The following is a 111,686-nucleotide window of genomic DNA, read 5'->3' on the forward strand; positions in this document are numbered from 1 at the left end:
GCGCGGCCAACGCCTCTGACCGGCGGGGCACAGCAACATGGCGGCGGCGTCCCCTCAGGTAACGCCCCTCCTCCTTCCCGCAGGGCTGCGTAACTCCCGCACCCTGCGCACCGCTCTTCACAGAAATAACTTCTTATTCCACAAAAATAACTCTTTTTTTTTTTTTTTTTGCATACTCTTTTAAGTTTCATATTTATTTTCCTCCCAGCTGTGCGACTCCCGCCCACGCCGCGGAAGTCTCGTCTCAGCCACGCCCCCAGGCGACGCCCGCCAGTGGGGCCGCGCGCTGCCGGTGACGCGCGGCGCGGGGCCCGCCCCTTCGCCGGGTGCGCGCGGCGCGGCGGAGGCCCGGCGGTTTCTGTTTCGCTCGGCGGGGGCGGCGTGGCCGGCGCCATCATGGAGCCGCAGCCCGACAGCCTGGAGGGGTGGGTGGCCGTGCGCGACACCGCCTTCGCCGAGCCGCAGCCTCCGCGGCTCCGCTTCCTCGTGGGCTGGAACGGCGTGGAGGGCGCGTTCGCCGTGACCTGCCACGGGCGGGCGGAGGCGGCGGCGCAGGCCCCGCAGAGCTGGGCCGGCCTCTTCTCGGCACCGGCCCTGCGCGGCGTCCACCGGCAGCTGGCGGCCGTCTGCCCGCGCCTGGAGCCCGCCTTCCCCGCGCTGCCCGCCGCCGCCGCCGGCGGGCTCTGGGCCGTGCTGTTCCCCGCGGCCGCCGCGCCGGGCGAGGCCGAGGCGCAGGAACTGTGCCGGGAGCTGGAGCGCTACCTGGGCTGGGCGCTGGAGCTCTGCGGCGGCCGCGTCGTGCTGGACGCCCTCTTCGCCGCCGACCGCCGCCGCGACGACGAGTACTTCGAGAGCCTCCACGAGCTCCGCGGGAAGGCCCTGCGCGGCCACCTGGCCCGGGCCAAGGAGGCCCTGCGGCGGGTACGGGCCCCGGGGCCGGGCGGGGGGCCGGCGGGCGGCCCGAGGCTGTGCTGAGGGGTGCGGGCGGGGTGCTGCGGCCCCCCCGCGCTCCCTGCAGCAGCAGAAGGCTCCCCTTGGTGCAGGGCCGCCTTCGCCGCGTCCTGCTGCAGCCCCGCTCGCAGGCGCGCCGGTCCGGGCCTCTGCTTTAGCACCTCTTGCTCGCCTGGGAGTTGCGTGCTGAGGCTGGCAGCCTCTGCAGCAAGAGCTGCGGGCACTCGGGTCAGGCTCGCATCTGGGTAATGTGAGCAAGGGTGACCAAGGCATTAATACCATCTTGCTCGTAGCATTGTCCAGTGTTCAGATTAGTGCTTACGCAAACACTTTTTTGATTGTCTGGAAACCGCCAAGTCAACTTTCTCGAGTAGTGGGTGTCATCCGTCTTTGTAAGTGTGGCTTTATTAAGTGGGGAATAAGCCAGCTCCGAGTGGGCAGTTGGTGTAAGACAATGGGGTGCTTACTTAAGCTGCAAGTGCTCCTGCAAAAACACATAGCTAAAAATATCCAGCAGTGTTGTGCAATGGGTGGAATGGTAGCCAAAAGGGAGAGTACAATCGTGCTCTAATTTTCTGACCTCCTTATGAGTGTCTCAGACTGCCTTTTTGCAGAGATGCCTATAACTGGGGGATTCTCTGTCTCATCTTTTTTATTAAAACCACACTTAGCTGTGGACCTATGCCAAAGAGGTGTTTTCTAGTCAGAGAAATTGTGGTGGGTGTTTTTTAAGTGTCACACTCTGGCCTGATGGAACTAGTGATGATGTTAGCCCTTTCTACCTTTACAACCAAAAGTTTCTTCTTGCTATAGATGTGTTCCTGATTTTTTTCCCCCCTTGTAGTCAGCATGACTTTAAAAGATGGTACCTAAAAACACGGTTGCAATTAGGATGCTGGTATGTTGAAACAAGGGTTACAGATACTTGAAGGTCACCGATGCTGCTATTCTTTTCTTGTAGTATCTGTGTGCAGTCTATTTCCTAGCAAAGTAAGCTGAAAGGTGTTTTATGAAAATGATCACGCTTTGGGGGGCAGTTAAGACAGTTGGCTTTAGCCTTCTGTTTCCTGTTTCGGTATTTAACAGCTGTAACAACCTTACTGTTACAGAGAGACACTGTTTTTAAAAAGACAACTTTAGTTTACATGAAGTTTGTGTATGGTGTTATATACAAAAGCTATGGTTTCCATAACTGATGATAATATAGTTCATGGCCTAGTTAGAAAAATATGTTCTAGCCACCATGCTCTTTTGCAAGTAGCACAAGTATGTACCACCACATGGCAGTTTGGGGTTTGACGGTTAAACATAACTCAGTGCCCGTTATTCTGCTGTTCCCAGCTATATTTTAGATGTGGCTATATGTGCTATAGAGTGTTGTTGTATTTGCAGGCCTAACAGGGATATAAATTCATTATATTGCAGTCTAGACCCAAGTTATGCAAGGTTCAAGAAATAAAACCTGCCTCTTCTGGCACTAAACTAGCCTTAAGTATCAGGGCATCCCTTTTCACTTTTTACATCCATGTCCTCAAATACTTCATCCTCTGGGACAGGAAATTCGTTTTGAAGAATGCAGAAGATACCAGCACAAGATGGAGGAGAGTTGTATTGTGTAAATACTTCTTTTTGTGTGTGTGTGTGCAAGGACAAAGGAAAAAAACGAAAGGGCAGTACTCTTACAACAACCAGAGGAGTCAGTTGGGCTAATGGTGAACCTGAATTCTATGAAAAGAATATCAGATAGTGTAAAAGCAAGGATTTTACTTTAAAACAGACAAAATGTTGCTCACCCACCCCCAAAAAAACAACCCCAAACCCGTGTAATGAATAATTTTCTCATTATTTGACTTTAAAATTTTGCTAGTACTTCCGCTCTACTCACTATAATCATCCTCCAGGAGCAGCATGACCCTCCCTACTTGCTTTGAGCATAGGATCAAGAACGTGAACCATTGTGTGTCTGTTTGGCTTTGGTAGCAGGGACAAAGCAGGCTGTTAGGTAGCTGCAGGTGGGCCCTTGGGCTGTGTCTGAGCTGCTGCGAGCTGCTGGGGAAGCCGAAGGGGCCACAGGCTGCCTGGGACTGTCAGAAATATTGCAGTTCAGATGCTGTTGTTCTCCTGTCCAGTTCTGGGCTCCCCAGTTCAAGAAAGATGAAGAGCTACTGGAGAGAGTCCAGCGGAGGGCTACAAGGATGATGAGGGGACTGGAACATCTCCCCTACGAGGAAAGCCTGAGGGAGCTGGGCTTGTTCAGCCTGAAGAAGAGAAGGCTGAGAGGGGACCTAATAAATGCTTATAAATATCTGAAGGGTGGGTGTCAGGAGGACGGGGCCAAGCTCTTTTCAGTGGTGCCCAGCGACAGGACAAGGGGCAATGGGCACAAACTTGAAGCACAGGAAGTTCCGCCTGAACATGAGGAAGAACTTCTTCCCTCTGAGGGTGACGGAGCCCTGGAACAGGCTGCCCAGGGAGGTTGTGGAGTCTCCTTCTCTGGAGATATTCAAGACCCGCCTGGACAAGGTCCTGTGCAGCCTGCTGTAGGTGACCCTGCTTTGGCAGGAGGGTTGGACTAAATGACCCACAGAGGTCCCTTCCAATCCCTACCATTCTGTGATTCTGTCCTGCCTGTGCCAGGCGTGGAGAGAGGATTGGTGGGAAATGTGCTTGAGCTGACCTCCACAGATTTTCCCTGGGGAAATGCCACCATGGGTGGGAACTTTGCTCCTGCTGTCTTACCCAGGCTCGGCTGGCGAGAGCAAAGGTGATGGTTCAATTTCAGTGCTCTTCAGTTGCAAGACAATCAAGCTTATGTTTCTAATGCTGTTTCCCATTGTTGTGGTGCTGAACACCCGCAATTGCTTTCCCTCCTTACAGAGCAGTGGAGCAAACACTCCTTCCAGGAAGGTCTGTGTTTCTCAGTGGAACTTAGCTTCGTTCTCTCATCTGGCTCACTCTATCCTGGCAGATAGAGCCACCCTGCTCTCTGCTAGCTGCTGTCGAAGGAAAATCTTTGAAGCTTTCATTGGTGCCAGTAAATAAGTGCAACTGAGGGGAAGTTTCCAACTTTGTATATTGTCATAGAAGCAAATAAACACCATAAATAAGGTGTATTAGAAAGGTGGTTGTTCCACAGAAGAATTACGAAGTGTAATATCACTAGAACAGAGATGGGAATAAATTATTATAAATTGTACGAATGTTAAAGGAATTCAGCTACAGGGTATATCAGGAGTATAAATCTGTTTTTGAATTCTTGTTTTTAAATGGCAATCTGATTTTTCTAAGCCTGAAGTCAGAAATTCTGTATCCAGAAACACATTTCATCTTAGCAGGCATTTAGTAATTGTGGAAGCAATGCAAGAGCTAGTAAGAGTACCTTACTGGTCCTTCCAGTACACAGGCTTCCACAGTTTCCCATTTGTGTTTATAAAAAGCAGCAACCAAGTCATCTGTACACAGCTGTTAGAATTTCTGTGGCGGAAGCTCTAGGTGTGATTCCCCTTGCAGTCTCCCAATGCAATACACAGCAATTAGTGCCTTTAACAGTGTGGTGTTAACGATATTTCCAGCTAGGGGTGGCTGCTGAATGCTTGGCGTACACCTGTGTAGCGGGAAGTCTTGCCTGTTCATCAAATGACAAAAGGCAGGTCCTTTCCGCCAAAGCTTGTCAGCAGTCAGCACATGTGAATGCAAAACAGCCAAGTCTGATTTACCTTTTATCCCACTAGGTTCTTCAGCAGCATAAAAATGCTAACACAATGATGGCTTTGATGAAGGTTTATGAGGAAGAAGACGAAGCTTATCAGGATTTGATCACCATGGCAACACAATTCTACCAGTATTTACTGCAGCCCTTTAGAGATATGCGAGAGCTGGCAACACTGTACAAACTGGAAATCCTGGTAGGTCTGCCTTTACAAGGTGAAAGGCCAAGTTGTATAGTAGGGCATCAACTGCTCTTGGAGCAGTTTAGACTCAAATCACTCAACATTCTCTACTTCTGTCTGTACCTACATTTTTTTCCCCTGTCGAGCCACTGAACATGACTGATGTTTTTTTTTTTTAATTTTTCCTTAAACAGTCTATTAAAACTGAAGTGAGCCGTAAATTTTCTGGAGAAGAGCTGAATGGTTTTAAGTTTAGACTAAGGTTCTTGGATACCAAAGGTCTAAATCTGTGAAGACAAAATATCCAGTATGCTGTACTGAAAATTAAAGTGAAAATTGGAATGGATGGAACAGAAAGTTTGTTTCTGTATAAAAAAAAATCTAAGGGATATTTAGGCTTGTTTGAAATCTAATTCTTTTAAAAACATGTTTGAATAATAGTCTTGTTCACATATACACTTTGTGGACTTGAAGATACACTCTTATGTTTCTTTTCTGTATCCCTGTTCCTGTGTGAAAGACTGCCAAACTGGAGAACCTGATAGTGCAATGTGCTGTCAACACGTGGGGGAAAATAGAAGAGAACATTGCATGTAGAAGAGTGGCTTTGAGTTACTTTTAGTAACAACTCAAAATACTTGTGTTGGACATGATTTTTAAGATGATAGTTTAAAAGTATTTTAAGAAATAAATTAATCCAAAGCTAAGTGTGAAGTCATGATGGGGCAATAAAGGTTCTGAGTTAGCCTAGAGAATGAGGAGCAAGGCAATACATAGGCAGGTGAGGGGAAGGTCATGTTTGCTGCGCTGCTCTGCCTTGCTTGAAATGTCTCTGAGTATAGCATGATGCAGGCTGCACCACTGTGGTAACCAGTTGGTAACTGAGAATTTTGTCTCCTTGCAGAAATCTTTGCAGTATGATAATTTGGGGCCTAAAAGAGTAGCAACTTTGCAGAAAGATGCTGAAGAATGGACTAAGCGAGCCGAGAGTGCTGTGTGCTCCATTCAGGATATCACTGTGAACTACTTCAAGGAAACTGTAAAGGCTCTGGCAGGTAATCAGAAGGATTTACACAAAAGGCTGCGTAAATACGTGACTTAGGGGACTGAGAGCTCTTAGTACCTTTGCTGGTCTCTCTCTGCAGACCCTGAGGTTAGGGTGAGTGTCCATCTTAAGAAAGAAACATTTTATTCATGTAAGATTTATATCTTTTAACCAATTTGGTTTACAACTTGCATTCGGCTTGCGCAGAAACATAATCAAGGCCTGAGACTTACAGCTGCAAAGTTCTGAATGAAAACCGTGCACGCTTTTAACATTTGCTATGCAAGCCTCAAGGATTTCAGCATGTTAACAGAGTAGATCGCTGTGTAACTGGTAGAGGCATGTTTCCATGGTACAATGAAGTATTTTATTTGCATATATAAACTCATAAAATCAGCATTTTAGTCTTGCAATTTCTAAAGAAGCTTCAGAAGTTGTTTAATGGCATCAGCTTTTTTAGTACTGCAGCTAGAGTAGAAACACACAAGGGCTATTAGTACACTGCATTTCTTATATCTTACTGCAATGTTTTAATCTGCAGCAATGCACAAACAGATGGAAGAAGATCAGGAAAGATTTGGTAGAACTACCTGGGCATCAGCTTTGCCACGACTAGAAAACCTGAGATGTATGTTAGCAAAAGAAACCCTTCAGCATCTGAGGGCAAGAGAGTTGTGCCTGAAACAGAAGAGAGCTGGTATTCAGAAAAACGTAAGACCTTGCAAAGCCTCCTTTTCTGTCAGTGACCCGCCTGGACAAGGTCCTGTGCAGCCTGCCGTAGGTGACCCTGCTTCAGCAGGAGGGTTGGACTAGATGACCCACAGAGGTCCCTTCCAGCCCCTACTATTCTGTGATTCTGTGATTCTGTGAAGGGCTGATCAAAACCTGCTGAAGTGGTCATGGGAGTAGACTTTCAGTGTCTATGAAACAACTTAGGTTTTCAGTGTAGTTGTAAGTTGTGGAAAAATGCGTGTCTCCAGTTTTTTAAAATTGGTCCTGCACATATGAGGACACTTAGCAAAGGTGAAGATACATGCTTTTGCAGTTAAAGTGTTGTGTTAGCATTTGTGATAGTAACCTTTGAAATTGTTAGTTTTAGGGATATTATTTTCAGAGGACACTGCAAAGTAAAGATCCTTATTTAATTTTAGTCTTCTGATCTTCTTGATTTGATGCCATCTAACTGCTGCTGGGAGTACTGATATTTATTTTCGAAGAGCAGTGTACTGCATCATATATAATTGTTTACAGGAGCAGCATTATTTGTGCAGATTATAATGAAGTCTTTCCTGGTGGATTTAAAGTAAAATTACACTTTAAGTTAATGAGGCTTTCTGCTCCTCTGAGTTTCTGCTCCATGCCATTTCTAATGTTCTGTTGTTTCCATACCAAAGCACCTAAGCAGCTGCCAGTAAGGCCAGCCTCTGTTACAGGTATTTGCACATCCATGCGTGTTTCATGTATGCATATTTTGTTATTGATGCTTTTTATTTTCTATTTGGGGCTATACAGATGGAGAACCTCAGTGAACAAGAAGAGAACCTAACTGTAGTGGAGGAGCTGGAAATACAGTATTATGAAACGCAGCTGGAATTATATAATATACAGCTTGAAGTATTGAAACATGAAGAGATGCTGCTTATTGTACAGTTGGACACTTTAAGGAGACAGATTAAAGGTAAGAACAAACAAATATCGTGATATAGGCTGCTCTGTTTTCACTTAAAAAAAAAGGGATGATTATCACTGCTCAGGTCTTGATAGGAAGTATCATTGGAAAACATTCATGCCATGACACCATCGGATATTTTGTTTTCTGACTAATTAGACACTAATCTGATAACGCGAGTTCAAAAATAAAGTCACACTTGTAGTTCATCTTGACAGCAGCTGTGATATGTGCATGCACTGGTTTAGCATGTGGAATAACATACATTGGTATTACAGGATCTCGTAGTTACAGAAGCTATGTACAGGAACTCTGGATATTGTGACCTGCTGAAATGGGTCCTGAAATTCATCACAAATCTGTTGTAATTTAACATGTGGAGATTGCAAAATACATCCTGTAGTGACTAAAAGAGGTGTTAGTAGCTAGATGGTACGTAAGTACTGCTATATTCTAGTTTAAATGTCTCTTCGTGACAAATTTATGACCAAATTAGGCACCAGTCTTGTTTATGCTTATTTGTGCTTATGAATTCTCTATTACTTCATACACTGTGAAGTAAACATTGCTCCTGCATGTTGCATAGTTAAAACTTGGTAAATAGTAAAAGAAGTCACCCCGTGTTGATCAGAACAGTCTTCAGTTTTCCAGGAAAATCCAGTCAGTGAAGGTAGGAGTTACAGCACAGAGAGACATTTGAAAGAGGAAGCTAAAGAACAACAAATGCTAACAGCGTAAATTTGATCCTGCAAAGCATCCCTGTGAGTAGCATGACATAGTTGCATACAGACTTTGAAGAAGCAAGCTCAACTCTGGAGCGTTACACTTTCTAATAACTAACTCAGTGCTTTCAATGGCTTTTAAAATGTCATTAGTTTTTTAAATGTTTAAACTATTGTGGCAATTTTGGGGTTTTAAAAAAATGCCAAATGCCTTTTTAGAGAAACAGGATGAAGTTGTTTACTATGATACATGTGAAAATCCTGAGGAGCTCAAGGTCATTGAACAGACAATGGGACAACATTACGCTAACTTGTCAGAAATGACGATGCTGAGGCAGAAGACTAAGCAGTTGGAGACAAAGCGTGGGACTGTCTGTGCAAGGAGAGCCTACCTCAGGAACAAAAAAGTAAATGCAGTCCTAGAGATGTGCATTTTCTTTTAGCTGATGTCTTGACTCATGAGGGATGGACAGGAAACAACTAGGGAAGTTTTGGGTGGAGCATACGAGATGAAAATGTGACTCAGTGCCAAGGCCTCCAAGCAGAAAGAGGGGCAATGTGATTTTTAAGACAGCTTTACACTCCACTGTGTGGTGCAAGTGCCTCTGTAGTTTATTAAGAGAGCACACACTTACGTGGGTGACCCAGGAGGTGTTCCCCTATCAGCTGAACCTTACCAGAGCCCTGCTGTGGCCAGCTGGAGCTTTGCCCTGGCAGCCTTTTACAGAGCAGCTGCAGTACAGGAGGAAACCTGGCCTCCAATGAAGGAAGCTGCAGTGACAGAACAACCCACACAGTGATACTTTACCTTTGAATGGGAGGGAGGGGAAAATTTAAATGCTGCAGTTCTCTCTCCAGCCTCTCAGTTGTGTGCAAAGGGCAGTTTTTTCCTTTGTTTCCCATTCAGAGTAGAACACTAGGAAGACACAAGTGAGATCACAGTTGACTCTTACGAACCTTCCCAGTGAGCTGAGCTTACCTTACACCTGCACAGTCCTGCTGGCTCAGAGAGCAGAGTTTAAGCTCCAGTCTGTCTGGCCTTTTACCCCTCACTAGCCTGGACAAAATGGGAATGACATTGGAAATGTTTTGTGAGCTGTGCTTGTCCCTTGCTTGCAACTGCAGACACTTCCTTTGCTTCTGTTTCCATTCGTTGAATTGCTGTCTGTCGGTTGTATAATGCTAAAGCCAAATGCCAGATGATTTGCAAATGCTTACCCAGCAGTGTGGATAATCCTCCTCCATACAGTGACAAATAGCGACTCCCAGAGAAAAGATTGAAGCCTGCAGTTTCTTTGCAGCGCTTTGTTACTGACAGAAGGTGCCCCCTGTTAGGCGTTCATTGTGCTCCCCATACTTTTGCTTCCCTGGCTTTTGTACTTGGGAGCTGTGGCAAATAAGGGATGGGGGGAAAGTAGCCTTGTATTTTTGTAAAGCCCTGCTAACTTCCTTCTTGCCTTCTTCCTCATGTCTTTGCACCCCTTGCCTCCATCTGGTACCTAGGTGAAATTTCTTCAGAGCTCGTTTCTGCTTTGCTTTTTCCTTGCTTCTCTTTATTTTTACCTAAGAGTAAGACAGAGGGGTCGGGTCAGATCTGGGTAGGTTTCCTCTGCAGCATGAATAGCCCTGTCGCTAATTTGGAGAACAAAAGATCCCATTGGCTTTGGCCATGAAGGAGTCCCACAGACTTCACCTTCAGGGTCTCACATCTGCTGCTTGTTGAGCTTAGCCATCCTTCTTGGCACAGCCAAGCACTCAGCCTTGATCGCTGTTTAGTGGCTTGTGCACAGGAGTTAATGGCAGTAATGGTAGAGATGATGCACGGGAAATGTGAACTAATCAAGGATTGCATGAATTTTGCTATTCTGCCAGGATCAATGTGAAACAAGCCATCGGCAGAGACTGCAACAGGCAGAAGAGAGCAAAAAACGCTTCCAGCAGCATCACAGCATACAGATAGTGAGTACTCAATCGCAGCCTTGGAGAATCTGGCAGCTGCTTGTTTTCACACACTAAAGCTCACTTACTTCTGTCTTAATGCAGAAGAGAGACAAGCAAAAAGAGGAGGAGAAAAAGAAAAAAGCTTGGATAAGCCAGGAACGTCATAAAACACTGGAGAGGCTGAAAACATTCAGGGAGGCAAGTACTGTGAACTACAGTAGTCCTAAATGGTGTCAAAACACGATGTCAGAAAGTAACGGTAGCTCACGTGTGAAGCACGGTCCAAATCAGACACAACCATTTGGATACCTGAAATAGGTTTGTGTGTGATGAGTCAAGAGGATTAATTCCACTAGGCATGTAGTTTCCAGATGCAGAACCTATTGCAAAGAATAGAAGTGAGGAAATGGCTTTGAAAGAAATACCTTGATATTCACTTAGATCTGCTCAGGGTTGAATTTTCTGCTTGAATGGGTGAGTGGGACAGGTCTGTACTCTGTGGCTTTTTATCTCTTTGGGGCTGATGTTTTGGCCAGTTCAATGGAGATGTGACCTCCTGCCTTGCGATTTGTTTTTCAGAAGTGTCCAGCTCATGTTGTTCTGAAAACATCTCATCCCCAGCCTCTCAGTCCCAAGTTGCCACGAAGCATCACTCGGCAGGCTGCTGTACTGTCCCTTCCGCCTTCGTCCAGAGCAAGGGCAGCTCCAGAGCAACCGAAGAGCATACTGCTAGTAGAAGCCAAAGAATCAAAAGCTTCACATCAGAATACCCCAGCAGATACCCCTGTCCAGATTTTTGTTACTGGTGGTAACACAGAGCAACTAAAGCACAAGGAAGGCTTGATGGTCTCTCCATCTTCCCCACCACCACCTCCTCCACCCCCTCCTCCTTTACCCCCTCCTCCCCCATCTACCCCCTTACCTCTCCAGTTAAAGACACCATCAGCAACAGAGGATAAGCCACTTCCCCTTAGCTCCGATAGCGCCACAGAAAGCTCTGCACTGCACAGACCTGATGACTCATCCCGGAGGTCTATAAATAATTACATAGGTAAGAAGGCTCACATCGACTGGTGGTTTCTTCTTCATTTCCTGTGTTTTTCTGTTCTCCCTCCCTCTGGTTCTGGACAGGAATAGTGTGCAGTGTTGCTCAAGAGAATGAAGCTCTTTGAAGGCTTAGTCTAAGAAACCATATACAGTAACACTGACCAGAAGTCAGGATGTTAAATGAGTAACAGTGATTTGTGTATCCTGTTTGATACACTTCACAGGGTCCTGATGCTCAGGTGACTCAGCGCGTTTGGAGAAGTGCTGTCAAATTGGACAGGTCAATCTTTAGGACATCTGAACTTGAATCTCTGCTGGAATCCTACATTTATTAAGTACAGCCTTACAAGTTAGTTTAAACCATGCTTAATCACAGCACTGCTACTTCTGTGGAGGTCTTAATTCAAGACCTGCGTATTTCATGATGCTGAAAGTCCCACTGCTGTAGTAGGTAGGAAGGCATCAGAAGAAATTCCAAGGAGAGACGTTTTATTCGTGGTGTTTGTTGAGAAGCGACTTTTATTACCAAGTTTGTTCTTGCCACCATTTTGCAACTTTTGAACCAGATACGGTGTTTTGATTGAGGATCAATCAGCTGTCCAACCAGAAGACCACTGTGAGTAAATTTGTGGTTGTGCTATAAGGCTACACTTGAGTGTTTATGATTTATGTACTACAGAGCTACCAGCTGGGCTGCCTGCATTTCTAAGGTATGCACAGCCTGTGTCCACTTACAATTTGCTTGGTTTCTAAATAAAGGTTTCTTAAGAGAATTCATGCAGAATTCAAGCAGGATTTGAAGGGCAGATGGATAGCTTTGGCATACTAACATTCCTAGGGCAGAAATTCTGCTCTGTTACACCTCTGCTTTGTTCGCAAGATCATGCAGGTGTAGTTGAAGGCTGAACTCGGCAGTTGAAACAGTAGTTTGAATGAGAATAGAGCTCAGCAGCTTCCCGAAGCAGCACTGGTTACATCCTGCGGACAGGCTTATTTTTACCTCTAAGGCAAGCAGATATTTTGACTATGTCAGGGAGATTAAGTTGGAAGGCAGCAGTTTTTTATTGTCTTTTTTGACAGTGGAGCTTATGCTAGGATGAAGCATGTCTTTAAATGTGGTGCATTGCTTTTCATTTTCAGACTATTCACAATACATCTAAGCAGCCTTTGTATCCTCTCAGTTAAGAGGCAAGCCACAGGCAGAAATACCAAAGAGTTCAGCATTTTGTGCTCTTCAAAGGCGTGGGGAAGTACAAGCAGCTAAGGTCTGAGACGCAGTCAAGTTACCATGACAAACTACTGTAAATCCGGTGGATCGGTGTGCGGACTTCAGTCTGGGAGGTCCATGGGATAACTCCACCACAGATACTCTTCAGAAGCTTTGATTAGCAACGGGAGTTGTACACCAGCGTAGTCTGATTGCTACTGGAACAGCCTTGCTGGTAGCTAACATTTACTACCATGCACAGCCTAGCATTGATGTCCCTTCATTATTTTTGGATAAGAAAAATCCTTTGGAGAGATCTAATTGATTGTTTACACCCATTTCATGAAGAAAACCAGCATGTTAATTGCTGTAATACTGTCACAGTAACATGTTGAAACAGCTTCGTAAACAGGTTGGTTTTAGTTACACATGGACTACTCGTGTCTCTGAGCACGAAAAGGCAGGAGAGGTTCATATTCTGGTGTTGAAAATACTGTCTGTAATGTGTTAACACAGTTTCTAAGGGGAACTTCTTTCATGGTTTGTTATTCTGACTAGTCTTTTGCCAGGCAGTCCATTTGATTAATAGACTTAAGACTTACTTGAAGGCTTTGTAAGACAACTTAGTGGATCTTTGCTTGATCCTTTTCTGGCAGCTCAGTCTCTGAAGGTACCACAGGATTTAGAAGAATGTTATATCTCAAGTGCTTGATGTCAATCACGTAACCACCTGTGCACTGCACATGGCAAAAAGACTTCTAGCTGTGAGGCACAGATGGTCTGAGCCCATGGCTGCAGGAGTCGACTGCTATCCGGGGAAGCTGTCTCCCTGTCTGAAGCTAGCAACAAAGAATCCAACAGAAGGAGTAAAACCCGAATTACAGTCTGTATCAAGAGAACTAGTGGAAGCTCTGTCACTATGGTGTCCTTTGTGGTCTGAAGTTCAGAAAGATACGCCTGAGATTTAAATCGTGTTGTAAAATGGGAATGATTTTTTGAGTCCTTACAGAAAAGAGCTGCCTGCCTGCCTGCTTAGGGCCTGATCTGGCTCTCACTGACTTCAGTGGTGCAATTTCAAGCCCTTCTATTCAAATCCTTTCATTTTTCTCTTGGCTGAGCAAAAATGCAATTGACAGTCTCAGCAGGCATCTGAGCAAGCTAGGAGGAATGGCAGAGTGTTGCTAATACAGAATACAAGAGATTTTTTGGTTCAGTGAAATTTTTTTGAAAGATCATAAAGTTGTAATGAAAAGAAGCATCATCCTCTGTGTATAATTTCTTCCTTAGAGCGCAACCTTGTATAATGTTGAAGAGGCGTTGGATTCTCAGTGCAAGATATAAAAGCTTTAACTGCTTTCTGAAAGCAGTTCCAGAGCCTGGTGTCACAGAAGCTTGAAAGAGCCTGTGCCAGGACAGACCATTCTTTTTCCTGTCTCTAGCAAAGATGAAGAACCCCGAACACTTGGGTAGGGGTTTATACCTCTAGGTATGGTTATCTTGTTCTTGCTTCTGGTAACAATGGATTTATCTGTTGCAGGTTCCATGGATGAGGTTTTGGCTTCTCTAAAACGCGGTGAAGTTAGTCTTCGCAAAGTGGAACAGCCAAATCCATATGCCTCTGTAAAAGACAGCATCCTCTCTGCCATAAGGCAAGGAGTTAAACTAAGAAAAGTGAATCGAGATACTGAGAAAGACGTCAGTAAAGGATCCACTAATGAGCTAGAGAGAAGCATTAAGGCAGCCATCCAGAGAATTAAGAAAGTGTCTGCTGATTCTGAAGAAGAGGAAAACAATGATCAGAATAATGGAGAATGGGACAGCTAACCAATTCAGAGTAACAGATGTACTGACTGGAACAGAGCATGTGTCTCATTTTGCATGTTGTAGAAGACTGTTCTTTGTGAAATGAAAGAACAGCGTGATTGTGTGTGTTCTCACTGTCAAAAATGTCTTGTAAAGTAAGAGAGTCCTATTGATTCTCTGCAGGACCTGCAAATCATTATTTTTGCATGAGAAATCATACTCGAAAATATGCTTACATTAATAGGTATTTCTGGCTCAACCACGTAGAATTTTCACCACATCTGAAGACAGCTAAAACGCTGGGTTGAAACATACATTTTTTAGGTTGTTACTACACAGTAGGTAATGCTATCACAACACAGATGAAGGAGTGGAAAAACTAACTGAAAATCTGTTTTGTCAGATAAAGTAGAACGAAATCTGTGGTGACAGAGGCAGACCAGAAAACTTGGCATAATGTGGAACCTCTCATTCCTACCTCCATTGTCCAGAAATTTCTGTAACGTTTTGCTTGTGTAATACAGCTCACTCTCAACTAACTACATCAGTACTCCATTTATCATTATATTATGAAGTATGCACTGATCAATGGGCTTGGTAATGCTGATTGGAAACATTACTATCAAGACTGAAAGAAACACTACTGTAGTAATTACTGGAAAGTTTACTTTTTAGCTGGAAGCTTAAATTAGAGGATTGTTACATGCTAAATGTTTTTCATATATCTGCATTTACAATGAACTGTTGGCATGAAAGGAAGGGCCAAAATATTGTATATAATATTTTCTGTCACCTAGCCCTGTAATACAGAGCTGCATTTCTCCACTGAGAACATCAATACATGTTTATAGCTACTGTCATGAATTTAAATTACCAGATAGCCTTATAAATGGCAGATATTTGCATGGTGCCTGCAACCTGACTGATTAAAAATTCAGCTACATTCAGTTTAGAGACTGTTTCTGTTTGGGTTAGATAGTGACAAAAACGATTCAAAGTTTCTTTTGGAGTTTGTACTGACTCTGAATAAAAATACATCCTGACAGAAGTAGTGGATTCAGAGTGCTCTCATTTTGGGATACTGCTGTGAAGTAAGCGTTACTTACAACGTGGTACTGGTTTTTGATAGCAGGTGACAGCCCTACAGGAACTGTGCTCTCTCACTAACCGTATATGTAAATGCCCTGATTTTCTCAAATATTTATGAATTGCAGATACAGTGGGTCCCTGTTTTACTGTAAAGTAGCAGATCTGTTTAATCACTGCAGTAAATATGTATGTGACAGTTTTCATTGGAGAAGCAGCAGTTGGGGGTTCATTTGTTACTGTTTCAGCACCTACTGCTATTTGGAAGTCAGAAAAAAACACCTTTGTTTTTTTTTGTCCACTGCCATCAGACCAAACGGAGGCCAAAGCGGTGGCAGCAGCAGCAGCAGCAGCACGGGTGAGTCCTTACTGGAGGCTTGTGATGGGGGTGCCTGCAGAGGGGAGCTGGTGCCCACAGCACCGTGCTGGCCCCGGGCGCAGGACCCGTGCTCAGCGGGGTTGGGGCTGGTTCATCGCACGTTCAGGCTCCCGCTGTGTCCCTCCCGGAGACCGGACCTGAGGACGAAGCGTGGCCCTTCGGGAGTGGGGGTCTCTTCCCCAAGGACACCCTGGGCACAGGGGGGCTCAGCCAGCTGTGGGGAGGTCAGAGGGGGCTGGGGCCGAGGGCTGCCCTCCTGCACGCTGTGCCCTTTAGCAGCGCGGTTATTTAAAGCTGAGGGAAAGGGCACAGAGGCTGGGCTGCCTTCCCATGGTTGGTACCTCCTCCTGAATGGCAGCTCCGTGTCCAGGGCAGAGCCGAATTCTGAACTACAGTGCTAGGAAGTTAAATGCAGCAGTTTAGAGTATGTGGAGAATGAGTTGCAATTTCTCCAGCTTTTGTGTGTTTAACAGCAGCAATTTTAACCAGGAGAGGCTGGCTGAGTAACAGCAACACCAGCAACACTGGACAGTGATTTCTCCTACCTAGGGTTTTCTTTTGCAGCTGTGCCTGGAGCTTGGCTAGGGACTGATCTCAGGTTTCAACAGGGCTCTCCACATCCCAGGCTGGAAAACATCCATAAAAGCCCACTCAGAAGCTGTCTGAACCCATGTGTTTTCTGAAGCCCACTTCATTTGCAGTGTGGCCAACAGGCCTGTCCTGTGAAAAATGTGCTGCGGCAATTTTCTGGTTGGTGTGAAAGGTTTTGCGACTACCAAATATCCTTGCTGTTTGGTTCACTACCAGAATTTGAAGGATGGAGATGAGCCCTGATGGGAACAGGGCTCCCAGGATGCAGAGCAGCCCTTGCATGGCCACAGCACCAGGAGACGATGGTGGGGTCCCGGCCATGCTGCGGGTGCAGCTCCTGGCAAGAGGCAACCGCCGGAGCACCAGCACTCCTGGGCATCAGAAGCATGACCAGGGAAAACACCAACAGCACCAGCGTTAGCCTAAAGAAGGGAAGGCGAGAGAGTGTTTTTCAAATATGTAAGAGGCTGCTGCGAAGAGGAGGGGAGTAATTTGCTCTGCGTGTTCACAGGGAGATAAGGGGCTTAAATTATAGCCAGAAGGATTCAGCGTAAGGGTAGGAAAGCCTTTCTAACGAACAGTGAGAGCGGAGAGGTGCAGGGACAGACTGCCTGGGAAGGTGGTGGAGTTTCTGTCGCTGGCGGGTTAGACAAACAGCCCCCGAGGTGCTGCGGGTGCTGCTGAGATGCTGTGGCAGGGAGAGCTTTGCAGCCTGTGCCCAGCCGACGCAGGCGAGCTCGCTGCTGTGATGCCTTGTGCTGGGTTTGCTCCACGGGGGAAGCCACGACTGGTCTTCTGAGAGACGTCCAAATGTAAGAAGACTGGGAAAAAACCTTACTGACTCACCCTCGGATTTCTCTTCTGGCTCTCCATGACTCTGGCCTGTCCTGTGCCCCTGGCACTGGGCTGCGGAGGGAACGACGGGTAGGAAATGGCCCTGGAGTCCTGGGGCTGATTTAGCCCAGGTTGATGGGGCTCTGCAGAGAAGCCACCTGCAAGCGTTGAGAGGGGCCTTAATCTGGATTTGATCTTAAGTTTCAGCAGGCACCTTCCCACCTTGGCATGCTCCAGCACATTCGGGGCAGCCGCTGGTGCCACATGCTTTCAGCAACATGCAAGGGCTGATGGGCAAAATGGGAGAAACTGGAGTGGCAGGCTGGCTCCGTGATGACCAGGTCTACTGCACTAGATTAATATTAAACCTTCAGAACTGCCGTGACAGCTCTCGACATTTAATACCCTTCTTAAAGTAGCTCATCCTGGGCTAGTAAATGAATCCCTCAGTGGGAATAGTCTGCCCTGACTGTCCAGCTGCAGAAATTGATTTGTTTAAACTCAAAAAATACAGTTGTCTGGCTTTAAAGAGTTAATCATGCACAGATTTGCTGGAAAGCAAAGTAAAGAGATCAATTTCTATAAATCCGCATCACTGTTGCTTGTGATCTCTCTAACTAGATGTGGGCAGACCAGACAGCAGCTGCCAGTATTTTTAGGGAGGTTTGAAGTTAATATATTCAAAGACTACTTGGTCTGACTAAAAGAATTTCACTTTGAAATCCCAGCGCTTTGATCACAGCATGAGAAGAACTGTAGCAGCATTGCCCGGCGCACAGAGCACCGGGGCCGTAGCTGGTAAAGCCATTGCGGCTACGGATTTGTCAGCATTTCTGTCGATGTGCCGCTTTTCGGGATTTATGAAGCTCCTGCATATCCAACCTCTGTTCAGCACACAAGGATGACTCACAAGCTGGATACTGACTTTTTTTTTTCAGCAAAATTGTATTGAATCAAGGAAATCAAGTCTGAGTGTGAACACTCTGAAGTGATCCAGACTCTGATCTTACAGGGGCTCGAGTAAGCATGTTGCTTCCCTCATGCACCTTCAAAGAGTCTCTCTGAATCAATTTACTACTGTTTGGAAGCTGGTGCTGATTTCTATAATATGATCACACAAACCCAGTCTGTCTTCCCCTACAGGCTCCTCAGCAGCAGGGAACACCTCAGCCCTGCCCGCAGGTCATGGAGCTGCTGCTTTCTGCTCAAGGGATGGGGCAGGTGCCTGGCGCTGGGAGGTGCCTGAGCCTCGCCACCAGCGCTTGGGAGCTGCGGGTATTTCTGTGTACAGGGAGCCATAAACGTGCTATAACAGTACTTCACCTAGTATCAAACTGTGTTAAAAACTCCAAAGCCTATCTCCATCTGAACCACCTGCATTCCCTTCTCCTTGGCTGTTGTCTAAGGGTGGACGTGGCTGGTGTGCTGCATGAGCAGCCTGCGCGCCCGTGCGAGCCACGCTGGGCCTGGTGGCTGCAGGCATTTGCCTTCCTTTGCCTTCCTGTTAAAATTCAGAAGAAAACCCCAGCAAATTTCTGTTTCTACCAAAAATCAAGGTTTAACTTGATCTTTACAGGGCCTTCCTCCTCTCCCCCTCGCAGAGGAGCCAGCCCAGGGGTGTCACTTGCCCCAGGTGAGGCAAGAGCATTGCCCACCGCCCTGCCAGCCCACCCGGGCCAGGGCTGAAATCCCAGGGGTGCCGATGCTGTTGCGCAGCTGCCACCGGCCTCCTGCTGTCGTCCCTTGTGTCCACAGAAACCCCATGGGGCTACGGGGACTATGGACATGCCTGGGTTTGAAGCGGTGCCCAGGAAGGGCTGCAGGTCTGCACCCACGGTCCGTCCTTGGATCACTTCCACTCACTTCACTTACAATAAAGAGATGCACATGTACACCAGGACACCAGAAGCAGGAGGGACAAAGAGCATCCTATGAAGACATTCATTAGGCCTGACAAAAAGATGGGAAATGCTTGTTTTTTTTCAGTCCTCCCTTACAAAGAAGAGGTTGGTAGATAAGACTGTGCAGCCTTTTGAGAAAATGAGCTTTATGGCTACCCATGCTGTCAGGTGAAAAGTGTGGGTTTCATTCCAAAACTCCCTGTTTGCTTCCGAGAGCACATCTGTGCACTGCACACCAGAATAACATGATATTGGTAGGAAAGAGGGACATATCGTTTCAATTAAACCCGTGGCGATGATAAAAGGTGAATGGTATTGAAGGCATCTTTTAATAAATGCCACAGCAAACCTTGGCAGCAAAAGCAGCTCAGAACAATATGTGAACGAATCCCTGGGGAAACTCATACTTGAAACTGCTCCAGAACATGGCATTTTTTTTTCCTGGTGAAAAGGTATGTGATTTTCATTCTCAGCATGTCATGCTCAGCTGAAAGCCAGCAGCACCACAATTAAATCTGCTCAGGTAGCAGTGACATTAACAGCTCAGCTACTTGTGAAAATGCTTTGTAAAACAAGGCGTCTTTACCAAGCCATTGCTCTTGCAGTGAGAGGCACAAACTGCTCAGAAAACATATTTAGCAAAACTACAGTTGCTTTTTTTCCTACTAGATTTCCCCCCTCCTGCCCCAGATTCCCAGCAACGCCCTGAGGACGGGCGAAAAGCAGCATCCCCCGGGCAGCCGGCTGCAGGTGAGCGGGGTGGGTGACTGCGGCTCAGGGCCAGCCCTGAGTAAGGGCGTCCCGATGGAAAGCGAGCACGCAGACCCCCCAACCCACAGCAACACACAGCGGTGCCCTGCTGGCAGCCAAAGGGCGAGAAGTCCCGGGAAATGCTGGCCAGGCTGCAGCTTGGGAAAGAAACCCAGTAGCCTCCTGGGAGGCTGGGTTTGCCCCCACGTGAAAGAGTCGGTTAGTCACTGTTAGTGTCATAAAGACATCTGCAGTGCCCGTCTATCCGAAAGCAACAGCCTAATCACCTTCCCATGGGTGTCTTTGCAGAAGCTAAAGGTATTTCTTGGAGAAGCAGCAGCAGCCTCTGATCCGTCTCCGGTTTCCATCCACTTCTCAGCGAGAAGGGGTTGAAAGGGAGCCAGCTCCACCACCGGCAGCGTGGTATCTGTGTGTCTCGGCGCCGTGGCAGTGGGCAGTGCAGACGCTGGGGGTGACGAAGCGAACCTGTCCCACTCCCGGAGATGTGCTCAAATCACTGTTCATCAGCAAGTGAGTCACTGCCCTTCCCACGGTCTCTTCCTGCGAAGCAGAGGTGACAGCGAAACAGGATCAAGCACCTACACTTCCCCCAGCCTACACAGAGAGTTCTTGCTCTGTCCCCTCCCTCCCAAGCCAACAGGCCTGCTGTTTCGCAATAAAAATACTGAAAAATGTGCGTGAGTATGCAGGCACACAGAGTGGCGAAGCAGAAGTGCCTCTTTGCTGTGCCGAAAGGAGCGCTTTGCACGTGTAACCGCCCCGGGAAGCATCTGCTGCAGGGAAAGGGCTGCAGGCCGGGGAGACACAGCCTGTGCCTGTTACACTCCTGTTCCCGGCTGGCATTGCTCACCAGCGAGCGTCGGTGCCTCTGCCTGCACCCAAGGCAGCTGCCTGTGCCCCCAAGGACACGGTCTCCCCATGCCATACCCCGTGGCAGAAATGGGGCTGGCAGTGTGGACCAGCCTCCCTCCCTGCAGGGTGACTGCTGTCGGCAGCGATGGCAGTCGAGCAGGGCTGCAATCATCTGCATAAATGCAATTAGCTTTCTATTGGGCAAGGAGCCATCTGGACCAGAGGTGCAGCAGGCATCACGAGACAGAGAAATATTTTCCCTCGACACAGGTCTGCTGAGCCCACCGGGCTCCTCCGCGGTCGCCTGGTGTGACCCAAAGGCGGCTGCGGGCTGGGGCAGGCCAGTACTGCTCCCCGTTTTGCACAAAACGAGCCAGTCTGCAACACAAGGGGAGTCAAAATTCAGTTGCTGAATGTTGTGCTTCTCCGTCCCTGTTTGCACAGTCCCATCAAGGCTAGTTTTAGCTTTTTTATTTATCACACCCATAGACAAGGAGTTGTACATTGGTAACAGCCTTTACAGTTCTTTTCTAGAGAGGAGCTAACTGTGAACAGCAATGTCAGTTTATCCAGAAAGTACAAAAAAAATCAAAACCACTACAGCAACCACCTCTGAAGAAAATTGTCCATAGTCTGTTCAAAACCCTCTGCAGGCCACCTCCTATCTCCAGCACGCAGTTATGAGACAGAAAAGTTGAGAAGCTGAAGCTGTGTGCTGACAAGGGGTGCTGCATCTCACCTTACGGAGGGCCTAGGACACGGACCCTGGCTGGCTTTCATCTGAACCAGTAAGGCACACAGAATGGTAAGCCCCGTGATTTAGAAGAGCGAGGCTGCAGTGCAAACATCCGTGCCTCTTGTCCTTCTTGTTTTTTAAACAGCATTCACGAATCTCTCTCATCCCTGTCCTAAAGCCATTCCCCTCCCACTGAAATGACTGTGCAGGTGACCACGGGACCTCTGCAGCGTAAGAAGAGAGTGAACCACTGCAATTTCTCAGGTTTCAGAGCCAGGGATTATCTTCATAAATGCACCCAACACTGCTATAGATAAATGGGATTTGAAAGACATAAATACTTTGTTTCTTTCTTGGGTTCTTTGCTCTTGAGTGAACTCTGGGATCTCGTTTTGCATCATTCATCTCCAGTCTAATGAACAGGGCAAACCTGCATCCACAGAAAAATGAAAGCCATGGATAATGGTAGCAACGAAATAAATGGCAAAACCCTAAAAGAAAATAGCTTTGAAAACTGATACACTTCAGTGTGACACGATAATGCAAAAACGTTGCTTGTGCCGGTATTATTTAAAATTCCCTGAATGTCTGAATTCCCTCCAGCCAGCATACATTAAGCAAAATCCAGGGCATATGCAACAAATCATATTCAATGATGGAAAGTTGAGAGAAATGCAAGAGCTCAATCTCTCTTGATTACAGCAGCCACAGATTTCTTTTTCATAGACTGCCAGTACTAATGAATGAAGAGGACATGAAAGGAAAACAAAAATACTCAAATTAACGTGCTTCATGTACCAATAGATATACCGGCTCATAAATATGACTAATTAAATGCAAAACATTGTCAAGAAATGTTGTTCATGGTATTTAAGTCCTCGCTCAGATTGCAGCCTCCAGCCAGGGGTGGAAGCACGGCCCTGGAAAGATGTGCGGGGTTTAGCTCTGGGATCCTGGATGCCAACCACCGCTGCAGACCAACACAGAGATGCAGAAGTTTATGAAGAGATGCATTTTATGGTGAAGAACAGTAGGTTGCCCAAAGCAGGACTGATTCAGTAAAGTGTTCCTGACTGCCGCGCCTGCACACTTGGGGTACCAGCCTTGAAGCCAGAAGCTGGACCTTATATTAGCACACCAAAATTTTCTAATTTTCAACCCAAATAAAAGTCCACAGTTTTCCATTTAGACGTCACTTCAGACAGTGCTTCTGAGGACATCTAACATTTCTGAAAAATAATTGAAATATATTCAATTTTAAAGGGAGGAGTTAAGACCCACAGGGAATTTCATAGCACGGAGATCCGTCTTTGAAAAATCCGCAGGCAGAGGTCAGAGTTAAGTACCACTCAGCTGTGATGATCTGTCAAATGTTCCCAGCAATGCATTATTGCAGTAAGATTGGAGATATTTGCCTTGCAAAGGTTAGCCAAGCTTTTAAAATTCACCAGGTCTCAGAGCTTCACAGCCTGGGACAGCTACATGGCAGCGCTGCCCTGATGCGCGTTAAACGATAAAACGGAAAGTCCTGTTGCAGGTCACTGGCACGGCCTTCCCAGAGCTGCGTTACAAGGCTTTGGCCAGCTGCTTTCAGCATTGCTCGCTGAAATCAAACCTGGCCGTGCACCTGGCAGGGTATTTTTTTTCCGCTTTTGAAGGGTGGTTGGACTTTGCTCCAGTCGGTTCAGTGGCCCAAGCACGGCCGCAGCATCGCTGAAGGTCAGCGTCCAAGCCACATTTGCTGCCCGGCTCTGCTTTCTCAGCTGCTACTGCCATGTTTTTCTAGCTGACACACACATTTCAGCTGCTCACAGGAGAAGGTTAGCCCGCTATGTACTAGGCTTACTGATGCTGCTGTTCTGCTCTGGCTGGCGATGCTGATTATATAAAGGATATTTAATGTTTTAAATCGTAAAAATTATTTACAAGCTTTTGGATACTTCTTAGCAGATAAGAAGAAATAAAAGAAAATGTATGCACATTTCTCTATGTATCAGTGGATTTGTGAATAAATGCTCAAGTCTCCTAGGAAGTGGGGAGACAGTTAAGAGAATAACATATAATTAACACACTCCCTTTTCTTCCCTTGTTGGTGCAGACGTGCCTTTAGATGAAAAGTGTTGAACATTAAAAGCGTTGGGAGTGCGTGGGACAGAATAATGCTGAATTTTATGGATGTTCAGCCCTGTCACCAGATATACCTGTCACAGAGAGAGCAAGCCTGTTCCTGCTCCAGGGTCTCATCCATTCCACTGCTTTTACATGGGGTGGGGTGGGGTAAGGGGGTTTGTCCTTCAAATGGGAGGATACCAGGGCCTAGCTTTTCCCATGCTGTTGAAGGAATACAAGCTAACCATTACAGGGTCGTTCATCCATTTAGGTGCCAAACATTAAACTTAAACTTCGTCTCACTGTAGCTCATATTTTCATCAGACATCATGCAGCTAGGTAAAATGTTGTTTAACGGGCAACTGCAGCAGAACAAACCCCATCGAGGAGGCTCCCTGAGCTTTCTGATGTGAATCCAGTCGAATGTGAGAATTCAGAGCTCGCAGAGAAGCGGCAGCAGATTGCCCTGGTGGCAGCGTCCCTCAGTGCGGCTCCCGGACCACACTGGTCCTTCTGCAAGCACTGGTCACCTGCACCGTGACCAGCCGGCGAGGAACAGCCTTCGCACGGACCAGCGACTCTTCTCGATGCTAAAAATACATCCTGGACTCGGTGAGGCGCTCAGCCTACAGACGTGTCGGATGTGCCTGTACCGAGCAGGCACCGCCACGCGACCAGGGGCATGAGGCACCTCCCCACGCGCGACTGGCGAGCGGGGCAGCCGCTGATAAATGCAAACACGTACTGCAGGAGCATCAGCTCGCCCTGTAACGGGAGAATGCAGCTTGTGTCTGATCACTGTTGGAGACGGGATGCACGCACAGGTGCTTCTATTGTACTAAGCGTTATAATTACACAAATCCAAAAAGAAATGCCTTCTTTGCTAAGAATTAGAGATTGTTACTTGCATTTTACTAGAGTACATATGAGCTGCTTTTATGGCTACCGCTTATTCAGGGAATGCCAGAATTTGCTGCACTGCTTGTCAGAGCTATTGATGGCTGCTGGTAGAAAAGCTCTGGCGAAAGGTCAGAGGCAGACATGCTTCTCGCTCACCCCAAAGCTGACATTTGCAGCCGTGTAGCCCAGAGTAACAAAGGCGCGGTGAGCCTCAGACATTTAACAGTCTTCAAACCTTCTTATTTCCTTTGGGGAAGCCTGATTTGGTGCAAAGACAGCAAGCACCGTTTCTGTGTGATGAACATGCCGATGCCGAAAGCATCGTTACGTACTGTCCGTACTGTCTGTAGGTGGACTTCGTCGTTATCCCCTCCCAGGGATGTGCTGTTGAGTGTGGACTGCGTCGCCAGACACCGGCGGGGACCTTGGCTAACAGTCTCTTCTAAGAGGGCTCTTATTAACCGCGACGTGCTGATGCAGCAGACTGGTGTCAAAACAGCTCGAATTTCAACGCAGAGGGTAACTTCTGAGTCCCAGTGAGCTCCCCCAGAGACAGCACCCGCTCTAACTGCCACCGGGGGCTGCCACATCAGTTACAGGAACCACAGGAGGGTTTTCCATCCCGAGCATCTCCCAAACAGGGTGACAGAACACCTTCTCCTAGCGCCAGGCTTTTCTCAGCATGCAGGAAGTCCAAAATTTCACGCCAAAATACTTCCAGATACTATTTTTTCAGTTTAGTTACGTATGTACCCGCCCCAATCCTGCACCCGGCTCTGGATGTGCTACCAGTATACAGTGAAGCAAGACAAGCATTTTAAAGCTCCACCTCCTGAAAGAGAGTTTTTAAGATTATCTAAGGCACTACACCACATGTACAGATCAAAGCCGAATTCTTCTTCTCAAAGGGAAGCATTGTCTTGAGCTCAGAGCTGCAGCCACAAGGATGTTCATTTTCTGAAGTCAATGAAGACAGTGAGACAAGAGATTTTACTTAAACTATATATTTTTACATAAAACAACTTTGTTACAATAAAATCAGATAAAAATCACAAAGTTATATAATAAGTTCATAAAGAAAAAAATCAAGTTTTCCTTTTATATATATAAAACCCAGCATTTACTGCTACTAGGAGTCTAAATGTTAACATTGACTGTCTATGGTCAATTTGAGAAAAAAAAAAGAAAAAAGAAAAGTACTTTTTCACAGCAGACTAAATGACGAGGTAAGAGATGTGTTTACAATGATCCAACTGTAGTAAACACTTCAGTTTTCATTAAACCATATGCTCAATATAATAAATCCAAACAAAAATATACATTTAGAGCACTGCAGTGTTTTTCCACAGTTGTGTATCAACAAATTGCCAGTCATTCACTAAACTTTACTTGAAACAGTAAAAACAGGGTGTATGTTTATCTTTAGTGCTAAAACCTCATAATAATCTAAATATTTTGGTATAGCAGACCACACTAAAACACTCTCAGAACTTTCAACTACAAGGGGTATACTCATGTTAAAAACAGTATGTGCTTTTGTTTGTCATTCATGATGAGTTTTATAGAATATTAGGTTCATGATCACTATTAGGCAATTAAATGAAAACATCTAAATGCTGCAAAATACTTTCACTGAGCATAGCTCCCTCTTCGTGTATCCAAGTTAATCAACAAACTGCAAACTTTGAAGCTGAGTTCACAAATCTTACATTATCAGTCTTTTTAGCTAGTATATGGCTAAAATAATTATTGCTGACCAGTGTTAAGGAAAAACCCAAATGCAACCCAAACAAAAACACAACAGCAGACAGATTTTTCTCAAGTGCCTTTCATGTATGTACCATTAGGTAACTAAATGACCAGAACGGAAACAGAAATCTACTTGAAAACGTGCACGTAAAATTTTTGGAAGTATAGGCACCTTCACCCTTAGACTGTATATTTAGGCTATCTGTTGAAAAAAAAAAAAAGGAAAAAAAAGAAGAGCTAAGACAAAACACAGTAGGAAGTCAAACAGGTTAGACATCCAACACCCCCGGGGACGCAAGCAAAGCTCTGCTGGCCAGGCCAGCTTTGCCCGCAGCCTGCAGGAGAGCCCTCCTCTGGGAAGCACCTTCGCCACAGTTATCATTCACCTCCTGACTCTGTATTTCACTTCAGATACCTTATCACTGACCGCAGAGAACGCTATTTAAGACACGCAAACTTCATGTAACTGTCAAGTCTGTATTCTAGTAACGAGCCCAAAACACTGCCGAGCTCCCGGGGCACAGGGCTCTGGGGGCAGCATCCCCGGCCGGGCTGTGTCGGCTGGCCGGGCCTCTCTGTCTGGAGGTGCATCTGGGTTAAACCTCTTGTGGCTACGTATTGCTTTGCTTGACACACAGGTGCTTGTTGAACATGACCCACGGCAAGAAAAATTAGCTTAGGGTAGCTCTGTGTTGAGTTGAGCAACAGTCTACTGTTGCTAAATCGTGCCGACAACCAGAGCCCGCCAGCCCAGCCTGACACTCCTCGCTGCCTCGCAGCCCCCCGAAAGCTGAACCTGCCCTTCCGCAAGGTCTCGGTACTGCTGGGCCCGCGTAGGATGGCAGCAGCTTTTCCTGGTTTTGAGTGAAAGCGTCTGACCATAAACTAGTGCCATTGCTGCAAGGCTCTCGCGCTGTTCAGCTGCATGTGGACATCTGCCTTCCGCCCCTCTCACACTGCCACCTTTGTGATATGCTGAGGACTTATCGATATCCACAGGCTTGACAAGCCCAGAACTGCCCGGACAAAGGCGGGTGAGCTGACAGATCAGCACAGCCATCCCAGGCCTCTGGCACATCCACAACTTGTGGGCAGAGCACATCTTTTGCTGAAGCTCCTGCTGAAACGATCGTCAAAATTAGCTGCTGCTGCTGTCAAGCTCCCCTTCCACCCCTTCCCTTGGGATTCAGTGTCAGACATGCACTAAGGCGAGCAGGGCGTCTCACCCTGATAGCGTTTTTACCTTTGCTAATCCATAGGCTCAGACAGACAGCACTACATTCCCTACAAGCCCCTGATGTTTTGGAGGGTTTTGCCGAGATAACTATCCAGAAGAGACTAACAAAGAGCACGGTTTTGTAGCTGAGGAACTCCCAGAGGTACGAGGTGGTGGCAGTAAGGGGAGATTTCCTTCAGTCATTCATGAAACAGCCAAAGGTGGCAAGAAATTAATAAGGGAGTAAAATGAATGCTTGGAAAAAAAACAGTGCAACAGACGAGTGCAGAAGCCTATTGACAATTTGTGCCCCACTGAGAGGGGGACGGGGCTCCCTGTGCCCAGCAAGCCACCGAGCAGACCCAGGACGAGCGCAGGGTGAGCACCCGCCTTAACACACCCAATGATTTTGCTGATGCTCTTCGAAAGCGATGGCAGTGGCAGGGACAGCAGGAGGAACAGCTGAAACCCTTCGCGCTCGCCTTAATTCATTGAGTAGCTTTAAAAAATGTTCACCCTCAATTGCCCTCACAAAAATCAAATCAGGTGTTTACCTAAGAAAGAAGGCATCATCTAAATAACTGCTTTCTGGGCACAGATGCATCCAGCGTAAAACTGTTTTTAAAAAGGGCATCTTTTGAACACTAGGATAGAGAAAGTGAGACGTGGCGTGGAATTTCTTAGAGAAAAGACATTTTTCCTCCAGTAAGCTCACTTAGTAAAGGAACCACCAAATAGACACAGACAGAAAAAATACTGGAGAGTACTAATTCAGCTGAAAATGCACGTTGAGGCCAAACAAAACTGCTTGTGAATTTGAGTGAAAATCAGCAAATAAAGAATCAGCCAAAGAGGAAAAATGCAAAAGGCTAACCTGTCTTATTTTAGGGTGTGAAACAATGTTTCAGTTTTTCATTTTGAAATAATTTATTCCAAAGATGAGGCTAAGGTCATTTCCCAAAATGTGAAACAACATATCTAATGAAACACTCTTTCCCCTTGAAAATAATTATCGCCCCATATTTTTACGTCACTGAATATTTTTAGGTTTTGTGCTAATACAAAGTGGACCTATGTATTTCTTGTTTTGCCCACGGAACCAAGAAAAAAACAAAACCCATTATTCAGCATCTCTAACACCAGCTCAAAGGAGCACCTGACTGGAAAGCCCAGAAGGCAGGAAGACACTCTCTAACCTGGTGTCACAAGAGGCCAACACAGATTTCTTCTCCCAGAGCCACCGGCCTGTCAATGCCACCGGGGCCGGATGGGCAGTGTGGTGGGACCATGGCGGTGCAGCTGGCAGGTATCGGCATGGCAAGTGCCAAGCACAAGACCTTTATTAACAAAAGACGATGTAACTGAGGTAGGATAGATCCTGCCATCAACCGCTTCAAGGGAGAAACCTGAGCCTAGCAAGTGAGCCCACCACTGCCCAAGGTGAGACACAGCTTCATATAAAGGCGTCTCCGCTCAGGCTCCATGGATGTGGAGTGACCACCTCCTCCACTGCTGATGCCACGGGGAAATAAGGGTTTGCCCAGCACTGTATTTTAACAGCAAATAAAACCAGGCTCTGCAGACCCTCTCTTGGACAGGGATGAGGATTTCTTGTCCCTGGCTGCACTTGGGGCTGTCCCTAAGCAGGCGGCTGCCAGCTGAGTGCAGCCCCTGGCTTGGGGTGCCATGGGGACAGGCTGCGTCCCTAGCGCGCACAAAGGGAGGAACAAACGCGTCGGTAGGACAGTGCGGGCACTGCGGTGGGGGAAGGCTGGCCACCCCGGCGCTCCCGCCGGGAGAGGAGTTTCTACGCCGGGCCAAGTCCCTGAGGAGCAGCGTGGGGCTCACAGTTTGGCACGCAGGGGTTATTGCTGGGCCACCACAGAGCGCTGAGGAATGAGCAGGGTGTGACACTGACTGTCCCCACTCAGCAGGCACGCGGGGCTCCAGCCAAGGATGGGGCCAGGCCGGAGAGCGGAGCTGCGGCCGGCGTCCAGACGCTCCAGAGAGCGTGCGATGCCTCTTCCTAGTGCGCGTTTGGCTTTTGAAGAGGAAAAACACAATGAAAGAGAGGGAAAGGTTAAAAGAGATGGAGTCTAGGGGAGGTTTTTAAGTAGTTATACATAGATGCTCTCAACTTACTGCTGCTGGGAAGGAAAAAGAGACAATGAAGGTAATTATAGGAAGACCTTGGATGCTTGAACGATGGAGTTTCCCACAGCATATAGCTGCGTACAGACATCTCTAACAACTCAACATCAGAGCAATGGCAGGTAAGGAAAACATACATTTGGGGCAAGACTAGAAGAGATAGGGTAGGGATTTCTCTGAGGAACCCCTATTGCTCCTCTGGTGGGCACGAAGCACCCAGAAATAACTGCCTGTGTCAGTGCTATGCACTGGTTTAATGCGCCAGCATCAAATTCCATCTGTTAAATTGATACAATCCCATAGAAACACTTTCCTTGCACTTTAAGAGTGGCTTAATACATTCCTAATGAACTGGATCTGAGATAAACCTGACTAAAGTGGAAAAAAATCTGGATTAACCCCAACAAAATAATTCGTTTGCAGAGTCTTTTGCATCTCTCTACACAGAATCACATTAAAAATCCTATTTTGTATTAAAACCAAGAAGGAAGCCCTAAGACTGCTGAACAGGAAAAAGAACAGAAGACGGAGCAGGGTCCTTGGTGTGAAAGCAATAAACCAGTGTGATGAGGAGGGCCCTGACTACCTGCATTGCTTGCAGCTCTTAGTGGTGTCATCCCCTGGTTCCCAGGTGATGCAGGGACTGGCTGCAGTTCAGGAACTCTAAAGAAGCATGGGAGGAGAGGAGAAGCAGGACGAGCTGCCTGTTAAATGATGGCGTCTGTCTGACTTGCTATCAAATACAAAGACTAAAAATGGAGATTACTTGTGCACAACCACACACAGTTTCTGACGTCATTTTCAATTTTGAGAAGTCTGATCTAACCCCACATTATGCAACTGTTGAATATTCCATGCTGGCAAAGTCTAATTTTCACACGCCTACATGCTATGTACCTGATTTTTATTTTTATTTTTAAATATCAACAGCCTACAGCATTTTTTTTTAAAGAGACTTAAATGGTCATAATGGTTATGAGAGGTCCCAGCTTTGCCTCCGTTATTTAAAAAGAGTAAAGGCAAAAAAGTCCAGTCTAAAAAACAGGCAATGAAGATAATGCAACAGTAACAGATGAAATGAAAATGCAAGGGACAATTGCAGACAGAACCTATCTCCAGCATGGGGATCATATAGCCATGTGCAAAAAGTACTCCATGCATGTTTCACCTAGAACCCACCTTTCCTTTAAAGGTCATTTTCATAATTGAGACGTGCTGAGAAAAGAAAAAAGCCCCCAAATAATAAAAAAAAGCACAGCCATTTTCTATCAGTCACTGCTGGAATGCCCTAACATGGTGCTTAACCAAGCTTTTGCCTGAATTGAGCAAATATTAATGTCACATAAGCAAAAGTTCTTTCCTGAATTAATTAAGATCCCATGTAAACAGACTCTCAAACCAGGTTATGGAGAAAGAAGCTGAAGGCAGTCCTAGGGGCAAAAGCAAAACATGGGCTGAATTGTCCTCTCTGGCCCTTTTTACATCCCTGTCTGTGACAAAGGGAACTTCCTTCTCACTGGAGCCCAGCATACGACCTTGCATTTCTGAAAACATATTTAGAGCTGCTGAATAATCAGTTCGAGAACACAACAGCATTTCTGCTTTTTGGGTTGGGGTTTTTTTGGGCAGTCTAACTTGGTGGCTAGTTCCCACCCTACTGTCAAAGATACATGAGGTGAGAACGCAGAAATCATAGTAAAGGATTTTGATTTAATGTGGTCATGACGCTGCCACTCTCCCGGGGAAGAAACTCACTTCTTAGCAACACCTTCAAGTAACCGTATATTGTTCTTCAGATCAACATCTCCTTCGCTACTGTAGAAGTTAATCAGCAGCGACCAAGTTGCACAGAGGTGCGTCTGACCTGTGTACAAACCAGCAACATATCATTCTTTAAAATAAGTATCTGGTCCCAAGACTTGGGTGGACATTTTTCAGAGCTGCACATGATGATGGAACTATAGGGGTTCAATATTGAAGGCCAAAGAGAAGTGATCTTGCTAAGCAAGAGAAGCTCTCCTCACCTGCTGGGTAAGATGCATGACTTGAAGAGCTGAAATTTATTTCTACATCGTTGACTTTGTGCTGTATGGGTCCAGGCAAGCACATGCAGCCTGTACCGGAGGTTATCTGAAAGCCACTGGATTTCTTTCAGCAGATCAGGCCTGATTGACATGGTCCCTAAAGATCCTGGTATCTGCGCGAAGTGATTCACTTGACTGCAGCTCATCACAGGCACATTTCACAAACTGCAGGAGCTCCAGCTAATCTTCTCTCTGCTCCACCAAGGAATAAAAGTGGATGTTGCTAGGAATGCTGATAGTCCGGACAAGAAAAAGACTTGTTTTCTGTTTCTATGGTTGCAACAGCCCTTAAGAAAGATATAAATTTCCCTGCAACAACTAACTGCATATTCATTTCAAGGTAGATCTAGTTCCAGATTCCTGAGACAGAACCCTCTACCTGTTCCCAACCCCACGAAGCCAGAGCAGCAATATAGAAAGTTTCTAATCTCAACAGAATTCAGTGAGCAGCACGATTGGTTTGGAAAATAAACAAACGAACAAACAAAACAAACAACAAAACCCCCCCATGGCAAATTTTCAGCCTCTATGTACAAAAACAATGCAAACAAGTGGAACATTCTAGTTATATTTTGTAAAACACACGTTTGGGATCAACAGAACATCAAACATCCAGACCCTAGGTTACAAAAAAATCTATTGCCATCTAGTTGTCAACCCCAAGTTTAGACAGTCCTTGTCGGAAGTCATGTAATTCATCTATCTTCCCATCTAGTACATCTAAAAAATTCTTTAATTCAGTTTTAAGGTTGGTCTGCCTATGTTTGCTCTCTTCAACTTCTGTCCTTAGCGTTCTGACTTTCTCTTCAAGATCTTTGTTCTTTTCCTCAGCAGCCTTAAAGACAAAAGAGACAATCAGATGAATCACAGAGAAGAAGGATGAGCAGCATTTAACGGGGTAAAGCAACAAACGGCAGCCAGGCTGTAAAAGTTTGCTTCGACTTCTGCAAATTGATTAAGACAAGCACCTCTGAGAGCAGGAGGCGTGCGCTAGTCAGATTAAAAGGAAAGGAAGCCCACGCAGGAAGGGACACAGATTAACTGGCAAAGATGCTTTGCATCAGGTTTTGTCACTCAGTTGGGATCTTAAAATTCAGCTGGATTTAAATCATGTAATATGCATATATTTCTGTCACTGCTACAGTTGCAGAATTAGACACTGTGCCACCAATTACACAGAGAATTATCTATGGTGGTTTAACCTGGAAAAACAAGGTTAGAAAATACTGCTTGAGGGCTCATGCTGCTTTATTCAATGCTTTTGGATTTATTGGTGTTTTTTTAAAGTTTCACTTTCTGTGAGCACTCAGGCGAGGAACGGGGCAGCCGCGTAACACTTCCCTTGCTGCAGTTCGTTCTGTTATTTCCACCTCTCGCTAGCTCTTCTGCCCATTGCTCTCCATTGCATGTGTGTACATACATGCCTATTCTCACCAAAAGCCCCAGATGACATATTTTGACATATGGATCAAACAAAATTTATATTTTAACCATTTTCAACATCTGCACTCCTTGTAAATGATTTTAGATCATTTAGATAATCAGAGTGATGGTTTATTTGGTTGTTTAGATTTTATGTTATTTATGAGCCTACCTATATTTGCTCTCCTTTCATGTATAAATTTATTGCATTCAAACAAGCCCCAGCTTCAACAAGCAATGCCCAAAGGCCAGGCTTGGGCTGGGGCAGGGCTCCACAGCCCAGCGAGCTCCGCTCCGAGCGAGCAGAGGAGCCTCACGTGCGGAACCCAGCCCCAGCGAGCCGTGCTCTGCTGGAAAGGAACGATGCAGCATGTCATGGCAGCCTCGGGGGAGCTTTTTTCCCTGCTGGTGCGTAGCTACACTCATCTACTTCTTTCCCAAAAGCCTTCCCTGGTGCCACTGTGGCAATCAGCCGCAGGTTATGGAGTGCTGCTTGACACGAGCCCAGAGCAGCAGAAACACAGGGCAGAGCATAGCCTGGAATCCGCAGGGGATAGATGCAACATGATCCCAGGCAAACTAATTTCTGCAAACAGCAAGGCAAAGAAATGGAGCTATTTAATTACTCCTGTGCTGGGAAGGGCATGGTGTATTTTGCCCGTAATTAGCATTTTTTGTTTTTACAAACTAGAGCTCTTTGCCTTCAAACACTGAAGTCTGAACAGAGAAAAGCATATAGTTATGAGAAAGAAAATAAATGTATCAACTATTTTTAAATTAATTTCATTGCTAAACTGTACCTGTAATTGTTGAGATACAGATTCACATTCTGACATGAGCTGTGGTATAATTTCACCCTGCTTTCGCAGCTCTTCCAGTTCCTTTGAAAATAAAAAAGAAAAAAATAATTAATGCAAGCTTCAATATAAAACATAATGAAAACTTGAGAGTATGAAATGACTTTGCATATTTTATTGTATTCTGCAGAGTATTTGGATGTAAAATAATCAAAACAGCATGTCTGCATTCCAAGACACATGCTAATTTTCTACTAGAATACATTTTTACACTGTGTTTTTGACTTTGTATTTCTAAAACAGTGTAATCCATTCTCTAGCATGAATGCCGTTAAATATATTAATGAAATCTTAACCTAAAACACATAGCTATGCAAAAGATATTCAATAAGAGAGAAATCTGAAGGGCTGTAATGCTACAAGCAATTTATAGGTGGTAGCAAAGAGCAAATTAGACACGAATTTTCAATGATATATGGCAGCAAAAAAAGGCCGGTGACATTACGAGCCGAATATATAGAGGCATCATTACAGAGCACAGCTGTAATGGGTTCTCCTCCACTGTACAGCTCTAGGAACCCTCCCTCAAAAATCTGTATTCGGTTCTGGCATCACTGCCAAAATCGAGAGGACTAGCTGAAAGGGGTTCACGCAAAGTGCAATGTGACTTGACAGGAGATTGTGTCTCTGATGGAAATTAAGAGAGCTGAATGCATTAACACCACAAACGAACACCACCGATGTGGGTAGTAGGGAAAGATTTGAAGAAAGACTGTACATTTTACAGAAAGATTGTCAAAGCATCTGCAAAGCACACTGCAGGTGCAAGAGAAACCATGTGCCTTGGAGGGAGTGCAAGAGCCTCCTCCAGAAACTGCCCATGTAGGCGATGGTCTCAGGAGTTAGCAGGGGTACGTCCTCTCCGAGCTGTGCTGACACAGAACGGCAAAACCAGTCTTATCTGAAAGGCCGGTTTCTTGGCTATTAAATGTGGTTTCTCCCCTAACAGATGAACTCAGAGTACAGTATAAGTGTAACAGAAACCGTAAGTCAAGCTCTGCCACAGAACCAGAAAATAACGTGTTTTCTCAAGATGCCCTGATTCCCATGCATATATATCTGTATAAACAATACCTGGGGGCTCACATTTCAAAATAAAAATATATTATACTATATATACTCTATATATTATACTATATATACTTACTATATACACACACACTACTATACTGTATACTTACTATATATAGTATAATAGAGTGTGTGCATATTTATATACATACTATACATACGGTATATGGCACATGGCATATGGTGTACATATAAATATAAATATATCACTAGATAGCTCTGTCCTGACTGCCATGTCTCTAAATTTCTCTCTCCGTCATGAAGAGGATATCAGTTGCTCCTCTTACATGGCAACATACAAGAGCAGGCTTCATGCTGGTTTGAATTGCAGACCATGAAAAGGTTACTTATGGGTGGTTTAAACCTAATCAAGAACCTGCTAATGTAAGCATGCAGTTTGAAAACAAGTTAGTATATTGTCAGTGTAAATGGAAGATAGGCATGTAATATTCACAAGTCAATCAATTTTCTGGTTCATTTGGTACCATAAAAATGTGAATCTTGAGGAAAATGCCGGCAGACAATAAGGGTTATTATACATGCCATTACCACAGAAAGGCTGGGAAGAAAGCATGACATTTTCCTTTGAAATATGGGGCTGAAAAACATATTATAACAGTACATCAAAATCCATCTCCCTAAACTACTTCCTTGTGCCATCTTAAAAACCCTCAATGGCACTGCTTTTAAGAGCACCAGCAGAGATGCTGTAATGGCACATGGCAAACTTTACTGCACCTGCTGACAGCTTTTTCTCTTCAGCCAGCACAGAGCATTTGGTCACTGTAACGAGGGAAAAAAATGAGGATCCCATTATTTTCCCCACCGTTCAGGGTCTCCAAGCCATCGACATCATTCTCCTTCGAAAAATGAATGCTCTGTATGTCAAAAATGACAGACTGGGGTACTCTAAATGAATCTGAATTTCTCACTCCTGGCATTAGCCTTGAGATCAGAGGGAGACCGTAAAATGGCAAAGCCGAAGACTACCAGCCATCCGGACAAAGAAACAGGACTTGTTACACAAACACCAAGTTATTTTGTAAATGGTGTCTTTTAATGCTGGTCCTGATGTCTGCAGGAATTCAGGACATGGGGACTAGCAACTGAGACTCTGTTCTCAGCATAGGTCTCTGGCTTTGGTCAACTTGTTTCGCCACTCCAGCTCTTCTGTTAGGAGTAAAGTGTTGTATACATAAAAGTGTTGTGTCTGTTAACCACTGCCAAATCAAAGTGTGCTGTCACAGCGCATAAAACATTACGAAATTGAGACTGAGGAACTCTATCAAACTATTGCTAAAGAGTTGAACATAGAAAATCTAGATACGGGTGACATTCTGAGACACTGGGCTTCTGGTTGTGAGGCAGTCCACAATCCTACACCCCAAGTGAGCAGCAGACAGAGCCGCTCAGACTCCAAAGCATGCCACTTCTGTGTTCAGGGCACTTACCAGCTCTTTGTCCTGAAGCTCTGTTTCCAGTTCCTGGAGGCGTCTACTCAGCTGCGCATTTCTTTCCTTCTCTCTATTTATTTCATTGCATTGTTCCTCCAGTTCTTCAATCTTTAAGAAACGTCAGGCATTAGGTGAAATTTTTCAAATTTCTGGAAATTTGGGGCAGACTACAGCTGGTGGAAAGGAGCATTGCTCTACTGAGCACAGGGAAGCACGGACAATTTAGATTTGTCATGGATCCATTTCCTAGATCATAGCACTTGATTCACTGCAACAAAATTATCAATTCTTTCCTTAAAAGAGCCAATTTACAAATCCACTAGGAAGCCCCAGGACCGTGTTTATTCTCTCTTGCACAGTAGCTCATATTCACTGAGCTGCTAAAATAAGTGGGGCTGAGGAGAAAATTTGCACTTCGCTTCTACAAACCCAACACAAGACTTTAAGGGATGGGTTTTCTTAACGCAGCAAGGAGATGAAATCTCCCCAGCACTCCCAGCTTTGCCTCCTCAAGGGTTGCTTCTTATTCTAGCTGGAGTATGATGGACCCAACATCAAAACTCTGGGGGGAGAACCAGTTCAGAGCAACATACGCCACTTTGTTCTCTCGCCCAGGGACGTACTTCGCTCCCTCCATACCTCCTTCTGCCAGCTCTGGACTTGGCTCCCAGGAGACACACTTACCGCAGGCCGACGGGCCACCTCATTAAAGTATGTATTTTAATTCTCAGCTTTGTGTTGCTTTGGGATTAAAACTTCCCTCATTTGAAGGTAGAGCAATACGCAAAAAATTCTGACCCAATTAATAAAGGAGAAGGAACTTCCCAAGGCGCTGCAGTGGTGCAGCGTGAGCGCCGAGCGAACCTACTTTGGGGAAAAGCCCAGAAAATCTCTCTGCATAGAAAAAGGCCGCGCATTGTACAGACAGCATTGCTGCACAGCCTGGCTAGTCACTGGTGCAATGACTCTGCAGCTGTAGTAAGGCAGTGTTTTGATAATCTCTTCATATCTAGGCTACCGCTTACTCACTTCTGCCCTATCCAAAAGAGATCAGATACAGGAACCCAAATCATGAAACAACTAACATTGATTTGTTAATGTAGCATCAGTTCATACAGCTCTGGCTTGACCTCTGAATTATCACTGCGTGCACCTAAAATATATGGGAACAGATAGAGAGTATCCGCCTGGGGAAGAGGTTGCTCCACATGGATTGTTAGTGCAGACAGACAACCCAGGCCACCTCCAACGCTGAAATACTATTTGCAGCCTACTGATGTACAAAAAGATATGAAATTCCTTCCCCTCTTTGAAAGCAAACACTAAAACAAAAACTAAATCCTCACCAGACTGATACAATCTGATCTCTACACCAAATGCCCCAGTGATCCATCTAAGCGAGCAGGGAAACGGTCCAGCTTTTTCAAAGACGTTTAAGATGAACAGAGTGAAATTATCCCTGCAAGCCGTGCTCATGAAAACCAGGCTCCCCATGCCCAGGCTGGTGCCAGCACTGCCTGGGGCTGCCACCAGCTCTTGACAGATAGCATGGTATTATTTGAGGGACAGTACCAATGACTACTCTAAACTGAGGCTTTCAAAATTTAAACTTCTCAAGTGCTTTCTGCTGCAGCCGCTGCTCACCCTCGGTCTTTCACTACTGAGAAATGTTGTGCACAGTAATGGAAGGCAAAAGGCTTTTCGCAATGCTTCTTGCGAGGCTTCTGGATGAGATGTGCCCAGCGTTGGCACTGGAGGACCCTGCTCACAGCCTACAGTGCTGAGGACATAACTCACGTGCTCATTCCCTGCCCTGCCGTTGGCATTTGCTTCTAGTACTGAGTGGTTCCTAGCTTGGCTTCCTCTGGGTAACCAGGCCACAACCTTGCCTTCTGCTCATTCATCATCTGGCAGTATTTAAGTGAGCTTTGAAAGGGGTACGAAATAGTACGCCCACTTTTAAAACCCTTCTGTGTTATCACCCCAGCCAGCAATCCCTGCCAACACCAGGTCTCCCAAATCAAGAGGCAGGGAGCTTCACGCACGGCGGCAGCACCAGTCCTCCCGCAGATCCCCAGCCCTTTGAACTTCACTGCCCGCTGTTTGCAGAAGGAAGCAGCTGCCTTAAACTCCCTTCCCTTTCAAAGACAAAATCCATCTCCTAACACACACAAAGACAAAGCAGCAAAAATCCAAGAGAAAGAGCAATGGCAGGAGCAGCTAACTGGAAGTGAGATGAGTACGAGCTGCTACCTTGCTCCTGAGCTGCTCGTTTTCCTCCTTGCAGGCTGAGAACTGCTTCTTCCAGTGCTCGATGCTGGCCGCGGACTCCTGCAGCGCCGTGCTCAGCCGGGCGTTGCTCTCCCGCAGCGTCTGCAGCTCCGTCTCCCACTTCTTCACATTGGATGAACTGCGAAAGCCAGGGTGCCATTAGGTGGCTTCACCTTATAATCCTGTGTATCATTACTCTTTACCTGACAGCAAACTCATCCGCCCGTGGTGCATGTTTACCGATGATCCACTGTTATAAGATCAAGCATACTCAGACGTGTGTACGTCCCCCAGCCATTGCCCGCCTAAGGAGGAGACAAGCCTTGACTGCCTCTGCCAAAACAAAGGGATCTGCCAACTCCAGCAGCAATGACCTGTGCTTCTGGAAGAGCAGCCCTGCTGTCAAAGCAGGCTGCGGGGTTGAGCTGACAGCTGGGACCTCCACCGTCTGCAAACAGGGGTTTTGCTCTGGCGCCGTGCTGGTCAGTGCTCGCCTGCAGAGCGGAGCGGCTGTGCCTCGCTGAGCCCCTGCTGCCGTGCCGGCCTGCGGACCTGCTACCTGGGCAGCAAAGTGACGCTACACATGGGCAAACAGGACAGTAATTCAGAACTGAAGATGTCAGGGGGTTGACGCTACCTATATTTGATTTTTTTTTAATGCTTAGCCTTACATATAAAAGCGTTACATAATGCTGGAGAATTAAAATACTCATTCCCGAAAGCTTCAACCTGCAGCGTAAAGCACAAGACAAGAGAGTGCATGGAAGGAAGGCTCTGAAGGTCCCCACATGCTAGTTGCTACTTGCCTGTGGAGGTGTCTTCAGCAGGAGGAAGGATCAAATATTATGATTTGAAATAGGATGTGCTATAGAAATCTCAATAAAGAGAGATGATGTACTGCAAATATAATATATGCAACCTTAGAATTGCTCACTGGGTAATGCTGCTTATGGTGCCCTATTTTTTAAATAGCTTTTTAAGAGTAGCTTGATCCCGTTAGATTTTCTTTCCATTCACAGATATATTCACATGCAAGAGGCAGACAAGGCAAGATCCCAGTAGAGAATTACTTGATTTTCATGTCATAACTTTGCATATTCCGATGCCTGTATTTTCACTACAGCTGCAAATTACTCTTCTCAGCATTTTCAAATAATTTATCAAAGCAAACAGCAAAAAATGTGACTTCAAGGGACATTGTCCACAGCTTTAGAAACATCCCCTCAAGACTTCTAAGCAGCCTGGTGAAATTATATTTCTCACTTCAGCTTTTATGGTTGAGTTCATTCCCTTTTCTAATTTTAAATATCCATATCTATTTTCATCAAAGTAAATGTAGCAAACTCAAAGAGGAAGAAGAGATTGGCTTCACATGTTATCAGTAGTAACTGCTCCCCCATGGATTTAATGTTCTTTCTGTAGTTCTAAAACCTCACAAATGAAGGTGGTTATGAAAGTTGGCATCAGCAGAATAAAAGACATCTTATTTCATCATGAAATAGATCAGGAAAAAAATAAATAGTAAATATCTCTCAATTGGATACCGGGAGGTACTTGCTAAAATCTGCTCATTCATGCATTCTGCTGCATCGTTTTAAATTAATGCAATTACATTTGAATAATTTCTGTTAATATCATTAGCCATCAGATAATTACAGTACGCTATTCCAATGCAACTTAGGTATTAAATGAACCTCACCTTTGGGCTAGAGCAATTTTTAATTTATCATTCTCAGACTTGAGATGTGCCTCAGCAGGACCACCGTGTGATGCCTTCTCATCGTCTGTCCCGTTCACACTAGATGCTCGAGTGGAAGATGGTGTTTCACGTCCTGATTCCTGCAGCACAACATGCAAATGAACACTGGGTGGGCATCTCCTGCATCACCACAAGACCAATTTCTCTGTCATCTTGATCCCACGCCACCCTGCTGAGACCTAGGCTGTGTACGCTCTCCAGGCAGAAGAGTGATCACAAACACAGAATCACAGAATGGTAGGGGTTGGAAGGGACCTCTGTGGGTCATTTAGTCCAACCCCCCTGCCGAAGCAGGGTCACCTACAGCAGGCTGCAGAGGACCTTGTCCAGGCGGGTCTTGAATATCTCCAGAGAAGGAGACTCCACAACCTCCCTGGGCAGCCTGTTCCAGGGCTCCGTCACCCTCAGAGGGAAGAAGTTCTTCCTCATGTTCAGACGGAATTTCCTATGCTTCAGTTTGTGCCCATTGCCCCTTGTCCTGTCGCTGGGCACCACTGAAGAGAGTCTGGCTCCATCCTCCTGACACTCACCCTTCAGATATTTGTAAGCATATATTAGGTCCCCTGGCAGCCTTCTCTTCTTCAGGCTGAACAAGCCCAGCTCCCTCAGCCTCTCCTTGTAGGAGAGATACTCCAGTCCCCTCACCATCCTTGTAGCCCTCCACTGGACACCCTCCAGCAGCTCCTCATCTTTCTTGAAGTGGGGAGCCCAGAACTGGACACAGTACTCCAGTTGGGGCCTCACTAGGGCAGTGTAGAGAGGAAGGAGAACCTCCCTCGACCTGCTGGCCACACTCCTAATGCACCCCAGGATCCCACTGGCCTTCTTGGCAGCCAGGGCACACTGCTGGCTCATGGTTAACCTGTCGTCCACCAGGACACCCAGGTCCCTCTCCACACAGCTGCTCTCCAGCAGGTCCACCCCAAGCCTGTACTGATGCATGGGGTTGTTCCTCCCCAGGTGCAGGACCCTGCATTTGCCCTTGTTGAACCTCATCAGGTTCCTCTCTGCCCAACTTTCCAGCCTATCCAGGTCACGCTGAATGGCAGCACAGCCTTCCGGTGTATCTATCACTCCTCCCAGTTTGGTGTCATCAGCAAACTTGCTGAGGGTACATTCTAACTCTTCATCCAGGTTGTTGATGAAGAAGTTAAACAAGACTGGGCCCAGTACTGACCCTTGGGGGACACCGCTAGTTACCGGCCTCCAACTAGACTCAGCGCCGCTGATGACAGCCCTCTGAGTTCTGCCATTCAGCTAGTTCCCAATCCACCTCACTGAAAACACATACCCTTTACATCTTGGCTGCAAAGCTGGTCTGCTTAAAAAGAATGAAAAAGTGATAATGATACACAAAATGGAAGTTTAAAGTGTTCAAAAAAATGTTAAGTGTTTTACAGACAAGGCTTCTTTTTTCTACAGGTTGGTTGTTTTTTTAAGATAATGAAACAATACAGGGCACCTGGAAGCACACAAAGGCCAAACCAAAAATAAAAAAAACAAGATACTGTTCCTCCAAAGAGCTGCCATTCATAGACTGCTTGGTGCTGACCACCAACAGAGAACAAACAAAGCGAACCATAACGGCCATGACCAAAGTCTTTAAAAAACTGAGTATCCAAAATGAGCCTCTCAGATTGGTATCTGTGGACCCCACAAAGCGGGTGAGTTGCAAGACTAAGAGCATTCAGCAACTTTTTTTCTGATCATGCATCTGAATTTCCCTCTGGTCAAAATTTGTCTAACTTTCCTCCAAACATTAGCCCAGGCCAAGAACACCCGCTGAACAGGGTTCATTCTTGCATAATGCAATGCCTGTGAAATTACCGTCAAACATACAGAGAGACTGGGACAACACTCAGTTTCCTCAGCCTGCAAAAACCCCGAACTCCCTGGACACAAAGGCACTCGGCTACATCAGGGTGTGCTGCCTAGAAAAGTGTATTGCACAAACAGGCAACACAAGCTTCTTCCAGTCGCTCCCTAAAGCGCTGCCTCCGCTCCCATACCACAGCTTTCCACGAGTCACACCCAGGCAGTGAAGTCACTCTCTCCACTGGCAAACCAAACTCCGGCAAAAGTAGGTTAGACAGGTGACAACAAGAAGTATCATGATGAGTCTCATTTACCGTCTGCTGTGGCACTACACCAACTTACTTTACAGTGACGCCGAGTATGTGTAACAGTACAAATCAAAGGATGTACAGCTTTCCCTGTTATTAAAAAACTTACAACAGCTCAAGAACTGATGAAAAAATGAGATATAAATGAAGGTAAAGAGCATGGATGGATGAAAAATATTCCTCTGATAATGTTAATGTCCAGCAGCTGACAATTACCTTCGGCAATCTTTATTTCATATACTTCAAGTTGGCTGCCAGAAGCTGGTACAGTCCATTAGAAAACTTATTTATCCTGTATGCACACAGGTAATAAAGCTAAATTACAAACCTGGGAATGATTGCTTGAGGTCTCAATTTTCTCTTGAGATCTGTCTCTTGCTAGCTTGGCAGCTTCTTTTACTTCTTGGAATTTCTCTGCAAACTGGAAAAAGCATCAAAGATATTTATTAGAATTATTTATCATCTATTAAATTGTTCAGATTACTGTATTTATATGGTTCATAGATCTCCAAAAGTGAACAACTAATTTTGATAATTTAAAAATTTTGGCAAGAAAAAACATTTTGACTTTTTGGCAGGGAGGTTCTTTCAAAAGGAATGGGGATGTTTCTAGAAGAGGAACATCTCTGTAGCTCTGCTTGATCACAAGAAAAACCCACGGAGAAAAAAAGGAGCTAGTAGTGTCTTCTGGTTTGATTTGGTTTTGTTTATTTGTTGAAAGTATAAAAGTATAAAAGATTCATGTTTGGATAAAAAAATTATCAGTGATGTATTCTATTCCTAAGAGTAAGTCAATTAAATTAAAGAATGCAAATGAGCTCGTAAGATATCTGCAGGATGCAAGCAAGGGATTATCAAGACAGAAAAAAGGAGAAAAAGGTGGATATGAATGTATGATTTGGCCATATGAAAACACAGCTTTTCTGGTCTAATTTTCTTACTACTGGCAAAAATAAAGGTAGAGGACTCCAGGGAAAGGCTTGAATGCTTCCTGTAAGCGGGTACAGCAAGCTGGGGGAGGCAGGGGAAGGAAAGACAAAGACGCAGAGTAACCATCCCGCTCTCCGTAAGCTGCTGCAGGACAGCTGCTCCGAAGCCATCGGGCACCTCTGAAATACCAGTATTATCACAGCCAGCCGGGGCTGTGGGGATTCAAACACTTTAAACAGTGTTTAAGTTTTAAAAGGAGGATTGCAAAGATGAAAGAAAAGGCATACAAAATTTTTTTCGTTAAGATGTGTCCTGTATAAGAATGGGTAACTTTGCCTTCCTGCTAAAGCTGCTTGGTCTTGCTTGCCTGTGCTTTGAGCAACTTGAAATGATAGAATGGAAAGACACATTAAAAGTGTAAATAAATAAATCTATTCTATTGCAGAGTTTGTGAATAAAAAAGACTGCCATTATATCCTCAGATAATTCAGAACACTTATGACAAAATTGTAAATAAAAACATGAACACACATCACATTTTATAGTCAAGGAACGGGAAGAATCATTATCCACTTATTAATCTTCTCTTCTAACTTTTAGATTTACTGCAGGTATTTAGCATGCTCATTCTCAGTAAAATACTGGGACTATAAAGACTGATACAACAAATCTTCTCCAACTGGTCTAAGAGAAATCTGCATTTCTATGTGGAGACACCTGCGTTTTGTGTAACACACACAAATGGAAATTTCCAACAAACAGACATATTTCATTCTTAAAACCCATGGGCGAGCACATTCTCAAGCCTGAGTGAAATTTCGGGTGTAGACCACGATCTGTGATGATGCTTACGAACAAAGATTGAGCTCTCAAATCCAGCTGTTTTCTATACAACAGCTGAAATTGCGTATGCAAAGTATGTCCTCTCTGCTGGCAGCAGTTGCTATCTGATGGCATGTGCAGTGACTATCCACACAAATGACTTGATTACCTCTGTAGCACTATAAAAATCATTAGGAACAACTACATTACATTTTCGCCTTAAGTGATTTAACTCCAACTTTACAAAAAATGTATCTCCTGCTGTGACAAAACAGCTATAACAAACTGATTATTTCTAAAATATTATATCAACAGTAAGTTCCACACTTGTGTTTCCTGCAGACAGTAAAGGGCTGTTTTGAGTTTCTCTTTTACAATAACTCTTTATGGGCAAGTCTGAAAAATTTATGAGGGTTCTTCATGGACTATATGAAATATGAAAAGACAAAAAGAATTGGAAGTGATATATAAATTTTTTTTTTGCAGCTATCTTCATAAAACACACAGGAGACTGCTGTGAAAAACAATGTGAGCTGAGACAAAAAGGACATTTTTCCACATTTCCATAATAAAAATTGTATATGACTGAGCAAAGCTAACCTTCAATATAAATCTGATAATGATCTCATTGCACAATAGATTTCAGCCATGTCTCGAGTTTACCAACACGTGTATTTAACACATTTGCTTTTAGAAACAAGTACCAGTAACCAAATTTTTCACCATCTTAGTAACAGATCTTTGGCTTTACAAGTCAAAATATTACCCTCCATTCTCATTATTGTTACCAACTTGAAGCTGTCTGCAACAGAAACTGTGGTGAAAGACTGTCTCTGTTTTTTGCTTACCCCATACGCTTGGAAACAGTCAGTTCATCAAGAGTTCTGCTGCTGCTTCTTTTTTATTCTTAGCTAATTAATACCTGCTAGATTTTACTAACAGTCTGTTTTTGAAAGCTACAGAGGATCACTTGGCTTGTTATAAAATTAAAGCCTTTCACTTGATTACTCTTCGGAGTGCAGCAGCACGGTGGTGACACCCAGACTCGCGCAGCGTTACCAACGCTAATCACTACGGCAGCAGACCAGGCGTTCCTGCAGCTACCAAGATCCCGAGGCCATCTCTGAGAGTGATGGCATGGCCACAACAGCTTATCACTGGCAAAAATCAGAGAGATGTTTTCTCTCCAGTAATGGATTTCTTCTGTCCCAAACACAAATAATTGACAAATGATTGCTGCTAAAAACTCATGTGCCACCTCCAAGATCGAAGCTGACTTTGAGCTATCAAACCATTGCAACAATAGGGATTGCTTTTTAAATGTGAAATTCCTAGTTAAAAATTGAAATAATCTTCCATTTAGTAAATGAAAACTTGTGGTCTCAAGAGGCAATGGCATGTATAAATACCCCAAACCAACTAAAAAAATCCTCATGCTCCTTCTCCTTCAATCTTTAGTCGCTTCATCTTCCCTTTCCTCCATCCTTGTCCTTGGGCAGGCAAAGCTCCTGAAAATCAGCAAAGCAAAAGACTGGAGTAGGAGGAACACCAACTAACCACCACTCTAATAGTCCATCATGGATTATACGACATGTCTTCCCATGCCCCAAGAAGCTGTGAGACCAAGCTGCAATATGGAAAAGATGTGCTGCTACCAACACTGGTGAAGCCTTTCAGTCTAAGACTGCCGCAGCCCAAAAGCGCTGTTTGATTGTCGGTCTTGGCCAGGGAAACATAATGGGGACTCAAGGATGCTACTGTGCATCGCACAAATTATTTAAAGGCTGTTCAAATCTGCAGCCAGCTTGTCACCTGGAGAAATATATATATATTTAAATAGACCTTCTTAACATTTTATACATTAAAAAGCATCATTTTGTATGTGTAAATTTTAAGCTGCTGATCTGGCATAATATTTTACGTCTCCTACTGACAAATTGTGCCAGTGTCAGATAGATGAAACAGCTGCTCCCACCCAAAGCAGTCTCATAAATATTTCATCCCCCTCTCGGTTTGCAGACGGCTGGGTGATGCGATGGTCCTGTCTGGGAGCACTGCTGTGCCGTGCCCCAGCATGCACGTGTGGCTTTGCCTGTGGTTTTCTCCACATGAGCCCTCAGTTCCAGGCAGATCAGCAGCAAACAAGACTATTTACTCCAGACAGTGGCTGGTAATTTGCTCCAGCACAGCCAGCGCGCTGCCAGCACCGATGCCGGCGGGACCGGGGGGGGCTGTGCTGCGTGCTGGGGGCAGGGGCAGGCTCAGCTCTGAGCTTTCCCCCCTGCAACACGGTGCCTGGCAAACACCGCACACTTAACGTGCACGCACGCACAGAAATCAAGTCCAGTGGTCCCCAGATGCTGGATGCAGTTGCTTGATGATGTGCAAAGCCTGGGTTTACTGCGTTTCTCACCTATATAAATCTCTGTCCCTATGCCCTTGACTGCCTACAGCTCCTCGGATAGCATGTCTGCATCGAAGCATCCTGAACGCTAGCAGGAATTTTACTTCACTGCTTCATGTGCAAAACATACCACTACCTTTACAGCACCAGCCTTGCCTCCTCATCCCACGCAGGCACACCATCAATTCTCTGCTGATTCCTGTTTCAGTTTGGCTGTGGCAATGTCTGAATAACGTCTTGAGACCTTTTGCAGGCACAGGGTGGGAAGGGGGAAAGGAGGGTCAGCAAGTACTCCAAGAGGGGAAAAGGACCCCGAGTAGGACATCAGCTTTAAGCCCTGGGATTCTCCCAATCAATGTGAATGGTAATTAGGTTACTAGGTCACTGAATGCAGTTTTCATTAATGGCTCATGTTTAATTTTAACTGCTTTTCCCTATAGGTATGGATTAATGCTTAAGTATCTCAAGAGAAGCAAGGCATTAGAAAGAGGCAATATCTTTTATTAGGCCAACCAATATACTTAAAAATGCGGACATTTTTAGGCACGCTAACCTCTTCTCATGGCTCATTATTATTCATTGTTTTCAGCAGACATGTTTCAGATTTATTTATTTAGTTATTTATTTAAAGCCAGGGCTATTGATCTCTGGTTTAGAGGAGTATAGTGTGTCCCAGTACCTGACTAAAAGCTTCAATTATTTCCAGTAAAACCAGCAAGCTTTAATTTATATATCTCATAAGAGTATAATGATATCTACATAAAATGAAACTTGATTTTACCACTCCCAATACACTTCTACATCTGTAATCTCTCCCACCATCTCTGATTTTTTGGACTAATGGTTCAATAATTAAACTGAGGAGCATGGATGATAACGGGTATCTTTGTCCCATTGTTTTGCAACCAGGTTTTCTGACATTTTCCAGATAGATAACTGTCAGGCTTTTGTTTAAATAGATCACCTCCAGCCATTTTCAGAAGTGCTCCCCTGAAGCTCCTCTTAGATTTTCTGACCAGAAAAAGTTTTCCGGATGATTTGGAAAGCATTTCCTGCAAGTAGAAGGCTGTATAATCTGGAATGGGCTCTTCAGCAGCACAGAGAGATGTGCAAACCGATCTGGAGAGAAACACAGCTGGTGCCAAGGCCCCTGCGCTCACACTGCGCATTTTTCAGATTGGTTCCAGTCTGGCCACCTGAACATTAAGAGCTGCTTTCTGATACCAGCATTAAATTTACCCTAAGTACATGTTTGCACTGTTTTGCAGAATATGATAAAATCTTTCTGATTAGGGTGCAAGTACCTCCAAATGTACCTCACGCCTTGTTACACCTCTCGTCTCCCAAGCCAGCCCCAGCATCACGCTGCTCCATGTGGCGCGTGGTGCACGTTTAACCCCAGCTGGCACCGAGGCACCACGTGGTCACCTGCCATGTTGCAGAGGTGTGAGTTCAGTAATGCAGAATTAAAAATTACTGTCCAAAGGTGCTAATTCTTTCATTTGGTGTCCAAAGGTTGCACTGTATCATGCTTATCTGTTACTCAAACCAAACTATTCCCCAAAGTCCACTTTAATCCTCCCATATTCCCATACTAATTATTTAGCTATTACGAATGACTCTTTGCCACAGGAGTGGAGAATATGTATAGGTGAAATGAACAGTCCTCTACACTTGATTAAGCATCATAAAATGTAACCAGCACCTCATTATTAAAAAACAGTTTTGCATGTGATTGGTTGGGTGGGCTTCACATCCCAGAAGAGCCAATTATTGCCATGGCTTTATGGACTTGCCAGGTCCAAAAATGATTTAACGTGAAAGTAAAATATGTTTTACCTTTAAGGAATACTTGCAAAACATGCAATTCTCTGGAAGTTGCAAAAACTCAGTAAGACAGACTTAGTGAAATAAATTCCTACCACAATTCAGTTGATGGAAAGGTCCTCCTTCTCTTGCAATGCTCTGCCTTTGCTATTTCAGACACTACAAGAAACACCTTGTTCTCCTGATGCTTTTCTCACCGAAGCACACAAGGGAACAGCGACACGAGAGACCACGTGCCATGTCCAAGGACACAATGTTGAGTTAACTGACAAAACCCAGTGCCAAGCAGCTAAGCTTCAGGTGTCAATTATGTGTTAGATAAGTAGGGTGTTTTTTTTTACTACATGAACAAACAAACATCTCAGCTGTTTGAAGAGCACTTGGCAAGACCACTAATCTAATGACAGAGGATGTATTTTAAACTGCTGGTGATTCATGACAAGAGGCAGCTCTAGGCTTTACAAGCCTGCTGTTGTAGCCAGTCCCTGGTCCAGGGAAACACTGCATTAACACCAAATCCACATCTGGGGTCCAGCTCCAAGCAAACCTGGCGCCAGACCTCCCCGGCCACTCATCCCCCTGTCCCTGCCATGACTCACTGCTTGCTCCTCAGGTCTGTGATAAAGCCGCTTTGGGTCAGGGCTGCAAATCACATTACTGAGCTGAAATGCCAAAAATGCAGTATTATTTTAACCCAGATCAGTTTACTGAGCCTCCTGACAGCACGGCTCCACCAGCAGCCGTATCTGCAAACCAGCAAGCCCCAGGGGCTGGCACCTGCTCTACCTTCCCTGGCTACCAACAGCAGCAAGTCATCAAAACGTACATTTCTAAGGCTGGAACAGCAACTCTCTTCTTTCAGACACATTAGGCAGCCTCAGTGCCAACAGTTCTGGCTTATCAGCGGTTGCCTTTGCTTTTGGTGATGCTTTAAGCCTAAATGAGCCCACAGGGCAGGGAGATGCCAAAAAATACTTCAGAGTTCAGATTGTTTCTGCAAACATCTGAAAACACAAATGCTTTCAGCCACGCTGGGCAAGATACTGTTGATTTCCCCCGGCTACTACGATACTCAGTGGTCAGATTTAATTTATCATTTTGGCCATGAAGTTTGCAATAATGCCTGCTTCTGTATATACAGAACTGGGTAGTTGTAGGAGATGGGCAGCTGGCATGGACGAAAAGGACTTGCAGAAGCATGCAGCTCAGAAGAAGTCGGATGGATACATACAACCCTTCTTAATAAGAAAGAAGACAGCCTTTGCAGAAATTCAGTGAGCCCCGGTACCTTCGTCAGCTGCTGCTCGGAGGGAAAGCCCAGACCAAAGACAGTATTGGCTCTGCTGTCCGCCCACTGGCCAAACTTCTGCGATGTCTTAGTGAAGGTCATGTTAGGTGTGATTGTGCTGTTTATGATCACCTGTTTAAAAACAGATCAAAAAAGAATTACAAAGTAGAAGTCACATTGGAAAGGCATATCCTAGCAACGGTATCATCCAAAGCAATTAGCAGTCTAAATTGGAAAACTGCAGTATTCAGAAGAATTTTTTCCAAAACAAAACAATTTCTATCTTGCCTTACTTCATGCAGGAATTTCATTGTTTTGTCTTCTTTTTCCAAACCACTATCACGGTCCTGCAGTTAAACACCACTGCAGGAATGTGTCTGAACTCCAAGCAACAGCAGGGACAGGAGCTATCAAATTACCCTGGCAGAAATGCAGATGGAAAATCCTCTTTTTTCAGCATTACAAAGGCACAGGGCTACTCCCACCACCCTGCCAGGCACCCAGGATGGCCAAGGCAGGGCATCCGCCAGCCCCACCTGCCCTCAGGCTGGAAGAGCAAAGACATATGACTGCATTTCTCCATTTCTCCCTGGGTCTCCACAAGTAGGATGCCTGAGACATGTCAGAAATTAAAAAAAACAAAAACAACACAACAAAAAACAAGGCAAGGAGAAACTGATAGCTTAATAATGAATTTAACTTGGGAGGGTGGTGAAGTGCATCACCAGCAATGCACTGGTGTCAAACGTGGGCCTCAAGGTAAATATTCTGCCACTTTACATGAGTTAGCTAATATCTGCTTCACCACCAGCAACCTTGAAAGCAATGGTGGTTCTTGTAATTACAGAAATAGCCAACATGAGGAGGGCTGTTGGGATGAAGTCTCTAAGGAACTTAGTAGAACAAGCATAAAACGTGATCTTGCAAAAAGGAATGAGATATATGTCAGTTCATTATCAAAAATCTTAACTTTCTTTTCAAGACACATCATTATATAAGTCTAGAGACTCCTTCCCCTGGAAATTAATTCACGTACAATGTTCCTTCTGCTAACAGAATAGAAGCTTTCTTTAGTAATGCGTACCATCATTTCCAATATGCAAATTATGCAGTAATTAAGCCAAATCTGTGGGACAGTTTAATTAACGTGATCAGGAAGTATCCTGGCAACATCATTTACTATGTATTCCAAGCAGTTTTTTTCCTAAGGTATCATTTACATTTAGCAAAAGTGAGAGTTAAATTTACCAGAGAAAGATCTTTACTTGTCTCTGTCTCCTCCCTAACTTCTGACCTCTGTGTCGATGCTTTTATTTGCTTTCTTAGATATTGCTCAACTTCAGCAGTTCCCTCTTTTTGCATCATCACTTTCAAATAAACATACGCTTTTCTGCCATTTCCTACCATTGAAAGTTTCACCGAAAGGACTGAACAGAGGAGGGCCAGGTTGCTGGTACCCCTGAAATCGTTTTTAGCATGGGAATGAACAGGGCAACAAGGGGGCGAGGTGACCCTGCAGCCAGCGCGGGCCGTCACATGCCACACAGACATCACCTTTCAGGGACGAAACATCTTTTTGGAGGAGCGGCTGACAGGCAGAGATACAAGCAAAGCTGCCCAGACACGCTCTCCTCTGGCTAAGTCATACGACAGAAACGCAGCCAATATAAAACCTAAGTGCGATTTCAGAGATTTAAATGAAAAGAAAATCAAAGATTTTATGTAGGATTTTGACAATGCAAAGGGAGTATGATGATATGAGGACTGCATGATACAGAGAGTCACAAGAACAGGAGGAAAAGCTACCACCAACCCAGAAAAATCAGGACGCTTTCCAAAAACTTCAAGGAAAGTGCTATATGTATATTTCTTCTTTAAAAATCTTACATCAGACAGATGAACTACTTACAAATGTTTAGCTCCTCAAGCTGCAGAATTTATTTGAGCAGTTCTGAAATACCCAGAAATTTCAACTGATAAAAAGTATTACTGCAGTCCTACTGTGCCTATCAAATTAGACATCTATGGGGAAAAACTAATAAAATGACCCATTTTATTGAAAGGCAAAAGCCTCACTCACTGGAAGCAGGCTCTGAGAAGAATAAAATTCTTCTGTACCTCCTACAATAATCACTGAGTAAATACAAACATATAAAAAAACCACACCAAAGATATCTTTTAGACCACAGCCCAGTATTATCAAAGATGTGATGAAAGGAATAGTGAAGCCTGGAAATTGTAAAACCAAGAAACATCTTATTGAGCAATGAAATGCCCTGCAATAGCTCAGCACTTTAGAGGTTAATTTTTTCTACAGCCAGTGCAGAATCGAAGAAATAGTTGTGGTGGTCACACACCTTCAAGAAACTGACAGTTCATCTGTTAAATTTATAATAAGCGGCAATTAGTGAAACTGCCTGGAAGCCGGCTCTATTTTTTTTTTTCCTTAAATCCTCCTCTGTCAGTCAGGCATTTCAGAAATGCTGTGTTGCTACAGAGAAGTGAAAACCTAAGTAGAAGCTTAGGAGATTAAATCAGAGCTCATGGAAACAGCTCAGAGGAGCTGGATGCTGCCAGTACATCGCACTTACACACCCAGTCTTCCTCCCCATCCTCACCCCATCGTCCCGTCACGCTTGCAGGAAGATGCTGTAACATTAAACTTCGGGAGCATCAGCCTGCACATTCGCTCCCCATGTAAACCTGGCCATCATTTCAGAGCAGAGACACTACACTGGCCAGGGAACAACCATGTTGGTTGTGTCTGGGAGAAAGCAAGGGTGTTATGACTTCAAAGAAGAATGAAAAGCGAAGCCCACAAGCGCTCCTGCCAGGTAATCCAGGCTATCCCCCCTCCCAAAGCTGGCTCACCCTTGGCTATGGGAGATCAGAAGGAAAGCACTCCCCACCACTCTCCGCCTCCTGGGCAGAAGGTCTCCAGCTGGGGCAGAAGGCAAGGGAAGCATCTGTGGCCACCAAAACAGGAAAGTTCAACCAAACTGGGAAAATTTTCTTTTTTCATGAAAGGATGAGCCAGAATTTTCAATTTCCAAAGGAAGAAGGAGCCAAGAAAAAAGATGCAGAAGAGAGAGCGTGTATTCGAAAGCTGCTGCAGGCAGGTTGAACCCGCGGGCTCTTTTCCACCTCTACCTGCAATCCAGTATTATCATTCTATAAGAAAAGGCCACTTCTCAATTCAAATGGGCTCTTACGAAATAACTTTGCATTTGGTCCTCATTCGTATAACACACACAATTCAATTCCAGCTGCATCAGAAGACGGAATAAACTTGCGGACTTTCATCCAGGATAATAGATTCAAAAGACAAACTACTCTCTAATCAAATGCAATAAATCCCTGAAGTGGGTAAAGAGTTCTCCCTAAAGACAAAGGCAAAGAGAAGCATAATATAATAAGCACCTTACAGAATAATAAACTCATTCATCATATTGACTGAGTTGTCTACAAGCAGTTAAATAAAAAATAATCTGCCTTTGCTCACATCTACATGCAAGCGTATCAGATGGTGAACATTCCTGAGACATCCACATAAGCCAAACAAAAGCTCACACTAATTTCACTTCTTCTGGGAGAAAAACAATGCTGACAGATCTAAATTTTTATTTAAAGATGACACAGAAGAATGTTCACAGTACAAGATGGCACTACATCGACCAGAAATGACTCCAGACATTTAGAAACATGCTGGCTATATTCATCAGATAAAACTGAATGCAAATAAGCTGGCGTAGAGCAGAACATTCATAGGCTATAACACACCCACCCCGCTGCCTTCCCACGGAGAGAAACTGCCAAATAAATCAAGCAAGGAGAGGTCACAAGATGACCTGAGTGCATAGAAGGAAAAAAAAAAATGTATTGTGTATGAGCAGTGCCCATACATACAGCTGCCATTTCTTCTAGGGGATGCTTTGAGTATTTGAACGGTTCTCCTCCCCTCCCAATCTCCCCGTATCACAACAGCGCACTGAAGGGGAAAAGCTGAGGTGGCTCCCGAAAATACATTTTCCCAGGTCACCATTTCATTAACGTGAGGTGAACGCGAGTGCCGGCTGGCTGGAGGACAGAGGGAGCGGAACCAGAGCGGCACACAGGGGTTTGCCAGCTTGGCTCACAGCGTACGCCCTGCTTGCATTGGCCCCAGCTTGCCAGGTTCGCAAGAGGGAAAAGCAGAGACAAGAGCAAGCTCAGCTCCAAGGGGAGGAGAGCAGCCAGCGCGGTGGGCATTTAGCAGCATGGCCCCGAGGAGGAGCAGAGCCAGCGTGCCAGCAGGCATCGGCCAGGACGCGTCCTCTGATGAGACACCCACCAAAGTGGACGACGAGCCAATTCAGTCAGCCCTGTCACAAGCTTCTCTACCTGGGAAACAACCGAAATAACAGCTATGAAATAGCTAATGAATAAATTAGCTAGTATATTTTGCAACTGCATTAAATTAAATCAGAAAAGGGCCCCTTATTCTGGGAGAAGAGTGCCAGACTGGGAATTATTCTGGAATTTCCCCTTTAAATTCACATCACCTGTTACTCTGAAGCAACCTCACCTCCAGAAAAGCCCCAAGGCTTGAGGCCATAGGACCCACTCATTAAGAAGTCACTACATTAAAACCTTCCCATTTCATTTTCACACCTCTGAATATGTGCTTTCCAGTTTGCAGCGCTCGTGAAATTTAATTTCCCCAACCCACCAGGCTGCTAATCTTCAGTAAAGATACATCCCGGTCTAAAAACAGAATTAAAGAGGGAAAGAAGCTGCTAATCTTCTGGCCACAGCTATCACAGCCTCAGCAGGTTCTTCCAGCTCATCAAGTCAATGTGAATCAGAAGGGCTTGTGACACTGGATGTGAAGATGAGGAGACACGGATGGATTTGCAGAGAAATTTTCCCTCTATTCCAAATGTTCAGCAACTCCCTCGTGGAATTAGCCCACCTACATTTCCGTGATTTGCACTGCCCTTCATGACCTACCATCCTCCCTATCTCTGCTGACAGCTTCTGGGCTTACCTGTAACGTCTTTTCACCAGTATGTCACTGGTGATAAACTGATCATCTCATTTCTAGTCCTACAAAGTCAGCACACACATACATATTGTTAACCAAGACAGTGCTATTAAAGGGAAAAAAAGAGAGTGCCTTGCTGAGGCCACCTAACAGAGCAGAGCAGGGGCAGCACAAAGACAAGCTCACTGCAGCGTTCAGAACTTGGGGATGAAAGAAAGAACAGCCTTTGGCCAAAACAGTGAACCTGTAATGCAGGAGGATTAATTACAGTTGTTTTACAAATCAAGGCCAGCAGATGTGATCAAATCTTTCTCCCCACCCTTCCTGCTAAGTCTTTGTAGAAGGTCCTGGAAAAAAAAAAAAAAGCCTGGGAAAACTGAAAGAAGCAACAGCAGTGCTTCTGCCTTCGCTTTATCTGCTGCACCTGATGTATACGCAGTGCTGTACCTGGGACAGGCTGAGGGCATGGATTAATTAGATCAGGAGCACTGTAAATGTGTACTAAGAGCACTGGGTTTCTCCATTTTGCTGTTCCTCCTGCTCCGCTCCATCGTTCGGGCACGACAGGGGAGGCAGAGCACAAGACAGGCAACGGTGGGCAGGACAGACAACCAGACTCTTGCTCTGGTTACCCATCATTCTACCCCACAGTGCCAGTAAGCCTGGCCAGCCACTGCTCTTCCAGAGTTCCTGCTCTGCACAGTTAACCAGGACAGTAGGTATTTCACCCATCGATGGACTCCAAAAGCTTCCATAACCACATCGTGTATTCCTGTGGGAGGCGGGAGTGGAAGGGGAACCACAGTGATTCATCCCCACTCCGCAAAGAGGAAGATGCCAGAGGAAGGCGCCTTGCAAGCTGCAGAGGACTTGCTGCAGTCCCAAGTATTTACTTCCCAACCTGAGCTCCCTCTGTCGCGAGGAGACTCACCTTTTATGGATAAAATCTCTCCTATGCAGCTGCTGCTTGCTTTATGGGGAAAAGGGCCATTTCTGCAGTTGCACATAGCTTTTTTTTAAAATCTTGCATCACCTTGCGTCCCCAGGATAATTCAATGAATGATGAGGTTCATTTTTAACCCCAAAAGCCAACAAATCAAACAAAAAACATACAGTTCTTGTCCTTGTTCATGAAAAGAGACGTAAAAATAGCCCCCCTCTCCAATAAAAAGACTAATAACTGTTTTTCCTCTAGTAAAATATTTCTGTTGTAAAGCCCTCACTGAGAGCCTGTCTAAATGCAACAAAAGTGGATTCATGATTATGTGAATTCTATTAAGTAAATCTCCTGCTACACCTACTCCACTGCGCTCTTTTTCTTCCCAAGGCAATTAACATCTCTGCAGAGTTGGCTTCCCACCTCCTCCACCCAGTCTAAATCTCCAAAATCTCCTATTTTTGCTTTGACATCTGACTAGAATTTTTTTTCCTTTTAGGCACAGCACACACATCCACCCACCCACCCGATTCAAAGCACCAGCAGCTGTTTCACGAAGAAAATCTATAGCAGGGATTTTCAAACCCTCTGCACTGGAACAAATTGTTACCCAGGAATTTCATGCAACATTTTACAAAATATATAAACCAAGATGCTTGTGTGTTATTTTCACATCAGAAACAAGATTTCTAACTTATCAGAGACAGGGAGAAGACTACAATGGAGACTCTTAATTTTTTCCTGACGACTAAAATTGGGCTGAGGGAGAAGGTTGCGTTATCTACCATTGGATACGATTTAAAAAACCCCATAGTTATATCACATTCACACTTTGGAGGATTTAATAAAAGCATATAGTCTTTGTGTAGGGTATTACCACATCTCTATACAAATCATTTAGGCACTCATCATTTTCTGCATCCTTCAAGCTGTATGACAACAGCTTCGCTTAAGCCCGAAGGTCCCTTTGCAGAGGTCAGAAATGGCATGGCCACCTGGCATCACCAAAGATGACTCCACTCCTTAGCAACCCACACACCCCAGGGAGCGTCAGCAATGGGACAGCATACCGCTTCTTCTCGAAAATCTGGAAAAACTGTCCCTTGGCATGCGGAATGGCCAAGAAGGGCAGGTACGTTATTTTTAGGAGATGACAGGATCTACTTGGCATCTTCCAAAGCACCAAAGTGGTCACTGTCAGATGACAATTAAGGGCAGCCAGGTCTAGCAACGCTCAGGAACAAAGTATCTATGAGATAATATAAAATACCAGTCCTTCTGTGTCCTCAGAAATGCCTCATCCCTTATTTTACTGTTAGAAGATGAAGTGAGGTGAAGGTTAGCTGGGGCTCACATGATCATCTTGTTCACTCCTCAGGGAGAAAGAGCTTGGGACTTCAGCTGGTATTTAATGGTTGACAGTAATTCACACTATTCCTCATTTTCCATCTAACAACCACTGTGCCACTGGATGCGACCTCACAATCCAGAACCAAGAAACAAGCGATGTTTGGAGGTTTTTTTGTAAAACTAAGAAAATATTGCCTTGAATTATGTTTGATGCTCGAATTTTAAGAATACACAATGCAGTGTAGTTTGTTTATAAACTCCATCTGGCAAGACTTGATTAGCATGTCTGATACATTAACTCTCTGAACAGGGATTTCCAAGTATTAGATACCTCTAACACTACAGGAAGGGTGTAGAAGGGAACAAATAATTTATATAGCTGTTTCAGTGGACAAGCAATCCTTGGAGTTTCATAAAGCACAGCTTATAGGAACTATTATTTATTACTTTCAGTAGCTGAATTTAAAAAACAGGGAGTAAAAATCCCAGATTAGGAAACAAACAGCTAACCAGTGCTGCATGTATTGCAGTTCTTGACGGAAGTCCTTCATACCCTGGGAGGAGGCTGTGGAAAGCTTGAAGGGTTGGAGCACGTGCTCAGTTCACCTTTGGGCACAAGGTTTCTCAGCCCCCTTATAATTTCTTTTGGAAGAAAAAGGCAGCATAATGCAAAACCCGCAAGCAAGCTGAGCCCCACTGAACTCCCTGGAGCCTGGTGAGCAGGGATGGAGGTTTTTGACATCTAGAAATTTGCCTATTTCAGTCTCCTCCCACAGGTTTTGCTTTGATCAGCTAATGAAACCAGAAAGATGAGGGAACGCACCTGCAAACTCCACCATGTCATGCCTGTGTTGATGATATTACTAAAAACTTTTTTTTTCTCAATTTTCACCTAACTACAGGCATGGATTATTTTCACCAACGATTTGTTCAAGATTCTTCAAAAGCTTTGCTAAGTTCAAGGACCATGACCCAAACCAGGCACCCTTTGCTTCATTCCAGGTTTCCTTACAGTAACATCACATGGCTTAATTAACCTCTCTGGCATGTTCCAATGCCACATTCGTACTCCAGTCTGGTGAGCAGAAAGAACTCTGTGTGAGGCAGTTGCGTACTGAAACACTTTCTTTTGCAGAGCTTTTCCAAGAAATTTTATGGAGAGATTTTAAAAAGGAAAAATCTACCCAGATCAAAGTTTCCCTGCTTGCTTGTGAGCGGTGCAAAGAGAAATCCTCTAGCATGGAATTTTATCTTTTCTTTTTTCCTTTTTAAAGAGCAAGAAATTGCGTTTCTGAAAAAGTTTCTGCAGCCTTCTGGATTTGGTTGTGTGTGGTCTTTCCAGAGCCAGTGACACATGCATGCACTGTACGTACCAGCAGAAAAATGAGCCAGATAGGATCAAACAGTGGCAGATGTGCTTCGGGTCTTCTGCCAAGGATACAGCTGTTGCCAGCACTGTGTTATCTTTTCTTCTAAGCTTACTAACTGGCTTCTGCAGGATTTACTTCCAGAAATAATCCAGACAATGAACAGAGGGTTTTTCACATTTCAGAGTTAATAACTTGGAAAGAGATTAATACAGAAACATTTAACTGATATGAGTTCTACAGCTCTAGACTTCTGGTTTTTTTAAAACCATAGAATCATAGCAAAACCAGAACACATCCTCAGCAGACGATCGTGATTTCTGATTGATGCAGTCTCAAGGGACGCACCAAATTTCCTGGCATTTACTTTGCTCCATTTCTCGGCTTTTGACAAGCTCTCTTTCACCTGAAGCCCCAGGTCTTGTCTGTGTAAACATTTTTAATTTTTCCTTCCATTCCCAGCTCATCTCCACCAGTATTAGTAATTCTGAAATTACCATTGCAGTTAAGCCCGAACAGTATATGTTTTTTTATCCTCTGAACACTCATGGACCTGTCCACACAAGCTCACCCAACGTTACTAGCTCTACTTATCTAAACCAGTCTCAGCAACTGTTGAAAATTCTCCTGCAGACACAACTCCAGGCAACGTACTGTCCTCCCAACTATTAAATCCTGCAGCTCCCCTCAGCCTGAATTTCTGAACACTTGATATCACCTTAAGCAAATAAAAGATGATGCAAGTGAGTAGTCTCATCCCTGACTGACAGCTCTGCTTCTCCTTTATGCTGTATTTCTTCACCACCAAATTCCAAAGAAAATGTTGTCGTTATTTTAACGTCTAGAGAGAAATAAAAACTCAAGTAACTTTATTCAAGCCAAGTACACCACAAACATAGACAATGCAAATATTTTAAGATCATCGGGGACTGTTATTTTCCTTAATTTCATTCACTCTTATTTCAAAGATGTCTTTGAGAAGAACACGAAGTCCTAGTCTATGCAGCAGCAGGATCCAGTGTACACCTTGGTGTGCTCACCCACATAGATACTGATCCCCATTTTAAAATGGGCATTTCATTTTCTATTCACATCTGTCCTGCTTCAACTTCCATTAACCCCAGCACTCACGTTTCTCTTTGATACTCCACAGGCTGAACGATTTGTGTCTCCACAGGGCCCCCATGGAGCGTAGCATGTTGGGCACCCCCCAGCAAATTCTGCCCAGGAGGCACCAGCATCACCTGCCAGTGGCAAGCTTTCCTTAAATTGAGAGTTCCCCCTGAATCACTCAAAGCGATGCTAAAACATCTGGAAGTTGCATGACCACAACTCTAACATCTTGAAATGAAATCAGGAAATAGCTATGAAAAATATTAATTATTTACTGCACGTTGTTTCACTGTCTGAGCAAGAGACCTGCTCCAGCTTAGGTTAGGCTGGTGCACTACGACTCAGGGCAGGACAGATGTTCTCCTGCTTTTAATCTGCTGATCATACAAAATGAAGGAGAACTTCTCTACGAAAGGAGCAGCTGCCTCTCTCAGAGCAGCCCGATCCAGCTTCATTATTTACAGCACCAACAAGCCCAAAAGGGACTGCAAAAAGCAGCTAGAGGCTCTTCAGGCGTCTTTTACAAAGTACTTTGTTTAGCACTGTTGGTACTAGAACATGCCTCTAGCAGATGAGCATCGTTCCCCAGCATGGGCTGGGAAATCTGAACCGGGAAAAGTCCACGCTGCAGCTGCCTTACAAAACAAACTCATCTGATGTGAGTGATGAAATGGCATCAAATTATTTTAAAGGCTCTAGCATGGATTCGCAATATATACACGCTGATGTAATTATAGTTGCTCTGTCTCAACAGTAATGTATTTCTCTATTATGTGATGTATACATAAAGATCATAAAACCACAACTGTTTTTACTTAAGAGTCATCTCACTAGCATAAAAGCACTGAGATGTTTATTATAGCATACACACAAGCTATGCACACTGGAAGACAGGATTATGCATTAAAATTATATTTTATACCATGTTTTTGTATTTCAAAAGATGTTCTTCCTTTTATGTGGGTGGTTAATTAGTTCCATTTGTTGGAATTACTCTTTTATGGCTCCAGTATCATCTCCAGTGCTAATAATCATGCTGAAATTAGCTCCAATAGTTCATTAAATACTTAACGTAGCATGATAAAGAGAAGATGAAGGCCATCAAATAGGCTCAAATTTCTGTATTACAGTAATCATCCAGACCAGTACCGGAAATATTTTCTTATAGCATACGAAGGTTTCTTTTGTGGATAGGTACAGACAAGAACGCAGGAATACTGGATCAGTCAGCTCAGACCTCCAGACGTCAAAACCTGGTCATCATTCCACCAGCTCACACCAATGTGGCGTCACCCTTAAGCTGGGATACATCTTTTGGGCTCTTCAACCCGTAACAACTGTCACACACTGTTTTTTGATGAAAAGTCCTTTTCGGGTTGGTTCTCCACATCAGAAATGTAACTAATATCGAGCTCACGCTGCCCCCACACCCCTGTTTCATGGCTGGCACTCTGTCTGGGACAACCACAAGAGAAGAGATTTCCCACCAAGCCTGGAAGAAACAGCATGAAGGGCAAAAAAGAGCACAGCAGAAGAAGTTCTGATGCAAAAAAAAGAAACACCCATCTCAGTCACCCAGCAGTGAAAAAAGTTTGAGAAGTAGAATAAAAAATATTTTCTGCTAATTTAACCAGATTTTACCAGCAGAGGCTCTCTGGAAATCATCGTCCTGCCAGTGCTGCAGTCAGCAAAATAACCTTCAGGGCGAGGAGCGGGGCCTCTCGGCAGGCACAGGGCCACCGGCTCGGAGCCCAGCAGCAGTGCGCTCCGCCGGGATGCACGCAGCACACGGCACTCCTGGCAAGCCATGGCCACAAATAAAACTAGGGCAGGCAAAACTGGAAATAAAAGAATCTCCATCCCTTTAACAAAACACACACACGTGCTCACCCACACCTTTCAAAATCATAGCATTTAATTCAGGATTTCTTTATACACAGTAAAAGAAAAGGCAACACATCGCTTCGTAAGGTCACTGTGCGTGTACTTTTACATCCCTTTCTCTTTGGCCACCCAAGGCTGTAAAACATCCTCTGATCGTTTCACTACAAAATTATTAAACCTGAAAATTTAGGTAGTTAAAAACCTTAGGTATTTAAAAAAAATGTAGGCATTTAAAAAAAAACATAAAACACGCTACAGCACCCCACCTAATTCACGGAGCACGGGGTCAGGCGAGCACACGCTGACACTCTGAATGCCAAGAGGAAGGGCGATGTGATCACTTCTGCTGCACGTTATTGCAAATTGGATCCACGAGGTCTCAGAGGCACAGTTCAATGCTGCCACACCAACGCTGGCCCCTGGCCAGGTACGCGTTGCCAGAAGCCTTCTTTAATTTAGTGCCAAAAATTTTTTAATATCTAAATAACTTGGTAGGTTTTTCCCAAGAAAGAGTTGCTATTGGTTTAATGGCTGAATTTACGTCAACGAAAGAAAAAAAAGAACATAAAGAACTAGCCAGATGAAGGAATTTCATCTGTGCTACCATACCCTGCAATTTTTTTCCTGTGAAAGGAAAGCTTCTTGAATCTAAGAGTCACCTTTTGGCAGAATACTCTAGGATATTTTTAACAACTATGTCTTAAAATAATTCCATTTCCACGGGCAAAGAAAATGATTTGAGTCTCTGAACACAGCACTGGAAGAACTCTGAAATTCTCCTCCGTGTGCCGAGGACGCCTGCCTCCAGTTGTGAGAACAAAAAAAGCGTGGTCATAAAGAGGTGGGCAGCTATTAAATTAGGTAGCAATTAGGACTGGTACAGGAACGGAGAAAGCCAGAAATACAGTGAATATTAGCAGACTTACATATCACTTCTCCTTACCTCCCTAAGTATCTGCTACCACATGCTGCTGGGGCTCTGTCCCTGACAGCTTCGTTCCGCTCTGGAATTCCCACTGTCTGCTCTTGCTGTGACACTCCCCGAGAGATCCCGTCACAGGGGCATAGACACCACTTCATCAGACAGCTTCACCATACTATATAATGTACTGTACTCACTTTGAGGAACATTATGTGAATGCTGATTGGCAAAATTTGCCCCATATTCTTACTAAATGCAATTTACTTCAGAAATAGACCCACTGATTTTGCTTTCCCAGCACAGCAATTTTTCTGGTTCTCTCTTCAACACTTTCACATACTTATGCCCAGCTTAGCTGCTGATCTTCAATATTCAAGGTAATTGTCAGGTAATAAACTCTTTTAAGTTATCTAGCAACTGGGAATGAGTGTCAGCCAACCATTTTTTTTTTCCTCTGAAATACGTCATCTTTGTTACTGCACCATGTATTTACCAAAATTACTCCTGTAATCTATTAATCTTTTTAACCCTGATTTTAATTTTTCACAGAATCACAGAACGTTAGGGGTTGGAAGGGACCTCTGTGGGTCATGTAGTCCAAACCCCTGCCAAAGCAGGATCACCTACAGCAGGCTGCACAGGACCTTGTCCAGGCGGGTCTTGAATATCTCAGAGAAGGAGACTCCACAACCTCCCCGGGCAGCCTGTTATCCCCTAGTCATCTGTTTAAGCATCTGACAGAGCCAACTGAGGATTGGCATCTGAGATGACTCTGGCTCTGTCACTTTTGCTGCTGTTGTCTCAGCTTGTCTCACTATACACTTTATTGCTGCCTACTAATTTTTAAGATAGCTTTATGTTCCTTATTAACAACTTATTTCTCGAAAGATAAAAATGATGCTGTTGCAATCACAGATTCTGTAGAAACATAACATCTTGATAGAAGGGACATTTCACGGCATCAATTTGAACATTCAAAAATGAGGACAGAAGCTTGTTTCTGAGGGATTATATTTCCTTCTCAAATTCTATGTAGAAACAAGTTTCTCATCCTTTCCCCCTTGTCTATATTGTTAGGATAACACATACTTCCAACTTACAAAAATGAAACAAACCCATCAACCAGGGCACTACCATGTATTATTCCAGAGAATGATAGCGGATATCGGTCCGAGTAATTTTCTTGCTTTCAAATTTTCTTTTCGCCTCTACCAGGCAGAATAATGTAGGTCACTTTTAATGAGGAGTCCTGCGTGCAGCTTTCCCCACATGCTACACAGCAACCAGGCACTTACAGGTTCATGTTCTCCATCATCATGGTATTTTGTCATTTTTCAACAGGGTTGACTTTTGCCCACAATTCTGGGCACTTTCCTACAGTGAAGTCTCTTGGCTGCCTCATTAACTCTGCAGCAGTGTGTGCCCTTGCATTTTACCGTATCATCTCCTCCAGCATTCATTATGCTGCAGTTTAAACAGCCTCTGGCTAGAAACTTCTTAAAACAACATGGTGAAATTACTTTCTCGACAACATACAAGTCAATTATAATGTAATTACAAGATATACTAATCTATTCCCTTGTTTGGTAATGGTATCCTGGTTAAGATAATCCAGGGCATACTTGTACGGCATCTGTGAAATCCTTTGCTATAAACTATAAGCTACTATCCACAGCATCTGTTTTTCTGTGAAAGATGCAGGAATTCTAATACCTGTTCTCTTCTGGCTTTGCAAACATGTGGATCTAAAGTGGTACAAGCTGATTTGAATCTGGGGTCTCCACTTCTCAGTGCTTTACTTCCCAGGCATTTCAATGGGGTTTTTTTGTTGCTGGGGTGGGAGGATTTGGAAGAAATGTGGCACCTGGAAGACATAAGCTCTGGCCTGGCTGCCCTCCATCATACGGGGACTCCTGGCCTGGCTCCCCTCCATCATAAGGGACTCCTGGTTTCCAGCACAAGCCTCTTGCATATGCCTCTGTAAGGAAAGAGTTAAGCGCCCTCGACTTCACTCCGCTCCCTACCTTTACCCCACTCCCTTTCTATTCCATTTTCCTCCTTGCTGCAATGTCCGTCTTCACCACCTCCGCCTGTACCAGCCGGGCCCTTCTGTCCTTCCCCACCACCCAGCAAACGGTGGAGGACTGGAGTCAGCCCTATTGTGCCTCGGTCCTACAGAGCCAGGCAGCTCCCCTGCCCCTCTGCCAGCCGTGCCTGCAAAAGGACTTCCCAACGTTGATGCCTTTAAACAGATGGCTCAGCAGCTCCCTTAATTCCCCCCTTCAGCCCACTCCCACACCCTCCCGCTCCCCTCCTCACCCTCCTGCACCCCGGGGGCTGGGGAACGAGGGACAGGGACCTGCCAGGATGGAGAAGCGGACAGGCTACGCCTGCTGGGAGGAGAGGATGGGGCTGAAGGACAGGGGACTGCGGAGGGTCCAGACCTTCGGGGACAGCAGCAGCCGCCTTAGGAAGCCGCTCCTGCGAGAATCACAGCCCATCGGGTTGGCGGTGCATCAGGAGGAAACGAAATACTCATCGGGCTGGCACCACACAGCCTGCCCCATGTTCTGCACGACAGCAGCGCTAACGGGCTTCAGCAGCCCTATGCTACTCTGTTGTGCCCAGAGCGATAGGCTGAGTGCTAAAAGTAAAATAAAGCTTACGCAACCGAGTAACGAACAACGTTAAAGGAAATGCCCTGTATTCTTGGTCACTTTAAAATATTTTTGTTGTTGTTATGTAATGTCAACATAAGGTAAAAAAATGCGAAAATTAATCCAACAGCTGCATACAAGTTGGATTTAAATGAGATTTCTCTGCAACCTAATGTGCATTGTACATGTTTGTCTAAAGTAAGCTGTTACAACAGCCCCTTTGCAGCCCAGACAAGGACAGAGAGAGTTGTAAGAGACGTACATCCTTCACCACTTCCTTCCTTCTAGGGCCAAGCCCCTTAATTTACTCGAGCTTCAGCTTTTTTGTCTTTAAAACAGGGATAACTTCTGCCCGCAAGGATGCTGTGATGCTAATCCATCTGGTATTTGCTAACACACGGAAGACTTTAGTAAGTGGGATGTACAGAAAGCAGGACACCACCAACTGATGCTGCCTATATTCTTCTTCACAGTCCTATCCAGTTTCATTTTTGGCTAGAAAAGTAGGTCACCACACTAAACAATAGTTCTTTGAAGAAGAAAAGCAACTTTTAACCTTATCTGGGTATAAACACCCTTCTTTTTCCAGATCAGCACTCTTAAAACAGACAGGCAGGGTAACTGGGGACTCTCCAGAGGTGAGGGTGAAGGCAGCGGCTCTTCTCGACTTGTTCCTTAATCAGCAAAGGTTCAATACAAGAGGAATAATTCATGTGGCCAGCAACTGATTCTTGCTTAGGAAGCCCCAGGGGAGAATTTTAATCATGGAAAGCTCACCTTCTTCTGGGACACGTTAAAACGGAGGGGTGGTTCCTTCTGAATGCCTTTTGGGCAGGTTACAAAGCAAAGCTCGGATGCCCATCTTGTTCTCAGCACACACTCAGCAGTTCTGGGCAGGACCTCTGGCTGTGGGCATACGCTGCCCCTGCAGCTTCCCCCCGCCACATACAGTAATTACTTTCTTTTCATTAATTGGTCTTAATGCATGCATGCACATCCACAAATCAAGTGACCCACTGCTGGGAGTACAGCAGTTTTGGCTTGGAAGTCACGCTCGCCTGGGTCTGTAAAGCCAACAGCCCACTGTCACCAAGCGCCAGCTTCGCCCGAGCAGGCGCAGGAGCACCCACGGGGCATAAGCAAAATTGGGGGGCCCAGCTTTCTCCAGCAAGTTGCAGGGGCTGTGTGTGCCTGCAGCAAACCGAGGCAGCCGGGCGGTTAGCTGGCGTTTCTGGAAATGAACACACCAGCACAAACAGCGCAATGAAGGTGATATATTAACGCTGTACCGATGTCAATGAAACATTACTATCAATTTCAACAGGCAGTATGGCTGATTTACAAGCCAATATATAACCAAATATAGCACAGGAGATGTTTGGAAAAACAAGCACGTGAAATAAGCATGACAAATAGAAAAGCTTTATTAAGGGATGATTTCTGTGCTCTCTCTCTCCCAGGGCAGTGATATTTTAGCATCCTCATCCAAACAGGAACACAGATAAACAGGCTGTAAACTTGTGTCTTTATCCTGTGGCTTGTGCTTTGACAAAAATGACCGATGATTTTTGTGCATGAGTGAAATGTTTTAACTTATACCTCTGACTGGGGTCTGCTAGGGGAAATTGGCCACCTTAAAAGTTACTCTGGGAGGGACTAAGCAGGTGGATAAACCTAGTATGTAATAAAAACACCCACCTGACAACCCGCTCAAACCAGCTGACCAGGATTCTTACGGGAAATATTTCAGCACTCTATCTGGTAATGCAAAACAAAACAAGAAAAAAAACGGGGCGGTAGGGCAAGTCTTCACACCTAATTTGTCACCCGAGCTGATGAACTCCAGTGCAAAAGCTAAAGAAAATTAAGTGCTAACCTGTAAACAGTTCAACCAGGCAAAAGTGAATATGCAGTTGGCATTTACATTAAAAGCTCTAGTCTGCACGTATCTGTCTCAGCATTCCCTTTAACAAGAACATTTTTTCACCGAAAAGGCCTCAGCCTTATCTGCCTAGTACGGCTGGTGGTTTTAGATACTGTGCTACAGACTCAGTTTGGACACTTCAAGCTCTTGGCTCATTAAGATCGAGAAGTCAAACTAGTCAGAGATAAAATCAATTACGTTTGGCAAAATCACTTTTAAGGTGCCCTGTGTTTTTCCAGTTATCACTACAAGTCTCCATAAGGTATTATATTAAAAAAAGCGAGTATTTATGAACTTAAGTGCTTAATGCAGCCCATTTGCATCTATCTTCAGCCAGGGCTGACAGTCACGATCCTCTCCGCACGGTAAACACGCCGGGGTACCATCAGCCTCCTACCTTGGCTCCATCCACACTGATAATCCGATAGCTGTTTCTCGTGCTGTCATAGAAGTAGGAAACAGTTACAGCCTGCTTGCTTGCGGGAACCCAGTTCTTCTTCGTGCTGGGGTCAATTTGGAAGACATGGGCTCTGGTGGTGAAGATGGGCTGTTCTCTGGAATAGGGAGGGACAGGAGAAATGGATGCATGAGTCTGCGGAAGATGAAATGTCCCAGAAGCCCAGCCTTGACCAGGCATGTTGAAAGCACAAGACAGAGAGCGCCTGGCAATCCCCCAAGTGAAAAGGCAGAGCAGTGATGTTGCCGAGCCGTGATCCAGCCTTGGGTACCTCTCCTTGGCATCACTAAGTGACGCTCAGTGTCCTAAAGGTACGGCTGTAGCCTAGGAAGCAATTGGCTTTTATCTCCCCATGCTATACTAACTCCGTACCCACCTTTTCCTCAAAATATTTATTTCCAGGAAAGAACACTCACATGCGTTCTTTCTTTCCCCATCCACATATTTTGCCAAAAGCAAAAACAAGCCTCCCCAGCTGGACTTCCTCCTGCCGCGCATCCCTGTGAACCACCACCTCCAGGCAGGGCTCCTCTGCAGACGCACCAATGATTCCAGCGATCTACAGGCGCAGTATAATTACTGAATTATTAATCTCTATCCTTAGAATCACACTGTTCTGTGGATTTGCATGAAAATTTCATCAGATGCAAAACCAGTCAATTCTCCTAGGGAGCACAGGGGGAAAAGAAACACAATCAAAACCCTGTATTGATACATAATGCCTTTCAGATCAACTGTCAGTGGATGGTATACTGCCTTGGACACCCCGTTCCTAAACTCCAGCCGTCCTCGGATGCTTTTACTCATGAAGAAAACAGTGCGCGTGGTGGAGGGGTTTTGTTTCACCTTCAACACGTGACAATGCAAATCACATGGAAAAGCAGAGAAGATGCAGGACCAAAAGAACAGAACAAGATACACACATAGTCACCTGGGCTGAAGATCAGAATTAAGACTTACTTAAAGATCGTAAAACTAAATTCACTTCCAACTACACCTTTAATCCAAGTCTAGAAGTGAACTGCAAATCAAGGTTTACTGTGCTTTTACATATATTTCTATGCTTTTAGTTCTTAAAAGCTACAGTATATAACAGTCAATATTAAGTGTGTCACTCAATATTATTCTTACCACACACAAAATACTATGTCATGAAAAGTAACACTTGACAGAATTATGACAGGATTCAAAAACAATTGTACTACAATAGAATTACCACCCAAAAATGTTTACCCCATGGAAACTGAAAAGGCTGCCAGGCTGAATTTGCACAAAGCAAATGAAAAATGAGAGGTGAAGGGCCAGAGAGATCTCTCACTCTCATATGCTATTCTTTCCTATTCATATAAATAATTCTCTTCTCTTGCTCTTGGTCCCATAGTTTTTGAACTATGTTTTTATTAAGATTTCTATAATCTTCAGCTCCTTGTATATCGACCTGTGCATTTTTAGAACAGAACAACTTCATGTACTGCACGTAGGAACTGTAGCAAACATCACAAATGATCTTGACCATGGCAATTAAATTAAAATCAAGGTGAGTAAATTTGTGAATATCAAACAGATGAAGCGATCTAAATGCAGAATTAGCTCAGGAAAGATGGAGTGAGCTTGTCAAGCCCTGCAAGGCCTCAGGAGGGAGAATATGAACAAAGGTCTTCTCCTCGCAAGACATATGCAAAGTTTCACGGTTTTCCAGGGGCTGCCATGCAGGTTTCTGGATGGACAGCTGTGCTGAACTCTGTAAAATACCTATATGAAATAAATTGAAATTACAATGGGACTGTCATGTTAAAGCTGTGCGAGCGTAGCATTTACTTCAACTCTTCCTTATCAGTAACTCACTGAACCTGACTCATTTCACATGCTAAAATTGATGTCGTCCTTAGCTGGGAGGAAGGAAGGAGTCTGTCTCCGTAACATTTTTAAAAATACTTCCATCATCCACTACACAGCATTAGCAGCGTAGCCCATGAAGGTGATGGGGTTTGTTTGCAATAGGGAATGCAGGGGAGGGAAGTTTCCCCCAAGCTACTTATTTTTTTACTCTAAAAATATGTACTTTCTCTGAGTGAAGAATAATTTTGAATTTATTTCACCTTTTACTTAGCTCTGTATTTTTAGTGGATTCTACTAATAATTGCTTTTGCTAATGGTAGTATGACCTATATATCGCAGTCTAAACTTGCAGAAGTTTCAGACTTTTCCTTCACACAAACCCATTCCACAAACAACTTCCACTCTGTTAAGTCATCTTAACAACACCAGAGCACACTGTTAAAATTATGCCTGGCCTCTCTGCAGCAGCAGCAGCAAGCACAGAAAGTACATCTGGAGACAACAAAAGTAGAACAAGGGGAAAAACTCTCTCCATTTTTTCAGGAGTCTTGTAGCATCTACTCTTGTCAACACGCATCCAAGTGGATAAATTAATGGACAATGAAGCTCAGGGCTTGAGATGGCCATCTATCCGTTCGCATGGGACTTTTATTAAAAAGTAAAGGCAAAACCTGACTATGTTTCTAATCCCTAAAAGGGAAAGCGGCATGTAAATGTAAACATTTTAACTCAAGGTAAGTGAGCTGTTGACCTTCCACGGAGTCTCAAATTCGGAAGGGCCAGCTGGTTGCTCTCCATATATGCCTCCGACCTTTCTGCCGTAGGTGGCTCTACAGGGCAGCAAAGCCCCAGGACTGATTTTCTGACATCCTGGAGCAGACAAAGCGCCCCCAGGACCCAGCCTCCTGGGAGGATTTCCCAGTGCTGGATGGTAATAATTAAGAAGAGAAGATTTGTTTCTGCAGCCGTGCCTGCCCCGCTGCACTCCCTGCAGCCGAACCCACCGGCAGCTCTGTGCTCGGCTGTTACGCCGAGGAGCCCAAACCCATCAGCCAGGCCCAGGAGCCGGCACCAGCGGCTCTGGGAGCCGGTGCCACCACGCTTTCCTGCACACCATGGCGGTCGGCAAAGCCAACAGCATTAGCAAATTCCAGTGGTGCAGCTTTTAACATGGGGGAGAAATACCCTCCTTCCTTGCATCCCACCCTCCTTTGACCACTGAAGCACACACAGGCAACTATAAAATTATGGCACTCAATTTTCAAATGAAACACTGAATTAGACACTTTTCAAATGCTTACCATGGCCTTACAGAGCTCCAAACTGAGAAGGATTGTTCTACATTACTAACTTGCAACTTTTGACATTCAAGAAAGCACTTTACCGACAGAGGAACAACTTCATTTTCCAGGGTTTCTTTCATTTTGTCAGAGATTTATCAAGCTTTATACTTAAAACAGCAGCAATGTTGACTTGAAATTCCTGCAGCACATCCTGCTGTGTCGTTCGAGCCCCTCTAAGCTGGTCGTTACGCGAGACTGCCAGTATGCCCGGGGAGGGCACACTGCAGACTCGTAAATCAGAAGACAAAGAGAATTTATGAATGTTTAAAACCTCATGAATTTTAACCAAAGTTGTTAATGATTGATTAAATACTCTTAAAAAAAAATCTGTTTAAAAATCAATTTGACAGTAACATCCACTGTTTCGAGTAAAGCCGCTTGAAAAGTAGCAAATGGAGGCCTAAATTATAGCTAACAGTTCTTTGTTTAATAATGCAGATTAAGACAGAAAATGCACTTTGATAAGCTTTTTTTATTATCAAATACAGCAAGTATGTTTTATAAATATGATTGCAATTTTGAAGTCATGGTTTTATGCAATTTAGTTGACCTCTGATTTCTGTCCTTGTGTCGTATGAGGCAAATCACAGAATCCCAGAATTTTCAGGGTTGGAAGGGCCCTCTGTGGGTCATCTAGCCCAACCCCCCTGCCGAAGCAGGGTCACCTACAGCAGGCTGCACAGGACCGCGTCCAGGCGGGGTCTGCGTATCTCCAGACAAGGAGACCACACAGTCCCTCTGCGCAGCCTCTTCCAATCTCAAATGAAAAACACTCATTCTCCATTAATGTAGAAATATATCATAAACCTTTTCTGAAGAATTTAAAAAGCACAAACCAAGACTCTGGGGCTAATTGACCGCATCCACAGCTGTGTGAGACACAGTATCACTTTCCAGGTAACATACAGCCGTGCCAAATTTTACAAGTGTGTGACTAGCTGCAGGCTGTGTGTTTTATACTACTCTTCCTAATCAATGGGAATGAGCTCTCACTTAAGAAAAGTTCAAACTATTTAATTCAAAATTCCTTGTTTACGACTTGAATCATGAGCACAACCCGTGATTCGGATCACTTCAGCTGTGATGACTCTGCCAACCGGCAGCCAGCACCATCAGGGCTGTGGGAGACTGGTGGCTGATGAAGCCCCAGCCAGGCATCCCCTGTCCCCAGACGCCAGCCAGGCGCGGGGCCACCAGCAGCCGGCTCCAGCTCCGAACAAGGCACTGATGATGTGAACACTTCGCATTGGAGCAATCTTTTTTTGGTAATAAACACAACACAGTGAGCTGTGGGGGTGCCTGTGGGATCAGCATCCGAAGTGTCCAGTGCACATCGAGTGGACATGCTGAGTGACCAGTAAATACAACAAAGCAGCTCCTTTACTTCTTGTAGCATGTGGAACACCAAACATATTTGTGACAGGAGCTCTGGTACTCCACCAGACGCAAAGCCACTATTTGCACATTTTGCTAAAATTCAGATCACAGAAAATTCTCCATGAAGAGGATTCCTAGTTTACAGGACACAATTACTTGTGCTCTCCCCACACTAATATTAGGAAGCTTTGCCTTAACTGCCTAATTTACCAATTGGAATAAACATATTTTTTAAAAGAACACACCCTCATTTAGCTGCCATTTGGTGGAGGATGCACATGCCTGCAGACAGTGCATCAGCATAGAGCTTTTGGAACGTGGTGCTTCCTGCTACAGGCCAGCATCATGCACACGCCGAGGTTTATACTACCTGACAGCGCCAGCAGATCTGCAGTGATCTGCTGTAACAAGTATTAGATAATAAGGATCTTTCAAGAAAGAAGAGGAGTAAGTATGAACACAAAATCCACATTGTGGCATAACCCCCCCCCCCCCCCCCATCACTGGTCATAACACAAAAAAACTCATTTGCTAAACGCAACATGATAAACTTGGCCTCAACAGTTATTTGGATTGAGCATTGCTTCTACTGCTTGACAGTGCAACAAAAAAGAACTAACCCTTTATGTATATCTTCACATATAAAGGAGTCTGGAGTGCCATTTGTATTTATTTACGGTAATTCAGAAATAAGCACCGTTGCTAAAAAGAGGAGTGCTGTCCCCACACCTCTGTCACCCGACAGCCGCCCTCACCTCCCATGCGAACGCGGGACGGTCCAGCTCCCAAAGCCACCGAGCATCACCTGGGCCTCTGACACAGCTCCAAAGGCCCGGCGCACCTTACTGAGGCAAAAACGTGCCTTCGGTCCCAGAGAAAACTGAATTAATACATCCTGCCCCCTGAAAGCAGCAAGCTCTCCAGTCACTTCCCCGTGACCCAGAAGTGACCGGATGCCCCTCTCCAGCTGGCAGCAGTGCCAGCATGGGGGGGTCCCCACACCCTGGGGTGTGCAGCTGCCCTGCCAGGCTGCTGCTGCCTTGCCTTTCTAGATTTTATTGTTGCATGGTGGCCCCTGAGTTCATCAAAGGAGATTTTTCTCCTGTTTGAAACACCTCGGTGAAAGCCCAGGCAAGTAATGATGCCTAAAAATTACCTGTGAAAATACTGTTTCATCTACCTGTAATGCTACTCACTCGTTCGTCTGTGCACATCTCAAGCTTTAAAAACAACCAACCCCTCTCCCCAAAACACCAAACTCCAAGTAAAGGCAGACCTCTGATGACGGAGATAACTCCTGTGGGGAAAAGTTACTGTTCATGGTGTCGCATAAGGTAACTGGCACACCAGTTGCAGTCTATACACAAAATTCATCTTTGCTCTGAGCAAAAGAGAGAGTCTGCTATCCTCCAGCCCGTTACCTCTATTTATTGCAGGCTCGTGCCATCTTGGATCAAATCTTTTTAGGGAATGTAAACCCACGTGAATTAGCTCCTTAATGATGCCCGAGGATGAAGTCAGAGGACCCCCCTCGCCACACCGCACACACTCCAGTCAAGTGCACCCTTATGCTCGCCACAAACAAAGCAAATCCAGCTGTCTCAGCCCGATTCCCAGAAACTCTGTAACCTCAGCACCCATCACTGCCCCGTTCACAGCTGGGGTCAGGGACCAGGACAGCAGGCTGGTCCCAGCCAGCACGGGCGATACGCAGAGCTGGGGAGAGGTGAACGCTAAAGCTGCACATTTTACAGATGTGGTTGCAGCAAACCGGCATTATGAAAGCAGGTAGCTTGCTCCCTTTCCAGATTGGCATATGCTGATTAATCCAGGTCAGTCAGATCTCATCAGCTGCGACAGGCAGGTTCGGGTGCTGGCTGCCAGCATACATAACCAGCAAAAGGGAAGAGCTGGTCTCAACTTGCAAGGGTGCAGAACTCATAGCGTGAAGCAAGCAGGTGGGTAATGGCTCCATTTTACACCTGAAGAAACAGCCACCAGGAGTGAGCTGGCATCCCAGGATAACAGAGACAGCAGCAAGCCTGGAAATAAAATTAAACCACCTCATTTCCTCTCTGTAGCTTTGCCAGCGCTACCTTTGCAGGGCAGTTTTATACCAGTTCTTCCACTCCGGGAAGTTTTTGACTACATGAGTTTACAAGGCTAAATCAACAGTTCACCACTCAACAAGAAGGATTATTGTAAAAATTCACAGCGTTTACAGACCAGAGAGAAGCTATCAGAGCCTTTGAGCAGGGCTCCCACGCAACGTGGAGGCAGGTGGGGCAGGACGCCAGCCCCGCAAAGCACCCTCCTGCAGCCAAGCACCGCTGGCCAGATGCGGGTCTGCCCAGCGCCTCAGCTCCGCAGACCTGGGCAGCTCCTGTTTGTCCTGCAATGCAAACACGCCTCCTCACGCTGGGATTTCCACAGCAAAAATTACTTGGAGGGATGGAGAAGCAACCCTGAGCGATACAGGGCAGGAAGGGCGAGCACACAGAGGGGAGAGAGGCCTTAATATCTGCTGTACATCAGGGATGGGTGAACTGGCCCAGAGCGATAGGCTGGGCTAGTAGGGTACAACTGCACACGGTTTTTGGTCTCCTTTCTTCTCTCTGTAAAAAGAAAAAAAAAAAAGAAGAATGCAGGCACCCCTTCAGCTGCGTTTGTCGGTGCTGTGGCAGCCAAGCCCTGCGCTCCCGCGTGGCGTGCTGCTGCAGGGTGGAACTGCGGGTACAGGGAATGACTCCTGAAAAACCCAGACTAGTAGGACAGATATTACGCTGTCTCTGAAAAAAGAGAAAACAAGACAGAGAAACAGCTATTTTTAAAATATTATTTCCTCAAGGTCCTTCTTTTCAGTCTTTCAGCTGCTGAAATTCCTGTTTTGCAGGCAGACCCATCTGCCCGCGAGTGACGGTGGTGCGGCTGAAAAGAAGTGCTGAATCCAGCAGCAGTGCTGATCGAGGGCAAGGCCGTGCAACTCCTTCAAATAACCACAGCTGTGGTTCTCTGGTGCCCACTCTACACTAGGTTTGATATCAAGTCACCTCCAGAACATATGAAATTCACGCAAAAAAACCCCATCTTTTTAGCTCCCTTCTTTTGCAGGCATTATTATTTCAACAGACAGAATGTAATTAGCAAAAGTGCTTCTTGCATTTGTAGGAAACATAATAGTTCCAGTTCCTTAGACAAAAAAAAATTAAGAAAAAAACCTAGCTGGCCAAAGAGGAATTGTCTGTTAAAAGCACAGACATTAATTAAACTCATTTTTGATTTGCAGCTGAGTAAATCCTAAAGAATAAATCTTCAGGACAAAAGCTCTCAGTACGAAAATCATTGTAACACCTGTGAGATCTCACAATACCATTATGCCTTTATGAAGTTAATATACAAACTAAAAGACTTAACTTCAGCAGTGAAAAAGCTCACACTATTTTTTCAGCTATCTCCAGATGGCGATGAATCTTCCAAGCCACCACGAATAAAAACTCACACACAAGTGCCAGGAACTGAGAGGACCCTGAACTAATCCTCCACAGGTGAGGTTATTAGAAAAAAAAAACAAGCTGAGGCACGCATGTGCAAAGCTAGTTGTGTTACTCTGATTATTTCAGAGATTTCTCCTGAGAAGACATTGAAAGCGGATCCACAAATGTGCGCCCCGGTAATGTTTACACATCCTCCCATTTGCACAGGGGTCAATTCAAACCCCATTAAACTGAACACCATACTTGTATTCTGTTTAACCCCAACACCTCTCCGACCCTCGCTGACAAATGAGGCTGCATCAGCACACAAACGGACCCCCAAAGCCCTCCTACTTCTCCAGATCTGTTAAAAATTACATCCCCTGGGCTGGCCCCAGCTCCAGTAGAGTTAACGCATTTAGCACAGCCTCCTCTGTGGCACAATGTTTGCGCTGTAATATTTCAGCGAGAGACTGCCATTGTAAATTGAAAGTGTAAATCTCGGCGTAGAGCGCACAAGGCTGCAGGAGAGGGAGAGCAGCCCTCTCGCGCCTCGCCGGGTGCCAGCAGCCCCCCCAGACACCAGCCCAGGGAACACCGGGTTGTCACAGCCCCCCGGGCTCCGGCCCGCAGACCTGCCTGCACGCACCAACATCTGCCCCATGCAGCTGGCGCCAGGAAGGATGAAGCGCCGGCACGCACTGGCCTTGCATTTTCTATGCTCTGGAAAGCTCTCGGCGAGACCCTCTGCCACAGGAGGGACCCCACAGGAGCTCGTCAGGGCGGGGTGCGTGAGGCTGAGCCGGCCCAGGGGTACCCCATGTGCGGGAAACACGAAGCACACGTGTCGGAGCACCACAGCTGAACCCGGACGAAACCACAGCTCTGTGCCACCACAAATTTGCTCTTGTGCAGGCAAAACACCACAGGGGTTGGTTGGTTTGTTTTACAAAGGAGCAATCAGGAGCCAGAGTGCAGAGCTGACCTGTGCCAAGCTCCTCCAGCGCCATCCCAACAGGAGCAGCCGCGCTCCTCAGAGCCCGCACCCCACCCCAGCACTGGCCCTGCTGGGGGAGATGCGGTGCCAGCAGCCCCAGTCGCGCCTGGCCTCCTCACCCCGCATCAGGCACCGTAAACATAGAGAGTTAGCACTGGTGAGAAATGATCAAAGCAGGGAAAATAACGGAGACACAATTTTGGAGTAATAGAGTAATTTATCTTGCATTTGTAAACCAGCAGGAAAATCCTTTAGCGTGCTAGCGGAGCCGTTATTATTATTATTAATCCTTTGCACTATGTCTTCCATGTGGTAGAAGGCTGGGGATACTTTGAAGCTATGTGCGCTATTTGGCTTTTACTTAAAAAAATGAAGAGATTAAATGTCAGAGAAGAGATGATCAAAACACACTGTACCTCCAAACAGAAGGCTGAGGCGAAAGACCATGTGTGTGCCTGTGCATGTAAAACCCACTGACACCACCACGGCAGCGGCTTCATGTTTAGGACTTTTTCTCCTCCCATGCTATAAGAATTTGCATGGCAGATGAGGTTATCTGCGCACAAAGAAATCTGAAGAGTTGATTTTAATCAGTCGCATAATCAAAGCCTCACTATTGCAAAATAATATGATTAAACACTCCATTATTTCAAACGCCACTGAACTAAGCGGATCCTTGGAAGGGAGTACTTTTGTGCACTAATCCATGCATGTAATCATCGATATGCTTTCCCATACCCTATTCAAATACTCTCCCCTGAGGCTTTTCTTTCACTTACACTAGTGGAAAAAAAAGCCAATCAGTTCGGTTTAAAGAACAAGTTGTATAACTCTTTTTGATCTACTGCCTGAAGGATCAAATAAGGAATGCCACCAACCATAACGTCAGCAGCAAACGATAGGGCTTTGCTTGTCACGGTGGCCACCACCACGGGCAGGCAGTGCGGCGGGCCACGGCATGCGCCCTGTGCTGGTACGCGCTGTGACCGGAGACGCTGCCAGAGCACCTGGGCTAATAAACGCTTGGGTCTGGGTGGTTTATTAGACTGCAGGAAAAAGGGTGCCCACAGATGGTTTAATACAAGGATGCATGCCTTTAATGAAACTTAAGCCTGTAAAAATTAAAAGCAATTAAAGAATAAGCAATTTGCTCTGTAAGATATTAGAAAGATGCAAACCAATGCCTGCACTGGGTTTTCGGTACATGTATCAACTTGCCCGTGCTGAGAACAGCAACAGGCTGGCAACAGCACTGCCATGTTTAAAGAGATTTGTTGCTACAAGCCTTCTTCTAGAGCAAACCATCTAGAAGACAAAAATCACCAAATGCAGTCAAGACCACCAAAGACTGCGTATTTAAAACAAAGTGAGGTTCCAGCACAAGCGCATCCTCCGTGCTCACAGCCAGGAGCTCCACAGCTGCAGCTGGGAAAGGGCAAGGTGATGGGCACAGATGAGCATGGCTAAAGCCAGCATCACTCCCCGCTCAACGCAGTTGAAATTAGACTATCTGGAACAAAGCAGATAGTCTATTAAAATCACCAGAAAATGGCAAATACAATCATCAACCAGAGTATTGTGGTTGTTGCTAGCAGACAGGCAGCACCTCTCCAAAGAACTGGGGGACATGGTTCTTGAAACTAATGTATTTACTAGCAGTCAATAAGATCACAGAATGACATTTTTCTTCTGCTTCAAGTTAAAAATAGAAAGAAAGTTTCAAACATTTAGAAGCTAATGTTATTCACTTTAATCTTTAAGAATATAACACCATCTGTTGCCGTCAGATTTACAGTACAGATCTCAGATATGTACATTTATTTGTTGGTATAAAAAGCTGTCAGCAACCTCAGCACAAGAGTGAAGATTCTCTGGTGAATGAAGAATCTCCTGAGCTTCAGAGAGAAAAGCTACTAAATCTGAAAAAACTAGACAACAGGTTATTCATGAGAAACGCGCTATCTACAAAACAAAAAAGCCACTACTCTCCTTGCCGCAAAAAAAACCCTTACCAGTTAAACCACAAAACTAAACTCCTACAACTTGCTAACACCACAGACTGCGCATATTTGCAGGCAATATTGGGAGAAACTTATCCCAGAAGTTTCTGAACCTCAACAGCCACCTATTCCTGATCCCTGCAGTCCTGTTCCCTCAGCACTTCTGATTTCTGCACACCAATGCCTCCAATTTTGTGGGTTATGCAAGGTACAGGTTATAGTTGGCTATTGGAGGATTTCATTTCAAATATCAGCATTTTTCACGCAATGCAGGTTCCATAACTACAGGCTATAATGCAAATATGTGAAAAAAATTACATTCTCAAGTCAGCAGAGTCTCAAAAATTACTGTGGGATGGCTGAAAATGTGTAGAATAAACAAAACATAGCACACGTTCTTATTATAAACTTATTATGCAAGATGAGTCCAGGCAATATGTAAAACCAAATAAAAAGTTGAAGTTATTTTCTGAATATGCGTTAGCCACTATAAATCTAACCTAAGTTTTAAGCAGGTAACTGTACTGAGCAGCGGGGCTAGGACACCTATCAGGGGCTAGATTTGCAGGAACGGTCAAAAGTCAGACCCCTTACAGTGTCAGATCATTAGTAATTTTAAAAGAAAAAGGCCTTGACCTTTTTTAAAAAAATTATTTACTCTCCTGGAAAGCAATCTTCTCACTTTTCTGAAGTCAAACAAGAAAGCTTGGAAAAATAAAATATTACCTGTATGATACTAATGATCACATTTCTCATGTTTCTAACATTTAGCTTTCTGTGCCTTGGAAGTTAATACAACAGGAGAGGATTTAATAATAATTTTTTCCTCTGTGACATACTCTGTCCTGCTGCTGTGTCTTGATTGAAAGACTGCAAGTAAATCTGACTTTGCCTTATGAAATTAAGGTCTCCTAGACATAAAAATCCAATCAGAGCTACAAAAATTAAGGTTAAACATTTCCGCAGTCTCATTTACACCAATATAGAGGTGGTTGGTTTTTTTCTTTCTGTCAAGGTTGCAGGACGGCCGGATTACGAGATTTTTGCCATCTCATTTATATATTGATTGTAATAAGGCCAGACAGGTAGGCCCATACAAGTGCTGATTCTGTCAGCAGCCAAAGTTGCCAGGACTGTGAACACTGTCACTTATAGATTGATAAATGGACTACACGGTCTAATTGTATTGCAGGATCTCTGGACAGATGGCAAATCTTACAGCCATATGGTGATTATTTCCACTGCGCTTAAAGTATATTAACACTTACCAAAATGTTTAAAGTGATGCGATAATCTAAAATAATTTTTCCATGAACTGGGTTAAAAAAAAACCCGATGGGCTCGGATGGGACGGCACACTGGGGCTGGGCTCTCTCCCAGGATTCCCATTCCGTGCCGGCTCGAGGGCCTGCGGGTATCACACAGTTATTGATGAAACCAGCTGTGTACTGGGTCCTCAGCTGGAGCACAGCGCCGTTGTGACAGCCAGGGGATAGCATCCCTCATTTTAGCTATTCTGCACTGCCCTTATTTAGTTGCTACTATTTGCAGCTTGATATGCCGGCTGCCCTGTGCGTTGGCAGCACCGATACACACACTTTCTTTTCCTGGTATTTTTTTCTAAATCCTTCTGTGCTCTCTGGTTGAAAACACATTGAAGTTATTGTCCTGCTTCTAAAGGTAGCCACATACCCAGCCCACGCCCATGCAAAAGCAGTAGAGGACTTTCCAAAGCACGGACAGCAGGGTCTCTGGAGTAGGCCTACACAAGCACTATATGCGTTTAGCTGTACCCACGTCTGCTCCCAACAGAGGAATCAGCTGGGAGAGGGCAGAACTGTGCCCCAACATTCCTGTGAAACAAAACAAACCGGCTGGATGGCGACCAGAGGCTCACCCTGCTCGCTGCCGACTCGATAAGCCATTGCTAAGTTCTGCAGTGCTACTTCAGCACGAAGCCAGTAGCTCATCGCATTTACCGAATGCAAACAAAGCACTCTACAGATAATACGCCAGGCTGATGCACATCCCAGATGACACAACCCGCTTATGGCTGCGCCCTTTACTAATACTTCTGTTGCGCGGCTTTGAACCTTTTATGAGATTTATGCAGCACTGAACTCACCCTTCAAAACAACGGGAGAGCACATGCAGGAGACCTGATACTCTTCTGCTCTAAGTTACTGCCGATTTCTACCAAACAAATGTGAGCAACATCAGCTCGTAAATTCTAGACAGATATCTATGCTAGAACAACTACCAATATTACACAACATAAATTACTTCTTGCTTCTTTTTCAGAACAAAATTTTGAACATTTATTTGTTTTAAAATAGGATTAAAAATTATGTCTTGTATTCCACAGTAATTCGTTTCGAGTGCACTCTCAGGGTGGGAGATCCCTTGCCAGCGGAAGCAGATGCCTCCCTTGCTGGGGGAGAAAACGTTTATTCAACAGTTTCCCCTATTTGCCATAAGGAAATTATAGCAAGTCAAGAGCTAGAAACTGTACTCGTCGTAGTCCCTGTGATCTAAAATTAGTGCCTGGTGTTAGTATGCAGAATGGATCAAGTACTCACTCAGCCACTGAGGATAAGGTGCCAATGGGTGAGAAATTCTTACTATGGTTTTTGCACATTCACACTTCAGCACCCTAAGAATGAAATCGATTTGACTTGTAAGGCTTCTATTACAGATCTCTCTAAACACAGTTTTCTTTCAGGAAGCTGTACTACCCTGAAAGCCAGCAAAAGAGCTTTTCAGTTGCACATTTCTCCCTAGACAAGCTAGACCAGCCCCATGTTTCTCCATGTGCCTCCCCAGCCAACGCTTTGACCCAGGCTCGGAGCTGCTGCCACCCCAGGCACCGGCCAGGCTGTCCTTGCCACAGCGAGCCGTGGCAGCTCCAACATCACCGCAGTGGAAGGAGGAGTCCCAAAAGGACACAGAAAAAGAAAAGAAAGGGAGGAAAAGTAACTTAGATCCAAGGTGCAGAGTTTGGCCTCCCCTGTTTAACTCATGGAAGTCAGCTGCTCGTTTAAGGAATAACAGGCAGCACAGAACCATCCCAAACTGTTCCCAGCGGTCATGTGTCTATTTTCTCTTCTACCCAATAATTCAGAGGTCACCCCATAAAGCAGATGACAAGCATAAACTCTTTCCAGTACAACCTCATATCACTTACGCTAATTTAACAGTTATTGGGAAGTGCGCTGCAAATCAGTGCAATGTTACTTTGATATTGCATGGCAGAAGCCTTTATCCAGCTGCACAATATTGCTCCATCTCCTAAGACAAGGATGCCAATTCATAAGGCAGGGAGGAAAGACCAAGTAGGGAATGCAAAGTGGATCAGATATTTTGATTCCGTTCCAAATTCTAAGCTTAAAATATAAAAAATTTGGCAACTTCTTCCCCACAGAATTTGAAATGCTAATTTCTAACTCAATGGAGAGAAGATCTTGCAAAGATCTTGCAAAGACACCTATGCAGGATTACTGCTCCAAGACTGAAAAATTCAGAACAGACCTTCTCTGCAGAGGGAAAAGCAGGTAACCACAACCACAGGAGCGGTGTTTACCCCAGGCTCCATAAGGACCTCGGCCCAGCTGAAGAAGGAAGCCCTCCCCACCGCCCCTTGAAAACCACAGGCTTTGCAGAGAAGTCTGGGGAGGCAAAGCAAGGTGAGAGAGATTGCTGGGAGCATCAGGCTGCATACGACCATCCTTGAAAGCCGATGCATCTTCCATAATGCGCAATTTTGAAGGTCTCAGAAAATAGATGCCTAGAACTTTCTGTCCAGGGAACATCTTTGAGGATCACATGGAAACTTTAAAGACATTATTTGTCCTTCGGATTTCTCAAAAGACAAAGTGGAATTTCCCGTTATGCACAAACACCCATTCCCATGCTCCAAAGCACAGAGGAAGGTGGAAAAGGCACAGAAGGGAAAGGAAAGCTCCCCAAGGATGCACAGACTCACGCACACTTCTGGATCTGCCTGGGAGGAGGCCAGTGGCCTCCCTGTCCACCCCATATAACTCCCAAACCAACAGCTCCCTTTCTGGAACATGGAATCTGACCCTTTCTCCACAGCTATTGAGTTTCATTGTAACTGGGATCAGACACTCAAGCTTTTAATTCAATTTCCTTGAATTTGGGTGGGTGTAGTGAAGTGACAAATCCCTCTTCTCAGTCAAGCCAATTTCTGTTCATCTTGAAAAGGACCATAAACCAAATTAGACTCCCTTTTATGTATTAGCATTTTTAGAAGATACCTTAAATACGAGTTTATAAAGACCACCTCTATAAACAACAGGCAACAGAAAATTAGCTATCTCCTGCAATGGACTACATAAGTAACAAACAGCTGTCAAACAGAAAATAAAATAATCATGAAAAGGGAGAGCTCTCATTCACCCACACGTGCCGTAAAGTTTCAGGCAACTAAATCTCCTTTTTTGTTTCATAAAAGAATAAATTTCTCCCTACCCCAGCTAGAGGAGAGGGGATTATTATGACAATCATTGGATTATACATGTACACAAATAGAGTCCAAAGACGCTTTTATCTCCTCTTTGTATAGCTAAGGGCAACGGTTGTGTCCTTGGGTGTATGTTGTGCCGTGAGCACGTCGGCACTGCCCTGTCTGGGCAGAAACCTCCTGGCAGGTCTGGGAGGAGTATTTCAGCTTTGGGGCTACCAAGGGTTTGGACTGTCTGAAGGTGTAAGAGGTGGGGGGCTTTACCTGGAGGGGCAATGCATAGGTACATCCTGGTTAGAGACCATAGAATGAATCAGGCAATGGTTTGGGTAGGAAGGGACCTTCAACGGTCATCTAGCCCAACCCCCCTGCAACAAGCAGGGACATGTTCAACTAGCGCAGGCTGCTCAGAGCCCCGTCCAACCTGGCCTTGAATGTTTTCAGGAATGGCGCATCCACCACCTCCCTGGGAAACCTGTGCCAGTGTTTCACCACCCTCCTCTTAAAAAATTTCTTCCTTCTCTCTAATCTAAATCTACTGCCTCTTTTAGTTTAAAACCATTGCCCCTTGTCCTATTGCAAGGGGCGATGTCAAGGCAGAGACAGGGGACAGCTATGCTGCTGCTATCTTTGCACTAGCACCTGAACTACCTACTGGAACAGAGCTCCTGCCTCGTCTTTACCCATCACCCTCTCCGAAATAAACAATAACATGGTGTCAGACTCTCCCCACATTTCCCAGGCATTCTCCAAGCAGCCCGGAGCCCCAGCGCAGCCCTGAGTGCTGGTTGGGGATATTTCGCACATCTCTTCTCAAACAAGTTCTCCCATTTTTTTCAAATTACATTGACAATTTTCAATATGACAAAACAGATCACGTGTTCCCACCTAACCAGCTGCAGGGAGACATTTTAGATGTATGCAACAGATTTACAGTGGGAATCCAGAACACAAAAGCCTGATAAAACCAGGGAATAAAACAAAGGCAACAACAAAGTGTTGCTGCTACAGATTACAGAGCAACTCATCAAAAGCAAAGAACTCGAGTCACTCACTGCAATGCAATTACTATGAAGGAGAGACTGTGCTTCTTGAAGTACGACGTTTTCAAAAGAAAAAGCCTTGCTGAATACTCCCAGCTCTGGCTACGCTACTTGTCCTTCCTCCAGTAGTAATGAATACTTGAATACTGAAAATAAGATCCTCACATCTCCACATAATAAAATATCATTCCCCTTCAGAGTCATGCAAGATTTAAATTTGATACTTTTTCCCCAAAAAAAAATTTAGTGTTCCATATCTGAAGAGAATCTACTGCAAAGTGTTAAGCAGAGGCAAACAACATGTATTTACACAGTAAGTACTCATACACACCATTTCACAGTCCACAAGAAAGGATCCTCAGTACAACTAGAAGCAGCTTTAGGAAAAAATATTGTACAAGCTGGCTACATATTTTTAAACACATTCCACAGAGGCCTTTGCTGTCTTGCTGCATTGATGTAGTAAACCTCAGCTGATAAGAACGCAGTTGCAGGACATCTATTACTCAAATGCAAATGCTAATGTGGAACAACACCTAACAGCTCCAGAGGGCTCTCCCAGGCCCCTTGATGCAGAGGCAGAAAAGTGCAACTTCTACAGAAAATTTCTTTTGGAACTGCAGCAGAGTTCGAGTTTCTAAATCCTGTCGGGTGCAGTGAAACTTCCAGACGGAAAGAGCACTTCAGAAATTCCTACAATCTTGCATTTTGATAAGCCACATCAAATAAATAAAATCAGACTAATGTGTGGGGGAGGCAGGAAAGGAGGCTGCGTTGCCACTGAAGTGACCAAGCTTTGCGCAGTCACCAGCAGTCACTCCTGCTCACACCTCCATTGCCAGGCCCTCTTTCCCCTGTGTCAAATCTGCTCGCTCTTCTCCATGGTAAAGCCGCAGTTGTTTTGCAGCTAAAGCTCCCAGTCTTGCCATCCTTCAACATGAAGCCCACAAATCCTAAAACACCTACACAGCAGAGCCTCCTGCTCCCTGATGAGTCATTAAGCAGGCTGTCCTGCTTGGTGATGTCATCCAGCAAGATCCATTTTTTTTAAACAAATCCTAAAACGCCTCGAGCATCAATTATTTAAAATATTATCTTCATTTTAATCCCAACCCCAGTGGCAAAATTATCATTACAAAGCGTTTCCAAATGATGCAAGACGGCCCAATAGCCTCTAACAGTTGCTACGTCAATGAGGAGTAAACAGTCAGCTACTCATGTCACACATGAGCTAAGCACAGAGCATCCAAGCCAGCAGCAGCGGGCAGATTTCTCTCTTACAAACAGGCAGACAGCAGCTAGGATGTGTCATCAAAAATATAATCAAAGATCAACTGCATCATCCAATCTCATCCTGTACATTTTGCATGAGTACATATTACACAACCCCTGCTCACACCGTCTCTAACCTGTGCTGGGTGATGCGTGGCTATGGCGCAGCAGTAACCTTCCCTGGTGCTAATGGTCTATTCCCTGCCTAATTGCTCTTGCCATTAAAAGTGCTTCTTTAATGCTCAAGCTTAAATGCTTCCTGTCTTCATTTGAAGGCAGTGCCCTCGTCACATTATGAGATTTAATAACAGGATTGTCAGCTACGAACAGCTGAATTAGCAGAGAAACGTAGTTGAAACACGTTCCCCTAAGCACATTTACAGCCCAAAGTGCCACGACCAAAACACAGTGTAAACAAGTCACACGCTGTATTTGCAGTGCGCAAAGTGCACAAACGCGACGGACAGCATTCAGGGTGAGAGCAGGCAGAGACCCAACTGTGTAGCAACCTTCAGGACCTTCCCACTCAGCACACATCCTATCACAAAACCAACAGGAAAACCAACAGCTGATTCAAAATGCTTACGTGTCCTTAAATGTGTGTTCATGGGTGAGGCTATTTATTGTAGACACTGCATTAATAGAGCCAAATGAATGAATAAAACGAATGCACAGCCGTGCAGAAAATCTAGACGCAAAACCAGGCTGACGCCCTTGCTCTTGGGTTCTCAGCAAACTCACTGCTCCTCTCTGCCTGTTTCAGTCATGCTGGGAATATGCTTGAACAGCTTAAGACACTTTGTCAGATCTTGAACCAGTTGAAACTACTTTCTGTTTAAAGGAACTGAACATCAAATAATTATTCCTAATATTTCAAGTGCTGCCTTTGTTATCAGGAGACCTACTCACCACCCTCTTTTCAAACAGAAAGCAGGGCTTGAGGGATATCCCAACTTTGTAGAGGATATTTTAAGTTTTTTCTCAAGTGATAACCAAATTAGCAGTGGTAATTAACTAGGTTAGTAGCTGAAAGCAACTTGACTATGATCACTCTCTTAGCATTTTTTTTTTCCCATTCACACTTTCTACAGCATCATCTATGTGAGCAAATTCTGGTGAAATTTGCACTAGGGCACTCAAACCAGTTGTGGTACTGGCAGGTTTTTCCCATTGTAATTTGCTGAACTTATCTCTAGCAGACCCTATGATTTTTTTCTTAACCTACTGTGTCTTTTATGCCAATCGTTCCTTCATAATTTCTTTCTGATACTCTTATTAACTTGTTTCGTAATTTCTCCCAATTCCATGTTTTCCTTGGACTTAATTCACACAAGAGATTTTTGCCCAAATTCAGTTAAGTGTATCTATCTGCACTGTTATGAACTCCTCACATAATTGGGTGAGAGGTGACAAGGTCTCTCACTTGGTGGCAGACTTGGATGAAACACTCCAACATTACAGGTTTGTTCACCCATTTGAACACAACCACACCAAAATCCTGAGCATACACAAATCCTTATGACTATCTAGCTATTTGCTCTTTTTTTTTTCCTTCCCCCCACCCCACCAAGCTCCCTGCCTCTCTAACCTTATTTAAATTGTGTTAAATATTAGAAAGGAACTACATGTAACAGGTTTTATACATACTGTTGAGGTCAACGGAGTTTTCCCGTCCATTTCAGAGACGCAACATATTGATCCAGAACTCAAAAGTTATCTCAGCCTGTCTTTTCTGCTGGATTTTGTACAGATACAGAGGAACCGAATTCTCCAAGTCAGAACAGCAGCCGTTTATACCCACTCTGCAAAATGGGAATAGCTACGTAAGGAACCAAGGCTGTGAAGAATCAAGCATCCCCAGCCAGCTGCTTCAAAAATCATGAGATAACAGCCTCAGCATCTATCAAATCTCAGTCCTTTTCCTTAAACACCAAGACCACCAGTAGCTGGATGATGCCTGACATAATCTTCCCCCCAAGCTATGCTAGGAACTTAACTGGAGCTGCTATCCTTGAAACCTCAAACCAGAGTCCCTGAGCTCACAGTACGAACGCAGCTGCATTTGGGCACACACTTGCCCCAGCCCTGCTCTGAGGGACACCGGCTTCACAGTGAAAGCCAGGTGCCGTTACCTGCCCACCGCTCCCGGGGTCCCTGGATGCCCCCTTCCCTCATGGACAGATGGCTCGGGCAAACTTTGGAGGGAGCTGGCATGAGACTCCTCTGGATTTCAGCAGGAGCTGGGCGATAGCCAAGGTGAATTTCTTCTGCAACGTGCTATTCCCCACTACGGAGCTTCTTAGGCGAAGCTTATCACCATGGTATCTAAAGTACTGCTGGTACCGGGAAAGGCTAGCTTGAACACTGTCCAAAAACCAATGTCTTCCTATAACACCAGCTTCATCACATCTTCTGCTTCCTTCACCACCTTCTTTCCCCGTCCTTCCATTTGTTTGCCTTTTACTCCCCAAATAACGCTGTATGTTGGCCGATGGGCGGTACTATGGCTGACAGCAGAAGGGAAGAGTGCAAGGCAGACCTTCCTGACGCCCTTAAATGTCACCGCATAATAAAAACATTACATATGACTGCTCTCAGAAATGCAGGCCCCCAACCGCACCATCTCATGAAAACATGACAGGAGGGACAGAGTTCTCTCCCTGAGTCCAGTCTCCTCAAAATAACGTTACTTCATTGCTTGATCCAGGCTTTGAAACTCACCTTTTCCCACCTTCCTGGAGGAAGATGTGGGCTCAGAGCCCACCTGGGGGAGGTACGGATGGATCTCTGTGGAAGCAGCACAGAGAAGCCATCTCATATCAGTCAAAAAAATGCGTGCTATGAGCTAGTTCATCATTAACCTGTACAGCACACACTTCTACTTTCTTGTACAGCTTTCTGCAGCAATTTCTAACACTCGGAGGCCTGATTTTCATTTTTATATGATTTGTAAAGCAGATTTAAAATTCAGTTTTATTGCTAGAGGGTATTTAAATTAGTTGAGTTTTAATCCAACAGATAATACAAATAAAGGCTTCAGCAGCAGTGACGTGATTTACAGGTCTAATCCAAACTGGATACTTGCCACACACCTCATAACAAGAAATATTTTGTAATGGACAGATAAGGAAATACAAAGATACTGAAGAAATTAAAATAGTAAAAGAATGTAAGGACAGATAAAGCAACTACCCAATACCTCCTTAAATCACCTAATAACTAAACCTGAAGCATCTTTATAACTGGGAAGTTATCTTAGACTGCTTAAATTGAGGTCAAACTGAATCAGAGCACGGCTATCAGATGAGTAGGTACAGCTCACTAAAACCAGAGCCACAGACAAGCGAGCTACTTTCTCGGTTGTGTTAGCCCTTGGCTTGCAACACCAAGAGACAAGTCAGGTGGTATTTTCAGACAAAGATTTCTACAGCTGGAAATGGGTTAGACTGGGGTTTTCAAATAGATAAAGGTTAAGCTCTGAGACTACTGAGGTAACTGCAGTTATCAGATATGCTGGGTGGAAGAAAGCAGTGATTCAGGAAAAGATTTGTTCCCTTTAAAGTAAACATTTGTCCAGTGAGATTCTTAACAGTGGCTTGACCCAAAGACAATGGTTTTCAGCCAGCAGGAACCTTCACATTGACTTTAATGGGCAGAGAAGCAGATTTCTCTTTCTGGTTTTTTTTTTTGCCTGGACACTTGTTTTTTACAACATTGTTTTTCACATCCCCTGAATTACAGGCATTAATTTTTTTTTAAACATACAAATTACTTTCGTAAAACTTGACACTACCTTGCTGCCTAGTAAGTTGAACTAAAACAACAGTTTAAATAGCTCAGCTCACAGCTAATAAGCAATTTAAATAGCTTTGCTGAGCTCGAGTAGCTATATCAGGTTTCATAGCACCATCAGTCACTGCCAAATCCATAGGCAGCATTTAAATGAATCATTAGCAATGGTCACCCCCAGGAAAGAAAAAAAAAAAGGAAAAAACAGAAAAAGTATTTTAAGAACTAAGAGTCAAGTTGTTGTCACAACTTGTGAGAACGTGCCCCATATGTGACACCAAAACGTGCCCAGAAAGCAAATCCCACTGGAACGCCTGGGACAAAATATATTCTTCCAAGTAAGACACAGCTCTGTGCTCCAGTCACAACACGCTTCACGAAGACAGATGGGTACAGAGGTGCCCATTTCACAGAAGGAAAAGCTGGAGCACACCAAGGTGAAGGATTTGCCAGCAGAGAGGGAACAGGAAGGAGCTGGGGGGTTGCTCCTGCGCCACGTGCGCTGAGCCATGTCTGCAAGAACACCGTCACAAACGTACTGCCAAGTTCTCCGTGTCAGAAAGGTGAATGGCAAGATAACAATGTGAGACACTGGAAAAATGCATATCCAAAAAACACCTTGTCTGCACTCTGCACAGAGTATACGAGCATGTACAACCCACGCCGAAACCCTGGGAATGAATGATGCTGGGAGCTCGATCTCACGTGCACCGGTGTAAGGCTGAAATAACTTACTTGGGGTGAAACACATTAAATCAGAATACTGAACTAGACTGGCGAACATGCCTCACACCTGTACAAGTCTGCGTCACCCAATGCCGCGTACATAGCGGCACAGACACGAGCACAACCAGAGCACTCAAAAGCTTTAAAGTCCTTCACAGCTCGAACAGCTCTTAAGGCAGAGCAGGACCACGCCGAGCCCAGAGCCACCATGGACTTACAGAAGGCGGCAGAAGAGCACTGCGACCTTCCACACCATTCTCTTCACGCCACAGCTAAACTTTTCAGCTAAACTGATCCACCAGTATGGAAACAGTTAACAATGACGACAACGAAAATATTTGCCTTTAGAGACACCCAAGTAAAGTGACAGAGGCAAGCTTCCCTTGGATGGATGTTTCTAACCAGGCTGGACTCAGTGAGGCAGCGCTGTTCCAGCCAGGCTTTGCTGCTTCCTTCTGCAGCCCCAAGGACAGCTTCTGTTTTATTTTCCAGTGGAACTTTACACAATTAAGCAGCAGACGAGCCCCTTGTAATCCTGAAGTGAAACCCAGGGAGACACTCACTTAGATCTTATTTCTCCCTCCGCCCCTGTACTTCTACTCAGTACTCCCAGGTATCAAATTCAGACACATGCATGGCATTTTAATTCATTATTGATCCATATTGTCCCGAATTATATCACTTTGACAATAATAAGCACACCTATAGCAGGAGTTTGCATAGTTGGAAGCGGCATGAGGAAGCTCAGCAACTGGAGATCGATTCCTTGCCACAGGGGGGTGAGGAGAGGCAAGGAGGAGAAAAGGTGTAAGGGGACATAATAGGATAAAAATAAAGCAAATTAGATGTGTGGGTTTGGAATCCCCCAAGACATTCTGGTCGAGACGATCTCAAACCTGTATCTGGCTCAAGCCAGAAGCACAGCGTTAACCTCCGTTTCCCAGCATTTAGTTTCGCACCCTGCCCTAACGCCAGCGTTTGGCTTTTGTCCCCTCGTTAAAGTCAGAGGACGGGAAAAAGGCAGCATCGATTTTCGGAAACATCACGATGAATTTTCCAGGAGGCCACCACATCCGATCAGCGACTTCGGGCACGTCCGACAAACCACGGGGAGGGGGATGATGGGCAGATACTGACACACATCAGCGGACACCCGGCACAGTTCCGGCAAGTTTCCCGCGCGCCTCCCGCCGCCGGCAGCTCCCGCCGAACCGGGCAGGGCGCACCCGGCACCCCGCTCGCCGGCGAGGGGCCGCACCCCCGGGGCCGGGCACCCCAAGCTCCTCCGGCTCCCGCCAGCGGGGGTTTTGCCGCCGGTACCGGGCCGGGGGGTCTGTCCCCACCGCCGGTGGCTCGGGCGGGCGGTAGATGATTAACGGCGCTGCAGAACGCCGGGTCCGGGCACCCTTCCGCCCCCGAAGCGCCTACGGCGGGGCCGGGGCGGGAGGCGGCGCCCACGCGGGGCCGGGGGCGGGACGCGGGGTCGGCGCCTACGCGTGGCCGGGGCCCGGCGGACTCACCCCATGTCTCGGCACCTTTCGGCGGCGGCGGCACCCCCGGGCGGCTCTCCGCGCTCGGCGGCCAGCGGCGGCCGCGTCCCCACTTCGCACATGCGGCCGCCCCGGTACCGGCCCCGGCTGGCTGCGGCTGCACGGCGGCGGCGAGGCGTCCTGCTCCTGCTCCTGCTGCTCCTCCTCCTCCCGCCGCCTCCCTCCCCCCTTACATAACCTCCCTCCCGGGCGGCGGCGGCACCGAGCAGCCTCCCGCCGCTCCCGCAGCCCTGACAGGCGGGAGCGCGGGGGCGGCGGGGCGGGGCGCGCCCCCGGGGCCCCTCAGCTCCCCGCCCCGGGCCCGGGCAGGCGGCGGCGGGGAGAGCTGCCCCGCGGGGGTTGGTGTCCCGGGCGGGGGGAGCGAGGAGTCGCGGCGGGAGGCTTCGGCATCTCGTCCCCTGCCCCGGTGCCCGTGCCGGGGGGGTGCGACCTGCCGGAGGGGGACGGGGCAGCGAGAAAACTTCGGGTGAAGTTGCGGGGGTGGCCCCCGAGCGGCCACGCCCGCTGCCGCGAAGCCCCGCCGGTGAGAGGGGGCAGCCCGCACCCGCGTCCGCGCACACACTCCTCCCCGGGAGGCCGGCTGCCCCGCACCGGCAGCGCGCCCCGCCGCCAGCCCCCGCTCCGCGCCGCGGGCACGGCTGCGGCCCCAGAGCGGGTCCCGGGGGTGCCCTTCCGCCCCCGAGGCCACGTCCCTGCCGAGCGCTGGCTTCTGCAGCGCTGCAGGGGCTTCTCCCTCACCATCGAGCCCCCTCCCCCCACGTCTTTTCACGCTTTCAATCTGCTTCCCCCGGGAAATGGGAGCACGGCGCCGGTAGCACCCAGCCCCACAGCGCGGCGGGGACGGCGGGGACGCCGTGCGGCTGCTCGCCCGGGGGTGCAGCGCCCTGCTGCAAGGCCCAGGGACTCTTGGGTGGGGGGGTGAGACACGCAACGCACACACAAGAGCAGATTTTAACTTCTCTGGCACAAAGTTATCATTAATAACTGCCATTGAGAGTGATTTTTTTTTTCTCTCATGTTGATTTATCTTGTCTTTCAAAGAAAGTTTAGACCTTGTGGGGAAGGCTTTATGTTTGCTTAACTTTGTGTGTAACAACTGTGTTTGTCCTCAGTGCCACCTGGGGACCTCCTGGGAGCCCTCAAAGAAAGCTTCACCAGCGGCCTAATGCCTCCCCGCTATGGACAACGAAACTGTCTCCCACTCTGACAGACCTCTATTTCCTGGAGCCTGGAACACCGACATGGAATTTCAATCCCATACGCTCCAATAAAATCGATGCCATGGGGAAAAAAAGCAGGGTGAATTACACAGGTGTTTTGAGCAGGCTGTGGGACGAGACCGCTCCAGCATATTGGCCCTCTTTACCACGGTCAGATGGTTACCGCGGGTGTCGAAGGAGGCTTAGCTGCTTTCCTAATCCCTGACGTCCACAGACCTCCCATGTCCTGCTCCGCCAGCTGCCGGAGAGGTTCTGTTTCCTCTGGGATAGTCATGGCGAAACTCACTGTTTTACACCATCTACTTCATTTTGATAAATTACATACTCCATTGATCAGAGAGGGGTTGTCTTAGTCCTCCCTGATTAATTAGCTCATCCGAAAGCTGTGTTTGACCAACCAGCGCTGTACATGATGTACAAATATCTAATGGAATTGGGTCAAAATGGGGTAATGCACTTACTACTTGTGTCACGACAAGACAAAAATTGGAAATTGGAACTGCAGTTGCCTTAGCATTTTCTAATGTTTTAATCTTTTCCAATCTTGCATTCAAGAGTGTATTTTCATCCCCAATTATAAAAAAAGCTTAAGCTTATGGAAGCATAATTGGCTGTGAAATTCACATGACACAAAATTTTGTATATTGCTTTTGTTCACAAAGTCTTCCCACTTGATTTATGCTCTTTTCAGAACTGTCTTCTAGAAGAGACGGAGTTGTGGTCCCATTTCCCAAGGACCCCGAGACACTTGGTCTGGCAGACAGCAAGTTAACCCAGTTTTCTGCTCATATTTGGGTTTCTCCAAGTGCACCCCCTTCATCTGAAATTCCCTCTGTTCTTCCAAATGGATGAGATATTCCTCTTTCTGAAGTGTGGCACACTATTGTCGTCCTCTTATCTCTGCCAAAAAGAGGATGAAGTCCTGTCCTCAGTTTAAGTCAATGGTAAAAGTCCCCTGGATTTGAATGAGGCCCAGATCAAAAAAATAAAAGGTTTAACAAACCATTTAACATTATCAATATTGAATGAAGCAATTGCTCTGCAGACAGTTCCATCTTGAACTCCTCCACTGCCACAAAGGTCCTAATTCCTGTATAGTTCCCACAGACTTACATTATGTTAGTGTAATTTAGTATTCCATTTTCTTAAAGTATTTTGAGTTCTCCGTAAATGAGAACTATAAATATGCTATCAAAATTAATCAGTTCTTAAGCTTTCATATGTGATATGATACTTCACTTCCGACTTGGCTCCGATGCAGGATATGTACATGATGGTAATTCAGTCCTCATTTAGTATTCACAAGTGTGCTCTTATTGCTGTGGCACGGTTCAGGAAGACTCAAAATACCGAAGGCACAGGATCCCTCGGCATGATTCAAGCTGAGCAATAAAAATATCCACATTCTGTAAATGGATGTAACTTCTTTAGATGAGAAATTTCTCCTATTCCCGCGGGCCTCCTAAAGATATAATTTTTTGATTCGTAGATACAGGGCGAATATCCTTTTCAGAAAACTGATCTAGCAATCAGGAGTGTGTACCCAGTCTGCATTCTGAAAAGCAAAGAGCTCACCGGTTTCTTCCTCGCTCTCAGTTTTTCCTTTCTCTCCTTTTGTTTGGCTTTCACTATTGTCCTCTTTCGCCACTCTGTTTTATTTTAGATATAATTTTATTTCAGAAAACCTGCTGTTTAGTCTTTTTTAACTATTATACTTCAAGACAGTCTTCTCCCTATTTCCCATGGCAGATAGTATTAAATAAAATATTCAGTACCATGATTTTCTCTTTTTTCCAGCTAGACTAATGAAATTTGCATTTTTTTACTCCAACAGAACTGTGCCATTTCCTTTTTTTTTTCTCTTTGACACATAACCAACCATTTTCAAGCTTTAAATGTTATCCAGAAGTTTAACCAAAAAAGCTTTGGGGAATTCTTGATTTTTACATTTGAAACAGAGAATTAGTTTTCAAAATCTCCCGACGAATGGAGAATTAAAGTAATTATAATATCACTGGATATAAAAATTTAAAGATGAACAGCTAAGGAAACAAAGGATTTTAAGTCAGACTGTTGAAAACAGTCTGATGTACAATTGTTGTTGCTAAAACCTACTTAATCCAATATCTGATAAACAATTTGGACAAAGGATCTATTTGTTTACAAAAATCAACAGTCCTGTCCTTTCAATTAAAATGTCAGAGCTCACAACAAACATCTGAGACCTTCAGCAAGTCCTCCAGCAAGACAGAAAAATCCCAAAGCTGACATTCATGTGATTTCTAAGGTAAAAGCCGTTCTCTCCACTCTCCTCCAGAAGTAATCCAAGAACAATCATTTAGGACTACTTTCTGTGTCTTTAAAAGTAAAAAAGAAGCCCATTTTTAAAAGCATTTTGTCAATCATCTTGAAAAGAGTAGGCTGAACATTCTCTTATCATTCTTTGCAGTTTATTCTTATAAGTATAATTACTTAGGGCTAGGAAGCTCCTGTTTAAGCGGAGTAATAGAAGGCACACAAGCATTCTACCTCCGTTCAAAAACTTGTCCTGTAAAATATGCAAATATCAGTTCAAAGCAGATTTTTATGTAAAGGCAAAGAGCTGTCATTGTCACACTGTAGTATATGCTGCCTTCTCAATGAAGACAAATACATAGCTAACAAAAAATAATGTTAAGTAAGTAAGATTTTAGAGAGAAAAAACATGGACACATAAAGAAAGTCAGCAAATCCAGCATAATGCCCTACTAGCCACCACAGGTATCCCAGCCCTGAATGTAAGTACCCAATATAGTGTTGAAGGCTGTGAAATTGCAAGAGGCTGGTGGATGTGTAATAATGCTGGCGTAGTCAGAAAGCATCTGTCAGCATTAATAAACAATTTGGGACAGATCCTCTAGGCATCCTCTGTGCTTTGGTCTGCTAGAAATCCAGGCTGGAACGCATCCAGGCGTCCACACTGAACGTTTGCAAAGGTGGTCCCATACTCGGAGCAAACCTTGTTCCCTTTAACAGACGTATTTCTTTGTGCTTACGAGGCAAGGCAGAGGAAACAGATACTCCCAATTCTCCTCCTTAATGTTTTCATTGATGTAGGCACTTAGATTATGTCCACTCCACTGTAAAGTAAATAAGGTTGGTCACTCTTCACATGGCAGCTTTTTTCTGCACCTAGTCGGTCTTGCTCCTTTTCTCTGAAACTATGCTAATTTGAACTGGTTTTGCAATGGATGGACTGGGATTCTGCAGAGTAGATGACAAGCACTGCATGTAAAAGTCTGCTTACAGCTTGTGTTTCAGTCTATGTACTTGTTTCATATACACCCTAATACTGGGGGTTTTTTGAGCACATCTGCGTGAGTGGAGATCTTCATAAAGCTACTCATAGCAATGCGCAGGTCTCCCAGCTGATCTGAACTGGATCCTGAATTACTCCTCAAAACCGTACCAAATGTGTTCAGGTTTTTCCTTCCAATATGCAGTGCTTTGCATTTCATATGTCACTTTAGAAGTTACCAGCTTTTTCACTTAAAGTTTATTTTGGTCATTTTCTTTTTAAATCCCCAAAAAAAGGGAAAAAAATAAATTCCATTTCATCTGAGAGTACAGATGATAACTCTGGTTTCCTTCCAGGCTTACATGACAAAATCCCATTTATTTGTGATTTATAAAATGGAAGTTAGAGCAATCAGACACTGGTTATGCAGATGGGGTAGATTAGTTTTCTTTTTAAGCTAATTCAGATCAAAATTTTTGGTCTTGGCAGGCCAAATTGTACAAGAGATAGGAGAAGGAAAGAACTACATGCCTTGTCTGTTAGAAACAGGACCCTCATATTGTGACTTGGCTGTGATGATGACGGTGACAGCCAAGGCTACTAGTAGAAAAGCAGTTAATATGGAAGGGAAAAGATATTAATATTTTTGGTGAAAGAAGCTTAATATTCTAACATGCAGAATTGCACGACCATGTATTTCAGCAAATCATTTCGCTCACATGTAAATTTTCTTGTAGCTCAGGAGTTTTTAATTCTCAGGCCCCTTCTACCATCTGTAACTCAATCTCTATTTTTTAAAGAAATTGCAGACATCTGTTTAAATACCCATCTCTTCCATCACATGGAATTTTAGATTCAAAAATCTAAGCTTGAAAATAATACCAAAGTTGGATTACATTTCCAAGCAACCACAGACTGGCATTTTAAATGCTGCCTTTTTAATTAGCCCATTCCGCTATACTGGCTGCGTCGGGCTCTACAGTGCATGAACAATGTCTGGTGCGGGTGCGGGTCGGCGAGGCCGGCGAGCGGGTTGTGCTGGGGGGACAGGGAAGAGGGGAGGTGGAGAAGACCCCCGGGCTCATTGCAGCCGGCTCTGCTGCAGCAGGGAGGGGGCCTGGCCTCCAAGGGGGCTGCAGGCCAAGGGCCCATTGCTGAGCCTGGGATTCTGCTGCGGTCCTGCGTTGTGCATAGAACTAATCCTGCCTGTGAATGAGACCAGAGCCAGCTCAAGCAGCATAAGCAAAACTGAATTTCGCTGCCCCACACCTGACTTTCTGCAGCGGTGGGTACCATTTCAGGGTGTAATCAGGGACATGCAAGGACAGGAGGCAGGGACGGCAGGAGGAAAGGGAGGGCAGAGCAGTGGGACCCATGGGAAAGGATGAGAAGGTGATGTGGGATGTTCCTAGAGGCTGTAATGAGATATGTGTTTTTTCCTTTTTGCAGCCTGTCCTTCTCCAAGACACCTTGCCTTCCCCTCACCCTTCTCCCAGGGCGTGGAGGCCCAGCAGGCAGGTCTCCATCCCCCAGCTCCCTGCCTGGAGGGTCACTCCCCACTGCATCCCCACCCTCATTCTCCCCCAAAAAACACTATTCCCATATAAAACAGGACAGAGAAAGAGAGGTTGGGGCCAGTACTTTCACAGCGTTTTAGTTTTCCAGAACGGCTTGCCTTGGCTGTTTGTAGAAATTCATCCTTCAGACTGGTGCAAAATACCTTACTCTTTGTGTTTCTTTAGAACATACTCATCAGTGGACTTTGTCCCTTAATCAGCTCCTTGCTTGCCTTACTGGAAAAGCAAGACATTTCCCTGGGTACACCGGAGGTTTGATTCATTTACATGAATGCCCGATGGCTTGAAAAAGCCGTGTAAGTTTCCTTGTGGAGAGAGGTATTGGGATCCCAGGCTTGACAGTGCCAGGTGGGAATGAAGCCACATGGGATTTCCAGCCTGTTTACAAAACCTGATGGTTGTGGCATAGCGGTGAGCACCCTAAAGCTCTCACTGAAGCGCCTATGGACACGAGTGGCACCGCAGCACAAGATTTCCCTCCTCCAGCTGTAGAAAACACCTTGAGTTCAGGGAAGCCAGACCACGCTCAGAGATATGAAGATGGAATTGCCCAGCTAAAGGTGTCTTTCATAGACAGGGATAACTTTCATTTGCAAAGGAGACTATTTGCCACCACAAAAGCTATATTTTGCACCATTCTCTGAAAAAAGTGTTGAGTTTTCCACCCTGCAGACTGTCCTATGGAAAGCAATTAAGGTGCATTTAAGAAGTAGGCTAATGTTTTTATGCTTCCAAAAATGCATTAGAAAAAAAACATACTTAAAAAACCCTGCTGGACTTAATTTGTACCGCTTTCAGATAAGTTGAAGACCTTGACTTATACAAGTCCTTATGTCTAGATCTTGCTAAACTACAATAATCAATAATAAAAGTGAAGTCAGAAGGCCACAAATCATGCAGAATTTGTTCTGTTTTTACTACACTAACAGTTAAAACCTGGAAAAGTAAAAAATACTTATATGAGAAAAGAACAGCGAGAATACACTGCCCACAAAGAAAGATGCCAGGGATACGTTGATGAGGAAATGCATTTTAAAAGAATCTATTAGCTGCCAAGTTGGGCTGCATGTCTTCTCTAGACAGAACTAGCTCAAGAGGAGCTTCTACATTCCTAATTCTTTCCAGTATAACTTTGTTCTGCAATAATACTTGGGTGACAAAATACATAAACTCAACCAATCAGTTAAACAAACACAATCAGATTTTTTCAGCTCCATATTTTGCTTCTCAGAAAGTATTTACTGTCAACACTCTTAAATGCAATCTTGTGTCATTCTAGTTAACAGAAGTCATAAAAGGGCTCATATCTAACGGTAAACACAGACTCCACTTTTCTGCGGAAGTTTCATAGTCCTTTGGGGGTGTGTAAAAACCATATTTTTTGAAATATCAGAGCAAAACTTTTAGCTGCTCACAAATATTTAAAAAAGAACATTTTAGGGACATGATTGCAGCTCAGGCACCTGGAGGAGCACTCCCCAGATCCAGAGTGCTTACCTGAGTTTTGAAGAAGTACCGAAAGGACGGCAAGCAGCAGCAGCAGCAATGCACTAATCTCATATTCAGTTCTTTAACCATAGTTCAGTTAGGACTTTGGAGCCAGGGGAGGGATCACCATGCACTACCATGGGAGAAGACACCAAGCACGCAGTTACAGAATTCAGTGTAACTCCATGGGACTTGCTGGAAGGGGGAGCAGAACGCTTACAACTTCCAGAAAAGCTTTGAGCTATGTTTTGGTTTAAATTAATCTTTAGCCAATAGAGAAATATTAATATACATACATCAAAACATTTTCTACTACTTGAGAAGATGAAGTCAACACTACGAAGTATGGATGACACATATCCTTTATTTTTCATTTACTGTTCATTTGCAGAAGAGCACATGATTTATGTTGTGAATGTACCAACATTTTTCTAAGTTTAATTTGATAGTTTTCCTGCAGGAATAGGCTAATCTTCATCCATACCTATATAATACCTTTAATAATATTTATTTCTGTTCTTCTGCTCCTCAGTGGCTGACTGAATATTCTCTCTATGTCCATCTGGTGAGTACGCTTTTCCCGAAATAGCCCATGACCACTTGTTCCTATATTTGCACAAGAGATGTACTATTATTATATTTGCATGGAAGAAGTTAGGCGATCCTGCAAAAACATTTTTCAGTGATATCACTTGTCCAGCTTGTAAATTGATATACAGTTTGAAATGTGACATCATAAGTGGCATGTGACAGGAGATCTAAGCAGGAATTATTTTGCAGTCTCTTAGAAATCTAGCCAGAGTTGCTCTTTTTTAGATCCTCTGTTTCTTTGCCCAGAAGAGTTAACATTTGGTCAAAGAGAATAACCTGCAGCTATTGTTATTCAGTGTTCAACTTTCTTCCAATACTGAAAGCTGAATTATTGGTGGTTTTAAGAACATGGCTTCTGAGATACAATTCCACACCATTAGCTGCATTGGGAAAAGAGCAGGAGCCAACCCTGAAAGCATAACAAAGCATGTTTTGAATGCACAGGACATGCAAAGCCACAAACACCAGCCAGCCAGCACCACACGCTTAAAGCCACGTTCAACGAACCAGAATTTCCTCAAGCACAATAATGCCTGTTGTGACAAGTAACTAGACTCTTGAGGAAACAACATTTAAAACACATTTTCCTCTCCAGCTAAAGGAATTCTCACTACACAGACTCCTTCAACAAGGTAACACTTCGCATTTTCATTTGGTTTTTTTGTGCAGGTATCTCAAAACACTAATATCCACACAGAAGCCAAACCTGGCCCCCATGATGCCAATGGAAAAAGCCCTTCTTTTGCCTTCACTGGGATCATGATTTGGTCATAATCGATTAATCCTCACTCCATTCCTGTGAGACAAGTGAGGGATATATAAAGATCCCTTCACACACCACTGCAGCATAGCTGTTTCTGGAAAATATCAGCTGTTCCAAAACAGAGAGGAGCCCAGCATGCAGTCTGGAACAGGATGCAGTGGCCAACACTATCTCCATCTGGAACAATACAGGAAATGCTGATAGCCAGAGTGGCATCACTGAAAATAGATTTTGGCCAGCACACAAGGATTAGCCTTACTTTTCAAAAGGTGTGCTAGGACCTTTAATAACCATAAATAGTCAGGACTTTGTGTTTGTGCCTCACTGGGAAGATGGCAGCACTCGCAGTATGGTGTTTCCTCACACCATGCTGACACATTGCTTCATTACTGGATCATATGCAGCTTTCAACAGGACTGATGTGACTTCCGAGTCAAACGGAGAGTCCTGACCCCGCTGAAGGCAAAATCACAACAGTACTTGGAACCAGTGGAACCAGGATTTCTCTCCCTGGAAATAGACTGTGAGATCTGGCAGCAACATTTCCCATCAGACAGCAACCACGAGATCTTTGGTATCTTATGTAACTGCCGTCCTTAAATAAAACGTATATCTAGTGCATCTTTTTTTCCCTGATTTAATTAGAATCTTGCTTAGTTTTTCAGGTTGGTGAAGTCTTATCTTGCAATATGCTGCAGATGCTACTGCTTGGAGATTAACGTTTGCTTTTTAATTAAAGTTTTTACTCAGGAAGTTTGTGATACCTCCACATCAGCATTTAAGACCAAGAAAATAACTGTGTATTATTCTTAAAATGAGCAGCAATAGCATAATATGAAACAGTCACATTCAACATATCACCAAAAATTACTGTATGGCTTTCATTTATGTGTGAGCTTAATTTTAATGAGCCTCCATCAGAACTTTGCATTTTCCAAGATAACATCTCTACATTCTTTTAAGTTTAGGCTCTGTTGAATAGTCAGCTTGTTCCTCTGCACTGGCTCCCAACCAACAATAGAAAGCAGCGTTCAGCTGAGCGCTAGCACACTAAGCAGCTGGTTGCCACCACAGCATGGCTTCTGCAGGCAGTGCAGGGATGGGAGAGAAATAGCCACAACTCAACAAAATGGTGAAGAGAGAGACCTCAAACTGGGAGGGTGGGCAGGGCCACGGGAACAGCGGTGCTGCGGAACGGTTCCAGGAAAGGAAACTGCTGGAGGAGTCTGGGGCAAAGACAGAGAAGGAATTACACCAGCACTGGGGCAGGCAAGGACGCTGTGCCGCGACATCCAAAGAAGAGGTCTCAGGGAGGGCAGGAGGGACACAGATGGGTGGCAGCCACAGCATAATCTCCTGAAAGATTAGGAACCCTTGTCTGCTGGAAAGAATGATCTCCAGTCCTAATTTAGTAACAGTTATTACTGCTAGGAGTAGAGGTGACCCAGACCCCCAGATAAGGACCAGCCCCAGCATAGCGCAAACAAAAAGTGAAAAGATGGTCTCTGCCCAAAGAGTTTCCAGATTTTGTGTAGGGTAAGGGACAACACAGGGGGTGCACGGCAGTGGCGAGACAATGTCAGAACATGGAGCAGACTGCGCAGTCCAGCTTTGCAAAATCCTGCAGGCTTCTCTGCAGCTCAGCTAATTCACTTATACCTTATTTCACTTTAGCACAGTGTGGTCTCAATACAGACTGGTATCTCAGGAAAATTCTGGTTTACAATTTAAAAAAAAAATTACTTCAGATTAAGAAGACACTCCAAACTTGAAGTACCATAAAGTTGCCCTATATTTCAGCCTTTGCTTCCTCTAATGGCCCTTAACCTTAAGAGGAACTGCAGAGAACATTGAAGAACTCTCCTTACATGCAAAGCAAAGAGAAAGAAGGGAGACAAATTCCTGGGTTACTAACAGCTTCTTGGTTAAGCCATCTGGAGGGACCTGTGTTTAGTATCTAAAGGAGGGAGCATTACTTAGACCAGTTCCACTGACCCAAGTCTTGAGAGGGAACAAAACACTGAAATACTGAACATGTGCTTACACATCTGCAGTGGCTCTGACACACAGAAGCGGGAGGACAGGCGTGAGCGGGGCCTCGTTGCCCATCTACCTGCAAGGGCAGATTTCAAGCCTGGGCCTCAGAGAGGACATGGGAGCCCCACACAAGGAGCCTCGGGGCGATGCTCGAGGGCCTGGGGAACGTCACCATCCAGAGAAGGGAGACTCCGGGAGGGAAATGGGAGACCTAGGTGTCCTCTTTAGAGGCTGAATATTTGACTTTGTATCCGAGGCAACTGATTGGCAAGCAACATGCAAACTGCATAAACTACCCAACCCAGGAGAAACGCTAGACGTTTGCTAAAAAAGCATAAACATTTCCTTCTGCTAGATCCTAGCTTTTGCAAGGATCTGAGTTTCTGATTTAAACACGGCAGAAATTGTTACCAGATGTGCATGTCAGGGCCCTGAATGCACTGACAGGCCTTAATTGCCACAGCCGGCCCCCCTGGGGCCTCCCCTACACCCCTGCCCCGGGCACAGGCCTGGCATGAGCTCAGCCCAGGGCCCCCCGTCCCGGTCCAGCACTGCCCGGGCTGTGCCGGGCTCCAGATCCAGCCGTGCTGCAGCAGTGCCGTGCCTGGCCATGGACCCCATTGATCTGGGCAGTGACCCATGGACGGGCCTTGGACTTGTCTTGTGCCCATGAACCTGTCCAGCCCTCTGAGCTCTTGGCTGCTTCCCCCAGCCAACCTGGCTCGGGGCTGTGGGATGGGTCCCCTACCCCACCGGCTGTGCTGTCGGCTCCCCATCCCTCCCTGCTCCCCAACAGCGCAGAAGAAATTCTCTAAATATCCCTTCTAAACTCAGCTAGGTGCTAGCAATTTGTATCTAACTTACAAGTTGGTGTTTCCATACTGCAGGAGATTTGAATGTATTAGACTGGATATGAACATGAGAAATAAGCCCAAGCTAAAATTAAATATCCAACCACAAAAGAAAATTGAGTATGAATAAAAAAAAAAAAAAAAAAAAAAAAGTCATAGAAACTTCTGCAAGTACCCCCTTTACATTTTGCAACGATCTTTACAATAGGCAATCCATGGTAGCATTGATTCATACATCCGCACTTGCAGGATTACTTGACATCTAAAAAGCGTCTGAGTTGGAGTTTAGACAGCCTGATGATTACGATGAGCTTGATATCTTAGCATTTGGCTGCTCCATTTTCTGACTTTCAAGCAGCTCCACAGACGTATGCTTTAAGTGTCTGAATATTCCTCCCTCTTTTCTTTTCTTTTCTTTTCTTTTCTTTTCTTTTCTTTTCTTTTCTTTTCTTTTCTTTTCTTTTCTTTTCTTTTCTTTTCTTTTCTTTTCTTTTCTTTTCTTTTCTTTTCTTTTCTTTTCTTTTCTTTTCTTTTTTCTTTTTCTTTTCTTTTCTGCTCTTCTCTTTTATTCTCTTTTCTTTTTTCTTTTCTTTTCTTCCATTTGTACAGTACCTACATCTGGGAGAGAACATAACCTGTGCACCAGATGTGCTATGTAAAAACTTTTGCCTGCCCTTCAGCCACAGCACGCGTGCCTCCACAGAGTCTAACCCACCTCCACCCCAAATGAGGAACATATGGAGCACCATGAATGGCAGAAACAAGACTTCACTTTGAACTGCATTCCTCCTATCAAAGGGCCCTCTGTCTTGCCTTCTTCTTCTCTGTTCCTCTGGGTAATCACGAGGAAAGAACTGAACATTTGGAAAAACCTCCTGGGGACAAATTCATTTCTAGTGTAACTCTGCTGAAGTTAATGGTGTTGCACCATGGATTAAAATGGCACCATAATATTAAAAAACAGAGACAACATACTTCTCTGTAATTACTGTCTAAGAGAGCAAAAATAATAAAAATGATTCATTCTTATAGACCTCAAAGGGCACAGCTGGCTTAGTCAGTTTAAAAGGTGAAAATAAAAGAAGGCAGCTAGAATGTAGTCACTTTTAATTTGTATATATGTATGTAGATATGTGTAAATGACAGTCAGATAACACCACCTCTGCACTAATTTTAAGAACAATATGCTAGAAATATAATTTAATGTGACTGTGAGTTTTAAAAGACTGATAAAAGAAATAGCTCTTAGGAAAATTAAAGGCCTTCTTTCATACTGGCATAAATTAGGAATAAATTCCTTCTAATCAGGTGTTACACCATTGTAAGCTTAATGCAAAGGAATTGAGCCTCACAGCACCAAAATAGTTACTCTGTACCACAATAAAGCACTAGGAAATGTATTTTCCCCTTCTTTAGAAAAGGACAATGTTGTTTTTTTAGGCGGTTAACATTTAAAGGTCATTGTTACGGGAAAGAAACATTTCTCGTATTAAGTCTAGTGAAGTTGGTAGAAACGGCGCAGTCTGTTCCTTTATGGACTTCACTTTACAATACCATATGGAGGTGTGTGAAAGACACTCTGAAGCTCAGCAATATTGTACAGTAAAACGGCAAAGGCAAGGCAGAGATCTGACAGAATAACTGCATGGGCTTCAGAGGCATTTTTCAGTAACAGCTGTTATATCTCCATCTTTCTTGTTATTTAAGTGAGCTTCATCTAGGCAATAATCCTTTCCAGCCAAAGAAATAATACCCCGTGACAAGAACTGATCTTCCGAGCACAGGAGGTCCTAGAGAAAGAGCACAACTCCAAATATTTCTGCAGATTGGCTAATGAGTATCTCTGCTTACCTATCTATCAGTGCAGTGACTGATCTAGCAAATACTTTGTGGTCATTAGTTATTCAGATGTCCCTCACTGGTCTTATGGCCTCTTGTGCCCACAGAAACCCAGCTTCCCTTTAGTGTGTAATCAATAACAAGGCTGCCATGCACGCCCTTTGTACCTGCCGCTAGCCAGAACACAAAGTCTTGCTCTCTCTAACAGTGCCAGACACCACCATTTCCTAGAATAAATTACCTGGGGAAATCGGGTTTCGTTGTACAAACAAACCAAGCTTTCAGTTACACTGTAACTGAGACACAGAAAAAGGAATGGGGGGACATGGAAATTGGCTGACAGGAAATCACTGAGCAGATTCAGCAAGCTAAGAAAAAAAATCAGAGTTTTGAAGATAAATAAATTTTCACTAAAGCATTATCTGATATATTATTTTGTTATTTAAAAAAACCCCAGCAGGATCCATAACAATCTATGGAGGTTTCTCTGCTTATTCATTTATAGACAAATACTCCCCTGATGAGACAGGCCCCAATTACAAGGGATGTGAGGTCCTTAGTTGATTTCCCAAGGTAGATATTAACATAGAAGTAAAAGGACCCTTCCTGTTTAAAGACATAGAAATGCACAAAGAATGTAGTTCTGCCTTTCTCCTGCTACCAAGATACATGCTGCCTTTTCATTAAAAATGCCACAGCTGTCAACCTCTACTGCGATAAAGCAACAAACCTAGTCATAAAGAAATGGAAAATTGAAAAAAGTGTAAGATTTTAAACAAACAAAACTTGAATAATGTTTTGCTTTTGCTTCTTAGTACAGGCTGGTTATCCTGTGCAGCAGACTTCTTTTCCCAAGAAGTGTCCATAATAACAAGGGCTAGAAATTCATTTTCAAATGAAAGTTGAGAATAATGAAAACATGAGTCCAGAAGCTGGGGCTTTATGTAAAACGTCAAATACAAAGTCTTGTGACAGAACAGGAAGAGTTATCAAGACTAAATAATTGTAAAAAACCTGTCACTTTCCATTGTTTCAAGGCAAACAAGACTTTGCTAGTTTTAGTGTATATTCCTTTGTTCAGTCAGGAAGATCCATTCTACAAAAGTTCCATTGATTTCTAATAGACTAACAGAAACACTTCTTAGTTTAAAATTTAGAAGATATGCCTACATCTAACAGTATGTTATTTAACATAATAAAATACAGAGACAAAAAAAAACCCATTCAGGCTTTATCACACCACAGTAGACTTCAGAAATACTGATTATGAGATTGTGTTTGCACAAAAACAACACGTTAATTACCTGGAGAGCCTTGAAATGAGCAGAAAGATTGCAAGAGTGGATTATCAAGTCCTCAGTCTTGATAACACTTGGAGCTAGGCCTTTTAAGTACTTGGGCACCTATTATGTAGGTATGTGCTATGTGAGGCATTAAGTGGGTGTTGAAAGTCCTACTCAGTGACAATATTCATTTGTGAGTGCCTTTATTCCTTTAAAAATCACCTGTCGCTTTGTTTTTTCTACATGCGGTTTGAATTTCAGTATAACATCTAAGAGAAGTCATAGGAAATTGCCACCCGGATCATGACCTCCTCCTTGAAGCTATAACCCATAGCAGGCATAAAGACACGTCATAAAAAAAGATCCAAAGCACAAACATCATATATAAATATATATGATTGATATAATTATGTGCCACTTTGATCTAGCCATTCCCTGCAAGTGTTTTTCTATGTGGAATACGCTGATGAGAGCACCTTAGCAAAACTGTAATTTGGCAAGTACACTGCTCACAGCATTGAGAAGGGGCCTGTGCCTTCAACAGAACTTATATATGTGCTTAGATCATGTATGTGCTTAAATGTATAGATGACGTGAGTAGAGGGTAGAGTGGAGGGTAGATTTGGACTAGATATGAGGAAGAAATTTTTACCATAAGGGTGGTGAAACCCTGGAACAGATTGGCCAGAGAAGGAGTGGAGGCCCCATCCCTGGAAACATTCAAGGCCAGGTTGGACGGGGCTCTGAGCAACCTGGTCTAGTTAAGGATGTCCCTGCTCACTGCAGGGGGATTGGGCTAGATGACCTCTGAAGGTCCCTTCCAACCCAAAGCATTCTATGATTCTATAATAATGAAAAGTTTAGTATTAAATTAAGTTTTGTATTTAATGAAAAATGTCACCCATGAAACAGCAGACTAGAACCTCAAAAAAAAAAAAAAAGTATCTCCTTTTTATTGAGGATCATCTCACGAATTTTATGCATGAAAACCTCTGTAGACACACCTGGAACTGCATTATCCAGTGGTCAAATTTAAACACGTCTAAGGAAGAAATAAAATCCTGCTTACTTCTGCCCAGTTTAAAAGGGCAGTCAGTAGAACAGGGATTATGTGGGGAAAACTTAAGCTAAAATATATTATTTTTCAGCCTCAATGACAATCTGTTTGGCTTAGAACTATCTATCCAGGCTAAGATATTTGCATCAAGCTGTTTGGGTTGAGGTCATCATTTCTATTTTGCAAGTGACAATACACTCCTGCTACAGGTCACACAGGAGAGCAGACCGCAATTATTGCTGTTTATATCAAACAAAGGGCACTTACTCTGGTCTAATATATTTGGAGAACTGGATGCCGCTGTTGCTGGGGTATTTTGTTTCAAGTGATGTACTCGATTATCAGTCTCGATGCTTTGCTAGTGCCTGTGAGCGATCGAGTCTCTAGCAGAAAAAAACCATTGCTTTCTGAAAGGGTCCAACAAAAAAATCTAATTGTTATACACAGCACAAGAGATCATTTAAAAATCATTGGCTTAGGAGTTGTGCAAAACAGTCCGCAACGCAAAGACGTCAGCGTTGTGGAAACAAGGCAAATAGGGGCACATGGACACCAATGCTATTCCTGCTGCAGGAAGGTCTTGATGACAGCAGCCGTGCAGAGGAGAGACGCAACACCGCATCCCTGTCCTCCAAATCCCTCGGGCAGCGAGTTGCTAATAACTGCTGTAGCACTTCATAAATTAGTAATAACACCCAGGGTGGCACAAGTACGGGTGGGGAGGTACAGTTCCCGGCCCCTAGCCACCTGCGTGCACAGGGCCCCGTTTAGGAAGAATTTTGATGCTCACTCATAACTTCACAGAGTCACAGCATGTTCGGGGTTGGAAGGGACCTCTGTGGGTCATCTAGTCCAACCCCCCTGCCGAAGCAGGGTCACCTAGAGCAGGCTGCACAGGACCTTGTCCAGGCGGGTCTTGAATATCTCCAGAGAAGGAGACTCCACAACCTCCCTGGGCAGCCTGTTCCAGTGCTCCGTCACCCTCAGAGGGAAGAAGTTCTTCCTCACATTCAGACTGAACTTCCTATGCTTCAGTTTGTGCCCATTGCCCCTTGTCCTATCTCTTGGCACCACTGGAAAGAGTCTGGCCCCATCCTCTTGACACACACCCTGAAGGTATTTATAGGCATTTATAAGGTGCCCATAGGACCTTTTAGATCCTATAGGCATATAGGCTTATAGGTCCCCATATAGGGGGATGAAGGTCCCCATAGGACCTTGTAGTTCCTATAGCCATACAGGCTTATAGGTCCCCATATAGGCATTTGTAAGGCCCCCACTCAGGTGTACAGAGGGTGACAGGACTAGCCGCTATCTGCAGCGCCGGGCAGGAGCATCAATACGTTGCTGAAGCAGACGCCAGAACAGCACTATTCTGGTTCACGCAGAATTATTTAGCTGCCAAAAACGCTTCATGTCACCTTACTTTCCTCACGGAGTAGCCTACGCGCCTCTCCAAGCTTCTTTTATGCCTGAAACACCCTTCAATGGCATCACCAACAGCCACAGGGCGCCAGGCTCACGTTACCCTTTCCAGTTCAAACCCGAGTACTTCGGGTGCCGCCTCCCCCAACACCTGCGCGGGAGCCAAGCGCTCCACAAACCTCAGCGCCACTGATGCCAACGCGCTTCGGATCAAACCCTACCCCGGGGGAAGCCATCCTGTCACTCCCCCGAGCTCCCCGCCCCCGGGGGCGCTGAGGGACCCGCGGCCGGAGGTGGCCCCGCCCCGGCGGCGCAGGGAAGCGGCGGGGCCCGGCCCGGAAGAGGAGGGCTCTCGGCGGCGGCTCGGCGGCGGCTGGCGGAGCAGGGTGAGGGGCGGCTGGGAGGGAGGAGGGTGGCGGGGAGCCGAGCGGCGCCGCTCTCCTCAGCGGGCTCCGGCCGGGGCCGCCAAAGCTGCAGCGGGGCCCCAGCCGCTGTGAGGGGACGGGGAGCGGGCTGCGGCGCTCGGTGAGGGGAGGGAGCCCCGTCCGTGGTGCAGGGCCTCAGACGGAGGGAGGTGACGGGTCTCTTCGGTTAGCGGCCCCCGAGGGATGAATACCGGTATTAAAATTATTAATCGTGAGGAGAGCAGCTCCGGGGCTCTCTGGGAAGGCTGTAGGGGTGCCGGTGGGTGCCCGGGGCCGTCTTACCCCCGTCCCGACTGAGGCAGCCCCTGAGGAGCGAAGTTCTGTGGAGACAGCTCATAGTAAAAACTAACGAGTGTAGCTCATTGCAAAAATAAAAAAAGGGGGGTGGAGTTACTGGACATCCCGCAGGAATAACTCGCGACACCTGCTTCAGAAAGATTTACATGGCGTCGATAGGATGCAGGCGGGCTCTGGAGATCGCCGGCATGGAACTTTCCGAAGCTGGCGAAAGGGGAGCTCAGTCTGCTGTGCTGCCTTCCCCAGAAACATCCCGCTCACTCACCCTAGTCTGAAGCTGCTCGTGGGTAGAGTGGGGAGAAGAACTGGGCTTGGTCATTGGGGGCATTTGTCTTAGCTCTCAGTGTTCAGCAGAAAGCTGTCCCCTCCTTCCTTCCCTCCAGTGTGCAAGGTGAGCGTTGGTCCTGCCTGCAAATCTTCAGGAGTCTGCAGAAGAGCTTAACCTGGAAGTCTAGAGGCGAAGACATTTAATGCTCTAAATTACTCAGGGCTCGTTAGAACAGTAAGCGTAGAGCCTTCCTCAGCATCTGCTGCTAAGGCCAAACTTTTACTAACGGGCACTACTTGATATCACCAACCTCTGAAGGGCAAATGCATATATAGCCAGGTAAATAAGGAAACTAAGGTCTGAAACACAAATCCCATCTGAGAGGCGTGTTGTGAGGTAATTTAACATCCTCTTAGGTGCTATCCTTTCTCTGAATCAAGTCATTAACACATAAATTATTGTGAATAAATGTGATTATTTTGCTTTGCTGGCTTTTGTACCTGTAGGATTTGCATGATAATCTGCCTTAGCAAACTTTTCAAGTTGATTGTAGTAATGTTTTTCCTGTCAGAAATGGATTAGGAGTAGATTATGAGTGCGTACTGAAGAGATACTTCTTTCTGTTACTAACTCTTGAAAAGGTCCCCTATCTTTCTACTACAGTTTAGCTCATCTAATCTAGGTCTATCAAAATTGACTCAAAGATGCTGCTGTGGAAAGGCTGACTACATTGGCTGTTAATCTGTGTTGAATTTTTCCTGTGTGGGTGGAGTCCCTTAAAACCACTCCCAGTGTTTGGACAGATCGTGTCTGCATGTCCAGTATAGATGTCCAAAGAGTGGACGTGGAATTGGAATTGCTTTCCATCAGAGATAATCTATTAATTACAGTCTTAGATCATCAAGACTTAATCAGTCATCTATGCTGTCTGCCCAAAATTTAACTGCTGTGTTAATCCAAGTGTGACTTTTCATTGCCCTTCATTTGCACTAAGTGAATTTTGGTAGCTATTACTGTAAGAGTCTTCATACATTGCTAAATCCACTTTTATTATGTTCATGCTTAAAGTTTTCAGAATGACTTCCTTGGTTGACACGCCCCTGAATTATGAAGAGATGTTTGCTCATCGATTCACATCAGATGATAAAGAATACCAAGAATATCTGAAACGCCCTGCAGATCCCCCTCCTATAGTTGAAGAATGGAGAAACAGATCTGGTGGCAACCAGAGAAACAGGGATCGGTACTGATTTCTTTTTTTCGTGGTTTTTTTTTTTTTTTCATTAATCTCAGTACTTTCACAAATACACAGTTAAATGATCATTTATTTCAGAATAAAGATAGGAATTTGTTCTGGTAATAGAAGTATCTTCTTGTAACTTCATAGATAACTGTTTAAGAGACATGGCCTTCTCTGAAAAGTAATGAGGTTTTGCATTTTCTCTGTATTGATAGTCAAAGTTTTTGCATTGTGTATAAAAGTATTAAGTAATTTGTTTTGTAGTAAAGAATGAGCTAGAACCACTGAACCCATTGCCCTAGGGTTTGTTACTGCTCCGCCAAGAACATTTTTCTCAAGGGGAGAGACGGAAGTTGTGCAAAACTAAGCAGCCTATCTTCTGTTGGGTAATAACCGGCAGGAAAATATGCAAAGGAACAGGCTAATAATGTGATTATTTCTTGCAAGCTGTCCAGAAAAACATTTCATTTGTAACCTAAACATTTGCCTGCTTTGCCACAGGTTTCCGCCATGAAGCTACTAGATTGAACCTGGCTTTGATACAGCTACAGATGTATCTTCTGGTTGTTTTTTAGATATGTGGTCTGTTTGAGTCTCTATTCAAAGCTCCAGCAGTTCACCTAATGCCTGTAGATGCTTTGTGTTAGGAAACAGGCTTCC

General features: G+C 44.9%; 3 protein-coding genes across 8 annotated transcripts in view; 2 read left to right on the forward strand and 1 right to left on the reverse strand.

The window, feature by feature from the left end:
• Window positions 1–312: 312 nt before the first annotated feature.
• Window positions 313–14,434, forward strand: WHAMM (WASP homolog associated with actin, golgi membranes and microtubules). 3 transcript variants are annotated; one of them, XR_012765153.1, is made up of 11 exons: window positions 313–921; window positions 4,683–4,856; window positions 5,746–5,896; window positions 6,428–6,597; window positions 7,399–7,564; window positions 8,497–8,684; window positions 10,150–10,236; window positions 10,321–10,416; window positions 10,798–11,269; window positions 11,490–11,881; window positions 12,406–14,003. XR_012765153.1 is itself a non-coding variant. In XM_075431678.1 (10 exons), the coding sequence occupies exons 1-10, from the start codon at window positions 397–399 to the stop codon at window positions 14,294–14,296; spliced, it is 2,316 nt and encodes a 771-aa protein (XP_075287793.1). In that variant the 5' UTR covers window positions 313–396; the 3' UTR covers window positions 14,297–14,434. The 3 variants fall into 3 exon arrangements, 2 of the variants coding, with proteins under 2 accessions (XP_075287793.1, XP_075287794.1); XM_075431678.1 differs by lacking the exons at window positions 11,490–11,881; window positions 12,406–14,003 and adding an exon at window positions 14,010–14,434; XM_075431679.1 differs by having other exon boundaries at window positions 11,490–14,003.
• An 11,958-nt stretch (window positions 14,435–26,392) lies between these two features.
• Window positions 26,393–91,599, reverse strand: HOMER2 (homer scaffold protein 2). The gene is made up of 9 exons (XM_075431650.1): window positions 91,359–91,599; window positions 67,437–67,593; window positions 49,863–49,994; window positions 42,920–43,012; window positions 40,409–40,548; window positions 38,692–38,848; window positions 36,436–36,546; window positions 33,857–33,937; window positions 26,393–32,469 (listed from the first exon to the last, which is right to left on the reverse strand). The coding sequence occupies exons 1-9, from the start codon at window positions 91,448–91,450 to the stop codon at window positions 32,281–32,283; spliced, it is 1,152 nt and encodes a 383-aa protein (XP_075287765.1). The 5' UTR covers window positions 91,451–91,599; the 3' UTR covers window positions 26,393–32,280.
• A 17,476-nt stretch (window positions 91,600–109,075) lies between these two features.
• Window positions 109,076–111,686, forward strand: part of RAMAC (RNA guanine-7 methyltransferase activating subunit) — a 3,957-nt gene continuing 1,346 nt past the window's right edge. The window contains exons 1-3 of one of the 4 annotated variants that reach the window (XM_075432109.1): window positions 109,138–109,182; window positions 109,902–110,182; window positions 110,855–111,029. In XM_075432109.1, the coding sequence (XP_075288224.1) occupies window positions 110,863–111,029 (167 nt within the window). In that variant the 5' untranslated portion in view covers window positions 109,138–109,182; window positions 109,902–110,182; window positions 110,855–110,862. Of the gene's footprint in view, window positions 109,183–109,901; window positions 110,183–110,835; window positions 111,030–111,686 lie in introns of those variants that run through there. The other 3 variants (XM_075432110.1, XM_075432108.1, XM_009940270.2) reach the window with 3 other exon arrangements.

This window comes from Opisthocomus hoazin, chromosome 10, assembly GCF_030867145.1.
Source record: "Opisthocomus hoazin isolate bOpiHoa1 chromosome 10, bOpiHoa1.hap1, whole genome shotgun sequence".
NCBI classification, from domain to species: Eukaryota; Metazoa; Chordata; class Aves; order Opisthocomiformes; family Opisthocomidae; genus Opisthocomus; species Opisthocomus hoazin.

What these genes read in the sequence shown, in the direction of transcription:
- HOMER2 (XM_075431650.1), bottom strand. Translation starts at nt 91,450, where the DNA reads ATGTGCGAAGTGGGGACGCGGCCGCCGCTGGCCGCCGAGCGCGGAGAG. An exon ending in TCAGTGTGGATGGAGCCAAG is followed by an intron (nt 49,995 to 67,436) that starts GTAGGAGGCTGA and finishes GTTTTTAAACAG; the next exon opens with GTGATCATAAACAGCACAAT. An exon ending in CCTCAAGCAATCATTCCCAG is followed by an intron (nt 40,549 to 42,919) that starts GTTTGTAATTTA and finishes GTTGTGCTGCAG; the next exon opens with GAATCAGGACGTGAAACACC.
- WHAMM (XM_075431678.1), top strand. Translation starts at nt 397, where the DNA reads ATGGAGCCGCAGCCCGACAGCCTGGAGGGGTGGGTGGCCGTGCGCGAC. An exon ending in GGCTGAAAACATTCAGGGAG is followed by an intron (nt 10,417 to 10,797) that starts GCAAGTACTGTG and finishes TTTGTTTTTCAG; the next exon opens with AAGTGTCCAGCTCATGTTGT. An exon ending in GTCTATAAATAATTACATAG is followed by an intron (nt 11,270 to 14,009) that starts GTAAGAAGGCTC and finishes TATCTGTTGCAG; the next exon opens with GTTCCATGGATGAGGTTTTG.